At 38.0% G+C, this 144,179-nt stretch overlaps 3 protein-coding genes across 3 annotated transcripts; all 3 read right to left on the reverse strand.

Moving 5' to 3' along the window:
• Positions 1-6,113: 6,113 nt before the first annotated feature.
• On the reverse strand, positions 6,114-82,762 carry SCIN (scinderin). The gene is made up of 16 exons (XM_082692712.1): positions 82,434-82,762; positions 75,667-75,821; positions 70,250-70,411; positions 56,196-56,345; positions 37,723-37,815; positions 32,736-32,868; positions 32,228-32,316; positions 31,201-31,416; positions 29,005-29,126; positions 22,725-22,815; positions 20,285-20,455; positions 13,841-14,018; positions 13,441-13,562; positions 10,467-10,544; positions 8,233-8,293; positions 6,114-6,984 (listed from the first exon to the last, which is right to left on the reverse strand). The coding sequence occupies exons 1-16, from the start codon at positions 82,630-82,632 to the stop codon at positions 6,857-6,859; spliced, it is 2,148 nt and encodes a 715-aa protein (XP_082548838.1). The 5' UTR covers positions 82,633-82,762; the 3' UTR covers positions 6,114-6,856.
• Positions 82,763-120,430: 37,668 nt separating this feature from the next.
• LOC309844992 (uncharacterized protein C7orf78) lies at positions 120,431-125,932 on the reverse strand (the record flags this gene model as incomplete). Its single annotated transcript, XM_082692422.1, is given in 6 exon segments — positions 120,431-120,618; positions 120,941-121,020; positions 121,590-121,704; positions 123,542-123,626; positions 125,561-125,848; positions 125,852-125,932. Coding segments are annotated over 6 exon segments (771 nt in total). The 5' UTR covers positions 125,867-125,932.
• A 10,573-nt stretch (positions 125,933-136,505) lies between these two features.
• Positions 136,506-137,515, reverse strand: LOC309845415 (taste receptor type 2 member 2-like; the record flags this gene model as incomplete). The annotated part of the gene is made up of 1 exon (XM_082693321.1): positions 136,506-137,515. The coding sequence occupies exon 1, from the start codon at positions 137,418-137,420 to the stop codon at positions 136,506-136,508; it is 915 nt and encodes a 304-aa protein (XP_082549447.1). The 5' UTR covers positions 137,421-137,515.
• Between the last annotated feature and the right edge of the window lie 6,664 nt (positions 137,516-144,179).

Raw genomic sequence — 144,179 nt, forward strand, 5'->3', positions numbered from 1 at the left:
GAGCCACCCAGGCACCCCCCCCCCAGATCACTTTCACCAAGAATACTTCTTTTTCAATCGTTGAGCTTTTTAGGTCTTTCTCTTATTAGAGTGGTTCTCCTTGAAGAGGCCATTGTGCTTCTCTATCTCCCCAGGGACTCTGCAAATGTCAGGGGGCATTTTCAGTTGGTTCACTGTTGGTAGAGGAGGAGAGTGCTACTGGTATGGGGTAAGTAGGGGCCAGGGACTCTACAAATCAACCTGTAATGCTCAACCCCTCCCCCCAACACTTAAAACAAAGGATTACAAAATGTCAATAGTGCCAAGGTTCAGAAGCCCTGCCTTATTACACTACTTATAACCCCCAATAAAATTTGGAAAAGATTAGAACAAACAACCGTATTTTGCTCCAGATCTTACTGAGAAACCTTTGTTTTCCTCTCTCAAATAGGATGTACATTTTTTGCAGATCGAGAAACGCCCATTCTACTCCTACTTCGTTGAGAGCTTTTATTATGAATGGTCATTGGATTTTATTAAATGCTTCACTGCATCTATTCAGATGTTCATATGGTTTTTCCTTTTTAGTCTGTTAATATGGAGGATTCTTGACACAGTCTTAAGTGTTAAGGTGGGCTCCATGACAAGCTTCTTCAATTTTTACATATTGTTGGATCCAGTTTGATATATTTTAAAGGTTTTGGTATCTATGTTTTGAGAAATGCTGGTATGTAGTTTTTCTTTCTTATAATCTGCTTCTTTTGGGTATCAAGATAATATTGGCCTCATCAACGAATCAGGAAGTGCTTTCTCCTTTTTCTTTTTATCATCTTTTAGTGTGTATGTAGAATTGGTTTTTATTGCTTTCTTAAATGTTTGATAGAAGTCACCAGTGAAGCTAAATAAGGCAAACGGAGAAAGACAACTATCATATAATCTCCCTAATATGAGGAAGTGGAGATGTAACATTGGGGGCTTTGGAGGGTAGGAAAAGAATAAATGAAACAAGATGGGATTGGGAGGGAGACAAACCATAAGAGACTCTTAATCTCACAAAACAAACTGAGGGTTGCTGGGGGAAAAGGGGTCGGGAGATGGGGGTGGGGTTATGGACATTGGGGAAGGTATGTACTATGGTGAGTGCTGTGAAGTGTGTAAACCTAGAAATTCACAGACCTGTACCCCTGAGGCAAATAATACATTATATGTTTATTAAAAAATAAAAAAATTAAAAACAAATAAAAATATGCAAATCTGCAAAAAAAAAAAAAAAGAAGAAGAAGAAGAAGAAGAAGTCACCAGTGAAGTCCAATTAAGCCTAGGCTTTTTTCTGCTAGGAAATGTAACTATGAATTCAATTTCTTTAGCATGTGCACATTTTGCTACATAGGTGGCTGGAATACTTTGAGTTAACCTGACTAGTCTGTCTCCCAAGGAATTTGCCTGTTCATCAATGTCAAATTTATAAGCATGAAATTATGTCTCTTTTTTTTTTAGTGTCCATATGTTCTATGGGCTCTTTTTGTCTGATATTAGGAATTCATATTTCTTCCCTTTTTCTGGAAGAGTCCATATTAGTCATTCCCATCTCCCTGCTTTCTTTGGGTTTAATTTGCTCTTCTTTCAGTTTCTTAAGATGGAAGCTTACATCATTGACTTAAGGCTTTTCCATTTATGTTACATTAACATTTAATGTTATAAATTTCCTTTTAAATACTGAGTTAGCCAAGAATTTGATAGTCTGCATTCCAATTTTCACTGAAATACAAATAGTTTCTCATTTCCCTTGGGATTTCTCCTTTCATCCAAAGATTTGGAGATAAGCCAGATATCTCCCTGTCATTCACATCCTGTTTAATTCCACTATGGTTAGAGACCATCGTATGATTTTTTCAATTCCTTGTATTTGTGGAAATTTCTTTTATGGTTCAGCGTATTATTTTCTGTCTTGCTGAATATTTTAAATGTCCTTGCAAAGCAAATATGCATGCTGCTATTACTGGTCGCATGTTCAGTACGTATTAATCAGGTTAAGCTAGTTGAGAACGTTGTTTGAGAACTCCATGTTCTTACCGATTCTCCTCTCACTCTAGTAGCTGTTGAGAGATGATTTCCCTATTGAGATGTAATTCCATGTTTTCTTCTGGTTTTTTTTTTTTCATAGTTTCCTTTTCAGTTTAACTTTTTGAACCATATAGACTTTATCTAGGCACATATATGAAAATGTGGATCCAACTTTACTTTTTATTCTATCAGCATCAAAGTAGCTTATCATTAATATTTTAGGTAATATGGTAAGATGGTATTTGAGAGAAAATTATGCTAGATAATTTGCAAAATACATAGCATAGCTTAAAAATATCTAATGTAAGTCTTTAAAACTAAAAGGGAAGAAATCATAGTGGAGAATAAAGACAGCGAGAAAAGTTTCAATAATACATTTTGAACTACAACATATGCATCCTGTATATATAAAATGAATACTATTATTCTTTATTTTGACTAGAATTCCATCTCTCTGAATAATTTGTCCAATGTGGAGGTTATTTTGAAACCAATTTTCTAGTGGTCTTGCAAAATAAAACAAATGGTAAGATAAAATAGTAGCTCATTTTACATAGGTTCCTCATTTTCCAGCCTTTCGCTCAAAGTTAATGTCGCAGTCTGATTTCTTATTTGAAATTTCTGATATCGAGGTGCCTGGGTGGCTCAGTTGGTTAAGCATCTGTCTTCAGCTCAGATCATGATCCCAAGGTCCTGGGATGGAGCCCCATGTCGGGGGTGGGGGGGTCCCCTGCTCAGCAGGGCGTCTGTTTCTCCCTCTCCCTCTGCCCCTTACCCCCTTCTCAGGCTCTCTTGCTCTTTAGCTCTATCAAATAAATAAATAAAATCTTAAAAATCATTAAAATTCCCAAGATGTGCTACTTCTGACTAGAATATTATTTCTTTTTTTTTTTAAAGATTTTATTTATTTATTTGATAGACGGAGATCACAAGTAGGCAGAGAAGCAGGCAGAGGGGGGGGGAAGCAGGCTCCCCGCTGAGCAGAGATCCCTGGGATCATGACCTGAGCCGAAGGCAGAGGCTTTAACCCACTGAGCCACCCAGGCACCCCTTAGAATATTATTTCTGGTTAGCACATGGTTTTCCTGAATTCACTAAATTTTGTTTTCTAGTCACACATTTCATACAAAAAGGAGTGTGTTATATTATTTGAAGTAAGGAAAGGTCTGTAAAAGCACTAGTCACTGAGGACCAGCTATATTTTTTTGTTTTTTCATCCCAAAAATCTTTGAGGAAAATAAAAAAGAAGAAATCTAAAGTTCATTTTAAAAATTAATAAGCAATAACTCCATTCAAGAAAAATAGAAAGTTATGAAACTTCTCTATCTTAAGCTGTATAAAACTGCATTTTAAATCCAGAAGATGAATTTCTGTGAGGATTTACATAAAATCTGAGTTTTAAAATGATACAGTATCATGGAATAACCACCCTTCTATAATCCACCAATCGCCTTTTTAGAAGTAGATGGTTCCCCTCCCCTCATAATAATTTTACATGATTTGCAGGTGTTTCTTCAAGCCATAACAGCTTTAGGTATGAAACTCAAAACCAGCAACTGCCTAGCTCACCCTTTCTAGGTAATTTTTATAAATCATCTTATTCCCATCTCCCCACCGGCTGCCCACCACTTTCCTAAATGTCAGGTTTGTAAGTCTTCTTGACACAGAAGCCGTGGTTGCTGGTAATTTCTGCAGCCACCTCCAGTGTTGGAGCTGGGCACCAAGACATCCATCCTCCCCACAATGCTTGCTCTGACCACCTGGCTGGCTCCTTCGTGGTCACCATCTCTGCCTCTGAAGACTTGGGTTTGGGTTTAGGAAAGCAATCTCTTCATAGCTCAGGCTTAAAACAGCAGTTCTGCTTAAGATGAATTTGTTCTAGTTCAGTGGTGACAGGAAAGAACCCTAAGGGATCTCCCTGCTTCTTCAGAATTCAGGCGTGACAAAATGAAGCCATTCTATCAGACATGCTCCCAACGCCTGTGTTCTTGGGATTCCCTCAGACTGGCTGCGATCACAAGGTCCATTCCTTCCCTGTCGAGTCCAGGTTTTGTTATCATCTACCCCAAAAGACCTTCTATAACCACTCTATTAAAATTGTACTCTGCCCCACTCTTGCCTAATATTTCCTGTTCTCCCTCCCTACACATCTTTCCTCCATAGAAGTTACATTCTGATATATTTTACATTCTAGTCCCCGCTATCCACAGGGGATACATTCCAAGATCCCCAGCGGATGCCTGAAACTAAGGTTAGTACAGAGCCCTATACATGGTATTTTTTCCTATACGTGCATAGCTCTTGTTGAGGTTTAATTTATAAATTAGTACTTAGGAGCAATTAACAATAACAACAAAATAGAACGATTATAATATCCTGTAATAGAAGTTGTGTGAATGTGGGCTTTCTCTCTCTCACAAAGTCTTATTGCACAGTCTTATTCTTCCTGGGGTGAAATGCCTGTGGGACGCAACAATAAATGGATGAACCATTGTGTCATAGCGTTAGGTTACTATGGGCCTTCTGAGCTTACCTCAGGAGGATCATCTGCTTCCAGATCACAATGGACCGAGGTTAATGGAAACCAAGGAAAGCAAGACTGAGGGTAAGTGGGAACAACTGTATCTACTTATTGCCTTTGTTTTTGTTAGCTTCTTCCCTGGACTATAAACTCCATGACAGTTAGGATTTTGTCCTTTTTATTCATGTTGGATCCCAAGTGCTCAGAATAGTGAGTGCCCCACACCCAGTAGATGCCCAATAAAAAGATTTACTGACTGAACAGTCTTTAGAAGTGCAGCTTCTCGGGCGCCTGGGTGGCTCAGTGGGTTAAGCCGCTGCCTTCGGCTCAGGTCATGATCTCAGGGTCCTGGGATCGAGTCCCGCATCGGGCTCTCTGCTCAGCAGGGAGCCTGCTTCCTCCTCTCTCTCTCTGCTTGCCTCTCTGCCTACTTGTGATCTCTCTCTGTCAAATAAATAAATAAAATCTTTAAAAAAAAAAAAAAAAAAAGAAGTGCAGCTTCTCGCGGCTTCCTCACCACTCACACAAGCTGTGGGTCCCCGCATGACCGTTCGCTTTTCTGCCACAATGGTACGGGGCTCGATTCTGCTTGCCATGACCATGCTGGGACCCTGTGTGGAGCACAGCCATCCTTCATCCCCCAGAGACAGTGTGAGAATTCCTCAGATCGTTCCTTGGCTCTGAGTCCCCTTTCCATGGAAATGTGACTCCTGCTTCTCCACGAGTCACCTCCTAGCCTACTGCCAAAGTTCGTTTCTGCTTTACTAGTGCTCCTCCTTCTGGCCCAACTCCTATCTTCTGGGGTCTGTTAAATCATTTAAACAAGGAGGCCATTAGACTGAGTCGTGCCTCTAATGCTGCGGAGACCTATGTCGGCAAACCAAAATCTAACCCTACAGATGCCTCAAGGTTACAAAATCAAAACCTGAGGACAACCCTCGCAAACAGCCAACTGGGCGTTCAGCCTAGCCAATCAAGAATTTCCTTACTTTGGGACGCCTGGGTGGCTCAGTCAGTTAAGTGTCTGCCTTCGGCTCAGGTCATGATCCCAGGGTCATGGGACTGAGTCCTGCGTGCAGCTCTCTGTGCAGCAGAGAGCCTACTTCTCCCCTGCCTGCTGCTCCCCCTGCTTGAGTTTGCTTGCACTTTCTCGCTTTCTGACAAATAAATAAATAAAATCTTTAAAAAATAATTTCCTTACTTTGCTTTTTCTCTAGAAAATTCTTTCCCTGCACTCCTGCTGGTAGAAGGCTCCTAACTGCTTTTAGTTTGGCACTGCCCAATCCAAATTGATTTTTGTTCAGATAAACTCTTGAAATGTTTAATACACCTCAGTTCATCTTTAACAGGACCCAGATTTCATATGCACTGATATTTAAAATCTTTCATAATTATGTAACCTTGGAAAAGTTGTTTAATTTTGACTACTTAATGAGGATGAATTAAGAAATATTAAATTCGTATTTATTTATGCATAAAAGTATTTAACCTTAAAACTAATTGTGTCATTAACTCACATGTCATATTTAAATAAAATGTCACAACAGAAAACCTTTCCAAAAGAGATGCATTTTAATGATGAAAGACAGCATTAATGAATTTTTTCTTATGTAACCTTTGTGGTATTAAACGTGTACTGTCAAATACATATATCTAACCAGATGAGACTGTAATTATTTTGTCATGAAAAAGCTGTGATTTCAAAGGCTTTTAAAAAGGCAAAAATGGTAAAGTTACTCTTAGAAGATGATACTTAGGAGTGAATGGTATCAGAGTCACACTGGCAGAAGAAGGCAGATAACAAACATTTAAACCATCTTAACATAAACCTCATTGCAAATATACAATTCTTTTGAACACAGCACATGGGAAGGAGAAAAACCTTCAAGGCATTATGGCTTACATCTCTGGCATATAAAGAACTAGTTTGGTTAAAGTTTCCTGAATTATAAAATTCCCTGATAAACTCCCCTAGACTATGCATAGCTTTTCAAACCTTTAAAAGGTCATATAAAAAGATACAAATGAGTTTTCAGCAGAGCTAATATTGGTCTGTAACAAAAATTACTTTAGGTTATTTCAAAATACTGACATAAGAAAATTCTAGTTTAGAAAGAATTCCAAACCAATACAAGGCATTAAAAAATCGTCATAGGGCTGAGGTTAATTTTCTAAAGTCAAATAAACAAAAAACCTTTCTTCCCCTCAAAATAGCAATGGGACAGTGGCTCCAAAATATTTGTGGGTTTTTTTATTGTTTTTTTTTTTTTTTTTTTCCTATTAAAAACCCGTTTACCACCTTCTGGAATCCCAGCCCAGGAACCAGCCGGTAAATGTGGGTGGTTCATGGCCCTGTTTTACGATGACTATTGGTGTCCTCTTGTCTCTTCCAGAAGGGTCTGTCTCAAGATACATTTTGGCTATAAAGAATTGAAAGATAAACATATTCAGTTAGTTGTTTTTTTTTTTTTAATTATTTACATTCAGTTTAATTAACATATACTTTATTACTAGTTCCAGAGGTAGAATTGATCAATTGCATTTAAACACCCAGTACCATTACCTCAAATGCCCTCCCTGATGCCCATCAGCCAGTTACCCCACTCCCCACCTACCTCCCCTCCAGCAACCCTCTCTTTGTTCCTTATAGTTAAGGGTCTCTTATGGTTTGCTTCCCTCTCTGTTTTCCTCTTATTTTATTTTTCCTTCCTTTCCTCTGTGTTCATCTGTTTTTTTTTTTCTTAAATTCTACATATGACTTATCATATGGTATTTGTCTTTCTCTGACTTATTTCAGTCTTAAGTCTTCTGACCTAGAAGAATACACTCTAGCTCCCTTCATGTTGTTGCAAATGGTAAGATTTCATTTTTTGATGGTTGAGTAGTACTCCATTATATATATGCATATATATACATATATATGTCCCACATCTCCTTTATCCACTCATCTGTCTACGGACCTCCGAGCTCTTTGCACGGTTTGGCTATTGCGCACATTGTTGCTATAAACATTGAGGTGGTTATGCCCCTTCCAATCTCTATATATGTATCCTTTGGATAAATACCTAGTAGAGCAGTTGCTGGGTCATAGGGTCACTTAGTTTTGATTAAACTAAAGTAACTATGGAATGAAAAGTCTCTCAATAAAAATAATGAGTCAAATTTTCATTGCCCTGAAGAGCCAAATACTGTTCCATACGAACAATTCCTTATTGATTTCTCTCATCTGCCATGGATTGCACATAAAGTCTAATGATTGCCTAAAAAGATTTCAAACTTTATAGAATTATCCTTATGGCATAATTATTCTTGTACATTTTAAAAATAAAAAATTGTCCCAGAAAGAGCAGCATTACTCAAAAAGAATTTTTTTTAAAAAAATCTAGGTTATCATAGTTACAGAGGTTTTACTAGTTCTATAATAAAGTGTATTTGAAGTTTGTAGAATAAATTGATGTAATTATGTTCTAAATTAGGTAACACAACATTATTCTTATTCTGAAATTCTTCAGTTCAAAAAAATTCCATTACACTTCAGTTCAGAAAGCTTATTAGATTCTGCCTGGTTTTAATATGTGATTTTGAAGAATGTGGGGAAAAGAGCAGTCAGGAACTTCATAATAAGCACTCAGGGTAAATGCCATCATTGTCCGTGGGATCTCGCTTACCAGACTTCAGAGATTCTGTCCTCTCGACTTCATTGGCGTCTTTGCCGATCCAAATAAAAATCTGAAAAACGAAACAATAATACGTACTGTTTGGGGAGTGTTGGCTCGGTGCAAGCCCTATACCAAGAGCTTCTCCCACATGGCTCAATTCATCTTCCCAGCAAGCCCCCAAGTTAGGGACGTGGAGAAGGAGGTACAGGGAAGGTGGTCCATCACTTTCCCAATGTTTGCATTTACTGGGAGATACTCGAAACTGATATCCAGCCAGTTTGGCTCCAGAATTCACATCCTGATATTTCAGGTTTATATAGTATTTTCTAGTTCATACACTTGCTCAAAACAATACATTGGCTGTTTTCTGCAGCCGCCCCTTTAAGGTATGTATGTAAGGCAGTCGTTATCCCCATATTATTTTTCTCCTGCAGGGACCTCAGCCTCCCTTGCAAAGCCTCTGCCTTAAGCCTGTAATGTACACCTAAAACTGTATCTTCTAACACTTTGGTAAAAGTGCTACAATGTTTAGTATTTAAATATTGAGGTTTTTAAAATTTTTTGAGTTTTTTTTTAAAAAAAACTGATATAATTACGTATTCTGTATGTATCCTTCTTGTCAAATGCATAGGTTGTGAACTTCAATGCTGAAAATTCTTTTGAATTACCTTAATTTATTTTTAAACATTTTATTTATTTATTTGAGAGGTGGGGGAACTGGCACATGAGAGAGCAAGCATACCCAAGAGCTTGGGGAGGGCCAGAAGCAGGCTCCCTGCTGAGCAGAGATTCCTGATTTTGGGGCGGGTGGGGAGGTGCAGCTGCTCAATCCCAGGACCCTGGGATCATGACCTGAGCCAAAGGCAGACACTTAACCAACTAAGCCATCCATGTGCTCCTTATTTTATGATTCTTTTTAAAAAAGATTTATTATTATTACTTTTTTTAAAAGAAGATTTTATTTATTTATTTGTCAGAGAGAGAGAGAGAGCACGAGAGCGAGCACAGGTAGACAGAGAGGCAGGCAGAGGCAGAGGGAGAAGCAGGCTCCCCACTGAGCAGAGAGCCCGATGCGGGGCTCGATCCCAGGACCCTGGAATGATGACCTGAGCTGAAGGCAGAGGCTTTAACCCACTGAGCCACCCAAGTGCCCCTATTTTATAATTCTTTTTAAAAAAATTATATATATATATATATATATATTTTAAGATTTTATTTATTTATTTGACAGAGATCACAAGTAGGCAGAGAGGCAGGCAGAGAGAAAGGGAGAAGCAGGCTCCCCACTGAGCAGAGAGCCAGATCTGGGGCTCCATCCCAGAGCCCTGAGATCATGACCTGAGCCAAAGGCAGAGGCTTAACCCACTGAGCCCCTCAGGCGCCCCCTCTTATAATTCTTAACACACAAAGATGTTTTTATTGACATGATGTTTTAAATTTCATATCTACAACTATGTGATCCATTCACCTGGGGACAATCTGTGACTAGATTCCAAATTCTAACATGTTAATTCTAGACCAGGAAGATAAGGGATAATATAACCAAATGATGTTAGCAATTAAGAACAGACCTAGAAGTTTTTACTTACTGATGTTGACTCTAAGAGTAGGCCTAATTCAGATGCAGGTATCATAGTTGTTCCATACATTTTAGTCCCTAATATATCTATTTTTCCCTTCTATTATTATCAGTTTACACAAAGGCTAAACAACAACAAAACCCCAACTATCAGATACGGCATGCCAAATCCCCATTCATTTCCTCCCAAATAAAGCCACACATAACAGCAACATATTTTCTATATAGAGTCACGACTATTCTGTATCTGTTTCTTCCCCAGGGGAAAGGTCCCCTATGATGACTCCTTGTAGGATTTCAAGAAAAACTCTAAATCTTTGACTTTGCCGTGGTACTGTACCCCCAAGGCATTGTACCCACGAATACATTTGCTACTTAAATGAATGGATGAATGCATGAAGAAATTAGGAGTGAATGAATTTTACACATAAATGAAAAATAGAACTTTTATGCCTAAAACTACACAGCCCCAGACGGTAGCATGGAATTTTTTCCACATTTGGAAATCAATTTGCCACAGGTATCAGTTTTATTTTTTGCCAAACTGTGTTGAGTCTTTCTAAAATGTTGCCTAAACTCACAAGTCCATTTATTATTAGACTTGCCATTTTTCAAAGCCGGTTTTGCCAGCTCCCAAGTATAAACACACCAATTATGATTTTACCTGTTCCCAAGCATCTAGTAACATGACATCATCTTCTGCTAAATCGTCCTGGGTGAACTCTCCTGGAACCTCTTCAATCTGAAATGTTTGAAAAAGCCTTAGGATCAAACAGTAAAGCAATAATTTTTCTAATATATAGGGAACCAATGCATTATATTATTTTAAAACACCATAAAAATAAAGCTTGGTAGCCATGTTTTTGTTCTTTCTGGGTAATAAATATTTAGGTAATTATTTGTTTGTTTAATCGTCTCTCACAAGCTGACGGAATCTGATCTGGGAAGCACAGTGCTTATGACAAACGTGACACTGGAATGCCTCAGGGAGTCTATAGTCCGTTTGACCACAGTTCCACTGTCAGTCCCTTGTGACAAGCTGCTTCACAGATCTCCGTTGCCTTCCTAGTCCTTAAAGACATTTGAACTTATGGTCTAAGTATTCAGTTGCCTTTTATTTTGTAGGTCAAGATTATTTTAATAAAATCAATAGGTCTGGTCATTTTCAAAATCAACAGTTCTTTTTTTTTTTTTTTTTTAAGATTTTATTTATGTATTTGACAGAGAGAGAAAGAGAGCCCAAGTAGGGGGAATGCGTGGCAGAGAGAGAGGAAGAAGCAGGTTTCCTGCTGAGCAGAGAGCCTGATGTGGGGCTCCATCCCAGGCCTCCAAGACTATGACCTGAGCTGAAGACAGATGCCCAACCGACTGAGCCGTCCAGGCGCTGCCTAAATCAACAATTTTTGACACAATGATATTCCATATGCAAAGTTTTATTATTATTATTATTTTAAATGTGTTAAATCATGTTCTCTGTAGTTAATTTTAAAGTTTGCTAGGGAGGGTTAGTTTAATGCACACACTACCAGTGGGCAGGTATGAATCCAAAGTTCCAAATTTTTAAGGGATTCTGGATAACGAAGCCCCTGACCCTTAGGAAGGTATGGTAGACAGGGCTATAATTCATAACTCTTCACTTCTTCCCTCTGCTGTGTGACTCTGTAGTACAGTAGAGTAAGTGGAGATAGTCTTGGCCTTGGCCATGTCTTATCAGCAAATGTGACTCTTCAGGGACCCTCTTGTGCTCCTGGGCTCAGTCATGGGAAAAACAGGCACGGATCCAACCTGTAGTCCAAAGGAGAACCTTCCAGCTGGGCCAGGCCTAGATAAACTTGGTCCCAGGCAACCTGCAGCCTTCTGACCTTAATACATATTTATTGTAACCTGATGAAACTTTGAGACTGTTATATAAAATACAGACAAAAACTACTTACAGAAGGCAAAAACTTAGTTTATATTATCTTTTTTACAGAATATTTATCAATCACATAATGATTTAAAAAAATAAAACTTTAAATATCATACCATGTCAGGCACTGTTCTAACTCCTTTATATGAAAAATTAATTTAATATTCACACAACTCTCTGAAGTGGGTACTAGGATTATCCCCATTTTACAGGTGAGAATACCACAGCACAGAGAGGGTAAGTAACCAGACTAAGGTCACACAGGTAGTAAGTAATATCACCAAGATTGGTTCCAAAACCTATGCTTTTAACCCACAGGCTCTGCTATCTTATGTGAATCTATAGGTCTAAGGCCTGCTTTTTGATGATGATAACTAGATCAAATACTTCAAATCAAATCAGTCACATTTCTTTTCTTTAAATTGTGAAGGGAATAGTCGGAGTTCCAAATATCAAACAAGAAAATGAGTAGGTGTAAAGGAAAAGTATATTTCCCTTAAATATGTCCATGACAAAACCAAAGACTAACGGATTTTTTTAAACCTGATTGAAAACAAAGCCTAGGCATTATTTTTGTAAAATACATCTTCATTGGAGACAAGCTTGTTATTTATAACAATAATAACAAATAATACTAATAAGAAATTACAGAAATGTTAGTTGAAAAAAGTTGATTAGATGCCATATCAAATCAACAGTCAAAAGAGTAAAGTAACAGATTTTTTTTCTGGCAAGTTTCTAAAATACATGGATTTCCTAGAAAGTCAGTGAGCAACTGTGGTGCCCAACAACCAAATATTTATCACAATTTGAATCTTTAATTTGAACCTTCAAGTTTTAGGTCAAATCTCTTATAATCTTCAAGTTTGGTTTGAACATGAGCATTTTCTTCCTCAAAGCATTTTATTTCTAGCAAGCAATGTAGCTGGGGAATGATTTAGACAATTCATGGGTATGTGTTGAAAAATAAAGTTTGTATTCACCAGGACATGGTGACCAAATCTTTGTATCAAATTTTACATAAGAAAGAAGTCTGTTCTTTAAGCAAAATATTTGCTCAAAAGGCTAGCATGTCAAACAAAGAAAACAGAATTTTTACACTTCAACTGAGATGAGGGGATGCACCCCAGGATATTTTAGAGCCTGATATAAAATCAGTCTTGTACACCAGACACTTTGAAATGTCTGCAATTCAAAGCCTGTGAATGACTATAAAATAAAACCTTCTTGCTGATTTCACTCAATTTGCAGGTGCATATGTAGCTTTCTATGATTCTGCCCAATGATCATAATATTTTCATAATATTTCTAGTCAGTCAACATGGTGAAACTTTTTATTCCCTGGGAAACTGAAGTGTAAAACTGACACAGTTTGATCAGAAACCACCACAGTTTCCCACAGAAAGTGTCAAATTATTAAATTAGTAAATCCAACCATATGCATATTCATAGAGCTACAGCCTCATGCTGACACAGGTGCCAAGTAGTTGATATTTTTAAAAGCGGCTTGATTTATGTAGTACTTTACGGTGTTCCTATGCTTTCAAATCCATTATGTCATGGACTCTTAAAATGAACTTTTGTAGAGCTAAGATGATCACCTGTTTGCAGATAAGCAAGCTAAAACTGAGAATCAGAGCACTGACGTGGCTGAAAAGTGTGAGAGCCCCATGGGAATGCCTCTCCCAATGTTCTTCGGTTCTAACCCCGTGTTTTGCAAGACACTCACGATGAATCGTCCAGTTTTGTTAGAGCAGCCATAAAGCCGAGGTGGATGGTCTTCAGCCTGGGTTTCTAACAGTGGAGAAGTCTGGTAGTGTTTTCTCCCTCCAAGGGAATTCCAAAACTCCTCTGTGAAAAACACAATGAGTTAGCCAATGCACTTCCAGGAGCCCAGAGCCGGTGTTGTCTTTACATTAACAAATGATATTATTTCATCTTGACTTTAATGTTAAGAAGTTACTTAAATATAGCAGGTTCCATCACCCACTTTTACAACTAAGGGAAGGATCTGTAATGCCCTATAACTTTTACAAAAGCCCTGTTTATGAAAAAGTTTTAAAATTAAATGATTAGCAATTATACCAAATACAAGTCCTGGCTAGTGTCCTTGACCCCACAGTACACACCTGGTTCCTCGCCTTCCTGAATCTTTGTGGTTTTGCATTTGAGGACACTTGCCACATACTCTGCTCCTCTCTCCTCCTCTTGGCTGGCACCTTTTCCTATCCAGATGTAGCCATTGTTTTGTCGCAGTTTCAAGACAAAAACATCATTGGAATTCAAAGACTGTGCATCAACATCTACCTAGAGTATAAAGAAAAATAACAGAGGGATTCAGATTCACCACTACTCCCTCAATAAAGATGTCTGAGAAGCTGTGACAGAAACAAACCATCCGTTACCTTCTGTCCTGATTCCAGGGTGGCACTAGGACACCACTCTGGCATTAGTAACAGTAGTAGTACTTTGCTCTGTATCACTTTTATGTTCAACTGCCCACAGACAGCAGCAGAGGGCTCTATGAATAAAGTTGGCCAAACTTAAATGAGAAGGAACAAAGATAATATTTAAAGAAACCATAAGAATAGGCATTGACTGTAAGTGATGTTTGGAAAGTGGGTGTGATAGATACAAATGACACACATAAAGCAAAGATGTTCAGTTTTGGGGGCACGTGGGTGCCTCAGTGGGTTAAGCCTCTGCCTTCAGCATGGGTCATGATCTCAGGGTCCTGAGATTGAGCCCCACATCGGGCTCTCTGCCCAGCAGGGAGCCTGCTTTCCGCCCCCCTCTCTCCCTGCCTCTCTGCCTACTTGTGAGCTCTCTGTCAAACAAATAAAAATCTTAAAAAATAAAGATGTTCAGTTTTTCTCTCCCCTATTTACGAGGTTTTCCAAATAATCAAAGGGACACCGACCCAAAGCAATTTACAGATTTAATGCAATCCTTGTGAAAATACCAACAGTATTTTTCCACAGAGTTAGAACAAACAACCCTAAAATTTGTATAGAACCATGAAAGATGCTGAAGAGCCAAAGCAATCTTGAAAAAGAAAAACAAGACTAGAGGTATCACAATTCCAGACTTCCAAGATACATTACAAAGCTGTAGTGATCAAAACAGTATGGTACTGGCACAAAAAGACACATAGATCAGTGGAACAGAATAGAAAGCCCTGAAATACAGCCACGCTTATATGATCAATTAATCTTTGACCAAGAGGCAAGAATATGCAATGGGAAAAAAGACTATCTGTTCAACACATGGTGTGGGAAAACTGGACAGCTACATGCAAAAGAATGAAACTGGACCACTTCCGGGAGCCTGGGTGACTCAGTTGGTTATGTATCTGCCTTCAGCTCAGGGCATGATCCTGGGGTCCTGCGATCAAATTCTACATCAGGCTCCCTGCTCCATGGGGAGCCTGCTTGTCCCTTTCCCACTCTTTCTCTCTCTTTCTTTGTCTCTCATGAATAAATAAATAAAGTCTCTTTTAAAAAAAGATAAAAAAAAAAAAAAGAAATTGGATCACTTTCCTATACCATACACAAAAAGTAACTCTAGATAGATTAAGGCCCTAAATGTGAGAACTATAAAAATTTTAGAAGAGAGCAGAGGCATTGTTTCTCTGATGTTGGCCATAACAAAGTCTTTCTAGATATATCTCCTGAGGCAAGAGGAGCAAAAGCAAAAATAAACTATTGGCACTACATTAAAACACACACACACACACACACACAAAAACAAAAATCTTCTGCACAGCAAAGGAAACAACCAACAGAACTAAAAGATACCCTACTGAATGGGAGAAAACATCTGCAAGTGACATATCCAATAAAAGGTTAGTATCCAAAATATATAAAGAACTTAAGTAACTCAACACCAAAAGAACAAATAATCCAATCAAAAGCAGGCAGAAGACATGAATAGACATTTCTCCAAAGAAGACATTCGATGGCCAAAAGACACATGAAAAAGATGCTCAACAACGCTCCTCATCAGGGAAATGCAAATCAAAACCACAATGAGGTATCATCTTACACCAGTCAGAATGGCTAAAATCAGAAACACTAATGTTGGTGAGGATGTGGAGAAAAAGGAACCCTGATGCACTGTTGGTGGGAATGGAAACTGGTGCAGCCACTGTGGAAAACAGAATGGAGGTCCCTCAAAAAGTTAAAAATAGAACTATCCCATGATACAGTAATGGTGCTACTGGGTATTTACCAAAAGAATCTGAGAACACAAATTCGAAAGGACACGCACGCCTATGTTTATTGAGCTGTTATTTACAATAGCCAAATTATGGAAGCAGGCCAGGTGTCCACTGATACATGAGTGGATAAAGAAGAAGCAGGATATATAGATTATTCGGCCATAAAAAGCAATGAGATCTTGCCATTTGGAACAACACACGTGGATCTATGGAATATAAGGCTAAGGGAAACAAGCCAGGCAGAGAAAGAAATATAGCAGGTAATTTCACTCATATGTGGAATTTAAGAAAGAAAACAAACAAACAAAGGGAAAAAAGAGAAAGAAACTGAAAAACAGACCCTTAAATATAGAGAACAAACAGGGTTACCAGAGATGTGGTGGGTGGAGGGATGGGTGCACTGAGTAATATATGGAAGTGTTCAATCACTATATTGCACACCTGAAACTAATATAACACTGTACATTAACTATATTGAAATAAAACACACACACACACACACAAAAACCCCACAAAACATAAAAATCATAAAAAATCATAAAATCAAAAAAAAGAAAAAAAATTATAAAATCATAAAAAATCATTAAACAGGGACTGAAATCCAATGTTGGCAAAGAGATAACAATGCAAATTCACTAAAGGGTTCTCCAAGCTCAGATAAATTATAACTCAAATTGTAAAAGGCTATAGTAGATTAGTAACAGCACTGACATGACCTTTCCTTTCAAGCAAGAAGCTGTGGCCACTGTCTGGAATCGGGCCAGGAAAGCACAGCTGTGCTCCCTGTGGCCACAGGGGAATGAGGAGGACCCACATGGGCCCGGACTCTGACCTGAGGAGGAGGCAGAAGGCAGAACATCAGGGCAGGGCAAGCTGGTGCAGTCTCAGGCCTGGGAGTGAGCCCGAGGGCCCCACGATGGGCTTGTGCCTTCATGTCTACGGTCTTGGGATTCTGTGACTCTTGTCAGACTCTGTGAGAGCCTCTGACCACATGGCCATGTGACTATAACAGGATGTGTATGACTTTCGGCACCATCGTGGGACTCAAGGTGATGAAGAAGAACCAGTGAGCACGTCTGAGATGGAACAGCCACGAGAGAGGAAGGAAATACAAGTCTGGTGTTCTGAGAGTATTTCAAGAAGGTGTCAGATGATGGTGTTTGGCCAACTGGGTCGAGGTGCCATCAACTATGCGGACAGCTGAATTTCACCAGGCTCACCAGGACCCTGTTTCCAGAGAGAGCCTTAGAGGAGGAAGGAACAGTTGTTGAAACTTTTATTTTTTATTTATTTATTTTTTTATTAAAGTACAGTTGACACACAGTCTGTTAGAAATGTTAAGGATGTGTTGCAGGGGTTGCTAACATTCAGGGATGTGGGTATCATCCTTTTGAAGGAGGAACAAGGCCTCTTGGACCCATATTTAAAGGAATCTGCCAGATGGGATGACGGAGACTGATAGGAACCCGCACGGCCAGTTTCTCCTCCAAATGTCTCCTTACGGGCACAGAGGGAAGAGCTTGGAGGATAGACAGACAGAGGACAATGACCCACACACAGACTAGTGTGGCTTCGGGGAATTAGTTCCAAAATAGAATATCACAAAGCTTTAGCCTCCCAGGAGATGAAAACAGAAAGCCTTACAATGATTTTGATGAGCACACTTCAGAGAGGCTGGGAACGTGAAGGCCAGTTTGAGAGGTTACAAGCCAACAAAGGAACCAGGTCACAAGCAGCTCACATGCCTCTTAAAGACATGCCTGCGGGAAAGAGACTAGGAAGGCAAGGGTTCTAGACTCTTCCATCTGAAACCAGCTAAGAGTGCCTACAGAGGAAAGCTCAATGGTTACCTTGACAGATTAAAAAAAAAATTAGTCATAATAGAACATATGAGAATCCATGTACAGAATGTTCTAGATGAGGTCAATATACATGATGGCATTTAAATGATAAGACTGAATGAGATCGCCATGGCGAGGGCCAAGACTGAGCCCTAGGGGTTTTGGAGGACGGGCAGAGGAGAAGCAGAAACTGGACTGGTGCAAGAAACCTCTTCAGAAACTTGGAAGAAATACTGGTAAGTGTGGTTGCTTCAGAGGCTGAGTGAAAAAAAAAAATAGTGTTTCAAGAAGCTAGGGAAGGGTGACTGTGGCAAAGGCCAGTGGAAGGTTAAGGAAAGGGGTTAGAAAAGATAACTCCTGTCTCCGTGAAACGCAGGTACTAGGTAAATGCTACGCAGTACACAGTACTGGAAAATGCTAGGAGTGGCTGGAAGGACGCCCGAGGAGAGCGGCTTAACAAAGAGTCTTAACCATGTAAGGACGAGGGAGGGAATGACGCCAATGCTTTTGAGGATCCGTGCTCTCTTAAGGAGGGCAGAGAAAGGATATGGTAGCTGGGAGGGTCGGGGTTAAGAGAAGGGTTTTTAATGGAAAATGGGAGTGTTTTGAAGGCATGCTTGTTATCTGAAGGAAATGATCCAGAAGAGAAGAATACACTGATGACAGGGAAGAGAAAGGTTACTGTCTGCCCTCATGATGCACTGGAGGTGAGGTAAGAGCACGGGACAGAGGGGAACTCCGGGAAAGTCCGCAGGAAGTCAAGAGGACTGGGACAGAAGTTGGGGGTAGTGGTAGGGGTAGGAATTTGGTCTCAGGGCAGGAGTCACATTTTATTTATTTACATAATAAATATGTATTAATTTATTTACCGATATATTACTTTTTACAAACATTACTTTGTAATGCTAACTTATGGGTAAGAGTATATTGATATTAATTTATAAAATTATCATTATTTATATCTAAGGAACTATTATAAAATACTTACAAATTATTAAATATAAATAAATTACATTCACTTCATGAAACAGGCAGGAAGGAGAATATATGTGTACAGACAGGAGCACGCTGGTGACAATGGAGGGGAGTAGATGAGGTGACTCTTGTGTGATTACATTTATGTTCTCTGAGAACTCTGACTCCGTGCTCAGTGGACAGCAGGTGTGTTGGAGGTTTGGAGAGGGAAGACATGAAGGGTGTGTTGGATGGAGACGGTTCAGGGACTTAGGTTTGAGACTGGAAATTGCTAGAATGTGCATCCTAGAGTAAAGGGACCAAACGACAGGAGAGGGTTGTCGGAGATTAGATGTTCGAGGTGCTAAAGTTATAGCAAATTTCAGTACAGGACCACATGAGTGTGAGATAAAAGGGGTCAAGGACAAGTCTGTTTGATGAGAGAAGCCAGAGGGATGGAGTCAGTGAGACAATGGCTGAAGTCACCAAAGAATAAGAGGGGAAGGGCTGGCGGCTCCATGGACGACGGCACAGGATGTTGAGGGAGGGAAGTCTGATAAGAGGGACAAAAGTCAAGGAGGCAAGAGTGGGCCAGGAGGGTACCCTACTCGCCCCCATACCTGGTAAGAGGGCACTGAGGAAAAACAACTTGCCCTTGCGAGGGCTATATGGGAATCTGTGTCCTCAGAGGATGCCACAGAGCAAGAAGGTACAGGGGAGGCTGGTTCAGAGAAGAGATTGCAGGTGGAAGGTATGTCACGGCCCAGCTGGTTTCAAGAGCTCGGCGGAATGCCTTGTGCCAAGGGGAAGGGTTGGCAGGTAGGTCCAGGTGTGGGGATTACAGAATGTGGTGGGCAGTTTAGGGGTGACTGGGGAGATGTGGATTTCAACAGTGATGGAGGTGTCTGGATTATGTAATGTGATGGATGGTCCCAGAGGTCAAAACACTCAGCCATTAGACACCTGGGCCTGCTGGCTGGTCCATGCATGAGGTCTTCTTGTCTTCTGACCTGTGACATGGAGTTTGATTGTTTCCCCAGCTGCAGTCAGAGACAGCTTATTTGGCTGGTTGAGTTATGGCTGCAGACCAATACAGTGAAGCCTGCCTTCCACATTTGTTACACTAGGACAAACAAGGGTTTTCCCTTTTGAATTTCCCCTGTGACCACCCGACCATCACCTGCCATCCATCTTCCTCCAGGCCCTTCTAAAAGATAAAGCTTCAGGCCTTTGACCATTTGATTTGTTACATTCTTAAAATTTTATTTTATTTATTTATTGTTTTTAGTACAATGCAGTTGAAAAGTGTGAGAGGCCTGATATCCAGAGTTCACTTTTTACTTGGTTCTCCTGTTTTTGTTTTGTGGGTTTTGTGTGTGTGTGTGTGTGTGTGTGTGTGTGTGTGTGTTTGTTTTGTTTTGGTTTTGGTGAACAATGGATTAATTATTGAAGTAGAGGGAATCTACTTGCCAATTTTTTGAAGACTAATATTTGTTGATGGCTCAGGTCCACCGGGAAGTCCATAAATAGGGCACGTTTGATTGAAAGCATGGCATTACCTCCATGATTCTGGTGATGGATGCCAGGTTTCTCCGGACTTGAAAGAGGCGTGTAGGGGGAGCAGGTGCCTGACCTCCTTTCTTTGATGTTCCATTCTTGTAAATAATGAGCGGTTTGTCTTTGAACAAACTCAGCAGGTGAGCAGGCTCTTTGCCTTGGGAGACTCGGATCTGGGAGCAGAGAGGATAAAAGAAACCTAAGGAAGGATGCAACGAAGGAAGGTTGTATTTCCACACGTGTTATCTTCTCTTTTGAAAACAAAGCAAACAATAAAAAATAAATAGGAAATTGAGAGCAGGAGGCATGGTGATTAACAGAAAATATAGGTGAATGCTAATGAAGCACGGTTTTCTGGCTGAGTTAAGCGTCTTTGACTCCAGACACAGCACACTGAACTATTTCTTCCAGGGGGAGACAGCACCGTAGGGCACCATGTCCTGCTTCCAGAAAGTCCAAAGCTGTAAGTGTGTTCATGTACATCTCCAAAAGAGAAAAGACAGCAAAGTGCTGATGTACACCATTGTAAAAATTACTCTTTTTTCAAGAGCATCGACACTTGACAGTTGTGTAGTGACACACTTGTTTCAGAAATATTTTGGAACTTGTTCAGAAGGTAAGGAGATGTGCATTTAAATGCTTCCAAAAATAAGACGACACCAAAGCATACTCATTATTTCTACATCTCTGTAACCATGAGATGAAAAGATGATGACAATCTGGCTTCCAAACATCAAATTCTGGCAAAAATAAATAGAATTTGTTTTCTACTTTTTATTCATAAGGATGGTAATAGATTTGCTTGATATAAACACTCTAAAAATATGTAATATAAGGACTTTTCAGGACAAGGAAATTAAAGAAAGTAAATGGTAAATTATTTACTTTCACTTGAGTTTAACACCAAACATTGGATTAGAAATGAGTTTCTTATTTCTTACATAAATTGTTGATGTAATTTCTTACATAAAGAGTTCAACTTTTGTGTTAGCTCTCTATTTTTAAAATTATTTCAATTTTTCAATTATTTTTTAATTATTATTTTATTTAAAATTGAACTGTCTTATGCACCCTGGTGTGTCTTTTTCTAGAAGCCCAAATAAATGCATACACATAGCACTAAAAATAATTAACGTCACAGGCATCTTTCTTTTTCATTTCATTTAAAAAAATTTTTTTGAGTAATTTCTATGCCCAACGTGAAGCTTGAATTCACAACCTCAAGCTTAAGGGTCGCATGACTCATGACTGAGCCAACCAGGGGTCCCCCACAGGGATCTTCCAATTAGTAGGCATTCAAATAAGCAAGTAGCAACTCACAGAAATCTTTTTTAAATCACAGCCCCAAAGTTTAGGATGAGGTTAGCTAGGATTACTTAAAACTGTTGCTGCCTTGGCATTTCCCTTAACATTGAGAAAACCTCAATGTTATGTTTTTCTATGTTGCCAACATAGATAAAAAAGGGGGGGAAATAATTAAGATCCATTTTTCCATTGTTAAATTCAAATAAAAGAGATAAAAGTTAAGTTGAAAATGTTTCGCTATTGTTAACATACCCTACAAAGGAATTTAAAACAGAGGCATGGGGGACTGGAGTTGTTTAAACATTACTGTGAACTACTGCCATCTAGTGATAAAACTAAACATTACCATCTCATTGGGAATTTGGGATGCGACAGACTAACAATGGAAATTCATTCACTGGGTGTATCAAATATTTTATTACAAAATACAGAATTTATAAGTCACAATGTATGTCTTCAAAGTCTTTGAATAATTTGGTAAGGAATACTTTAAACGTTAATCAAATGATACTTATGTCAGTTCTTCACTAGAAATATTTCATTCAAAAGTGAATATAATTGTTCAGGGGAAAGTTCAGTGCATTTAAAGAATTCAGTCATCTTGCTAATTTGTAAAAATATTAAAATGTTAATATGAAACTTCAAATTTTAAGATCTAACTTGCTTTATATATCGACTGTCAAGTACCAAGACAGGAAAAAAACCAGCTAGAAGACCAAATTTGGCGTCCACATCTTAAATTTTATGTACTAAAATATCTGATTTACCTCAATGTTTAATTATTATCTTTTAAGAAGTAATTACACACTTACAAAGATCTGAAAACTGGAAAGTGATCAGCTGGGAGTAATAACTTGGGTAGAACAGTTTTATGTCAAATAACTGTCAATTCCTTTGGTTCCTTTGATCTGTTAACTAGTTTTTTGTTTTTGCTTTTGTTTTTCAATTTTGTTTGCTCCCTCTTTTCCAGAATCTGAGAGAAGTAGTATGGCATGAAAGCAGGAACATTTAAGTTGCAAAATGAAAAAATGTAATATTTAGGAAAGACCAAATTCCCATCCCAACTGGAGAGTTCTTTAAGTAGTCACTGGGCCAGCAAATAACGTGGGTGAGTTGTGGGAGAGAAACTACCCCAACCTGCACAGCCTGTCCTCTGAGGGATCTATCCAACTGAACGGTCAGGAATGCAGATGTTGTCAGCTCATCTCTTGTGGCATCTGCTCCTTGCCTGGAGGAACCAAAGTAAAGAAAATTAGCTTGTATTTAAGGTTTTTTTTTTTTTTAAGATTTTATTTATTTATTTGACAGAGAATGATCACAAGTAGGCAGAGAGGCAGGCAGAGAGAGAGAGAGAGAGAGGGAAGCAGGCTCCCTGCTGAGCAGAGAGCCCGATGCAGGACTTGATCCCAGGACCCTGAGATCATGACCTGAGCCGAAGGCAATGGCTTAACCCACTGAGCCACCCAGGCACCCAGCTTGTATTTAAGTTTTAAGACTTTCTAGTGTAGGCATTTCAGAGATTTAAGTCATTAGGAAAGATCAAGATGAAACCATTTTGACAAGATACAGCCAGAGAAGGTATCGTTTTTCTGAAAGTGCTAACCTTGACTCATGAATTGCCCTGCATATTACCTAGACCTCCACATGATAATTATATTTTTTATCCTCATATTATAGGAAAAGAAACTGAGGCTTATCTCCTTACATAACTTAGCTCAGTAATCAGGTCTGTCTCATTTCAAGTGGAGGCTGCCTATTTTGGGAAATTGTCTCCACAGTAAAAATAATCCATCTGAGTAGAATATGAGCCCCATCTATTAGGCTGGATATTAGAAGCATTCTATCTTTACATCAGCATTTGGTGACCATAGTAACAAATGTCTGGACCCAGAAAAATCAAGGAAAGAATCATCAGAAGTACGTGACGGAGTGGCCCCATTTTGTCATGCTAGCAATTCTTTAAAGGTTTTATGCACAAAACCATAAGAGTGGCTCAGTTACCAGAGACCCAGACAGGGGTCAATAAATCAGTTCGTCCAGTTCATTTGCAATTTCTCTTTCAAAGGTACCTTGTGGCTATAACTCCAACCACTAGCTTAACCTGTACAGCAAACTTTGGGAGATCGGCTTGTTTGATGAGTTTGGGGGGGGAAAGCCGAAGCACTGAGCATGGTTTGTTTCTAGCCAATTATCCCACCTCTGCCTGACTAGGGGTTAGCAGGAAAAATACTAATCCTGGAATCGAATTTCAGAAGCTAACCCTATTAGGGTGTCAGGTTGGCTCAGTCGGTTTTGTGTCCGACTCCTGATTTTGGCTCAAGTCATGATCTGGAAGTCATGAGATTGAACCCCGCATCGCATGGAGCCCTCTGCTCAGCAGGGAGTCTGCTGGAGTCTCTCTCTCTCCCTCTCTCCTGCTGCCCCTCCCCCCAACTCACACACACACACTTGTTCTCTTTTTCTAAAATAAACAAATAAATCTTTTTAAAAAAGGAGTCAACCATATCTTTTCTTCTGAAACCTTAAGAGTGATCTACTTGTCCAATACCCAGAATAGATTAGCACTAACTTTCCACACGTACACATGCCCCAAAACACTGAGTACAAGAAACAAGTTTTGTTGATTTCAGAATATTTCATTGTACCATAACAGAGTCAAATGCTAGAAAAAAGTTCTAAAAAGTTGGGGGGGGGGGGGAGACATGCTCATGTGAGGCACACATTCAAAAGAAAATAAAAAATGTTTTCCCTAATAAAGCTTACTCATAAAAATAGTCTTTTAATGCCAATAGCTTAAATTTAATGCCAATAGCTTAAATTTTTCAGGAGCTTATAATGTTAACAAACACTTCAGCAAGCCTCTGGAAGCACCGAGTAGGGAGTAACATAGCGGGGTCTGTTACCACCTGTCCTTTCTCTGTCACATCTGCAGTTCCCTGCCTAGTTCTCTATTTCCTTTTTTTAATCTGTAGAAAAACATTCAACTGACTATAGACATTATTACCAAACTTTTGTCTCAATTTCCATTTTTTTTTTCCTTGAAGCATTTCATCCAGCAAACCTAGAAACCCTCACCAAACTCCTGCCTTCTGATGCTCTTAATAAATTTTTCACTACTTACCCCCAGCTCCTCTTCCACTTCATGTCAAAGTGACGCTTGCTCCTCTCCACACAGATTCAGACTCATTTGCTTTATGGATCTGCGACCCAGGGGGTCAAACACTCCACCACAACTAAGACATAATAAAGTTGCTCCACTCCAGTTTTGAAAACCTACACTTAGGGGTAGTGGGGGTGAGAGCGGACAACTCTACTTTGACATGATTTTTCCTTTATAAATCTTTGGCACTTGTTACTCATTACAAATAAATGCTGCAGGAAAATAGAATTTACTGCTTTGAGAGATTCATCATTGCCATTGTTCAACGTCTGTTCAATTTCAACTACTTGACATTCCCGAGAAAAGATCACATTTTAGAATACAAGTGGTTTCAGAAATTTTTTAAAAAGCCACAACAATATGTGTATTCAGTAGTTGATTTAATTCTCGTCCTTCATCTTTTACTGTGCCTCAAACTTAACCATTTACATTCCTGCATCAAAATTATCATATAACCTGGGAAGCTGTTTAGTTTGGAAGCTTATATTCAAGAGATCTGCTTATTTTCTAAATGTCTCTACACTGCCTTTACCCAAGCTTTTGAAGTCCTGCAAACCACACAACATTAACAAACTGACATATTTAACATCCATGAAAATAAGACTCTCAAAAGGACCCTCAAATATCTAACGTATCTTCTTGATATCTCAAAAAATGATAAATTCTTATCCTAGGAACCTTGATCACATAAAATTGGAAAGAACAAATTAAATGACCCCTTCTTCCACCCTAGCCCCGTCCTAAAGAGAGTAATTATTAAGAATATGGCATATTCTCACTTTTTCCCCTCTGATTTTTTTATAGTAAGGGCCAAACCTGCCCTCCTCCTGAGTTTCTTATCTCAGTGAATGAAACACTACCCATGTGTGCACGGACCAGAAATCGGGGGCCACCTGTGATTTGGTCATCTTCCCTGTTTCTCATACCCAGTCTTTCTGATACCAATGCCTTAATACCACAAACTCATCTTATCCGCTCCCTCCCTGTTGCTCTAACACTGAGTTCTGGCCACATTATCCCTTGGCTGAATTACTGCAACACATTCCCAGTGGCTTCCCTGCCACCGGCCTTCTCCCATCAGCCCATTCTCAGAGATGTCAACCAAAAATAACTTCTGTAAGAGGAAAGCCAATCATATTGCTCCCTGAGCAAACTCTTTGACTGGTTCCCAATGCCCTGAAAATAAAGTTCATCCTCCCTAGGATGGTTCCAAGGCCATTCACAGGTTGGCTCCTTCTGATTTCTCTGATTTTATCTTTTGCTCCCTAACTTTGCTCCAGCCATAAGTCGTTACTAGTAAATTAGAGCACATGTCCCCTGCGTTGCTTAGTACAACTTCTCTATTTGCTTGCCTGCCTACCTGCTCCTCTGTTCCCAGTTAGATGTCACTTCCAGGAGGCCTACGGGTGGGCTTGGTATCTTGTCTAGAATTCCCCAAAGATTAAGCCTGGTTTTATCTTAAAATCCTTCATACTTCATTGAAATGCCTGTTAATCACCTGCTTCTTTTTAAAGTATCAAATCTTGGGGCTCCCGGGTGGCTGAGTGGGTTAAGCATCTGCCTTTGGCGTAGGTCACGATCTCAGGGTCCTGGGATCGAGCCCTACATTGGGCTCTCTGCTCATCAAGGAGCCTGCTTCCCTTCCTCTCTCTCTGCCTGCCTCTCTGACTACTAGTGATCTCTGACTGTCAAATAAGTAAAATCTTAAAAAAAATAAATAAAGTATCACATCTTGGGACACGAGTCATTTTTTTTTTCACCACAGTATCTTTAGTATCTATCTAGCACAGTGCTTGGCGCATAGAAAGTGCTCGGTGAATACTTTCAAATGAGTTGAGAAAAAGTAACTGCATTTAACATTTATCATCCAATTTAGTCTGTCTTCGTTACAGCCACATAGTTGTTTACGTAGATGGTGAATTATCAATTTTTCAAAATGTGCTCTTGAGCTGCTTGTTTCATCTCTCTTGTCTGAGCTAAGTGCCACAATCAATTAGATTTTTTATATGCAAAAGAGAGCAGAGAGAAAGACCAAGAAACAGAATGCAAAAGAAAAGCTGACTGAGAACAACCGATTTGTCCCTGTAAAGGCCATGCTTTCCAGAAACACTTTTCTGAGCTAATATTTTGGAAGAAAAAATTGCAAAAAAAGGACAGAGCTTACACCAGGGTATAGGGGCGCTCAACTTTAGACTTAAAAAGAGCTGTTTATCAAAGTGTGAAATGCTCCTTCACCAGGTACAACAGTTGGGAATTTGGGTTAAGTTACTTCATCTTAAGTCTCTCCCCTCCCTTTCTGTTTTTCAAAAATAACCTGGTTGTGAGGAAGAAACATAATAATGAAAACACCTAGCACTTTGCTGGCACAAACATGCTGCTCAAAAAAATGGTTGCTATGAAGATGACATCATAAACACAGAGTCAAGTAGCTAAATACATTAATGATTGACAGGATGTGATGGGAACCATTGCCTAAGGTGGTGCAGGGCCTGTTAATCAGGAGAGTGCATGTGGATCATCTGGGATCTTGTTCAATTGCATGTTGTGCTTTAGTGGGCCAAAGGTGGGTCCTGGAATTGTACATTTCTTTTTTTTTTTTTTCCTTAAAGATTTTATTTATTTATTTGACAGACATCACAAGTAGACAGAGAGGTGGACAGATAGAGAAGGAAGCAGGCTCCCCGCTGAGCAGAGAGCCTGATATAGGACTCAATCCCAGGACCCTGAGATCATGACCTGAGCCGAAGGCAGATGCTTAACCCACTGAGCCACCCAGGCAACCCAAATTGTACATTTTTAACCAGCTTCCAGGCAATGCTGATGTTTCTGGTTCCCAGACCATCCTTTGGACACCAAGAGCCTATAGGATAAAGATAATCATCCCATCTCCTGAACTTGGCTGACCTCAAGGCACCGGTCAGGGTAAGTGGTAAGTGGTTACACTGTCCAGATGGAGGTGACTCTCATCCGGCAGGACCCTCACCACAGAGAAACGTCTCCATATCAACAGAGACCCGTGTCCATGTACACTCAGTACGCCCACTGAATGTTGCCATCATCATGTAGGCAAAAGTAGGATCCTGCTTCCCCCCTGTACCTTCCACCCTGATTTCACTTAATAAAAAGTTGGAGAATCTGACACTATAGGATTTGTTGCAGAATCCCCATCCCTTTGGAACAGCCCAGCATGGTATGTATGCTTCACTTACCCGATTGGACATTTCCCACTGATCAGAGCCTTGGCACTAGACTCTAAGTAAACTTAACCTTCAATTAACTCAAATTATTATGGAAAACCACATTAAGAGGTGGGTGTGCTGGCAATTTTTTTTTCTCCTTTATTGCCACAAATTTCATGGGGACCAAGAGTAAAAATGCATCAATTTGAGGTCCCTGGGGTATGAAACAGAGCCATAAATGATATATATCCCCCAGAGGGTTTGCCTCACTGCCACTTTGCAGCTCCAATTACGAAGGACCTCAGTGAATTTTAATAATAAGAACGCATGGTGGTCAGTACTAGCTAGCTGGAGTTAGCTTACACAGAAGGCGAGATATTTAACCGCATATCTACTGAAAGAACACTACATTTGGATACCAAAATCTTGTTCCTACACTAGAAAGGATGATTTTAAAAGAATTTATTTACTTATCTGAGAGAAAGAGTGAAAGCATGCATGAGTGGGAGGAGGAGCAGAGGGAGAGGAAGAAAGAGAATCTCCAGCAGACTCCCTGCTGAGCTAGGAGCCCCACCTAGGGACTTGATCTCACAACCCTGAGATTGAGACTTGAGCTGAAATTAAGAGTCGGAGGCTTAACCAGCTGAGTCACCCAGGGGCCCCTAGAAAGGATGATTTTTTATCTAACCCTTCCTGCTTGTGGAGAAGAGCTACAAATCAGAGTCAAAAATCATATTGAAAGAAAATACCACATGCATGCTATACAAATTTCACTGGGATAACTATAGGATAATTCTACCCCTTGTCCCATGGAATTTTTTTTTTAAAGGTTATTTATTTATTTATTTGACAGACAGAGATCACAAGTAGGCAGAGAGGCAGGCAGAGAGAGGGAGGGGGAAGCAGGCTCCCCACTGAGCAGAGAACCTGGACCCTGGGATCATGACCTTAGCTGAAGGCAGATGCTTTAATCCACTGAGTCACCCAGGTGTCCCATCCTGTGGAATTTGATGAAATGTAAATGGAGTAAAATCTGTCCACCTTGAAACTCGAGATTTTAGGAAAGAGGAGAACTTACCAGGTGTAGATGATCTGTCCTCTGGGATAAGTATAGAGTATAATGTAGCAGTCACCACCATAGAATTCACCATAGGAGTTCTGGTCAATTTCAACCCTACCATTATTTTCTACACGCCATATCTGAAAGGAATGGAATGTCCATAGCAAAATTAAAATTTTCTTGATCTAATAGTACTTCTCAGGAGTTTTGTTTTGTTTTTTTTTTTAGATCTATTATTAAACAACTTTTAAATACTTTTCTAACTAGCTTACAAATTAAAAACAGGAAGAGATTTTTCAGTTTGACAATTGGTTCACTGATTTTTTAAGTGTTTATACATTTATTTTTTGCATCCTCCAGAGTACTTACATCAGTTCTGAGCCTATTAATACATACCTACTGTTCGATTGATTAGTGAAAATAACACAAGACTCTGGTGGAATAAGGAACTAAAATATTCGGCTCAGAAATATATCTTGTAACTTGCATAAAATATTTCATTCATTGGGAGACAACCTGTTTGTTTATTAAACTTTTTTTTCCCCAGCACAGTAAAGCATGAATATTTCCTCAGGCAAGAGCGGCAGACAGGGACCAAATAATCAAGATGCCAATTGCTTGACTATTTTCAAGAGGTGCCATTTAGGCATAAGACAGAAAAGATAAAAGTAGGCAGAAACTTTTTTTTTTTTTTCCTGGCTTCTCAACCTCATCACAGATTAAAGACACTCTGGGTTGAAGAGATGAGAGCTGTAGATGAACCAGGAAAGCAACATGAAAGCCTGCCAGGCAAAGTGCGCATGCGCACCCTCCGGGGGCCGGGGAGGATACACGCCTCCCCTTGAAATTTGGTGATGGAGGAGCGGCAGTGCTTTCAGAGAGAAGCATGACATCCTGGTGATCAGGGGAGAAACAACAGCACCCCAGGGCTAAACCTAAAAGCCTAGAGAAATCTCCCAGACTTCTGAAGTCCGGGGCTGACTCAGGAGGACATCTCAGAGGCAACATAAGAGACTGTCCCTGGGACGTGGTGCTGGAGAGCCAAATCTGCCACCAGACCCTCCTGCTGTGCTGAGCTGCAGAAAAGCGCTTGTGAGCAGGAGACAGACCCAGACAGCAAGCTGATACCCCTCGGACAATGGCCATGTGGGGCCTTTCTCCCTTTGCAGTTCTTGCAACCCCCGGATAGCTGAGATGCACACCTTCATGTCTTTGAAAAGAGGAAAAACTACTTCTTAAATTTCTTTCCCATATACTTCGCTCTAATCATTGTAGTAAGCCTTAGGAATACAAGGATAAACTATTCAATTCCAGCCCTCAAGGAACTAAGGAGAGGGCCAGGAAGAAAAATATACTGTTTTGCAGTCCTTAGATGATGGTTCTGTGAGAAATATCACTTATGGTTTGAGCACAAAGGCAGCTCCAGGACAGAGGGAAGGCTTCTAAAAGAGCTTCAGCTTGTGACTGAACTGAATTCCGCAGGAAAAGGAATGGAGACCTTAGCCAGAGGGAGAAGGGAAGAGCCCTCAGGCAGTGGTAGAGTGAGGCAGCCAGGAGATCAAGGATCAAATCCTGGAAGAGCCTGCAGGCCCAGCTGAAAATGGAAAGCCATTAAAATGTTTTATAATAAGACACAACATTACCCAGTACTCATTAAGTTAGGTGACTCAAGAGTAGAGGGTGAAGAGAATTGAATTAGGGATATTTATTAGGGGGTTATGGGCAATTTTTTTCAGAAAAAGAGAATAAACAACAAACAATTTGAATGCTCTATAAATATCTGTGAGTTTAGCATGTACCCAATTTGCTTTTGTGAGTGCCCATAGGTACAAGGAAAGGTTTAACTAATGGTCGCTGGTACATTCAGAGCCACTCGTCCTCACTGGCAATCCCAATTCCAGGAGTGGGAGCAATTCTGGACCAGGAAACAAGATGGCTGGTTTCCACAGCATGTCTAATAGTAATGAGGTGATCTTGCACAGATAGCCTAACTTCTTGGAATCTCAACACACACATTGTAACATAGGATTGAAGGTCAGAAACTGTCTCTTCCAACTTTAAATTCCCTGATTTAATATACAGTCCTGGGCCACCTTTATTAATAAGTAAAGTAAAATGACAAAGTTTGTAGTCTTCTGAAGTTACATTTCCAGGTATACTGGCATACATGGGCTTGAGAAAAACAAACAGACACAAACAAAAGCAGCCAATTACCTCCACTTTTCCGGAACCATCATCCACCATATTGTGCTGGGCAGCCATCTGGGGAGAAGTGTGTAGTTTTGAGGCATCAAATGGAATTTGTTTTATTCGAGCCACTTTCTCGGTGACATAGACTTTCCCGAAGCCATCACTCTGATCTTTCTCTCTCCAGTCCTTAAAGAACTGTTTGAAGATTGGTGTTTCCCCTCCTTCTGGAAGAACTTGAATCTAAAATTTAAAACAATGATAATTATTCTAAAAAGAAAATAGAGGAAAGACATTCATCTAGGAGTGCAGAAAAAAACTCAGGAAAAGACTGTCTTGGTTTCTGTGATGACAGATGTAAACCTAGAAGCTGGGATCTGTGACTGAGTGTGAAATGGAAGATTATCAGATATGAAGGTGAAACAATCCACCTCTGCTTTTTGTCACAACTAAAGTGATTGCCCCTGAATTTGGATGCTTGAAGTAAGAACAGAGCTCTGTCATGTTACCATTACAGTCAAATATGTGTGACTCTTATTCTGCATTAGGTTTATAAGAGATCTGTAACCTGGAAGAAATGATCTCATTGTGTTCCTTGTGTGAAGACATAAACTGAAGAGAAAGGATGAGACTGAAAGACTCAGAAAAGGAAGAGTAACTAATCAGGTGTCTAAGCGGATGTCAGTGAAGCCAAATATTATCTGGCTATTAGCCCAGGTCTGTACAACCTGCTCTAAGGACTAACTGAAAAGTGCTCTCAGTGCATCCAACTGTGGTTGATCATCTCGACTGAAAGGCCGTGGAGGAAGCAGATGGGGTCTTTCTTCATAATGCAGCCCATGGAAGATCTGATCTCCAGTTTCTGCAAAATTCCATCCTCCACAAAACTATGGTTCTAGGGACATGGGACACAGTGGCACACACACAAAGGAAGAATGACTTCCACGCATAGGGTATTTTGATCCAAATTCTCACACATGTTTTGTGAAGACAGGATGAGCTGCCACATTTTAATTTTTTTTTTTCTAGCCAGCTCATTTCCACACACACTTACTTGGGTATTGCTGGAATAATTCATTTGCTTTAGGAATTCTTCAGCTGTCTTCATTGCAGCTTTTCTCTCCTGGGGATTAGCGTCTTTACCTAAATGGAAGATAAATGAAAAGGACAGAATATCAGAGAGGGAAAACATTATATGATTATGAAACATTTGCACACCCCAAGCAATAAACATGATTATAATTTTAATTTAAATATGACACTGAGCATGGCAAAACTGTCCTGGTATGTTAAATATATTTTGTAGTATCCTAATGATTGCCATTATATATAAAAGATTCTTTTTATATTGTCCAGTGCTATCTTTAACCCGATCGTTCTTGGCAAATGATACTAGTAGGAAGAAAACACAGTTTTGATATCTGCATTTTATATGAGCTATTTACAGATCAAGTCTCAAAATGATAGGCTTTCTTTTTTAAATCAGAAAAGTTTTCTTTACCTTTTCAAAGAGATAGCCATTAAGTCTGCAGTGCAGCTACTATGTCAATGGCATTTCTTACCCTTCCATACGAAAATTTGTTTTGCAGAACCATGGTCCAAAATAAAGCATTCTTCGGAAAGCAGCATCGCCATGGAGAAAGGGTTCTCTTCTGCCACCACAGTCACTCTCATGGATCCACTGGCATCTGAAACCTAATATAAAAACCACGAACTTGTTTGCAGATAATCAAAATGTTCTAAAATTACATCATGGTGATGTTTGCACAACTCTGTAATTATAATAACAACCATTGAATTGCATACTTTTAATGGATATGGTATGTAAATTGTATCTCAACAAAGCTATTAAAACAACAACAACAACAAAAATCCATGAGCCAAATTATACCGTAAAAGGCTATTTTTTTTAAATTTTAAAAATTTTTAAAAAGATTTTATTTATTTCTTTGACAGAGAGAGTGAGAGGTCACGAGAGGGGACACAAGTAGGGAAGTGGGAGAGAAAGAAGCAGACTCCCCGCTGAGCAGGCAGCTTGATACGGGACTCAATTCCGGGACTCTGGGATCATGACCTGAGCTGAAGGTAGGCACTTAATGACTGTGCCACCCAGGCACCATACCTAAAAGACTTTTTATTTATTTAAAAAACTTTTAAAAAGATTTTATTTATTTGACCAACAGAGATCACAAGTAGACAGAGAGGCAGGCAGAGAGAGAGAGAGAGAGAAGCAGGTATCCCACTGAGCAGAGAGCCCGATGCGGGGCTTGATCCCAGGATCCTGAAGGCAGAGGCTTAAACCCACTGAGCCCCCCAGGTGCCTCCCTAAAAGGCTTCTTAAAGGTCCTTTGGACAATCAACAAAACTAAAAGACAATCCACAGAATGGGAGAAGATACTTTTGAATGACATATCTGACAAAGGGTTAGTATCCCAAATATATAGAGAAATTACATAACCCAGCACCAAAAAACTCCAACAGTCCAATTAAACATGGGTATAAGACATGAACAGACACTCTTCCAAAGAAGACATATAGATGGACAACAGACACATGAAAAGATGCTCATCAACATTTATCATCAGGGAATTAAAAATCAAAACCATAAGGGCGCCTGGGTGGCTCAGTATGTTAAAGCCTCTGCCTTTAGCTCAGGTCAAGGTCTCAGGTTCCTGGCTGGGATCAAGCCCCACATCGGGCTCTCTGCACAGCAGGGAGCCTGTTTCCCTCTCTCTCTCTGCCTGCCACTCTGCCTACTTGTGATTTCTGTCTGTCAAATAAATAAATAGAATCTTAAAAAAAAAATCAAAACCATAATGTGATATTACTTAAGCCTGTCAGATCAGCTACAATCAAGACCACAAGAAAAAACAAGTGTTGGCAAGAATGAGGAGAAAAAGAAACCCTGATGCACTGTTGGTGGGAATGCAAACTGGTACAGCTACAGCAGAAATAGTATGGAGGTTCTTCAAAAAATTAAAAATAGAACTACCATATGATCCAACAATTCCATTATTGGATATTTAACTCCAAAATGCAAAACACTAATTCAGAGGGACAGATGCATTTCTATGTTTACAGCAGCATCATCTACAATAGCCAAATGATGGAAACAGCCCAATTGTACATTGATTGATGAATGTATAAAGAATATATGGTGTGTCTATAAACAATGGAATATTACTCAGCCATAAAAAGGAATGATGTTTTGCCATTTGCAGCAACATGGATAGATCTAGAGAGTATACTGCTAAGTGAAATAAGTTGGAAAAAGACAAATACCATATGATTTCACTGATATGTGGAATTTAAGAAAACAAAACAGGGGCGCCTGGGTGGCTCAGTGGGTTAAGTCGCTGCCTTTGGCTCAGGTCATGATCTTGAGGTCCTGGGATCGAGTCCCGCATCAGGCTCTCTGCTCAGTGGGGAGCCTGCTTCCCTCTCTCTCTCTCTGCCTGCCTCTCTGTCTACTGTGATCTCTCTCTGTCCAATAAATAAATAAAATCTTTAAGACAAAAACAAAAACAAAACAAATGCACAAAGGAAGGAGAAAGAAACCAAGAAACAGACTCTTAACCATAGAGAACAAACTGATGGTTATCAGAGGGGAGGTGGGTGGGGCAATGGGTGGAATACATGAAGGGGTTTAAGAGGACATGTATCATGATGAGCACTGAGTGATGTATAGAATTGTTGAAACACTGTATTATACACCAGAAACCAAGAGAACACTATATCTTAACTATATAAGAATTAAAAAAATTCTTTTGGGGTAAAAAAACCATTAACAGAAAGTTAAGTTTCAACGCTGGAACTAAAGAACCAGAAAATAATAGTGGTAATAGTAATGGCTAAGGTTTGTTGAGATTTCCAAATAATAGGCACCAGGCGATGAACTTTACATGATTAGTTACTAATTTTTATAGCAATCTTTCCAACTAGGTAATAATCTAAGACTCACTGCACCCACATTAAGAAAAACAAAGTTTAAACCTTTATTCATTCAGCATTTATTGAGTGCCTACCATAGGCCAAGCGCTATGCTAAGAAGGCAGTGGCACATTACAGTCTATGCATAGAGACTATTCCCAGATTAGGTCCTGTAATTTAAGTATTCTTTTTGTAAATTGTCCAAGTAAATTTCTTCTGGCACAAATATTTATTTAGACTGTCAAAGTTTGGAAACAACCGCAGAACATTTCTTTTTTTAGTGGCTCAGTCAGTTACACAACTGCCTTCAGCTCAGGTCATGATCTTGGGGTCCTGAGATTGCTGATGGGGCTCCCCACCCAGCGGGGAGTCTGCTTCTCCTGCTCCCTCGTGTGCGTGCACACACACGCACACTCTCTCTGTATCAAATAAATAAAATCTAAAAATAAAAAAAAATTTTTAAACAACAATTTTTTAAAAGGTGGAGGTGGTATTGCAAAACTGAAAGTGATGTTAATGCTCACGTCAGAATTCCCTGTTTTTCAAAGGCCAGCTTGTAGGCTGCAAGGTAATCACCCGGGTACTTGATAAATATGTGGATTCTGGGGCCTTCCCTAAATCAGTGGTCAAGCTGTGCAGCATTATGCTGGGGCTTGAATTCTGTTTTTTTATAAGTTGTGTAGGTGACTGTTTCCCAGCTGTGTTCTGCAACTCCAATTAAATTTATTTACAGACCTGGTGTTTTACATATATGCAATACATTTTATATCCACTAGAGGGAGGAATGATTCAGGATTAACATCTTCCCATTTTAAAACATTTCTTCAGTTGCTAATGCTGTCCAAGTGGGAGAATGGTTTTATTTGATGATATGGCAGAAAAGATATTTGTTAAGCTTTAAATGAGTTTTAGAAGCAGTAGTGAAAAAAAAGGTGCCATGAAATCTTTATTTTTTAATTTTTATTTATTTATTTGAGAAAGAGAAGAAGAGAAAGCAAGAACACATGTGGGGGGAGGGGACGGAAGGAAATTGAAGACAGGATCCCAAGCAGACTCCGCACTGAGCTTACAGTCTGGTAGTCGTGCCCATCCCTTGACCCCGAGAGCATGACCTGAGCCAAAACCAAGAGTCCATGCTAAACTAACTGTGCTACCAAGACACCCCCTCAAAGTCTTTAGAATAACAATTTCTGTGTAGTTTCTATTAAAATCATCAGTACTTAGCAGAAGTCATGACCACATTTTTTCCCTTGCCATCTAAGAAGAAAATAATTCACTTACTCCTTACAAAACACAACTTATTAGACACAAGTTAACAACTTGGTTTTCACTCAAAATCAGTTTCTGAGCTCAAAGTTGTCTTAAAGCAGGAAATGTAACTCCTTCCTGTGGTGGCTCATGACTACTTAGTTCTTCAGTGAAGTTAATGGTCTGCTCCAAATCATGCACTTGGAAAGTTACAAGGGGACGGAACTCCCATTGACTATTCTCCTTAACTGGTGTATCTGTGGCTTCTGTTACCTCCACCAGCAATAAAATAATAAAATTCTGGAGTTCTAAGGAGCCTGAATAATCTTCTAAAGGAATCTGTCTCTCTTTTTTACAGATAAGAAAACCAAGACCCGGGGCGCCTGGGTGGCTCAGTGGTTAAGCTGCTGCCTTCGGCTCAGGTCATGATCTCAGGGTCCTGGGATTGAGTCCCGCATCGGGCTCTCTGCTCAGCAGGGAGCCTGCTTCCTCCTCTCTCTCTCTCTGCCTGCCTCTCTGCCTACTTGTGATTTCTCTCTGTCAAATAAATAAATAAAATCTTAAAAAAAAAAAAAAAAGAAAAAAAGAAAACCAAGACCCAGCATGGTCGTATCTTGCCCAAGGTCATCCAGTGGGCCATCGCCAGAGAGGTGACATGGAACTAAGTATCCAATGCCCAGGACAGGGTCGTTTTTACCCTGTTTCCTCCCAGCTGTTTGATTTGATAGCTTTGCCCTCCTGTAATAAAGAAAGCCTTCATTATGACTAAATAGGATATTTAAAATAACATGAAGATTTTATAGTTTATCAAAATTTTGGGGTGCCTGGGTGGCTCAGTTGTTAAGCGTCTGCCTTTGGCACAGGTCATGATCCCATGGTCCTGGGATCCAGCCCTGTATCAGGTTCTCAGCTCAGCAGAAAGTCTGCTTCTCCCTCTCCCACTGTTTATGCTTGTATTCCCTCTCTTGCTGCCTCTCTCTCTCTCTCTCTCTCTCTCTCTGTGTCAAATAAATAAAATCTTTAAAAAATTTTATAAGAAAAAGCTTACTGAGTATTTTTATTCCACGAAGGAAACATTTTAAGAACATCATATATCAAAATCTATCGTTGCAAACTAGCATGGCAACACTATATAATTTTATTTAAGTTGTAGCAATAATTTCACTGATTTGACATTTTTAATAAAAATAACTAAAAATAATAAAAAGAGGAATTTTAATAAACATAGTAGAGGAAAGAATGGATTCTACTGACACACTTCTCTTTGAGAGCAAGGAGGATGATCAGCGGTAGCAGAGTCCCATCCAGAACATGTCTCCCGGCTGCATCCTGTCTAGTGAAAACAATAGAACTCACTAACAGTGAACTCACCATGTAGAGTTTAGCCATTTTCCTGTTCGTTATGTCTGCTATGGTGTCATCGTCATCATTTCCATCCGGAAGCTCCGGCTTTGTCCCTAAAACCTGGAAAAAAGTGAACAGATAAAAGATAAAGACCTCTCATTAAAGGATGCAGAGTTTAAAAAAAAAAAAAGTAAACTATCTTATATTTCTAAAGACATAAATTATAACATATTTGCAGTTAAAATGACCAGACTCAAACATTTCTCACCAATCATACTGCATCGGCCTTTGTTCATGGACCAAATGAATGAATTGACTGAAGTAAACAAACGCTGAGTTTGCTTATGATGTGAACTTCCAAGAAAGTAAAATCCTACACCTGAAAGCAGAGGTGTTCGTATTACTGAAGACTAACGGGAATCAATTAAAATGTGAATTCTAAATTCACTTCTGTAAGAGATTTCTTCTTGTGACCTCTGCTTCTTAGGAGCAAATTGTAGGTTGAATTACAATAAATCTTGGATCAAATTACTACTTGAGGGGAGAGGACCATTATAATTAGATAAAGGGCAAATTCTGGAGTACATAATGCTACATTTCCTGCTGTATATTTGGCACTTAAAAGTGTCTGGAGCATGAGAGATGCTCATTAAGTAATTGTCAAATGAATAAATGAATGTATTTTTTGCATATATGATACAATGCAAAATTTAAGTATATAAAGCATTAATAAAAAGTACATTTGAACCTGCTTTGATTTTCTACACACTACAAGCACAAAAAAAATAGGTATACAAAGCAAATTTATTATTAAATTAATTGACACAAATATAGACTGTTAAGGACAGGAAAAAAATAAAAACTTACTCTAAACAGTGTGACTTTTATAACAACATAAGCATAAATTCAAGTTTAGAAATGCAAAGAAGGTATTCACTTAGACTCAATAAATATTTCATATATAATGAAATTCCTTACAGAATGTGTTTTATTGCTCTCTACAAGACATTGTATGAAAATACATTCTGCCAAATACCAGGCAATAATAAAAATGTATATAAATTCTAATCCTTGTTCAAATAGGGCACTGCCTGGAGTTTCGAAGCACATTAAGGAAGTTATTTTCTCTGGGAACTTGCTCATCTTTTTATTGACACAGTGATCGATAAAACATTTTGATCATTGTACATACTGAATGATTATAGTACAGTTTTTCTTTTTTGCTAAAAGTAGGATCAAGACACAAATTAAAACACTTGGAATCAAAGGTGCTTTTTAAGAACACCTTTACTTAAAAATCTTAAAAATAAATAAATAAATAAATAAAACAGCTTTACTGTGTTAGAAGTATGTGTATCTTCGAAGAGCAGGAAAAGCCTCCTTGTGTGCCCTTTTGTGATTCTTCTGTAACCAAGAGAGTAGTTTGGATCGACAATTTGGGTTGAGGACATATCTAGGACTTGGAAGTTTCCCAGGAGGCCAAGTGAGTCTGAGACTTGGAGCACACGCTAACTTTTAATTTTCAGACAATTCCCATATGAGCCAAGTTTCTTATTTAGCCTCTCAAAGGGTTGTAGCACAGTTGGGAATTGAACCCATGGTATTTACCAGAAACAGGCTTACCTGCAGGGATAGGGGGATGCTGTATATTGTTAGATATCCCCAAGAATCATTTTAGTTTATTTTTTTTTAATTTTTTTAAAAGATTTTATTTAGTTATTTGACAGAGAAAGATCACAAGTAGGCAGAGAGGCAGGCAGAGAGAGAGGAGGAAGCAGGCTCCTGCTGAGCAGAGAGCCGGATGTGGGGCTCGATCCCAGGACCCTGAGATCATGACCTGAGCCGAAGGCAGAGGCTTTATCCCACTCACCCACCCAGGCGCCCCCCAAGAATCATTTTAAAATTTAGTATAACAACTAAGCATTTACCAAAAACCTCACTGGGGTATACAAATGAATTTCTAACCATCTTCCCAAATATGAAGGACTTTACATCTTGTTTAGAAAGAGGAAGATAACTAAACATGTTCTCTTTATCATCTATGCCATATATTTTGACCTTTGAAATAAACTACAAATACAGCTGTTCTTTTTTCTTTTTCTTCTTTTTTACAAGTGGGATAATACCTAAATTTTAAACAGTCATTTTAGGTTTGTCAAGTGATTAGCATTTAACTCATGTAACACTTGGTGTGTGAAAAAACATATATTTTGACAAGTTAAAGAGGAAGGGAGTGGCGCCTGGATGGCTCAGTTGGTTAAGCCGCTGCCTTTGATCCCAGGGTCCTGGGATGGGGCTCCCTGCTTACCAGGGAGCCTACTTCTCCTTCTGCCTCTACCTCTGCTCCTCCCTTGACTTGTGCTGTCTTTCTCTAAAATAAAGAAAATCTTTTAAAAAAATTAAATAAACTTTGGGGCACCTGAGTGGCTGAGTGGGTTAAGCCTCTGCCTTGGGCTCAGGTCATGGTCTCAGGGTCCTGGGATCGAGCCTCGCATCGGCTCTCTGCTCAGCAGGGAACCTGCTTCCTCTCTCTCTGTCTGCCTGTCTGCCTACTTGTGATCTCTGTCTGCCAAATATAAACCAAAATCTTAAAAATAAATAAATAAATAAATAAACTTTAAAGAGGAAGGGAAACAGAGAAGCCTTATCTGAGGATGTTTCTTAAAAATTTCATCTATTGTTCTAGCCAAGACCTGTCACTCAAGCTTAGGAGTCTCCCCACCCCTCCCCTTCCTTCAATTATTTTCTGTAAATTTCCACTTAAAAGTATCATCATCCTTTAACATGCTCCAAACTGAGCTTAACTTTCCATAAAACCAACCATTCTCAATTCTCCATTTGTGTCAGTGAATCTCTGTTCTATTCACCTGGACTTAAAATCAGAAGGTCAGTTCTGAACACTGCCTGTCCTCCATATTGAATCTCCTACCCACTTGGTCATTAAATTCTACTTCTTTGTAATAATGTTTGGAGTCACCTTAACTCCCACCTTAGTGAAGTCCCTCATCACCTGAGCGATGGGTTCCACCTGTTCCTGTCGGTTCCCTCTGCCTTCAGGCTCACCTCATTTTTTCATCCAGAAAGTTATCCTATACACTGGCTGGAAAGCCCCTCATTTTACTTTACTCCCAAATTTCAAGAACATGACTCCAGGAAAAAAGTCTTACGTCCTTTATCTGCACCAGTGACTTAAAAAGCTCTGTGTGCTCAAGCAACATCTGGGTAACCTGATAAAATAAACAATCTCAACAGCCAGCTATTAAGTCATTAGTTTTGGGGTGAGGCCCAGGGAACTGCATTCCAGATGATGCTGAATTGGCTGCTTATCAACAGAGCCAAAACTTGTGTCTGGATTCCAAAGCCCCTTCAGAGCTCGATGCTACCGACACCTGCATTATTTCTCAGTATTCTCTACCATTCTCTTACCAAGCTGATGTTTTCAGTGTCCCTTGTGGGAGCCACACGCTTGCCTTCCCCAGGGCTCTCCCAAATGCTGTATGTAACTTCTACCTAGGTTGACTCTGTGTGGTAGAAGCAAAACTGAGCAATTATTCTTTGGTTGGCTCAGCTAATTATAATTAGCCCAGGAATAGTTACTGCTTATTGTGTGTCTGCTGTGAGTCACACACTGTGTCAGGAGCTTTGGGCATGTTTCATCTTAATAAGAGATCCCATGAGCTAGATACTGTTATCCTCATTTTACAGAAAAGCTCACTGATGCTCAAAGAGGAAAAGTGATTGTTCCACAAAACTGCTAAGTGTTGAGGCTTAAGTTATGTCACAGATCCCTTCAATGCCATAATTTCAATAAATTTTTTAAAATTTTTCTATTTTTAATTTTTATTTTTTAGAGAGAGAGAGAATGGGGTGGAGGAGAAGAGGTAGAGGCAGAAACAGAATCTTAAGCAGGCTCCATGCCCAGCATAGAACCTAACCCAGGTTTCAGTCTCATGACCTTGAGATCATGACCTGAGTTGAAATCAAGAGTTGGACACCTAACCAACTGAGCCACCCAGGCACTCCTCAGTCATTTTCAGAATAATTAGTTGCATACTTCCTTAAATCAAAGGAAACTAGGGAAGTTTTGGAAAGAGACAAAAGGATTCTTTCCAAGGATGGTGTCTAGGGGCTTCTTCTGGTGATCTGATACCATAAAGTTACTTTCTTTCCTTGTCTTTGTTTTCTAATTCAATAGAAGATTGATAGCAGCAAATGATTTTTGTCCACAGAGATGCACAGGAATTTTGTCTGGTGGAGATGAAACTGATTTCTGCCCTGTGGAAGAGGTCAGCTTTACATTCATCCACAAATTCATCTTAACACTGATCACCCATTCACTTGTCTGTTCTTTGGATTCTTCTTCAAACTAAGTACAATACCTTACTAGTTCTCTTATTTATTATTATTATTTTTTAAGATTTTACTTATTTGCAAGAAAGAGAGAGAGCACGAGCAGTGGAGATTGGCAGAAGCAGAGGGAGAAGCAGGCTCCCTCTGCAGGGAGCCTGATGTGGGTCTTGATCCCAGGACCCTGGGATCATGACCTGAGCCATCCAGGCTCCTCTTACTAGTTTTCTTATTAATGAATGACTTAAATAAAAATCTTTGATGTGGGTTATTTTATATTTGCATGAGACTCACGATTTTATTGGTTACTACCTTTTAACTAAAACTACCTTTTAACACCTAGTACCTGTCTTGTCTAAACCACATATATTGAAATTTGTTTACACATTTATGGTCTTTTTTATTGTATTACATACCTCCAGCTTACATTTCTCAAGTGCTACTATGTGCCATATTAGGGACTTCATAAATTTTGTTTAAAACATCCTTCCAGGGACACCTGGGTGGCTCAGTCAGTAAGTGTCTGATGCTTGCTTTCAGCTCAGGTCATCATCTCAGGGTCGTGAGATTGAGTGCCACATGGGGTTCTACCCTGAGAGTGGAACCTGCTTTGGGTTCTCTCTCTCCCTCTCCTTCTGCACTCCCCCCTTTGCATGAGCACGCTCTCTCTCAAAAAATTAAAATTAACAAAAACAAAAGATGCTTACATATCCCTGCTTACCAGACACCGGTCTAAGAACATTGGATTTATTAAGTCATTTCATCTTCACATCAGTGGGGCACTGTTATTATCCTATTTTATGCCTCAAGAAACAGACTAAGTAACTTGCCCTCTGTCGTGCAGCTTACAACAAATGACAAAGTCAGGATTTGAACTCTGGCTCCAGAGTGGGTGCCCTTATCTAGCCTGCTGTGCTGCTTCTGTGGGCACTTCAAAATGGTCTTCACAATTAATTGTTGAGGCCTGGTCTCTGGAGATAAAGCAGGAGGTGTTTTGCAACAACGATTGTAGAGGGATTCTTTTAGATCTACTTTTTTTTTCTTAAGATTTTATTTATTTATTTGAGTGAGAGAGAGAGAGTGAGAGAGAGAGAAAGCACGAGAGCGGAAGGATCAGAAAGAAGCAGGCTCCCCACTGAACAGCGAGCCCGATGTGGGATTCGATCCTCGGACTCCAGGATCATGACCTGAGTCAAAGGAAGACGTTCGGGACGCCTGGGTGGCTCAGTGGGTTAAGCCACTGCCTTCGGCTAGGCTAGGGTCATGATCCCGGTGTCCCGGGATCGAGTCCCGCATCGGGCTCCTTGCTCGGCGGAGAGACTGCCTCTCTCTCTGCCTCTGCCTGCCGCTCTGACTGCTTGTGTGCTTTCTCTCTCTTTCTGACAAATAAATAAATAAAGTCTTAAAAAAAAAAAAAAAAAAAAAAAGATGTTCAACTGACCAAGCCACCCAGGCATCCCCAGTTCTCTGTTTCTGGTGAGAGCAATACTAGCATGTCTATGTGCAGCACACATGCTGGTTGATATGGTGATGGCGTTCCTCCCTCCTCCCTCCACTGCTGTTCTCATCTCTCTCCAAATCCTCTCTCCACTCCCCATCCTAGCAGCTCTGCTCATGCTGTGGGCATCAAAGGCTGACAGAAGGAAGTTATTCCATCACATCAGGTGTTCTGTGAGCAAACAGCCCTTCAAACAAGATACGACAGTGTACAACCAACCTGAGAACGCGACGAAGGAATGTAAAATAAAGCAAAAAATAATTCTTTATCCATAAAATTGTTACAAGTTAGGAGACAACTGACAACATCCGATGCTGGGTAAGATTCTGTATTCTACTAAGAGCTCTCTGGTAAGAAGTAGGTAACAGAAATACAAGAAAGAGACCAATTATTAAACCCAGTAATTCCATTCCAGCGGTTTATTCCAAGGGAATAATTAAAATACATACAAAGAATCAACCTAATAAACACATCACAGCATTTTACAATCCTAAAAAACACAAACCACATAAATGCCCAACATGAAAGGGATTCATTCAATAAATTAGGCTGTATCAATAGAATGGAAAACTACACAGATATTAAAGTATTATAAAGATTATGTGATGGTCAGGAATTAAATGTTTATAATATCTTAAGTATAAATTTAGCTTGCAAAGCATTATCTACTGTAGGAACAACTTCTTGTGAAAGCACAGAGATACATACACAAAAACAAAGATTAGGAAGGATTTAGTTATTTTTTCCTCAAAGGTGGAAATGTTTTTTTTCTCTATTGTGACTATGTATATTTTGTAAAATTTCAATAATAACAAACAGGTAGTTGGGGTACCTGGGTGGCTCAATCATTAAGCATCTGCCTTGTTAAGCGTCTGTCTTCAGCTCAGGTCATGATCTTAGAGTCCTGGGATCGAGACCCTTGGAAAGCTCCCTGCTCAGGGTGTAGCCTGTTTCTCCCTCTGCCACTCCCCCTGCCATTCTCTCTCCTCTCTCTCTCTCTCTCTCTCTCTCTCTGTCAAATAAATAAATAAAATATTTAGGGAAAAAGAAAGGTATTTATCTTTAATAAATAAAATTGTAAACGTTTGTATTAAACAAAAACTACTATTTATTTTCTCTCCCCAGTGGAAGGAACAGTTGGCATTTCATTACTTCAAATGCAGAAATTATAACTCCTTTTTAACTTACAATCTACCTTAGGCTTCTTCCTCAGACTTCCTCATTCGGTTCATCAAAGCATAGTAACTATTCTTGATGGATTCCTAAATGCTCTAGGCATTTTGATCAGAGAAAATTTCCTTAATGTAAAGACCTAGAAATGGCCACCAGTGACAAAGGGACCTTATTTTTTTCAGCTGGAAATTGAGTGATTCCAAAGGTCAGAGGTGTTATTTTGTTACAGGTGTGAAATGAGTAGAAAAATGGGAGCATCTCTTTCTTCTCTGTTTGCCGGTAACGTAATGGAAATGTTTAACTACTGAAGACACTACTCTACATTAGAGAGGCTGGAAATTTGTGAAAGTATACTTTTGCTCTATGCCAAAGTAGACCTTCTGCTGTGCCGTTCACTCTTTGCCTTCAACAGTTCAATTCAAAATAATCCAGAAGATACTTATATTAAACCATTATAGCAATTATACCAACTTGCTTTAGATTCACAGTCCCCTAGCTTCAGATTTTCTTGAGTTCTCATGACATGGGTCAAGACCATCCTTAGTGTTCTGTATTTTTTCTCGATGACCCACTGTGACTTTTTCTTTTGAAACGTAAATGGGCCTATGTGTAAATTTGTTTTAGAAAGGCCTGGTAAGTTAAGAAAAAGTTGCTTTCTCTTCAAATCTTTACTTAACTTTCACATTTGCCCCTGCCCTGCCTTTATTTATTTATGTTGAAACTTTTAGCCAGCCCCACCTCTTTGGAAAATGGAATTCCAATATTTACTGTTTTGCTCCCTTTACACTGCTCTATTTTAACTTTCTATAGAAAAGTCAGGATGCTTGGACAATTTGCAGTAAGTATTCAGAGTGAATAGGAGGAAAAGAAAGGATAATACGTGTTCCGGAGGAAGGACAATATCCAACTCAAAACTCGAGATCACTGTGGATGAAAATGTTTCAAGTTAGTGACGAGTCCCCAGAGCATTTAATATAGTGGGTCTTAGGATGCCTGGGTGGCTCAGTGGGTTAAGCTTCTGCCTTCAGCTCAGGTCATGATCTCAGGGTCCTGGGATTAGCAGGGAGCCTGCTTCCCCCCCTCTCTCTGCCTACCTCTCTGCCTGCTTGTGATCTCTGTCTGTGAAATAAATAAAATCTTTTAAAAAAAATAGAGGGTCTTGTATGCTTCTCAACTGTGATTTCAGCTTGACAGATCAGGAAAATGAGAATGAGAGAAGTTAGGAGTTCTGCCTGGGGTCAAAGTTTCATAAAGAGTAAAGCAAGATAATCACATCAAATAATGGGCAGAAGACATGAACAGACACTTCTCCAAAGAAGACATACAAATGGTTAATAGACACATGAAAAAATGTTCATCATCATCAGCCATCAGGGAGATTAAAATCAAAACCACATTGAGATACCACCTTATACCAGTTAGAATGGCCAAAATTAACAAGACAGTAAACATGTGTTGGGGAGGATGTGGAGAAAGGGGAACCCTCTTACACTGTTGGTGGGAATGCAAGTTGGTGCAGCCTCTTTGGAAAACAGTGTGGAGATTCCTCAAAAAATTAAAAACAGAGCTACCCTGTGACCCTGCAATTGCACTACTGGGTATTTACCTCAAAGATACAGATGTAGTGAAAAAGAAGGGCCATCTGTACCCCAGTGTTCATAGCAGCAATGGCCACAGTCGCCAACTGTGGAAAGAGCCAAGATGCCCTTCAATGGACGAATGGATAAAGAAGATGTGGTCCATATATACAATGAAGTATTATGCTTCCATCAGAAAGGATGAATACCCAATCTTTGTATCAACATGGACAGGACTGGAAGAGATTATGCTGAGTGAAATAAGTCAAGCAGAGAGAGTCAAGTATCATGTGGTTTAGCTTACATGTGGAACATAAGGAATAACATGAAAGACATTGGGAGATGGAGAGGAGAAGGGAGTTGGGGGAAATCGGAGGGGGAGAAGAACCATGAAAGACTATGGACTCTGAGAAACAAACTGAGGGTTTTGGAGGGGAGAGGGTGGGGTGTTGGGTGAGCCCAGTGGTGGGTATTAAGGAGGGCACATATTGCATGGAGCACTGGGTGCATAAACAAGAATTCTGGAACACTGAAAATAAAATAAATGAAATGAAATAAAATAAAGTGGACAAAAAAAAAAAAAAAAAAAAAAAAAAGAGTAAAGCCAGGATGTAAACTCCAGGCCTCCCAACTCCTACTGAAGTGCTCCTCAAAGCAACGGAGTCACAGTCTTCTTAAGGTCATCACTCTAGTAGGCATGGCTGTTTCTGTTCTCACCAGAAACAAAGGAAGCTCTCAGGTCCTAAGAGTTAACATTTTAATTACCTAGACATTCTCCTGTCTTATTCCTTTCCCTAACTGGAAAAAAAAAAAAAAAAGCCCACACAGTTAATTGTTAACATATGGTGAATAGATACAAATTATAAAGGCAAAATATAGCCTTGTTATGATATATTTTCTTTCTTCCAGGAATTTTATGGTTTAGGTCAGACAAATATTTGATAACAGGAAAGACATACAGAGATATAAAATTACAAGCAATTCTGAGAAAAGCTGTGACCCCATTTGGCTCGCTCCACCTAATCTTCCAACATTTGCTCTCCGGATCCCAGTGTGTGCTTCCCTGAGTTTGAAATACTTCTATCCTGTTACTGATAAATCAAATAAAAAGGGTAATGTGATATATCAAATAGTGGGTAAAGTTATTTTAGACTGAGAGAAAGCATGGGAAGTACATGTTTGGATAAAAGGATAAAGTGAATGACGAGTCTGCAAGAGAGGTTTGGTTATTTAATAATCTGGACTGCCCAATAGAATCTTCTGTAACTGAAATATTCCTTATCCAATATGGTAGTTATTAGCTAACCTCCAACTACTGAGCACCTGAAATGTGGCTACTGTAACCAGGTAACTGGATTTTTATTTTACTTAATTTTAATTAATTTAAACAGCCATTTGTGTCTGACAATGCTGTGTTTGACAGTGTAGCTCTAACAGACTCAAGGAATGCTGTGACCTTGGAAAACTCACCATGGTGCAGGTCTGTTCCTCAGTGTGATAGTAACCTCACAATAGGAGAGATTAGATTTAGAGTGTACAACTCACGAAAGTCAACTCCTGTTATTACAACATGGAGAGCAAATTGACTAGTTACAGAGTATACAACTCACAAGAAAGCCAACTCCTAAGTTATTCTTAGGTGGAGAGCAAATTGACAAGTTACTATACAATGGAAAGTAAACTTACAAGATACTATAACATGGAAAAAGGTAACTCACAAATTATTAAAATACATAAGCCAGAATGCCAATTTATTAAATTAGAGTAGTTATCTTAAGTAGCTATGTATTAGAACCATCTGGGGAGTTACAATAACAACTACTAAAGTCTGAGCCCAACTACTAAAATCTGAGCCCAAAATTCCAACTGAAGCCCTGGCATGGTGTATTTTCAAAGCCCTCAGCTACACTGTCAAGTTTTTAGTGCATCAGCTTTGTTAATCTAATCTGTTTCATCTATCTCAACCATCAAGACAAGTCTGCCAAGCATTTCTGATGTTCAAATAGCTTTGCAGGGAAACCTTCCCTGGACAAATGGTCATGGTCTGGGAGTCAGGAGGCTGTCCCAGAGCAAATCTCAGGTAAAGATTTTAGCCCACCTGTTCTTTCTGGAAATCATTAATTTTTCTTTTCTTTTCCTTCTTTCTTTTTCTCTTTTTTTTCTTTTTCTTTCTTTCTTTTTTTTTTTTTTTTTTTTTTTTTTGGTAAGACCACAAACCCATTTCGACATTTCTATCTGATTAGTGCTTGAAGAGAGACTCCCATTGTTTGCCTCTGGAGTTTCTAATTAGTATGCTTCACAATAACCATCAATCACCCCTTTCTTTTTGACAATCCTCATTTGGTAGGAACTGGCACTTTGAGTTGGATGGACCCACTCCTGAGTGACTTTGTGACTTTGTTTCTACACTTAAAATGGTCTAATAATTAATGCCATTCACCCATCATGATGATTAAGTGAAATGATGTATATGAAGTGACTATCACCACACCAGACACGCCGTGAGAATGCCACAAAACTCAGGTCTACTCCTTTCTCCACCCATATATACATTGAATGAAACCTGCCTTTCTTAAAGGGTCGTTCTCTCTCCTTGGTGTGACCTTGCCAGTCACCCCTCTGATTCATTGCATGATGATTTTACCACTGAGCTTCCTGCCATACACCTCCCTGTGGGCTTATATTTACTTATTCACTTACTACATATTAAATAAGTTATGACTTATTTATGTCTTGATCTAATGATGTCATTAAGCAGTCTCTATGTCTTGACCATGTATCCTTGTCAAAGTCTTTTATTTTAGATTTAAAATTACACCTGGAAGACAGATCGAAATATCCCTTTTCAAGCGAAACCAGAAGAATAGTCTCCTGTGCCTCAGCAAGGGAATCATAATGTTGAGAAGGAAAACAAGACAGAGTAATCTCTTCTCTTCTTTGAAGTTTCTCCACAACTGAGGTATGTAGGATACCATTAGCCCTTGGTTATAAGGTGGAGTCTCTGGTCTTCCTATGTGTTTCAATTCTCTCCCCCCATTTAGTCCTGTACACATGACCTTATCTTGGGGAGTCAGCACACATTAGCTACAGTTTATTTATCAGTAAGTTTGATGTATGGAGTGTCTATGATATATCAGCACCATAAGAAAGAGTTGGGCTATAATGATGAATAAATTAGCTGTGGCCCCCTCTCAGTGAGCTAACTTTCAGGGCAGGGATGCTAAATAGGTTTGGCCTGTCCTTGCTAATTGCCAAAAGCTCCTGGAGCAGTCTACAGGGAAAGATTCTGAGGTGGCTTCCAAATTTGGTGAGTAAGTCTAACATGACCCACCAGCTATCACACTCATAGGCAAGTAGAAGTGGCAAGACACACTGCATTTGTTTTCAACCCTAAATACATGTAAATTGCCTGTAAGAATTCTCAAATTCAGAGATGTGTAGAAAGTGTATCTTGTCTGGGAAGGATCACCCTCTTCCTCTCAAGACTGGCTCTCTATCATAATGCCTCTGGGCTTCTCCCCTCTTCACTTATTGCTTATTTTCACCAACTTTGGTGATTACCAGAGGAAAAACTACTATTGGTTGGTTGAGGGGAGGAATGAAGAAGAAACTGCCTTTCTTCTCCAAATTCTTCTTTAGAGGCAACAAGAAGACAAACCTACACAGAGCATCCGTACTCTGAGAACATGAGCTAAACAAACTTCCGGGAGTATTTTCTCATTGTCCCTTATCACCACATACACATATGCACATATTTACCCATATTTATTCCATTTTATCTCCTCTATCCCTTTAGGGAGAGGTAAATAAACCTGATTTATATATTCTCTTTAATCAGATTAAGCCAAGTTTTATGGCAAGAGAGTTGTGAAAGCTTCCTCTCCATCTATATAGTTCAGAATATTTCCCAACACCAATATTTAACCAAAAAACTCCAAAAAGCTTTCATATACTCTGAGGTTCTTGAAAAATATTTCCATACTTTTATACAGACATTAAAAAATGTATTTTCCTGGGCGCCTGGGTGGCTCAGTGGGTTAAGCCGCTGCCTTCGGCTCAGGTCATGATCTTAGGGTCCTGGGATCGAGGCCCGCATCGGGCTCTCTGCTCAGCAGGGAGCCTGCTTCCCTCTCTCTCTCTGCCTGCCTCTCCATCTACTTGTGATTTCTCTCTGTCAAATAAATAAATAAAATCTTAAAAAAAAAATGTATTTTCCTTCCAAGAAAATGTCTTCCCAATTACCCTGTATTACCCTCCATAGTAAGGGTGAAAGGTTTCATGCTGACAGCAAGGGATGAAACAAAGGGACAAGTCAGGCTACTGAAGACAAACATTATGCCACTAAAGGTATTATGATAAGGAATACATAAAATAATATATAAAATACTACATAAAATACATAAAATAAAACATAAAATACTTTGTCAAAAGTATGTGGCATAATTTTGGTAGTTCTAAAATAACTTTGCAGTGGATGGAATTCCCATCTCTCTGTATATTTAAGATGGTTCCTCTGTAATGAAGACTGCCCTGTGAATCACCATTCTCCCATTCCCACTTTCCCTTGGGCAAGTTAGGCAGCCTCTCCATGACTTACTTCCTTCATCCATAAAGTAAGGATTTAGAGATCCCATTGGTGCTCCACCCATTCCAACTTGTTACCTCAGAGATCATCTGTAAGATAATTTCTTAAAGGTCAAAGACTTTTGCTCTCTGATGGTATTATCTGGCCACTGAGCTATACTGCATCCATACACAAGGAAGACTGGAATTCTGGGAAGTTAACCCCCAATGAGTGACCCTCAACCAATGAAAGATGGGAATTACTGGCTAAATTCTGCAGCAATGTCAAGTGCCTGTGGGCTGATTCTGAAGGGTGATTCATACAGTTTTCATAGGGTCCCTCTGGGACTAAGCCCCAGTGCCCCACAGCAGAAAATTACTTACCAACAATAAGCGTCACTTTACTCCTACTTGCTGCTTCCAGGATCATCTTCCAAAGAACCACCTGCCCCCAAGTCCTTGTATAGAGTTGGCTTTTGGAGGAACACAAACCAATACAAGGGATAACAGATGTATCCTCTTCCTGGGGCTGTGGTGAGAACTAAATGAGCTCATTTTTGTAAAGCCCACAAAAGAATGCCAGTCACATGGTAGGCCCTGGATGTTTGCCATGATGGTGGCAAAAAAAAAAGGTCTAGATGATGAAATTTGGGGGTTAATGACAAGAAGTACTTGTATGGGGGTGCCTGGGTGGCTCAGTGGGTTAAAGCCTCTGCCTTCGGCTCAGGTCATGATCCCAGGGTCCTGGGATCGAGCCCCACATCGGACTCTGCTCAGCAGGAAGCCTGCTTCCCTTCCTTTCTCTCTGCCTGCCTCTCTGCCTGCTTGTGATCTCTGTCAAATAAATAAATAAAATCTTTTAAAAAAAAAGTACTTGCATGATGTAAAGAAAGTGCAGCTAGAAAGATTAAGGAACACATAGAAAATTCAACCTGCCAGGGAGCCACTTGCCTTTAAACCCTGCAGAACAGCAAGATGAGAGAAATTAAGTCATCATGAAGCAACAGAGCTCCATGACAGCGAATATCACAGCAACTGGTATTTAATTGTAGTGCATATGCTCCTTGCTTTGAGGTGGTTTTTGATTAACCTGTTTGTCTTGTCCACATGCACTCTGTCAGTCTTCATTAAAATCTATATTCAGTTTGGTTTGTTTTTCAGTTGCCAGCATTCATTGATATTGAACACTGATAGTTAATTTCTCCACCATGCCTGGCACAGGACTTCATTTCCCTGTATATTTGCATGGCTCATTTGTTTGTATGCAGGTACTTAAATATTTTAATATTTTGTTAACAGTATGCTAGTACTTTTTTCCCTGATTACTAGAATGTTAACCCAGAGCTGAGGATTGCCTCTGGGTTTCCCCTGGAAATATATTATATTTACCTCAATGAGCCATGCTTTCCTGACAAAGTCACTTTAAAGTCCTTTTTACAGATAAATATGTATATGCATAGTTATACAGATTACATATGTAGTATACATATGTGTGCACATATATAGTGGGATAAGATGAAATTGTCCTAAAATAGCTGAAAGAAAATATACTCTTACTGTTAGTTTTTTATTGTATAGTATCACTAATATTATAAAAAGCATGAGGAATAATATAAAGAAAATGTAACCTGGCATTCTAGTTTTATATTTTTATTAGTTTATCAAATCCAGTATGGACTTTGTGGGGACAAAGATCTATCCTTCTATATAGTCCATCTGTCTTAGAACTGTACTATCTTATTTACAAGGCTTATCACACTATTCCCTCACTTCAGGCACAAATTAAAGGAAAAACTGCCTCATTCAGACACAACTGCCAAGTGATATTAATTTAGGCTCATTAAATAAAAGTGATACCTTGATCAATATGGTCGCAAGTCTTTGTGTTGAACTTTGGTATGACAAATTGGAATATTATTTGAAATATTATATTGCAGCATATGGTTAACTATACTGTTACTGTATTTCTTATCTTTGTTCGGAATATTTCAACTTCCTGGGGCTCCTGGGTGGCTCAGACAGTAGAGCATCCAATTACTGGTTTTGGCTCAGGTCATGATCTCAGGGTCCATATCAAGCCCCACATCAGGCTCCATGCTCAGCTGGGGTCACCTTGAGATTCTCTCTCTCCCTCTCCCCCTCCCCCCACTCATGCACGCATGTGTGCAGGCTCTCTCTCTCAAATAAATGAATCTTAAAAACAAGAATATTTCAGCTTCCCCCCACCGGATGAACTGGCAAGGAACAAAATGTATACCTGAATGAAATCATGTCCCTTATCTCTATCACTAATATTTTATTTTTTAAAAAGATTTTATTTATTTATTTATTTGACAGAAATCACAAGTAGGCAGAGAGGTAGGCAGAGAGGGAGAAGCAGGCTCCCTACTGAGCAGAGTCAGATGCGGGGCTCGATCCGAAGACCCTGAGATCATGACCTGAACCGAAGGCAGAGGCTTAACCCACTGAGCCACCCAGGTGCCCCTCTATCAATAATATTTTGAAACTGAAGTTATATTTTACAATTTTCTTCTTCATTTGCATTTTCTTTTTAACTTTAACAGTGTAATGTATTAATTAAAGTATTAATTTACTGCTTAATCTTTTTTTCTCTCAAAGCTCTAAATGAAATCCAATAAGCAAGCAAATGTATACACACACAGTTGGGGCCTTCAGGCTGTGCCTTCACTTCCTGGTACAGAATACAGACTCCCTGGCAATTAAACACGGAAACTGCCTAAGAGACAAGGTTGGATCACTGATTGCTGGAAACCAAAGGGACCACAGAAGCCACTCTGTCTAACCCTGCACTTTACAAATGAGGAACCAGAAACAACAGAGGTTAAGGGACTTCCTGAGGACCCAAGATGACAGAAGAGAAGCTAGTCTGATGCCTACCAGAGCACCCCCTTTACTACTGCACCAGAACGAATCTTGGTCCTGAGTCCACTCTTTGCAAAAGACTCATTATTAAAATGAGACATTATAATCAATTAGAAACACATCTTATTTATAGATTTTTGCTTCCAAATATGAGATCTGGAAGACTTAAATGGTAATTACATATCTAGAACAGAGGTCTTGAAAGAATATTAAAAGTTCAAGAAATTGTTTTGAATAGTTTTCAAAGTCTAACTTATTAGCAGTGTTATTACAACTATTGAAAACTCAGTTAATCCCTGATTTTACTTTGTTTTTCTTTTAGTTGGCCTTTTTTTCCTGATCACGAAAGGAAAACATGTGAAACAATAAAAAAATAATAAAAGGAATACACGTCTATTATAATACATTTTGAAAACGCAAGGACAAATAAAGAAAAAAAGAACAAGGAGCCATATCCCAAGAGTCGAAGACAATATTGGTAATATTGGCAATGTTTCAGCCTATCTTTCCCAGGTATATATGTATATACAAATATACAGCTATATACCTAAATATAAACATATATTAAGATATACAGTATAGGGGCGCCTGGGTGGCTCAGTGGGTTAAAGCCTCTGCCTTCGGCTCAGGTCATGGGATCAAGCCCCACATCGGGCTCTCTGCTCAGCAGGGAATCTGCTTCCCTTCCTCTCTCTCTGCCTGCCTCCCTGCCTACTTGTGATCTCTGTCTGTCAAATAAATAAGTAAAATTTTTAAAAATGAAAAAAAAAGATATTACAGTATATAAAATTTTATATCCTGCCTTTTCTCTTAGTATTTGACTATGAACATTTTCCCACTGAATAAAAGTCATTTCTAAAACATTACTAACATGAAAGTCTGTGTTTAGTAGTTATTAAAATAATAAAGTTTAAAGACATTATGACAATAAAATTATCCCATATAATTTTTGTTCACTGGACTATGTAGGCTATTACTACATTAAGTAACTCTAATGCATGGAAATTGCTCTAAATCAAAATTATTAAAAACATGTTTATAAGACAGTTGTTAGAAAAACTTGTGTGCAAGGATGCTTGGGTGGCTTGTTGGTCAAGCATCTGCTTTCAGCTCAGGTCACGATCTTAGGGGTTCCTTGCTCAGTGGGGAGTCTGTTTCTCCTTCTCCCTCTGCCTATACCCAACCTGCTTGTGCACTCTTTCTCTCTCTGTATCTCCAACACATAAATAAAATACTAAAAAAAAAAAAAAAAAAGAAAAGAAAAACTGGAGTGTAGATAGCTAAAGTCAAGGGGAAAATGTGTATTCTCCCAAGAAATGAAAACTCACAGAGATACCACCTGCTACTATTAAACACAGAAAGATTCAAAATGATATTATTATAACAGTAAATCTTCACAGGGTTCTGCAAAGTCATGAGAGAATAAACATTGGTACAGGGGTGCCTGGGTGGCTCAGTGGGTTAAGCCGCTGCCTTCGGCTCAGGTCATGATCCCAGGGTCCTGGGATCGAGCCCCGCATCGGGCTCTCTGCTCGGCAGGGAGCCTGCTTCCTTCTCTCTCTCTCTCTCTCTGCCTGCTTGTGATCTCTCTCTGTCAAATAAATAAATAAAATCTTAAAAAAAAAAAAAAACATTGGTACAAACATTTAGTGCCTGACATACCACCGTAGTTCAGTAAATACTGTGGAATGAACATATGGAAATCAATGTATCAACATGTCAAGACACCTGAATATGATTATGCCCTTAACTCATAATCTTTTTTTTTTCTTAACATAATCTTAAGGGAAAATATAAAATATACACACTGAGGCACTCGTTGCTGTTTTTTTTAAAGGGGAAAAACTGGTGGCAACTAAATGTCCAAGAGTGCTATAATTGTTAAGTAAATAACAAAGATATAAAGAGCTGTGAAGATAATTTTCAAATTAATTCAACAAGTATACTAAAATCACAGGGGTCTTGCTGAGAATTCTTAGTTTAAAATTGAAATATATAAAATATTGGTGTATTCATTCTCTTAAAATAAGATTTTATTTCATTCTTTTATTAGAGTAATGAATGCTAAAAATTGCATCACAGCATTATCACAGCATTAAGCAATATATATTCAGAATCCCACATGAATAAACTATTATTTTCCTTCCAAAATATATTATTATAGTCAAGGTCAAAGTGTTACCCATCTGACTGCCTACACCACAGAAGATGGAGTCAGAGCTTCCTCTGGTGGGCATACCAGTGATGAAAGAAAAGAGAACTGACTTTCTATTTTCTCTATATCATGACTTTGATAACCTTGATGTTACCCCTTACCTAATCTTAGCCTAGGCCCAGTATTAGGGAATTTGTTAAAAGTAACACACACAGACAGATAGACAGACAGACAGACACACACACACGCACACACACACCACTGACAGTGGTAAACCTTTAAAAAACAACTCAAGTCACAATACCTTTCTGAGCTCTGATGGCTCACTTCCTTCTTCCACCACAATCAGTTGAGATCTTCCTTTTCTCTCATTGTCCCGAATGCCAATGGCAACCTGGCTTGCCTTCAGACGCTCGTATTTGTTGCAGGAGGAACCACACCACTGGTAAATTTCCTAAAAGAAAGAGACAGATCTTTTGACCCAGAAACATGTGGAGGACAGTTAGTCCTGTTGTAATACTCACTGTTAGTATTAGGGAAAAAACAAAAAGATATAAAAAATAAAATGAAAGTTATCTATTGTTGCGGTACATATAATTTTACATGTGTACACCTCATTCTGTATCGGTTGCTTTCAGTTAGCATTATGAAGTAACCATTTTTTACAAATGGAAAATATAATTATATATCTCACCATTCTTTGTGTGTATCCATTAATTACAATTTATGAAAGTATACTTGTATGTTTTACCTAAGTTTAAAATAATAATTTGACCCTATTTCAGAAAGGTAGTAAAGAATCTGTCACAGTAATGTGCTCTTGATGATTATAAAAATTCATCTAATGCTTTTGGCAATTTAATGAATCTTATCAAAAGCCATAAAAAGAATTAAAACCTTTGACCCAGTGATATCACTATCTGGAATTCATTTTAATAAGTTATTCATAAAGATTAGGGAGAAACCACATATAAAAGGAGTTTTATTGCTATATAATTATACTAGTGAGACATTGGGAAGATATTAAATATTCTATAATAGGATAATAGTTATATGTATTTATGATACAGAAAAAAAACAGATAATATCAAAGTTATATTTTAACAGACATTTATGACAGTTCAATGTATTCTAAAATCAATAGATTATATTAGCTGTCATTTAGATTAAAATATTGTATATTTTAGACAATATCAGAAGATATAGATACAAATGTAAACTAATAATAAAATATCATTTTCTCCATTTAATGTGGTTTTAATGAAAGAAAGAAAAATGTAATGGCACCTATACTTGGCAGGGAAATAGGAATGAGTGTTGTAATTTTCTATTTGGGTTGCATAAACTGATACAGGCTTTCTGAGGGAAATTTGGTTTTGTATCAAAAAATTACATGTGCTTTTAGGATCAGGAAATTCAACTTCTGGGAATCTATCCTATGGAGGTATGCAAACATGGTTTATAAAAACAGAGAAAGAGAACAGAAACCCCATAAATGTCCATCAGTAGGGGGATGGCTATGTAAATGTTGTTATATGGAGATTTCAGACTGTTCTTTAATGCGTAAAAACTGAGAAAAGTGTTTAAAATACCAACACAGAAAATCATTCAAGGTATACCCTCAAAGATAAAATAAAGTCACAGGATAATACAGTTCCATTTAAGTGGGAGCAGGAACAAAATCTCCGTTTCTGTATTTGCGAAGAAAGAGTTTTAAAGATATACAGTTTCAACAGATGGAGAGAGGCATGTATACGCAGGAAGAAAACCTTCAATTTTTATCTAACTTAATATTTTTTTTCCTCTCTCTTTTTTTAATGTCACATGTATTAAGTGCCTGCGATGAGCTAGACGTTGGGAATAGACAGAGGAATAAGAGAAAGCTGGCAAGGACAGACGACGTGTAGACAACAAATGCTAATAATGTATTTGTACTACACTTGTTTTCAAAATGGTTCCACATGGAGTTTGTGCACAGTGCATTTTGGAGAGGTGATTAACGCATTGGCTAAGTGTGAAGGAAACAGACCCAGCTGTAACTTACCAGCTATACAACCTTGTGTTTGCAGTACTTAAAAGAGCATGTCATGTCTGTCAAATAAATAAATATATATATATATATTTTTAAAGGGGGCACCTAGGTGTCTCAGTAGGTTAAGTCTCTGCCTTCAGCTCAGGTCATGATCCCGGTGTCCTGGGATGGAGCCCCACAAGGGCGGGGGACTGGTCCCTGCTCAGCGGGGAGCCTGCTTCCTCCTCTCTCTCTCTCTCTCTCTCTGCCTGCCTCTCTGCCTACTTGTGATCTCTGTCAAATAAATAAATAAATAAATCCTTTAAAAAAACAAAATAAAATAAAAGAGCACATCAATTAGCAAGAGCAAGATAAAAGAGCACCCAGCATCCACAGAAGCCACAGAAAAGAAAATGGCTCTTTTCTCTGAAGCTAAAATATTTCCAGTCCAGAGTCATTACTTTATTCACGAATGTTTACTGATTGCCTAAAATGGGCTCTCTTCCCGGCCCTTGACACCCAGTTTTGAATTACACAGGCCTGGGGGAGACTCTCTGACCCCTCACCCCATCCCTAGGTTCCTGATGCAATTATTCCATATTCCTCTTCAAAAATAAAATATACGTTTTAGCAATTTGAGTCTTTATAAGAAAAATAAAAAAGACTACGCCTTGTAACTCCTTTCACTCTAGACTCTGAACCAGTCTATGCAGTGAAGGGGTAATATCTTTTCTGTTTTTAAAAGAATGGTGCACTGCTGTTGTTTCCTCTCTAATTTCTTTTTTTACATCTGGGCATCCGAAGAGGAGACTCACATTTGGAATCCATTTGAATACTATGCCCAGGTCAGCAATTCCAAAGAGTGAAAGCAAATGGTGCCCAACCATTCATCCATACCTATCACCGTGTATTAAAACCAGGTGGTGGTGTTGGGCGCCTGGGTGTCTCAGCTGGTTAAGCAACTGCCTTCGGCTCAGGTCATGATCCTGGAGTCTCAGGGTCATGCTCACCGGGAAGTCTGCTTCTCCCTCTGACCCTCACCCCCTCCACTCTCTCTCTCAAATAAAGAAATAGATAAATAAATAAAATCTTAAAAAAATAATGAAATCAGGTAGTGGCATTGAAAGGTGATTAAAAAAAAAAAAACAAAAACAAAAAACAGGAACCTGAGCACTTGCAAAGGATCTGCAACATCTAATGACCCAGTGCAGCCAAGTGTGCTTCTCTGCTCAGTACCCCTAGGCTCTTGGCTCAGGTTTCTTTCCCATCTTATCCCCATGAGATTTTGCCCATGATTCTTTTCTCAGTGGGTCTGAGAAAGCAAACTTCTAATATCTATGTTATAGTGAAATACAGGAACTGGATCAGAAGATTAGAGCTCTAGATTTCTCAGACTTACTTGTAACTTACACGACTGATTTGCTGTGCATTTATCTAATCGTCCAACAGATGTCTGTGTTCTCCCTAACCTAGTTGTGTAAGTGACTTCTCATCGACTTCAAAGAGATTATATAAAATCACACTTAAATTTTATTAGCTTCTGTTAAGCATTATGCTAGCTTGGTCAAATGCGTTTAGAAGAGAATTGCAAATAATAATTTGATGAACATAATTATCATTTAATGTAGAATTTTACAGTTGTCCATGGATCCCCAAATATTTTCTATGAAATGACCTTGGGTTAGGAGTTTTTATGTGCAGTATCAGTTCACAGATAAATTTAGTTATAGAAAATATTCCTTACCATTACAGATGGACCTCAGTTTCTACTTTAAAAATGGCAAAAAGAACAAAGCTGGAGATACCCCAATCCATGATTTCAAGATATACTACTAAGCTACAGCAATCAAAATGAAGGAGGTGCAGAAGTAGACACATAGAACAGAACAGAGAGCTCAGAAATAAACTCATGCTTATATAGTCAATTAGTCTATGACAAAAGGGGCAAGAATATGCACTGGGGAAAACATAGTCTCTTCAACGTGTTAGGAAAACTGGACCACTGCATGCAAAAGTGTAGAACTGGACAACTTTCTTACACCATACACAAAACTGAACTCAAAATAGATTAGAGACCTAAATGTAAGACCTGAAACCGTTATATTCCTACAGGAAATCACAGGGGGGATCCTCTTGGATATTAGCCTTAGCAATACTTTTCTTTTTTTTTTTTTAATTTTATTTATTTATTTGACAGAGAGAAATCACAAGTAGGCAGAGAGGCAGGCAGAGAGAGAGAGAGAGGAGGGAGCAGGCTCCCTGCTGAGCAGAGAGCCCGATGCAGGACTCGATCCCAGGACCCTGAGATCATGACCTGAGCCGAAGGCAGCGGCTTAACCACTGAGCCACCCAGGCGCCCCAGCAATACTTTTCTTAATATGTCTCTTCAGGCAATGGGGAGAAAAAGCAAAAATGAACAACTGGGACCACATCAGACTAAATAGCTTCTGCACAGTGAAGAAAACTAGCAACAAAATGAAAAGACAAATACATGATTTCACTTAAATTTATCTAAATCTTAAAAAAAAAGAAAGAAAGAAAAAAATCCAGAACTAAACAAATACCAGAACTACAATCAGAAATACAGAGAACAAATTAGTGGTTGTCAGAGGGGAGAGGCATGGATGAAATAGGTGAAGGAAATTAAGAGGTACAAACGTCCAGGTATAATGAAGTCACAGGAATGAAAAGTACAACATAGGGAATATACTCATTAACATTGTAATACATGTTGTATGGCGACAGAAGGTAACTATACCTATCGTGGTGAGCACTGTACAATGTACGGAGTCGTCAAATCACTATGCTGTACACCTGAAACGAATATAACATTGTATGTCAACTACACTTCAATAACAAAAATTTTTAAATAGCAAAAAACACATCTAGGAAATGCTCATAAAAATAATTAAACTGTTTGGAAGCAAAATTTTCCTTTTTAACTCAAAGATGACCCAGTCACTAAAAAAGGTATTAAAGAAAGTTTCTTATTGGGGGGTGACTGGGTGGCTCAGTGTGTTAAGCCTCTGCCTTCGGCTCAGGTCATGATCTCAGGGTCCTAGGATTGAGCCCCGCATCAGGCTCTCTGCTCAGCAGGGAGCCTGCTTCCTCCTCTCTCTCTGCCTGCCTCTCTGCTTACTTGTGATCTCTGTCTGTCAAATAAGAAAGTCTTAAAAAGAAAGTTTCTTATTGGGCATGAAAATGAATGCTTTGTGTTATGCTTACTCTTTTATTATTTTCAGTTAATTTTGTGTTATTCTTTCTATAAAACTGACATATTATCTTATTTCCTAGACTTAATTTTCAGTGGTGAATTCAGATAAGAAATACAATAAAAAATGGACTTTAATTATAAATTGCCCAAAGCCAGAATTGTTTAAAGAGTAATATTAATTTAAAAAACCCTCTTTTTTCAAGGCTACTTAAGTTTTTCTGCAAATATATTTCATTCAATCATGGCAGCAACACATTAAAGCGTGCTTTGGATTTTAAATAGAAAATCTGTTTAGATTTTAAACAGAATTTAAGCAATTCATTAAATTTGAGCAATTTAAATTCTCTCATGGATGTATGATGCAGTTAGGACATCTCATTTTAACAAAGCTCTACTGTGCTAAATAAATGTGTATAGTACTATTAATAAGCTGCACTACCAACACTTACTCTATTCAGAGGTAGCTGGGTAAGACCACTTCTTTGCTCTGTGCACAAGGAAACTCTGTGCTCCATTGGCCCTGTGCTTGAAAAACGCTCCCATAATTCAACTTACCCTGTTTTTTGGAGGGAGTGAGCTAAAAAAAAACCAAGAACACGACACAGAGCTAAAAAAAAAAATACCCGAATTGGTGTAACAGGTGATGCATACTATTACAACAACAAGAAAAAAAGTAAAATTTAAAATAGTAAAACACAAGTTGTTTTATTTATGATACTTTGATGGAATTTAGATAAAAATTCTTTGGTAAAGCTGATTTAAGGGGCGCCTGGGTAGCTCAGTGGGTTAAGTCGCTGCCTTCGGCTCAGGTCATGATCTCAGGGTCCTGGGATCGAGCCCCACATCAGGCTCTCTGCTCCGCAGGGAGCCTGCTTCCCTCTCTCTCTCTCTCTCTCTGCCTGCTTCTCTGCCTACTTGTGATCTCTGTCTTTCAAATAAATAAATAAAATCTTTAAAAAAAAAAAAAAAGCTGATTTAAGCAGTTGAGACCCTGAAAATGATAAAACAAACATGGTTTCAGAGGCAACTATTTACACTCTAAGATTCTAAAGAATTTAACAATTCAACACTAAATGTTATACTTCTTTGGGGGAAGGGACATAAAACCCCCTGTCAATATGGAAGGATCGATTCAATTCAGAATGAAATGCACTTAAATTTTGGCCAAAATTTGCTGATGTACAAATTGCCCATGAACAACCTGTAGTTGAAGTTTGTCCAATTATAATTAACTCTGAATACACAAACTAGGAAAGGAAAACAAAATTACTCTGGATAACTGGAAAAGTAAATGAGGGAGTAAAGACAACAGTTACGGGCAATCTGTTTGGACCACCAATAAGGGAGTGAGTGGTATTTATGGAAACAACCATACTGGGGACAGACTAGAGGTTTCTAAAATTTCCTTTAAACTACATGGTCAGAGTTAACAAGTAAAACATCAAAGTGCAGCCAAACCTCCTTTGGGGGCAGGAAATAAGAGGAGAAATAAAACAATGCTCAACGATGCCCTTGAAGGGAAGCAAGATTTCAGAAGCTGAGTTTAAAGGAACAGTCAGAACAGCCCATGTGATGTTGACTCATAACACGTGCAAAGAATTCAGCATAAACTTATTACTCTTTTGTCCTTTGCTCAGTTATTTACTCTAAATACATCTACAGTTTTATGAAAGGAGAAGAGAAGCCAGACCTCTTGCTCTCCCTTGCCTCTGCTGGCTTTATTTTTACCGTGCTTACTTTTCCCTTAGATCCAGTTAACAAAATATAAAAAAAAGCTTGTTCAGATATCCTCTTTGCCTGAGGCTCTCTAAGCATAACTTAAACACCATAAATGACTTGTGAGATACCTCTAGGAATCTACCTTTTCCTATTTATAAGCTTTAAACCATGACTTTTTTGGGGTGTTTTTAGATGAACAAGTGTTTATTTATATCCTATCTTATTGTTCAAAGCCAAGGCAACTCAACATCATTCCATGATGCATATATGTATTTTTAAAACACCTCTGACTGAAGAATGGGAGATGAATGGAGTGATTGTGCATGGCCACTAAGGGCTTGGTGAACGGAAAGGAAGAGATTGCCTGTGAACTAGGGCAGAGCAGTGGCTATGGAAAAAAGAAGAACCAAGGGATAGCTAGAAGGTTAAAGCCTACAGGATTGGTCAACAATGCCCTTTGAGTGTAAACTGGAGGACAAGGAGAGAGCGCCATGACTTGGACCCCTCTAGCTTGGCTGCTGATAGTGGTGTCACTTTCTGAGACCAGATGACAGCTTCTGGAGCATTGTTTTTGTAGTGATAAGGAGAGTTGGTGAAATTATGTTCTCCATACTCTTCCGAGTATTTGGTGAAACAAAGAAGTTTTACAGTCACACTTCATCAAAAATAACTTCTGGCAGCCACACAAATTGGTGACTTAACTATTTTTAACTGATCTGGTTTTTTCAGACACGTAATTAACCCTGAATTTTCCAGCACCTTTAGACTTTTCCCATATTGAAATGGTTCTCAATGTTAACTGAAAAAGGACTTACCCAAAGTCCCATCCCAAAACTTTAAAATCAGAATCTTTAGGGGTCATATTACACAGTATTTTAAAAACCTCTCCCTAAGGATTCTAATGTGAGCTTGTAAGAATGAAAACATAAATCCTAATACCTTGAGAGCAGTCTTTCCTAGTATCCTCATCCATTCTCTAATTGTAATGTGTGCGTCTCCGTTCCAGTCCTTCCTTCTACCTCATCATACTCCAAGCTGTGTATGTGTCTGTGCCTCTCACCATTTGACAGCACCTGCCAGTCAATGACTATCTGGTTTCCATCTTTATACTGTAGCATCCAGCACACACCAACTGCACAGTAAATACCATTCATCCCTACTTCTGTTGAAGGGTAAATTTTAGATATTTAACACTAGATTTATTTTTCCCATTATCTTTTCTTATTGCCTCAAGGCTTTCTCCTTATAAAACTAGTAAAATGGATTACTTTCAGATAATGACAAATTTACCCAGAACAAAGAAGACTTTGCTCATTTTGTTGTTGTTGTTGTTGTTGTTCTTAAATGAACATTTTTAAGTCTGTAAATTTTTAAGTCTGTACATTTTTAAGTTTGTAAACAATTTACAGAAAATTGGTTTTGCATATCAGGAACCAGAGTCTTGGCCTTAGGGGTTAACACCGTGAAATAGTATGAGACTGGTTGGTCAGGTCCAAGAAGAGAAGAGTATGGGGATTACAAGAGAACTAGGAAACTTGATCAGATGCAGTGAATCTCTGACAAGAGCTCAGTGCATTCCCCTCCAACCCATTTGTGAAATATTCATCCATGACCTTGAACATTAGAGTAGAAACAACTGCAGGCAGTGTCCACGCAGTCAGACCAATGAACACGGGTACAATGTGGGTACAGTATCCCCACAACAGCATGTGGTATGGGAAAAATAAGGCAGAATTCCAGAGGGGCTACTATAATGGCTGACGGAACCAGAAAGGGTAAGATAACAAAAGACCAAAGTAAGGCCATAGATATTTTCCAGGAACCATCTTGGGACAGAGGCCAAAGTTCAAAGCCCAGAGCTCAAGAACGAATGAAATGGCAAAGTCTCAATGAATGTTAGAGAGGAATGAGGGCTAAACACTGCAAACCAGACTCACTTCCAGTCTCAACCCAGTCCCCCATCCCCAGGCCATAATATCACACATAAACACCCTCTATACCTGGGGGATAGGAAAGAGGGTGGGTAGATAGGTCTGATTTGCTTTCATGAGAAACAAGGTTCACCTTATAGGACAAGACTATTTTATTTTTAATGCTTCTGTGGAAATAGAAGCTTGACACTGAAAAAATAAAATAAAATAAAAATAAAAAAGAAACAGAAGCTTAACTATGAACTCAGGTTGAGGTAAAGGTGAAAACAAAGAAAATTATATCTCTATCCACATGACTGCATGAGACTGTACATTTGTTGAGTGACTGTAAGTTCTGGGCTTTCTAATAAGGACAAAGTGAGTGAGTGAGGTTGATAAATGAAGGGACAGAAAATGTGGAAAATGGCAAGACAAGTCTGCAAGTTGATGAGAAATAGGAGATAAAGGCTTGTTTAATTTTCCAGGGGTGTGAGGTGGGACAGGGGAAAGAGGGAGGAAGAGGCCAAGAAATACATCATAAACGGAGCAATATCAGAGTTGAATATTTAAGGATGAGATGATATCAGACACTTACCAGAAAAGTGATGCAGAGCAAGAGTGGATCTTAGGCAAAGGAAACAATGTGTGCAAAGCAAAAGCATGGTGACTTGAGGGAAAGTGTCATGTGCAAGGACAATGAGATAGTATCACAGTGATAAAGAGTATGGGAAGGATTCAGGAGACACTCAAGAGGTAGAAGAGAGTAGGTCCAGTGAGCAACTGAATGTAAAGCCCCTGGGAGAAGTCATCTCAATGACTTTAAGATTTGAAGTTTGAGGTCTGAAAGATGGGTAGCTCCATTCAACAAGGTAAGAACAGTAATAGGAGAAACCATTTTGGAATGAGATGGTGAAGTTAATGAGTTCCATTTTTAGACTTGTTGAGTTTGAGGTTCTTGTGATACACACGAGAAATATCTGGGAGATAGTCTGAAATGCTGACATAGATCTCAGGTAAGAGTTCTGAGTGAGACTATAAAATTGAGATTTACCAGTGGATGAATAGTTGAAACTTTGGGTGAGGGCAAGTTTGCTCAGGAAGAATGTATAAAGAGACAATGATCAAAAGTGAAATCCTTAAAAACAAACAAACAAACAAACATGAGGGGGTGGGCAGACCCTGTGAAGAAGAATGAGAAAGAATGGCTTGAAAGGGAGGAAAAGCAGGAAGCCAGGGGTGGGAGGGAGTGAGGCTGAAATAAAAGGGAGTAATCAACAGTGTCAGTTGGAGTAGATAAGGAACAAAGTGTCCCCTGGATTTAGCAGAAGCCATTGCTCCAATAGGATGAACATTTCAAAGAAATGGTGGGAGTGAAAGTCAGAAAAAGAGGGCTGTGGACCAAACGGTAAATGCGGAAGTGCAGACTGCTGTTTCAGAGCAGCAGGAGGGAACAGTGAAAGAGGGGGCAATAGGTTATAAAGAGCAAGGCGAGTGGGGCAAGGCTGCATAACTGACCAAACAAGTTAACAAGGAAATGGAACATGCCCTGTAACAGCACAATTAGTAACTCAACCGCAGAAATTCCTCCTCCTGTGAAATCCAACTCTCCCCTAGTGGTTGGCTCTGACACATATTTCTAAAAGAGTTAGTTCCAGATCCCAACTTTGAAATTATGGATTCTTTCCATTATCATCCACATTCTGTAGTTACTGATGGTTTTGTTGTAATATATTTAGATATGATTGTGTTAGCCATTTCTACAACTACTTCAACCACCTCATAGCCTTAAAAATAGTGGGAAAATGATGATTGATAAATTCACCAACATTAAAATTCACAGTTCAAAGATTCAGTAAATTCCAAATTGCTAAGATCTAGCCATGTCCCATATTATTTTCTGTGAATATACTAAATATAAGATAGCTCATCCAAATCATCCTTTACAATGTTGATAATTTCTTAACATTCAAAGTGATTAAATAGGGAATTTTATAATCTTGTGCTTTTGATGGAGGTGGTTACATGGTCATATCAGGAAATACTTACAGTAGTCTCAAATCCTCTAATAGCATATGTTTCAAAGGTATATGGCATATCATATTAACAATAGTGATTGCTGATCAAAAAACTTGACTTCCTAAAATCAAATCAAAATATAGGATTTGGTTATGTCTATAACCTTAGTTTTGGCCAGCTGGCTCTAGATGGATGAGAACTTTAGAGGTCCAACCTACTTTTATCATACCTGGATAATGAAACAAACTTGAAGAAATTACACTGGCTTCTTTTTGTACTGTCTAATGAAGAAGGTAATTTTGAAATCATGAAACCATTAAGATTTTATTGGTAGAGAAAATTTTGGTCCCATGTCCTTCTTTGTTTACTGTGACATATCCCAAAAATACAGTCTCCAAGGTAATTGCAAGATCTTATCGCCATTCAGAAATCATTAACAACATACCAACTGGTTAAAGATTAGTAACATAAAAAGAGATCATGCAAATAAATGAGAGTATATGTAGTACTGCTTGATTCCTACCAGGGTATCTCTCTGGGGTATGGTGTACTTCTACAACATAAGAGACAATCAACTATCTCTGAAACAAAATCATTCAAAATGTCTCTAATCAGGCATGAGAGCAGGAGACAACCTGAAAGTCATTAAAGGTAATTAACTCTATAAAATAAAGATAATTTACTATTAAACAGATAATTTCCTTGAATCTCATAATAGAGGCTCTGTCCTCATAATAGAGGCTCTGTCTGAGCCTGTACTTATGGGCCATACTCCCATAGCAGACATTACCCATGGGAAGACAGAATATGTCACTGGAACTAACATTCGCCACAGCACCCAACTATCTAACCCATGTAGAAGCTCCATACTTGCTCAACAAAATAATAAATGATTTCATTAACAATACAACTTTGAGAAGATTCTAAACTAGATTAGACATAATTCTGAATTGAGCAGATTCGGAAACTGTTGCAAGATACTCTGCTGTAGAACCATACCATCGGATATCCCACCAAGTTAGCTTAGAGTAGTGAAAAGAATGTAAATTAAGAACAGAAAACCTGGGCACCTGGGTGGCTCAGTGGTTTAAAGCCTCTGCCTTTGGCTCAGGTCATGATCTCAGGGTCTTGGGATCGAGGCCTGCATCGGGCTCTCTGCTCAGTAGGGAGCCTGCTTCCCCCTCTCTCTCTATCTGTCTACTTGTGATTTCTGTCTGCCAAATGAATAAATAAAATCTTTAAAAAAAAAAAAAAAAAAGAACAGAAAACCCCAGGTTACCACTCAGCCTGCATTATTGTAAGTGACTTGCTCCCACCCTCTACGGCTTTTTGTCTCTTGTGGAAACCATGATGACAACTTTCATTTCCAGATGTGACTCTGTGTCAGGGGAGACTGAATCATAGTCAGCCAAGGTTAGAAGTACCATCAGAAATCAGAGTCAAGATGAAAACAATAAATGAGGAAGTTAAGGCTTCAGAGCAGTTAATGACTACTCAAGGTTAAAGATTAGATAGTTAGAAAGATGAACTGGAAGCTATTCGTGGTAATTAAAAAGATGATTGCATATGTGAAGCAATTACATTACACATGAAAGTTATTTTAAGAAAGAATTATGTTCACGTAACGGCAGTAGGGAATTACATGACCAATTAGAAGGGTCTCTTCTGTTTAGGGGCCCCAGAGATCATCTAATCAAATATCCAACTTTTATAGGTTGATTAAGCTCAGCTTGGATGAAAACTGAGGTCTCTTTTTAATATGAAAAAAGCTATCTTATATGTCAAAACACTTCCTTAATTATTAAGGGACAAAGAGCTATAAAAATGTTAGGAGAAGCCAGTTAGGAGAATGGATTACCAATTAAAGTTGAAAAGGGCTCTTCCAAGAAATTCACAGTGAGGTTCAGGGCAGTGGTACTGCCGTCTGGGGTGCAGATGTGTAAGTGTGACACTGAGAAATGTACTTTGGACGTTATTAATAGAATGATGGCGACTGTGCCCACAAGCTGGTGTGATCCAAGATAGTCAAATTATACACTAGCAGTAATAAAACTACAGGTATATCCTAACTGAGGGAAACCCATGAAGTTTCTAGCTTGGGTCCATTTTCCAAATGATTTATAACCTTGCACACTTAATCTCTGTGTTATCTCTAAGTTAATCTCTAAATTAATATTGCCTTTACAGAACCTTGACTGTGTGGCTTCATTTTCAAAATCCTTAGTGTCCCTTCTCCATGCAGGTGGTATAAACTCTTTTGGCTTCCCCCCAAATATTGTCCATGAAGAGGCAGTAAAATAAAATGCTCAGGTGGGAATCAGATATCCTCAGGGCTGAATCCTGGCTTCACCGTTCACTGGCTCTGCACTGGGAGGAAATTCCACAGACCGTGCAAGCCTCAGGCTAACTGAAGCAGCACAGGTCAGAGCAGGTCTCTGTACAATGCTGAGTGCAGAAAGGTTTGTGATGATGCGGAGGATGCTGATGTATATGGCTTAATAAGAAGGGGATCATAAATGCTCAGGGCTCTCCTGCCTTCTCTGCTTTGCCCATGGGTTTGCAATGGTAGAAAATGCCTTTTATTCTTTATACAAAGTTTAAAAGACCCAACTTAATCCCACCTTCTAAAGTCTAGCACAAGACCTTGCAATACTTCTTTTCAAGATAATAATGATTCGGGGTGCCTGGGTGGCTCAGTTGGTTAAGCGTCTGCCTTCAGCTCACATTATGATCTCAGGGTCCTGGGATGGAGCCCTGCATCCAGCTCCCTGCTCAGCAGGGGGTCTGCTTCTTTGTCTACCCCTCCCCCTTGTACTCTCTCCCTCTCTCTCTCAAAATAAATAAATAAAATCTTTAAAACATAATTATTAATAAGTATACCTGAACTTAGAGGGGCCTCTTATCCTGAAAAAATAAAAACCCAAGTCAGATAATGCCCATCCCTTTAAGATGATACTTGATATTCATACTTGTCTTTTAATATTCTAAAATAGTTAAAAACTATGAAATAGTATGGTGTAGTATATGTGTGATATGTGTCCCAAAATATCCCCTAAAATCTCCTCAGGGAGGCCGTTTAGACTCATCCTATCGCCATCTGAAGTCCTAGAAACTTTGCTTTCTGGGGGAATTAATTTGTCCCTGAAAAAATGTTTTCCCACACCCAATTAAGGACAAAAATAATTAGTGGAAGCTCTGTTCAGACAGAAGGGTAGATATATTAAAAATGATTCAATGTGTGTTCTATGGTAGGAAGAACTAAATCACTACTCCATTCTAAACCTATCAAAGAGAATAAAAACTTTGAAGTCTCACTTTGTATGATTTAAGTACTTACCAGTTCGTCATATGATATGATTGCCTCACACATAAACATGACCTCTTCCCCATGTGCAGAAAACGGGATTATCTTCCCCAGCACATACGTCTGATTTTATCTGAAGACAAGTCACTCTCCTTTAGACATCTGCCGTGTGTGTAACACTTACTGTGCCAAGGTCAATGATGAAGCAGTCGCCCTTGTTGAAACTGTCCCAACTAAGGGGAACTTCCGTAGCCCTGACCACTCTCCGACCCTTCACATGCAGGAGCCTCTTAGCGGTCAAGTCATTTGTGAGAACATGATTCAGTCCAGATGCCACGCCTCCAGCCTGGTCAGTGGGGGGGTTAGACAGAAAACAAAGCAAAAACAGATGAGGTTTCTAACGAGATACAAAAACATATAAAACCACAGGTGTACATGCCTACACTGCGTGTCCTGCCAAGACAAAATAGCCACCTAATGGCATGTGAAACATTAAGTATGCAGAAGAGAAGACCTTGGAAAATCAAGACTTTTTTTTTTCTTTTAAGGCCTTTTGCTCTTCCTGTTTTAGTCATTCAATTTAACATCGGAAGTATTTACTAAGAACCTTCAGTGGACAAAACCTGGGACATAACTGAAAAGAAGCAGTAGCTCGTGTTCTTGGGGAATGAATGATTCTAAAACCAGTTAAGTGAGAGGCGGACAAGATTTCTCGGAAGAAGAAGACAGGAGAGTAGAGGAGAGTCAGAGGTAACAAGAGCAAGTGAGGAGAGAACTAGCCACCCCCAAACCCCCATGGCCCACACAGGGTTAGGACACAGAAGTGGAGTTGAGTCCTGGCCAGGGATGGGTGGATCCCATTGATGATCTTTGTTTTAACATTATAAAAATTGTTTTTCCTTATTTCTGTCCCTTCTTTCTTTCTCTCCCTCTCTCTTTTTTCTTTCTATGCCAGGCCCGAGTATCTATACCCTAACTTTGGTTGCATATCCGAAAACAAAACAAAACAAAACAAAAACTATATGCAATTTAAAAATACTAAGGAAAATAATGAACCATATCAAGTACATCTTCCTGTCTTCTTTGAAACCAGCTTTTACCTTTTCACTTTTTCCTTTAATTAAATGCTAGAAATTATAAACTTTATTTATTTCCACAATTAATTATGAGGTAACGTGCCTAATAAAGATGCAGTGTTAGCAAATCACTTTTATTGCTCAAAGGCCTCCTATATTAATATGATAAGAAAATTAGCAGTATAAGAAACCTATAAAATGATTAAGCATATGACTCTTCCTTTGAGCCCAGGTCATGGTCTTAGGGTCATGAAGCTGAGCCCCCAATCGGGCTCCATGCTCAGCGTGGGGGTCTGCTTGTCCCTCTCCCTCTGCTCCTCTCCCTGTGCATGCTCTCTCTCTCAAACAAGTAAAATATTCTTAAAAAGTTTATTCATAAACGTACATAATAAATCCAAAGAAAGACATTCAGCTGCCTATGTAATCATTAGGACATGTTTGAAATTTCCACTGACTTTTTTTTTTTTTTTAAGTTATTTACTTATTTGTCAGAGAGAGCACACAAGCAATGGCAGGCAGAGGGAGAAGCTGGCTCCCCACTGAGCAAGAAGCCCAATGCAAAAATCGATCCCAGGACCCTGGCATCACCACCGGAGTTGAAGGCAGACACAACCAGCTCAGCCACTCAGATGTCCCGAAATTTCCACTGACTTTAAATTACCACCATTCTCCAGAAAAAGACCTTCATGAATAGAAAGGCTTTATTACTATAAGCTAAAAGCTGACTTCAGGACAATTGTAACCACAAATTTTATGTAATATATAATAATTTCTCAGTCCATAATTTTATCAAGGTTGCCATAAATAAACAAAATATTATACAATAAAAATAAACACAAGTTTTCATCCACATATTACTGTTTTCGGCCATTTCACTTTTTAAAAAAATAAGTACCTTGTGATCTGATAAACAGTGTAAGAACATTGTGATCTGAAAAATGTTACAAAATATAAAACAGACTGAGGATACTTATATAACATTTAAGCTACTGCCATATAGTGATATACATATCACAGAGTGATATATTTAACATTTAACACTATTTTTAAAAAATTTTATTTATTTGACAGACAGAGATCACAAGTAGGCAGAGAAGCAGGCAGAGAGAGAGGGGGACTGATCCCCACTGATTCCTACTGAGCAGAGAGCTCGATGCGGACTCGATCCCAGGACCCTGGGATCATGACCTGAGCCAAAGGCAGAGGCTTTAACCCACTGAGGCACCCAGGTGCCTCTTTAACAGTATTTTAAAAATTAATTTTGTCTTAATAAAATTTGATGTAAAAAGGCAAAAAGAAAAACTGTAAGCTTCATATATGTTGGTATTTCATAGTAAGTATTTCTGGAATAGTGTTTGAATTAAGCCTAGAAACTCCCAGTCTCTTTCTACCTTCGCACAGCAGAATGAAAGCAAAGTGGATAATCCTTTAAATCATTGACACTATTAACACAGTTTTGCTGGCTGATGGATGTTTGACAGTTGCTATTTACAATCATGGCTGAAAGCCAGGTCTTACTGAGCTTGGAAAAGAGATTTAATATAAGGAAGTAGTGGTAAGCGACACCTGGGTGGCTCAGTTGGTTAAGTGTCTGCCTTTGGCTCAGGTCATTACCTCAGGGTCCTGGAATAGAACCCCAAGTCGGACTCCCTGCTCAGTGGGAAGCCTGCTTCTTCCTCTCCCTCTGCCTGCCGCTCTCTCTCTCTCTCTCTGAGAAGCAAATAAATAAGATCTTTAAAAAGAAAAAGAAAAAAAAAAGGAAGTAGTGGTAAATATTACTCCTCAAGAACTCCCCCAGCCTAAAAAGCCTCATAAAAAGAAACCTCGGGGGCGCCTGGGTGGCTCAGTGGGTTAAGCCGCTGCCTTCGGCTCAGGATATGATCTCAGCGTCCTGGGATCGAGTCCCAAATCGGGCTCTCTGCTCGGCAGGGAGCCTGCTTCCTCCTCTCTCTTTCTGCCTGCCTCTCTGCCTACTTGTGATCTCTCTCTGTCAAGTAAATAAATAAAATCTTTTAAAAAAAAAGAAAAGAAAAGAAACCTCGGGTCAATTAAATGACATGAGAAGATGGTCTTAATGTTGCCTCGCTGAATCTTTACCTTAAACACAGCAACCTAATATGGCTGTTGCTGTCTTGGTAATGGTAGGCTTTGTCAAATTGTGTCCATCCCAAACAGACACGATACCCTGTTTCATAGAGTAATCTTAAATAAAACAATTCACCTTGATATTTGAGCCATTTATTTAGACTGAGAGCATCATAGTATAGTGATTACCAGTTTAGGCACTGAAGTTAGATGGTTATCCAGTCACATATCCACTATTAGACCTTGTTAAGTTACATAATTTCTCAAAGCTTTTGTTCACTTATCTTAATAGGGTGACAATGATAGAAACTGCACCACCAGTGTTATTTAGATGAAATGAGATAATATACATGAAGTGCTTAGCACATTCTTGTAAGTATGAAATTAAGTACAACATAATAGTCTTTGCCATTCTGGGGTACCTGGGTAGATAAGTAGGTTAAGCATGTGACTCTTGATTTCAGCTCAGGTCATGATCTCAGGGTCGTGAGATTGAGCCTGGTGTCAGACTCTGAGCTCAACATGGAGTTTGGTTGAGATTCTCTCTCTCCCTCTGTCTCTGCCCCTCCCCCCAGTTGTATTCTCTCTCTCTCTCTACTTCTCTCTCAAAATTAATAAATAATATCTTTAAATAAATAGTCTTTGCTATTCTGGGTGGAAAATTATCTTTGCTTCCACATTTCTTATCAAGTATTTTGCAACTGCACACATTGTCATCTGCTCAACGTCACTAATGATAAGACAGTGAGCAGATTTTTTTGCTGATAAATTTGAGCCATTTATTTGCACATATCCTCTTACCAAAAAATGGTGATTTTTAAATAATTTTGATCTTGATAATTAGAAGATACTTACTTTATAACTGTAAAATTTCTTGTTCATGTTCACTTTTAAATATATATCTGGAAGTTTGATTTCAGAGGTCCTGCTGATAGCCAGAAGGATTAATAATATCACAAGTTCCTACTGACTGTATATGCACTATATACGTATTTTATTATTTACTTTGATCCTAATCCTTATAAAACCTATATGAGGAAGCTGTTGTTATATCCATTATATACTTGAGGAAACTAAGCACAGAAAGCTTACATACTTGCCTGAGGTAAACAAGTCATATGGAACAGAAATGGGTTCATAACCGAGATGACGTCCTATTACATGCTTTCAGTAACTGTAAGACCCAGCTTATTCAAAATGTTGTTTCATTGGCATAAAGGAAGTTTGAGAATCATTTGACATAAACTGTAGGAACTCACATGCATTAAATAAAATGAGAAGTCACACATTATTTCCTATTTAGGGTTGTTTATAACCTAGAGTGAAAAAAATCACTTCAAGAGAGAAGGGGACTTATGAGTGTTTATCCTCATCTCAACAGACATCACAAAATATTCACTAAGGCTCTGATTAGGCAAAAGTATAAATAAACCCTACTATTGTAGTAGATAAATTTAATATATATTCAGAATTCTAGTTTAGCTCTGAGGTCTTAGGTCTTCAGTAAGCTAACAGGCTCAAAGGTTAAGGTGGTGGAGTCTGCAGAAGACCCACTGGAGTGTGTCTGGTTTTGAAAAGGATTGCTACCAAAAAGTTTGTCAAGGGAGGTATTTCTCACACGGTAAATGAACATTCTTGGAGGCAGGGGAGATCATGAAGGGTGGCCAGTTCCATAAAGGGTCTATTACCAGACCCATAAAGGGTCTATTACCATAGAAGGTAATATATTTCGTTGAAGGTTGCCTTAAAAGAAGGGAGCTACTTACCTTGTTTTCACTTCTTTTTCTCCCAGAAGGAAAGTCAGTTAATGATTAGTGTTTCAGGCCAAAACACATAAATTGTGTGCACGTGTGTATAGCAGTGTAGGTATACTTGACTTGGTGAGGCTGAACCACACATTTAACTCAATGGTTCGCTTCATTTGCATCATTTCCAAGACCAAACCACATGATTTGGAAGATGTGTATATAGTCTTTTCTAGTAACTGGAATTATAAATGTTACAAATATTGCATCACGATATTCTAGAACAATTGAGATTCCCAAGTCTTGGGTCAAATGCAGCAACTTCAGAGGTTCTCTAGAATGGCATTAACAAAAATTGCGAATTCCCAAGTTCCCAATATTTAATTATTGAAAGAATTCCACAAAATTTTAAAGGGCTTTCTTGTGACAACATTACTGAAAGTTCTTAACTTTATTAAAAATTAACATATTAAATGAAATCAACCCAGAACGTTTCACATATTACATCCATGTTCCATAAACACATATTGAGCACCTACTATGTATCCAGCAGGTTCTGAAATATATCATCAGTAAACAAAACAGATTGAAACAAAAATAAAACAAAACACCCTGTCCTTAATGAACTTTCCTTCTCTGAAGACATGGATAGGAAGAGAAAGGGCATCATAATGGAAATAGTTCAAATGTAATACCTTGTATTTCAGACCTCCTTTGAAATAGCCAACAAAGTCAGTAGATTCATAGCCTTGAAGTTCTCTACTCTGCACCGGCTTGCCACCCAAATAGTCATCCATCTGAACAGTAAAGATGGCAGCTGCTGTGCTTTCATCCTGAGTACACTCCTTTCCTGAAACAGCAAAAGACAGCAATTCATTATCAAGCAAGGAAAACGACTAAGACAGAATTTTTGATATGAAAAGCTCTGAAATTTTCCTTGAATTTCTTGAATTATATCTACATCAACACAATAAATCATTTTCAGCAGAACAATCTTTTGACAGAAATGTTGTAATATAAAATATTATTGTGTTAATAGCTACAAGAATTGCTTTGTTCTTATTTTTCAATTCTTTTTTTAAAGATTATTTACTTATTTATTTATTTGACAGACAGAGATCACAAGTAGGCAGAGAGGCAGGCAGAGAGAGAGAGAAGAGGAAGCAGACTCCCCGATAAGCAGAGAGCCTGATGTGGGGCTCGATCCCAGGACCCTGGGATCATGACCTGAGCCAAAGGCAGAGCCACCCAGGTGCCCCTTGCTTTTCAATTCTTTTAAAAAAACTGTTTAAAAGAAGCACCTCTGGGGGCGCCTGGGTAGGCAGTCGGTTAAGCGTATGACTTGGTTTCCTCTCAGGTCATGATTTCAGGGTCATGGGATGGAACCCCATGTTGGGCTCCATGTTCCATGCAGAGTCTGCTTGGGCCCATCTCTCTCCCTCCTTCTATCTCTCTCTAAAATAAATAAATAAATAAATCTTTAAAAAAAATCCACACACACACAACACTGATGTCTGTATATGTTCGAGAAGATATAGCACTATATTCTAGTAGGATGCAGATTCATTTGTTAATCAGAGCAGACTATGAGAATGTTTTCCAATTGTTTTAGCCTTTATTAGCATCAGTCTGCTAATATGTTAATATTTGTAAGGAATATGAACATCATAGGCCACAGATAAATAGCTTTAGAAAAGCAAGTGGTTTTTAGAATGGGAAAATGAACATCACTTGACCTTATCCCTATTTTTAAGTCTTAGTGCCCTCACTTCATTAGCTTATTGGTTGTAAGATTATATTCTCTAAGTGGAAAAAGCAGGGTAAGAGAAAGATCCTAACATCTGTTGAATGTGAATGTAGGTATTATTAACCCAAGAATTTAACACACAATACACATTTAATTTTCACAATTCTAGAATAAATCTCATTCGGGCAACCTCACTCAGGTAAAAAAAGCAATCCTCCAGAACTGGCATCTTCTGCATACACAGGGACCTGAGCCAGCCCTGACGAAACTCAAATTTTAGAAAGCACACTTCAAAACCCTTACTGCATCTGGGCTGTGTAAAAATCATAAATTATTCTAGAAATAATAACAGCCAACATTTATACATTTATAATATCCTTGATATGGGCCAGATACTGTGCTAGTGGTTTACATGGATGATCTCATTTAATCTTCGCAAACGCATGCAGCAAAAATATTTTCTACCATCTACAATAGAAGCAGTAAAGGCTTCGACAGGCCAAGTAACTTCATAAAGTTGACCTTTGGTAGAACATGACACAGAGGCAGGTTTCTGTGATTCTGGAGCATAGGTTCTTAGAAACTACAACACGAATCAATAGTTTTTTAATACTCAGACTCTAATCAGCAGTAACATGTTGTGGTGATTAGGTTATGCTATTTTCTTCCACGAGTAACTGATGTAGAAAATTTAGAAGTCGTAATAAAACTACAGTTCACAGGAAACTCCAACTGAGAGCACTAACCAAAGCTGAAGAAAGGGAAATAGCTATATTAATGAAAGAATTGGATTTCTTTACATTCCTCTCTTACTCTCAAAGAGAACCTGTGTAGCAATTTATTGTCTCAGCAAAAAAAAGTCCACTAGCTGTAGGAGTATTTGACATAGTATCAATTTTGCAAACTTGTTGTAGTCAAAGGAAAAAAAAACACAACACCTATACAACTTTGCAGTCGGAAAGAACACTCTGCCCACTTTCCCATCTATAAATGAAAATACAAATAAGGATACAGATGTAGATTTGCACAGAGATGTTTTAAGAGGGAACTTTAAATCAAGGTTAATATCAAAAGCATTAAGCATAATGTGTTTGACATAAACATTCTTACTTGAGCACAAGTTGAAACACAGATTTCTTTAGATGGATGTAAATGGACAGGCATGCAATTAATGAGCGAACTAGAATTAAGTTAATTAAATTATGCTATCATCTTTTGATGCTTGTGTACTGAGCTGGACTAAGGAATATCAGCTTGAATAAGCCAGAATCCTTGTTCTAAAGAAGTTGAAAAATCCTAAAGAAGTCAATACCAGCTTTTGAATGTGAAAACTAGAATGCAATTCAGTATCATGATGCAATTTAGCAATGTTCAGACTCATATGCACTTGCTCTATGAATTCTGCTTATGACTTCATTTATTTTCCCTTTTCTGATATCTTGTACTAATGTCTTTCAAGTTATGATATGTTCTTTTGTGTTATGTTATTTTATATTTTGTTGCTTTACATTTTATTTGTACATATGTGGAAAATCTTCCAAAGTTGTTTTACGGATGTGATGACAGGTACATGATCTACATGCTAAAAGTTATAGAATGTTAATTAAAAAAAAAAAGCAAAGACCTTAATAAATATAAAGACACAGTGTTCAAAAAAAATAAAAGGTATAATGTTCATGGACTGTAAGAAACAATATAATAAAGATGTCAATTTTCCCCGAGTTGATCCACAAGTTTAACACTATTCCTATAACAATCATAGGAAGGTTTATTATGGGTTATTTGTTTATTGTAAAATTTATATGAAAAGGCACAGTCCCCGAAAAAGTTAAAACATCTTGATAAAGAAAAATAAGATCACAGGAATAACTCTATATGATATTAAGGTTTACTATACAGGTATAGTAATTACCACAGAGTTGTATTGGTAGAAGGAGAGACATAGATCGATGAACCAAATTTCCTCCAATGATCACATTTTTCAAACTAGAGTATAGTCTGGTATATCACAATATACTAAAGCAGGAGCATGGATGCACAGTGCAGCACAGAATGCAAAAACCAGTATATTGACATTGACACAATCCACTTACATTTCTCATATTCCCCCAATTTTCCTTGTATTCATCAATGTGCAGTTAGTTCTCTAAATCACCTGTAAACTCACATATTCATTATCCCAGTCAAGATACTATATAGTTATATTATACTATATAGATATATTATGTTGCTTTTTTATAACTACCCCATCTCTCCCTCCCCACCCCATCCTTAACCTCTGATAACAAGTTTAAACTTGTTATTTCAAAAATGTTATATAAATGGGATCATACAGTATGAAACCTTTTGGCATTGGTCTTTTTCACTCAGAATAATTTACTGGGGATTCATCTGAGTTGTATGCATCAATAGTTTGTTCCTTTTTCTTGCTGAGTAATAGTCTCTGTTACAGATATGCCACAACTTGATTAATCAGTCACTTGTGGAAGAAAATCTGGACCAAATCAAGTTTTCACTTATTCAGATAAGGCTTCTATGGACATGTATAAGATTTTACATGAATATAAATTTTCATTTCTCTGGAATAATGCCCATGAATGCGATTGCTGGGTCATATGGTAGTCGCAAGTTTAGTTTTGTAAAAAAACTGTCAAACTCTTCTTCATAATGGTTGTACCACTTTATATTCTCCCCCAAGCAATGTATAAAAATCCAGTTTCTCAGCGTCCTCAGCAGCCCTATTTATATATTATAAGTTCTTTGAATTGTACACTGTATATCGTAACCCAATTCTTTGGATTCTCAGTGTCTTGCATAGAACCTAGCACAGACTAGATATACCACAAATGCTTACTGTTCTCAAATACATTTATGTAAAATTTAAAACTGGAAAAGAGAGATGAGGAGGGAGGGTGTTTGTAGCTTACGTCCAGGATGTGACTGAGTAGCTTTATCATCCATCTGTGCTCAGAGACAGGAGGCTCTAAGTAACGAGAAGCAGAAGTGGGTACATCTAAACTGCTCCGTACAGAACTGAAATGGCTTTTATGGAAGGGCCAGTGCAACACCTTTTAAGTTATATGCAACAAATTCTTACTTTGTAAAATAAATAAAGGAAAAAATAGTAAAAGGAAATAATCTGAGATATGCAAGGGTATCATAGAAAGCCTCTGAGAGAGAGGGCAGGAAAGATGACTCTTCCTCTCTTCTATTTTCTGTCCTGCTGCTTCTTGCTTCCCCTTTCCTCCTCTTACATGGCCTGCTTCTTGATTTTCATCCAGGTACTTCTCCAACCCAGTCTGAGTCTAACTTCATTCCCCTCCATCTTCCTTCCAACTGATTTCCTTTAGTTGACTTCCTTTCCCCCTGAACTTTCAGCTCTCCCTCTTGGAACTTTTCCTCAATCTGCCTCTCTGATTAATTCTCATGAACTCATCCAAATATAGGTCTTAGGGTAGAAGATTCTGGATGAAATCCAGCTTGCTTCAGGGAACTAAAGTAGGAAGAGCTGTCGAACAATTCCATCTAAAGGCCGAGTGGACCATTTTACTCTAAACGTTTCCATGCTCCCATGATTCTCTCTTGGACAAAATCCTTCCAATTACTATCATTTTCCTCTTTTCTGTCAAAGCTTCTCTCCTTCCCTGCTTCCCCATAAATACAGACACTGTGTCTTTCACAGCGTTTAGCTGTTCTAACTGTGTTATGTCGCTTGTCTTATCGTATCTTTGAGATTATAAACTTTCAGAGAAAGTCCATAAATTATTCACATGCAAAAATGTCTTATACAATGCTAGGCACATTGAATAACTACTGAATGAATTAACTTATTAATTAACACACTATTAAGTTCAGTTTTAGGAGACCTTTAAAAGCCTGAAGTGTTTCTGCCCAAAGCATTTCCTATTATAGTTTTCGAAACTGGTGAGCACTAAATGAATAATGGAGTTAATGTGCATCTGTAAACCATAAAAAAAAATTTAAAGAGTGAGTTTCTTTGAGTAAGAAAGAACCTACAGAATAACCACCCCCCAAAAATAAACAAACAAAACCCACAAACTGTGTCCAAAGCCTCTTGCAGTCCTCTGACAAACTTAACTGCTGTCTACAACAAGATACGCAGTGCCTCCGCTTCTTAATTCACCAAAATTACAAATGTGGCATTTGAGAGATACTTTTATTCATTCTAGATCCAAGTTCCAAATAGAGAGACCAAGATGAGGACACTACTATTCTATCTGGCATCATTCATTCATGAACATGGTTTTACATTAAGCTTTCAGTGATTTCTGGTATAAAATGTAAATAGATCACTATTTATCTTAAGAATAGTGACACTACACTGGGAAACCAAAATGTGTTTGGAACTCTGCTTGACTTTGGTCAAGCAAGCACAAAATTTTAACTTCAAATGCTATAATAAAAACAATCCATCTCCCTCTTTGTATTTCTCACTGGGAGTGTCTCTTTCAGGCATTCACCACCATTGAGAACAACCCTTCTTAATGGTTTCTGCCATTTCATTTCTTAAAATCTTCAAAAGTTAGAAATAAAAATGATGGCTTTTCAATGACTTCCAAATGCATATATATGTGTGTGGTTTTGTGTGGTCTCCCGGCAGGCTCAGGAATAAAGCTAAAAATAACAAACTCAAAGTCCAGGAGAGGCAAACAGTTTGAAAAGAAGGCCGTAGGTCTCGGATAATCGGTGTGTTGTTAGACCGGGTGTGCCCACTGGCACAGGATCTTACAGGGAGAGGCTGGCCATTCAGGATGTTGACGAGTAAAAGTAGAAGGTGGAAAAGTAGAACACACAAGGCCCAGTATTCTGACAACCTGGCACAAGTGCTGCCCAAAATAATTACTACTGCTGGAGAAGCTGTTTAGTTTTACACTGTGTCCTTGTTCAAATAGATAAGTAGTAATAATAAAAATAACTACTAGAATAAAGCAACTCATTTAACTAATACATAAACCATATAAAGCTATTTATTTATATTAACAAGATCTGTATTTTTTTTTCTCTTTTCTATCCAGGGTCGCCAACATCCTGACCAGCAGGAATTTCTTTTAGCCAGCTGTGTGAGCAGTGTGGAGCAAGTGGATTCTGATTCAAAGTCGCACAGAGCACTAACTGCCTCAATGTGGGGAGAAATATAAACTGGGGCCCAAGGGCAAAAAATAAAAACAAATTAACCAGAGAAAAGGGCGGCGGGGGTGTGTATGGGGTGGAGGAGTACTTCTCGCCAGCTGCGGAGGATGCCTACAAACTTGTTTGACTTCATCTCCTCCCTGACAGGGAGATCAGGACTGAACTTGTCGAAGGTGAGCGGGACTTGGCCAGAGCCAGGGTGCGCTAAGCAGCGGCCCTGGGCAGGAGCCGGGTTTCCAACTGGAAGGTGCAACGGACAGAAGCTGAAGAAACCAGCCTCCAAGGCCGTGAGACCGCCCTAACAGAGGTCTAAGCCCGTGGGGTAAGATTGCTCCCGACAGCTCTGCGCCCCGCGTTTGCAGCGGTGTTTGCAACAGTGGACTCTGGCGTGGGGAAAGTGGCCTTCCCAAAGACGGCCTCCCGGAGGGGACACGACAGACGCGACGGGTCCCCAGGCCCTTCCCGTTTGCGGTTCCCCTCTCCCCCGACCCCACCCGCCCTCCAGCCTGCCAGTCTCAGCCTCCTGCGGCCTCGCCCCTCCCCGCCCTGCCTGCGCTCCCTTACCCAGCCAGAAGTGCAGGCGATAGGTGAAGCCCTGGCCCGCCTTGACGGTGTGTAGCACCAGGTAGGCATCCCCGACGTAGAAGTCGCCGTAAGCGCTCTGGGGCACCGGCACGAGCTCGAGCTTCTCGACCCGCCAGACCTGCAGCCCCGCCTGCTTGCCAGCTCGGACGAACTCCTCGTGGTACAGCCCCTGGGACATGGCTCGGACAGGCTCTGCTCCGGCAAAGGGGCGTGCGATCCAGTCGATCTGGAAGTCGGACTAATCCGAGACCTGCAGTAGGGACCCTGTGGACCACGGTTTTATAGGATTCGCCCCGCGGGGAGGCGGGGCTCGGAAGAAGGAGGGGCTAAGTGCCGGAGCCCCAGTCACTCCGGGAGTTGGGGATCCCTTCCCATTTTCATTGCTGCGCAGGGTACCGAACTCCTGCGCCCCAATCCGAGTGAGCAGGAGAACCAGAATCTCAGAAATCCAGAGATGCGGAGGGAATTTAAAGAAATTCCTGAAAATGCCTACTGGTCTAAGGAAGGACATTTCTTTCTGGTAACACGTGGAGGAGATCAACAATTTAAATTCCAGTGGGCGCATACTTCTTTAAAAAAACAGAAAAATTAAAGAAAAAGTCTGTCCAGGCAACAGTCATCTTCATCACGAGCTCCTTCATTTCACTAGCCAGTCTCTCCATTCCTGATAGCCAAAATTTCTGTCTTGATCATTCTGATTTGAAAATGCTGTGAAAAGTAAAAATGTCAGCTTTCTTGGAAAGGATGAAGAGCTGGAAGGCTGATTGTCCTGTGCAGGGGACACAGCTCTTGTACATCCCCTGAGGTTCAGGAGCTGTGTTAAAGCTCTGCCACCTGCTACCTTTGGCTGTGCGGTATTATGTGCAGTTTACCTTGTGAGTTACCTGGTACCTGGCTTCAACGGGCCGATTTCTCATCATTTACCTTACAGTTTTTGCTTTTGCAGCACTGTATCATACATGTTGATGTTTACTCCTTATTTTGTATTCTTTTAACCACAGCTGGAGTGGCAAAGGATTTTGTTATTGAAAAAGCAAATCGCCCAGAATCTGAAGATTTAAGAAAACTGATTTTTTTAAAAGATTTTATTTATTTATTTGACAGACAGAGATCATAAGCAGGCAGAGAGGCAGGCAGAGAGAGAGGAGGAAGCAGGCTCCCTGCTGAGCAGAGAGCCCAATGCGGGGCTCGATCCCAGGACCCTGGGACCATGACCTGAGCGGAAGGCAGAGGCTTTAACCCACTGAGCCACCCAGGCGCCCGATGAAAACTGATTTTTATGCATTTTCATTTTCTTTCACTATTTTCCAAATTACAAAAGTCCCCAGAAGATCCCTAATCATGTACAATTCAATTTTTCCTTAATTAATTTATGTTTTTATGTAGGTATTACATGACTTCAGGAAAAAAATGTACAAAAGTACAAAGTTGTGAAATTAAAAAATTAACTTAATTTCACCTGCTACCCAATTGCTTTCCCCAGAGGCAGCTAAGTTACCAGTTTCTTATGTATTTTTCCAAAAATACTCTTTAGCTACAAGAATATAAGTAATATTTCTATTTTCTAATATAAATGGCATTATAACACTGTTCTTAAAGAATATATCAACACATATTATTACACAGTGCTCCTAGAGCTGCCTTTTTTGTACAGTGGTAAACAGAAATATCATCTTATAAATGTACTGTCCAAGTTCAGAGACATTTAAATTTTTTCTGTCTTTTGCTAATACAATGTTGTAAACAACATTTTTGAACATACTTTTTTATACACATCCATTATTATAACTGAGTTAAATTCTTAGAAATATAATTGCTGGAGGGGTTGGAATTAAATGGATGGTGATGATAATTATGAAACCAGTCACTACAATTTATTGTTCTGCAGTGATGGGCTTTGGCACATCAATTCCTGCCTCCATCTCTTGGTTCTGAGGCTTTTGGCAAGTTAGCAAAGCGTAGTAAGTCTCAGGCTCCTCATCTAAAAAATGGGAAAAGTAGTATTTACCATAAAGATTGTTATTTGGATGAAATGAGATGACACAGTAAAGCATGCGTCTGTTACATAGAAAATGCTCAGTCATCAAAAGCTATTATTTTTGTGGCAGTCAGCTTTCTGTTGCTCCTCTAGGTACCTTCACCATTCTGCAGCCTGCAGTCTTCCCTCAGGGCTGACTTGCATGGACCAAAGCAACTAGTCTTTGATAACCTCAAGCTTAGGGTTCGGTTGGAAATCAAAGGGAGAAAGAAGAGTGAGGTCAGAATATTTGACGTGGGGCGCCTGGGTGGCTCAGTGGATTAAGCCGCTGCCTTCGGCTCAGGTCATGATCTCAGGGTCCTGGGATTGGGTCCCGCATCGAGCTCTCTGCTCAGCAGGGAGCTTGCTTCTCTCTCTCTCTCTCTCTCTCTCTCTCTGGCTGCCTCTCTGTCTACTTGTGATTTAAAAAAAAAAAAAAAAAAAAAAAACTTGCTTTAAAAAGAATATTTGACGTGGTCCCTTCTACCAAATGTCACGGTAACTCTATGTTGCTTTTTCTCTCGTTTTAGTTTCCAGCAACCAGGTGCATTATCCTTCTTGGTTTTTCTGTCCCTCAACTTCTATGTATAGCCTACTAAAACAAAACAAAACCCCCCAAACTTCTGACATTTTCCTATTTTGTGAGTATCATATGCTTATAGGTTGAGATGCTGATTGATAAATATCATTAGCTATATTCTCTTTTTTCCCCCTCCTAACCAAAACAATAAAAGGTTGGTATAATGAGGCTCATTTTATAGATGAGAAAACTGAGTAAGGCTCTGGAACTTGTCAAAGTTCGCCCCACTGTAAATGGCTGAGGAAGAATTCACAAAGGCCACTATGTCTCATTCAGAAGCACATGCTGTTTACCAAAAGTCATTCTTTCAGTCAAATTATTTAGTTAAGATTTGCTCACATAAGTAGACTTCATATTTTTGTTTCTTCCAGTTTATCCCCAGAGAATCTTCTGATCTAGTATGCCTCATGTAGCACCAAGTTTACTTTTAACTTTGTCACTGAGTCATTATATGTCTTGGTTTCCTTATCTGTAAAGGAGAAATTGTTTGTTCTCTTCTTTCTTCTTGTGAAAAATTATGAGAACTGGTGGTCTGGACACAAGATAACTTAAGATCAGAGTATCACTTAAGTTCAGTTTCAGTTTTAGTAATAATTTCTTTCCTGCCAGTGAAGGAATTCCTTTTAATGAGGAATTTTTTTTTTTTAAAAAGGGAATAATTTATTTTTAGTAAAGAAATAAAAAAGAACTTTGGTACAGATAAGTGGAATTTCCTCTTTCTTAGGCCAAGACTAGGGTAAGACAAATGTAGCACCTGCCTGGGATGCAAAATTTAGGGTTGCAACAAAAAGGCTTGGGAATCAAGATCAAATTTCAGTCTCTCTCTCTCTCTCCCTCTCCTCCCCCTCTCTTCTCTTTTTTGAGAGGAGAGGGAGAGAGAGAATCTTAAGCAGACTCCATGCCCAGTGTGGAGCTCAGCACTGAGCTCAATATCACAACCCTGAGATCATGATCTGAGCTGTATTCAACAGTCGGACACTTAACTGACTGAGCCACGCAGGCACCCCAAGATCAATTCTCTTTTAAGACAGTATTTTAACAAATCAAAATTGATGCAAAAATCATGATAAAAAATAAAGATTTTCAAATAAAGGTAGAATTGTTCATAATGCTCTCTGGGGCCATATTGGAGACTAAGGGAAAGGAAAAATACTGATCTTTCCTTACTTAAAATTTCGATATTTGGGTTGTCATTTTTTTTTGCATTAATTTTGATATTTTTACAAGTATCACATTGAAATATTCTTGATCTTAATCACTTTTTTCCCACTCCCCTTCAATTTGTGCCTGAGGCAAGTAAATCACTTCTGTCACACCAGTTCTATCCTGGCTAAGCAGCCTCCAGACTTAAATCTGCAGCTTCCTGCTAGCAGACCTCCCTAAAATGATCCTGCCAATTTCAAGTTAGCATGTTCAAAACAATCTCATCATTCCCTCCAAACATGCTTCTCCTCCTCTCCCTAATTTCATTAACATGATGTAATTTTGACTCAGCATTCTGTCTCCACCTTTAATCAACTGGGGTATCCAAAATGTTTCTCAGTCTATCCCAGCTGCCCACATTCTTGCTCTAACTCTGAGTCCCATCTTCGGGAGAGGCCTGCCTCAAAGTGAGGGGCCTAGTGTATAGTAAGGCTTTGATGGGGGCCGAATAATGGCTCTTGGACTTTTCAACTGACTGAGCTTGGACAAGTTACCTAACGCTGCTGCGTCTCATTTTTCTCACCTGTGGAATGGGAATACCAATTAAGAAAATACCTCATAGGATTGTCGTGAATATTAAATGGATAAGTAGACACAAACCTAGAATAGGACCTGGCATATAAGAAGTGACAATAAATTCAAATGAAATTGATAGTGGCTAATCCATCTCTCCAAATCCACTCCTATCAGAATAATGTCTCAAAGTCTAATGAGATAAGGACTGGCCATTTTCCATACAAAAAAGTTTCCTAAAACCAGATAACAAATTCCTTCCCATGCCTGTATTTTCTCTCTTTCATATCCTAGGTCCTTAAAAGTGGATTCTTTTCTCCCCTTTGTGTTATAACCCCTCTTCTATATCTCTCTTAGCAATTCTTTAATATTTAATTAAAGATGCCCAGACTCAACAACATTGTTACCCTGGCTCCACTGAATTTCAGAATCCTGCATGCTCCCAGTGCTGTAGATACACAGTTACCACATGGGAAAGTATGTTTTTTCTCACAAGACTGTAGGCTCACTAAGTGACCTGTGTTTCATCATTTTCTTCTCTGGCCTTATGGTAATACACACTGAATCAGTGTGGTTGAATAGTTAATTTTGGATTAAATTACTTTTTATTTTTTCAATCAATTTCCAATACTCACTTAGTCCATGTCTAAACAGGCAAGATAATTAAGTCTTTCACCGAGAATTAGGAGGTTTGAGGTATGAGGACTGTGGTTAAATTCAAGACAGGTGTTCTTCTAGAAGGCTAGTACTCAAGGGGAAATGTGGCACAATTTAATTCTTGGAATAGGGGCGCCTGGGTGGCTCAGTGGGTTAAGCCGCTGCCTTTGGCTCAGGTCATGATCTCAGAGTCCTGGGATCGAGCTCCGCATCCGGCTCTCTGCTCAGCGGGGGGCCTGCTTCCTCCTCTCTCTCTGCCTGCCTCTCTGCCTGCCTCTCTGCCTGCCTCTCTGCCTGCTTGTGATCTCTGTCAAATAAATAAAATCTTAAAAAAAATTCTTGGAATAAATAACAATGGTAAAGAATATAATTGATTCATTGTGCAATTAACTGGAATCAGTTGATAAAAAATAAAGACATACAAACAACAAAAAATTGTTTCCAAGTGATCTTCATTCCTCAAGTTGCAGAACCTCAGAGCTCAGATGATCTTATTTTATTTCCATCACTGAATTGTGACCACAGAATTATTGAAATCAAATACATGCAGAAGACAGAAGTGTATAGTGTGTGTGTGTGTATAAATTTCTTTTTTCAAGAGAAGAAAAAGCTTCAAAATTGGCATTTATTTGCTTTCTTTTGTCTATCAGTAATGAAATAATGTAATTAAAAATACATTTGTTTTATTGGTAGTCCTGCTATAAAGCAATCACTTTTGTTTGATTTATCAAATGATTTGAGAGTTTAAGTATGAAAACTAGAGTCAGAAGTGTTGAGTGTTGTGAGGATTAAAAGTGATAATGTGCCACAACTGTGAGAACACAATCAATAAACACAGTTAATAATTAGCAAGGGCCCTTAGCCCTAGTACCTATCAAAGCTGTGTGATTAATAAAAGTGAAAATGCACTCTAGGGAAGTCATATTTAAATTTTTCATGACCGTACTAGACAAACTAGAACTTAGAACTTCAAAAAAAAAAAAAAAAGTTCACCTTTTTCTTTTAGCTTCGGTCAGAATCTACGATTTTCTCTTTCATTAATTAATTTATTCAAAATTACACATACACTATGAAAACATGGTCCCGGCTCAGTATTATGGTGATGGTTTTACTGGTCTTGAAAGTCTGCTGTTTTCATAAATAATTCGTTTCTTGTAAACCTACTTATTACAGCAGTTTGATTCAGTAATTTTCTTTTGACTATCTTCATTATATATATAAAAAAGTTTATTATTTTAATTATATAGGAAATAGCTAACTCCTGTAAGAGTACTGAGAGAAAACACCATTATTATTTTAGGGGTTCACATATTAGAGAATGCTTATGGCAAAAGGGAAGTTTGAGGATCCAAATTCCCATGGAGATTTATGATTTATGATCTTTTTGCTTTAAGTTTATGTTTATGCAGATAGAGATCTAAAGACAATTCTGCTTTTAAAATATAAAATTGAGGCTAAAGTGCTTGAGATAATAGCAGCTTTTTTTGCCTTATTTTTCTAAATGCATCTATTTTCTAATTATCACAATTAACATTTCATTCAGTTTTGTTTGTGTGTTGCCCTAACTTTACCAACCTCTGAGAAAAAACTTCAGATTTTCAACAACTATTTAAATATTTGAACGTCAGAACTCTAAGACCATAGAGAATGACGGAAGTCAAATAAAACCAGATCATCATTTTGTGTCAGGTACAAAATAAGGCTAATTAATTCACCTAAATCATTTTGTGTCAAGTACAAAATAAGGTTAATTAATTCACCTAAATCAAATGGCAGGTTGTTTAAAAAAGTCAAGACGTGCAGACCTGGGAGGGGAGGAGCAAGATGGCAGAGCAATCGGAGACCTGAATTTTGTTTGGTCCCAGAAACTCAGCTAGATAGTTACCAAACCATTCTTAACACCTACAGACTCAACAGGAGATCAAAGGAAAAAACAACAACAACAACAACATAGGAATTCTAGAAACAGAAATGCGACCAGTATCTGGAAGGTAGGACGTCCGGAGAAATGAATCTGAGACAACATAGGGGAAGATAGACTGTGGGGGAGGGGCTGGCTCCCCGCAAGCGGTGGAGCAGTGGAGCACAAAATTGGAAGTCGGCTCCACCGAGGGACATCACTCCAGAGGGTAAGCACGGGCTGGAGCCCTCATGGGGACAGCGTGGTCTCAGAACCCATGGGGACACAAAAAGACCAGGGGTGTCTGAGTGAGGCAGAGCTTCCAGATATCAGAGCGGGGAAGCCGGCTGCAGAGATGGAGCTGAGGAGTAGGGGCTCAGCTCGGGGTTGCCTTAAACCGTGATCCATAGAGCAGGGACCCAACAAGCAGCAGATCTGGGGAGACTCACCTTCTTCTCTGGGAGGAGTGGCAGGGAGTGTGGCAGGAATCAGCTGGGTTTGGAGACTCCAAAGGGGGCCATGCGTCAGAGACAGAAACACTCGGTCACAGGCCGGGTGAGCAGAGAGTGCCGGCGGAGACCAGGGACACAGGAGGGATTGACTACTTTTCTCTGAGGGCGCACTGAGGAGTGAGTACCCGAGCTCTCCGCTCCTCCAGGCCAGAGATTGGGAGGCCGCCATCTTCATTCTCCTCCTCCAAACCTGTACTGAAAGCATTCAGGGAACAAAAGCTCCTGAAAACAGGGGCTCCTGGGTGGCTCAGTGGGTTAAAGCCTCTGCCTTCGGCTCAGGTCATGATCCCAGGGTTCTGGGATCGAGCCCCGCATTGGGCTTTCTGCCCCTCAGGGAGCCTGTTTCCTCTTCTTTCTCTGCCTGCCTCTCTGTCTACTTGTGATCTCTGTCTGTCAAATAAATAAAATCTTAAAAAAAAAAAAAAAAAAAAAAGCTGCCAAAAAGCAAACCTGAGCAGATTGCTTACCCTGGCCCTTGGCAAGGGTGGTACAATTCTGCTTCGGGCAAAGACATTTGAGAATCCTGGCAACAGGCCTCTGTCCCATAAAATTCATGGCTTTTTTCCCATGATTCTTTAGTCTTTCAAAGTTAAATTTAAAATTTTTTTTTCTTATTCTATTTTTAAAATTTTTCCTCTTTCTTACTTCAACCTCTTTAAACTATTTTATGTTATCATACCTTTTTAAGTCTTTTTAAATTTTCATTGTTATAGCCATGTTCTATCCCTGCATTGTATTTAACCTATTTTTTATATACATATAAATTTTTCTTTCTTCAAAATTTTGGGATACAGTTTCTTCTAACAGATCAAAATATACATTAGATCTACCATATGACTTTTTTCTCATCTCCAGAATGACCGCATTCTCTCCTTTTTTTTCTTTCTTCTTTTTTCCAGCAACTTCTTATCAATTCCTTTTTTAGAATCTTTTAAAATTTTCATCTTTGTAGTCATATTCCATCCCCTTCATCTTCTTTACCCTTATTTTTGTATATATATAAGTTTTTCTTTCATTAAAATTTGAGGAATGTTGAGACAGTTTCTTCTAACAGACCAAAATACACTCAAAATCAAGTGTGTGGTTCTGTTCTAATCATGTGTTTTTTTTTTTTTTTTTTTCTCTTTTTTTCTTTCTCCTATCTTCTCCCCCTGGTTTTGGGTCTCTTCTAATTTGGTTAGTGTATATTTTTCTGGGGTCATTGCTACCCTTTTAGTACTTTGCTCTCTCACTCATCTATTCTTATCTGGATAAAATGACAAGGTGGAAAACCTCACCCCCCCCAAAAAAAGAACAAGAGGCAGTACCAAAGGCTAGGGACCTAATCAATACAGACATTAGTAAGATATCAGAACCAGAGTTCAGAATGATGATTATGAAGATGCTAACCAGGCTTGAAAAAAGCATGGAAGATACTAGAGAATCCCTTTCTGGAGAAATTAAACCCCTTTCTGGAGAAATAAAAGAACTAAAATCTAATCAAGTTGAAATTTAAAAAGCTATTAATGAGGTACAATAAAAAAAAATGGAGGGGCGCCTGGGTGGCTCAGTGGGTAAAAGCCTCTGCCTTCAGCTCAGGTCATGATCCCAGAGTACTGGGATCGAGCCCCACATTAGGCTCTCTGCTCAGCAGGGAGCCTGCTTCCTCCTCTCTCTCTGCGTGCCTCTCTGCCTGCTTGTCATCTCTGTCTGTTAAATAAATAAATGATTTTTTTTTAAAAAATGGAGGCTCTTACTGCTAGATTAAATGGGGCAGAAGAGAGAATTAGTGATATAGAAGACCAAATGACAGAGAATAAAGATGCTGAATAAAAGAGAGACAAAGAACTACTGGACCATGAGAGGAAAATTTGAGAGATAAGTGATACCATAAGTTGAAACAATATTAGAATCATTGGGATCCCAGAAGAAGAAGAAAGATAATGGGGGTTGGGAAGAAGATATATTGGAGCAAATTATAGCAGACAATTTTTCTAATTTGGGGAAGGGAACAAGCATCAAAATCCAGGAGGCACAGAGAACCTCCCTCAAAATCAATAAAAATATGTCGACACCCCATGATCTAATAGTGAAACATACAAGTCTCAGTGACAAGAGAAAATCCTGAAAGCAGCTTGGGACTAGAGATCTGTAACAAACAATGGTAGAAATATGAGATTGGCAGCAGACCTATACAGAGACCTGGCAGGCCAGAAAGGACTGGTATGATGTATTCAAAGCACTAAATGAGAAAAATATGCAGCCAAGAATACTGTATCCAGTGAGGCTATCAATGAAAATATAAGTAGAGATAAAAAGTTTCCAGGAAAATAAAAGCTAAAAGAATTTGCAAACACCAAGCCAGCCCTATAGGAAATATTGAAAGGGGTCCTCTAAGCAAAGAGAGAGCTTAAAACTAATAGACCAGAAGGAACAGAGACAATATACATAACAGTCACCTTACAGACCAAAAAATAGCACTAAGTTCACATCTTTCAATAGTTACCCTGAATGTAAATGGGCTTAAAGTCAAAAGACACAGGGTATCAGAATGGATTAAAAAAAAACCCAAAACCAAAAAAACAAGACCCATTAATATGCTGCCTGCAAGAAATTCATTTTAGACCCAAAGACACCTCCAGATTGTGAGAGGGTGGAAAACAATTTACCATGATAATGGACATCAAAAGAAAGCTGGAATGGCAATCTTTATATCAGATAAATTAGATTTTAAACCAAAAACTATAATAAGAGATGAGGCAGGACACTATATCACACTTAAAGGGTCTATCCAGCAACAAGAGCTAACAATTTTAAATATCTATGCCCCTAACATAGGAGGAGCCAATTATATCATCCAACTAATAACAAAATCAAAGAAATAGATTGACCATAATACAATAATAGTAGGGGACTTTAACACCCCCCCCCCCCCACTGAAATGGACAGATCATCTAGCTCATTTTCACACCAAAATGCTTTGAAACTAGAACTCAACCACAAGAGGAAAGTTGGAAAGAACTCAAATACATGAAGACTAAAGAACATCCTATTAAGGAATGAATGGGTTAACCAGGAAATTAAAGAAGAATTGAAAAGATTTATGGAAACAAATGAAATTAAAGCACAACTGTTCAAAATCTTTGGGATACAGCAAAGGTTGTCCTGTATATAGCAGTACTAGCCTTTCTCAAGAAACAAGAAAGGTCTCACAAAACCTTACGCTACACCTAAAAAAGCTGGAGGAAAAACAGCAAAAAAAGCCTAAACCCACCAGAAGAAGAGAAATTATAAAGATCAGAGCAGAAATCGATGAAATAGGAACCAAAAGAACAGTAGAACAGATCAATGAAACTAGGAGATGGTTCTTTGAAAGAATTAATAAGATTGATAAATCCTTGCCCAGACTTATCAAAAAGAAAAGAGAAAGGACCCAAATTAACAAAATCATGAATGAAAGAGGAGAGATCACAACCAACATGAAGGAAATACAATAATAAGAACATACTATGAGCAACTATACACCAGCAAATTTGACAGTCTGAAAGAAATGGATGCATTCCTAGAGACGTATAAACTACCAAAACTGAACCTGGAAGAAATATAAACCTGAACAAACCCATAACCAGTAAGGAGATTGAAGCAGTCATCAAAAATCTCCCAACTAACAAGAGCACAGGGCCAGACACCTTCCTAGGGGAATTCTACCAAACATTTAAAGAAGAATTAATGCTTATTCTCCTGAAACCATTCCAAAACATAGAAACGGAAGGAAAACTTCCAAACTCATTTTATGAGGCCAGTATTACCTTGATCCCAAAACCAGACAAAGACCCCATCAAAAAGGAGAATTATAGACCAATATTCTTCATGAACATGAACATGGATGCAAAAATTCTCACCAAAATGCTAGCCAATAGGATCCAACAGTACATTAACAGGTTTATTCACCATGACCAAGTGGGATTTATTCCTGGACTGCAACGTTCATTCAACATCTGCAAATCAATCAATGTGATACAATACATTAATAAAAGAAAGAACAAGAACCGTATGATACTCTCAATAGATGCTTAAAAAAAATTGACAAAGTACAGCATCCTTTCTTGATCAAAACTCTTCAGAGTGTAGGGATAGAGAGTACATACCTCAATATCATCAAAGCCATCTATGAAAACCCCACAGAAAATATCATTCTCAATGGGGAGAAACTGAGAGCTTTTCTCCTAAGGTCAGGAATATGGCAGGGATGTCCACTATCACCACTGCTATTCAACATAGTACTAGAAGTCCTAGCCTCAGCAATCAGACAACAAAGATAAAAGACATCCGAATTGGCAAAGAAGAAGTCAAACTGTCACTCTTTGCAGATGATATGATACTTTATGTGGAAAACCCAAAAGATTCCAATCCAAAACTGCTAGAACTCATATAGGAATTCAGTAAAGTGTCAGGATACAAAATCAAGGCACAGGAATCAGTTGCATTTCTATACACCAAAGCAAGAAAGAAGAAAGTGAAATTAATGAGTTGATCCCACTTACAATGGCACCTAAAACCATAAGATACCTAGGAATAAACCTAACCAAAGAGACAAAGAATCTTTATTCAGAAAACTATAAAGTACTCATAAGAGAAATTGAGGAAGACACAAAGAAATAGAAAAATGTTCCATGCTTATGGATTGGAAGAACAAATACTGTGAAAATCTCTATGCTACCTAGAGCAATCTACACATTTAAGGCAATACTTATCAAAATGCCATCAACTTTTTTTCAAAGATATGGAACTAATAATCCTAAAATTTCCATGGAACTAGAAATGACCCCAAATAGCCAGAGGGAAAAAAAGCCAAAGTTGGGGGTGGCACAATGCCAGACTTTAAGCTCTATTACAAAGCTGTCATCATCAAGACAGTATGGTACTAGCACAAAAACAAACACATAGATCAATGGAACAGAATAGAGAGCCCAGAAACAGACTCTCAAGCCTATGGTCAACTAATCTTTGACAAAGCAGGAAAGAAAGTCCAGAGTGAAAAAGACAGTCTCTTCAACAAATGGTGTTGGGAACATTGGACAGCCACATGCAGAAGAATGAAACTGGACCACTTCCTTACACCACACACAAAAATAGACTCAAAATGAATGAAAGACCTTATGTGAGACAGGAATCCACCAAAATCCTTGAGGAGAACACAGGCAACAACCTCTTAGACCTCAGCTGCAACAACTTCTTCCTAGAAACATCACCAAAGCTAAGGGAGGCAAGAGCAAAAATGAACAATTGGGACTTCATCAAGATAAAAGGTTTTTGCACAGCAAAGGAAAGTGTCAACAAAACCAAATGACGACTGACAGAATGGAAAAAGGTATTTGCAAATGACCTATCAGATAAAGAGCTAGTATCCAAAATCTATAAAGAACTTAGCAAACTCAACACCCAAAGAACAAATAATCCAATTGAGAAATGGGCAGAGGACATAAACAGACATTTCTGCAAAGACATCCAGATGGCCAACAGACACATGAAAAAGTGCTCCACATCTCTCGGCATTGGGGAAATACAAATCAACCACAGTGATATACCACCTCACACCAGTCAGAATGGCTTAAATTAACCAGTCAGGAAATGACAGGTGTTGACGTGGTTGCAGGGAAAGGAGAACTCTCCTACATACACTGTTGGTGGGAATGCAAGCTGGTGTAGCCACTTTGGAAAACAGTATGAAGGTTCCTCAAAAAGTTGAAAAATAGAGCTACCTTACGACCCAGCAATTGCACTACTGGGTATTTACCCTAAAGATACAAATGTAGTGATTTGAAGGGGCACATACACCTGAATGTTTATAGCAGCAAATGTCCACAATAGCCAAACTACAGAAAGAACCTAGATGTCCATCAACAGATGAATGGATAAAGAAGTACACAACAGAATACTATGCAGCCATCAAAAAACACAAAATCTTGCCATTTGCAATGATGTGGATGGAACTAGCGGGTATTACACTAAGCGAAATAAGTCATTCAGAGAAAGACAGCTATCGTGTGATCTCTCTGATATGAGGAATTTGAGCGGCAGGGTGAGGGTTCATGGTGGGAAGGGAGGGAAAAATGAAACAAAATGGGATGGGGGGAGGGAGACAAACCATAAGAGACTCTTAATCTCAGGAAACAAACTGCAGGCTGCTGAGCAGGGGGAGAGATAGGGTTGCTGGGTGATGGACTTTGGGGAGGGTATGTGCTATGCTGACTGCTATGAATTGTATAAGCCTGTTGATTCACAGACCTGAACCCCTGAAATAAATAATGCATTATATGTTAATTTTAAAAAGAAAGACATGCAGATCTGCTTCTCATTTACCAAGAATCACTTCCTTTAGCAAATTCTCTTCTTAACTCAGGATTCTTTATATGAGTTTAATGAAGCAATTGGGTATTCCTTTTACTCTTAGCTTCCTCTTACCTCAATATTTTGAGGTTTTCTTAAAATCATAGGCTTCTATGGACTATTCAAATTGACTGGAAGGATTTTTGAAGAGTTTTTATTTTGTTTTGTTCTTTATATATTTCAGAGAACACTGTTATGAACTTGGAAAAGGGAGCCTCATCACTTCCAGATCTACTCAGTCCCTCTCCTGAAGTGACAAAGATCAAAAGTAAGCCATTCAATACTTATCCCTTAGACAACTGGTGCTCATTTTTCCAACTGAGGTCCACTAAAGAGAAAATGGTAGGCAGTTTGTTTCATCAAAGAAATTGTGGGGCACTGAGATACTTGGGAGACGTTTGAAGGCAAAAATCTTTTTTTCATTTTTCCCACTATTTTTTTATTTTAATATTTATTGTGAATTTTTCTGCTAAAAATGGTTACATTTACTGAAGATGATTTTTAAAGTAACAACTATGGATAAGTTTCAAATTAGCTCTAATCACAGATATCTTTTGATTTCTAATTTGTTTTGTCACCTATAGTACACAGGTCTTTTCACTGGTTGGGAGTGCTGTACACAGTGTAGAATTTCCAAAATTCCCATCCTCTCCTCTGGGAAACCCTGACTTGTTAGGCATGAACAAATCACAAGTCATTTTAGAATTTTTAAAAGAATGTCATAATTTAAAATTTTATTTTTATTTGAAAAATTGTAATAGGATTATACTCTCACGTAACTGTATCTCTCTTGCTCCCCATTTTGACAAACATTTTATTAATTAAGTATTTAATGTCTATCTTTGGCCCATAAAGTCTACCTCTCAGAGCTTGCAACATTTAACAATTTGATTCATATCCTTTTTAAATGTTTGAGTAGGTACAGACATATTCATGCATTATCTTTCTGTCTTTCCATCTGTCTACCTCTGTTCATCTGTCCATCCAACTCTCTCTATGTTGGTGCTTAAGAGTGCAGGCTTTGGAGCCAACTGTCCTGGGTTCAGTTTCCTGCTCTGCCAGTTCTAGCTGGGTATCCTGTGGCAGGTCCCTGGGATGTTCAGTTTTCTTGTCTCTCAAGGGAGATGTTTGATTCAATAGAACTGTTGTGTTGCTTAAACAAGTTAATAAGATAAAGTGCTTGGAAGAATTCTTGCCAGAGAGTAAAATTGTCAGTAAATGCATATTAAAATTCACACACAAATACATACGTACATACTTACACACATTTCAAACTAAATGGAGAGCACATTCATATGCAGCTTGCTTTTATTTTTTTTAATGAAGATATTTATTTATTTAATTGAGAGAGAGCAAGAGAGAGAGTGCATGGGCTAGAGGGTGGTAGAGGGGGTGAGAGAGGGAGAGAATCTCAAGCACACCATGCCAGTCATGGAACCCATCCTGGGACTTGATCTCAGGACCCTGAGATCATGACCTGAGCCAAAACCAAGAGTCAGACACCTAACAGTCTAAGCCACCCAGGCACTCCTCATACATGTCTTGCTTTTCAAAAAAATTAGTAGATGATGAACAACTTTCAGGTAAGTATGCATAGATTTACCTCATTAAAAATAATACTAACCTCATTGTATTAATATACCATTTTTCTAATTAAATAATTTTAGTTCTTATAACAATAAAAATTTTTGATCATTTAAAATGTACAATGTCCCTGTTCTATAGATTTCTAAAAGTGGAAATTCTATGTCAAACGATTTCTATTATTTTAAAAAATGTTAAAATATTACAAATTACATTCTCTAAAACAGTATATAAGAATATCCCTTTCCCCAGTTGGCAAAACCAAAAGACAACCAAATGGGAGAATGGGAGAGGATATTTGCAAATGACATATCAGATAAATGGCTAGTATCCAAAATCTATAAAGAACTTATTAAACTCCACACCCAAAGAACAAATAATCCAGTCAAGAAATGGGCAGAAGACATGAACAGACATTTCTATAAAGAAGACATCCAGATGGCCAATAGACATGTGAGAAAATGCTCAACATCACTTGGTTTTGGGGAAATACAAATCAAAACCACAGAGAGATAGCACCTCACACCAGTCAGAATGGCTAAAATTAACAACACAGGAAATGACAGATGTTGGTGAGGATACAGAGAAAAGGGAACCCTCCTACATTGTTGGTGGGAATGCAAGCTTGTGCAGCCACTCTGGAAAACAGTATGGAGGTTCCTCAAAAAGTTCAAAATAAAGCTATCTTATGACCCAACAATTGGACTACTGGGTATTTACCCAAAGATACAAATGCAGTCATCCAAAAGGACACCTGCACCCCAATGTTTATAGCATCAATGTCCATAATAGCCACACTATGGAAAGAACCCAGGTGTCCTTCAACGAATGAATGGATAAAGATGTGGTATATACATATACAATGGAATACTATGCAGCCTTCAGAAAAATGAAGTCTTGCCATTTACAATGATGTGGCTAGAACTAGAGAGTATTATGCTAAGCAAAATAAGTCAATCAGAGTAAGACAATTATCATACGATATCACTGATTTGTGGAATTTAAGAAAAAAACAGAGGATCATAGGGGAAGAGAGGGAAAAATAAAACTAGATGAAAACAGAGAAGGAAACAAACCATAAGAAACTCTTAATCATAGGAAACAAACTGAAGGTTGCTGGAGGAGAGGGGGTGGAGGATGGGGTGGCTGGGTAATGGACATTAAGGAGGACATGTGATATAATGAGCACTGGGTATTCTGTAAGACTGATGAATCACAGGCTTGTACCTCTGAAACCAATAACACGTATTATGTTAATTAATTGGATTTAAATTTTAAAATGTTTAAAAAAATGACCACCATAAAAAAGAAAGAATATCTGTTTCCCATACCTTAGCATTAGATGTTAATCTTTCATTGAAAAACAAATTGTTTCCAATCTGTTGCATGAAAATCTCATCTAATTTTTTGAAAATTTGTATATTTGTGATTATTAGTGAGGTCATGCACTTTTCTATATATTTGTAACCTATTTATGTACCTTATAGGAATTTCATATTTATTTATTTTTTTTAAAAGATTATTTATTTATTTATTTATTTGACAGAGAGAGATCACAAGTAGGCAGAGAGGCAGGCAGAGAGAGAGAGAGAGAGAGAAGGATGCAGGCTCTCCACTAAGCAGAGAGCCCAATGCGGGGCTCGATCCCAAGACTCTGGGATCATGACCTGAGCCAAAAGCAGAGGCTTTAACCTACTGAGCCATCCAGGCACCCCAGAAATTTCATATTTTTACTATTTGTATATGTATCTGTTGAATTACACATTTTTAATAGTTTGTAAGTAAAGACTATTTTTCCTCTCACATAGTTTCAAATATCTCATTTATTTTCCTCCTTTATTTCCCCCCTAGGAAGTTCTTTCTAACTTGATTTTAAATATCATTCACATATAGTGTACTGTATGGTGGTTTTGTATTTTGTATTGTAATATGGCAATTTTGTATTTTCCCTTTAGATCTTGTTAATCCATTTGAAATATAATTAGTGTTACCATATGATGTAGAATACAAATTTTTTCTTCCAAAGTGATAACTACATTTCCTAATATGATTTGTTCTATAACCCATAAATAGGTATTGATTCAAAATATTGTATTTATCATACGTAAAATTCTTATTTCTTAGCTCTCTATTTAATCTATTTATTTATTCATTTATCTGTAGTATGCTTCTTTTATCACCATAATTATTTTTTCCCTTTAACTTCTGCTATGGCAGGTCTTCACTAAATATATTTTTTCAAAATTTTCACATCAATTCTTACATAATTTTCCATGTGAAATTAAAAATCAGTTGAACATTAAAGTTTAACGTAAGTTTAATTTACTGTTCTGGGAACATAATGTACTCTTGGCATTTAGTTATGTCTTGGTTTATGTAAGTCAATAATATTTCAGAATTTTAAAAAATTCTTATTCCTGGGGACTCCTGGGTGGCTCAGTGGGTTAAGCCTCTGCCTTCAGCTCAGGTTGTGATCTCAGGGTCCTGGTTTCGAGCCCTGCATCAGGCTCTCTGCTCAGCAGGGAGCCTCCTTCCCCCTCCCCCTCTGCCTGCCTCTCTGCCTACTTGTGATCTTTCTCTGTCAAGTAAATAAATAAAATATTTTAAAAATTCTTATTTTTGGACTTTTTATAATTGAATATATAATACATTTGTGTTTCCCTATGTGTGTTTGCATGTGTGTGCATATAACTACATATATAGCTTATATAGGTATATAACTATACATATAGTTTTATTTTCATATATTTCTATTCCAATGATAGGCTCATCTTCAAATTTAAAGGAGTGAAAACTACACAGTTACATCAATAGTTGGTAAAAAAATCTGATAATGGTTGGAAGTTACTAGAAGTTATATTTTAGAATAATATGAGTTACTGGAAAGTTTTTGTAACAACATTGAATGAAGGGAAAAATGCAAGATACAAAGTGATATATTCACATTTGGTTAAATTGTAAATAAACAGATTACTTTTGAATATTTTGTATGTGCCATATACTGTGTACGTGTTTTCATACATACTACCAGTACACAGCAATCATGTCAGGTGGACACAGCTATTATCATCTCCATTTTCAAGAAGGGAAAACTGAGGTAGAGAAGGGATAAGAAACTTGCACAAAGTTATGTGGGTACTCAGTGCTGAGCTGGTATCTGAACCCAGGCAATCTGAGTCATGAGCTCACCATCTGAACCATAGGGACCATCTGAACATCTCTAGACTTCAGGATTAACCTATTTAGGCCCCTACCAGGTGAGGTAGCCTAATGTATGAGGAACAGTAAATTGATTTTTTTTTTTTAAGATTTTATTTATTTATTTGACAGAGAGAGATCACAAGTAGGCAGAGAGGCAGGCAGAGAGAGAGAGGAGGAAGCAGGCTCCCTGCTGAGCAGAGAACCCGACGCGGGACTCGATCCCAGGACCCTGAGATCATGACCTGAGCCGAAGGCAGCGGCTTAACCCACTGAGCCACCCAGGCGCCCCAACAGTAAATTGATTTAACATGTATTTAGATTGATCTCAGCCAGACTGTTGTTCTTTAATCTGAGAAGCAAAGACAGAGACTGAGGGTTGATGGGACCCTAGGGATTTGATTCTAGCAATTACATAAATATTTTAAAAATCAAATAAAATATTCTAAATAAATAAATGCCAATAAATTTGAAATTCAAAGCAAACAGATATATTTCTAGAGAATGTCAAATGCCAAATTAACACAAGGAAAAATAGAAAATCTTAATTGACCAATATATTTTAAATAAACAACATTGCTTTAAAACACTTTCCTTCTAGAAGTTTTTGCACATGAGTTTTATCATGTATGTTTCTATTGTATACTAGTTTGTCTAGAAAACAGAAAAAAAAAGAACAGCTGCTAAAATTATTTTACTTAGGCTATTTTTAGCATAAAAATCCCAATAAAGATAGTTCAAGAAAATAAAATGATGGTTCCATTTCATTTATAAACATCAACATTAATATTATAAATAAAATTTTGTCCAACCAACTAAAAAAGTGTTTTGTTTAAAATAATAAAAAATAATAATAATTTCAATAGATTAAAAAGAGATTAAATCCCCACATGTTCAACATTCTTAAAAAATTAGGTAGAAAGGGAATTTTCTTACTCTAATGACAACATACTACAGTATAGCAATAACATATCAAATGAAAACATTTTAGAAGGATTTCATTTAAGGTTGGGAAAAAAAATAGAAAACCAAGTATTTCACTATACTTCAACAGGACACAGAAAGTCTTAGGTAATGGGAGAAGACAAAAAAATAAATAAATAAAAGGGATTAGGAATTGTTAGGAAGAATTAAAACTCATTACTTCCTGATGATAATCTGAGAATCAAAAGTCTAAAGAATCTGCTGACAAACCAATAGAACCAATAAGAGAATCCAAAGATTATCACATGATTAGAAGAATGTGATTGATATAAAATGAAATATAAATTCAAAAGAATTAAAATGATGTAATTATTATAAATAATTTTTATAAGTATTTTTATAAATTTATAATAATAAAATTTAATGTGTCTATGATTTCAGAATAGAGATTTTTTAAACACTATTAAAAAATAGCATGAAATATAAAGGAAAAAATTGATAACTTTACTACATTGAATTAAAGATGTGCTCTCAAAATCGGACTACAAATACAAAATCAAATCATCAACAGTAGACTCTGTGAAAATCTTTCAATTTCTATAAAAACCAAGAATGTTAAGAATGTATACAAAGGAAAAGGACTCAGCAAGAACAATGTCAAAGAGCCTTATAGAAAGGTAATTTAAAGCTGTGGAGTAATTTGAGTGGCCGCTAAATACATGCGGGGTGCTCACTGAATTGGGCCTTATGTTCACTGGAGGAACCATGTTAACAACCAATATTTGAGCACCTATGATATCCAGCCACTATTCTAAGTGCTCTTAAAATATAAGATTATTACAGCAACTCTATGAACTAGATATTATTATGATCTCATTTTACAGATTAGGAATCAGGAACAGAACATTACACAAGTTTTTCATGGTAAGAGCTAGAATCTGAATGCAACCAGGATGGCCTTGAGCCCACGCACCTAATCTCTATAATCACTGTGATTCTTGCTGGTGCTGTTACGTAATGCTGAAGCAATCAGCTCACTAAAAATTTGGGATATAACATTAGAGGCTGCTAAAGGTGTGGGGAAATGAAAAATATCATATAGTATTGAGAGGCACAGCTCTAAAACAATGTAGCCATTTAGAAAACAATCTGGCAATATTTAGTGAAAATTGTAGGCACATACTTTGTGCTCCAAACCTCTCACTTATGGGTCTACACTCTGGAGATGCTCTTCACAAATGCACCAGAAGACATGGACAGTGATGGCCTCCAAACCATTTTGTGGTAGACAGCAGTTGAAAGGCAACCCAGGAGTTCACAAATAGGCATCTGTTCACGTAAAATGTGGCATTTGGATATGCGTGAGAGGAATACTGTACAGTGTCAGAGCCAACAAGCAACATGGAAGAAATAGCTGTGTAACCCCACAGGAAAACTATACGATCAAAAAATAATAAGAAACAGGGGCACCTGGGTGGCTCAGTGGGTTAAGCCGCTGCCTTTGGCTCAGGTCATGATCCCACGGTCCTGGGATCGAGCCCCGCATCGGGCTCTGCTCAGCAGGGAGCCTGCTTCCTCCTCTCCCTCTTTGCCTGCCTCTCTGCCTGCTTGTCATCTCTCTCTGTCAAATAAATAAATAAATAATCTTTAAAAAAAATAATAAGAAGAAACAAAATGTGACACCATTTATGCCATCAAAAGCATACCTATATTAGAAATAAATTCCAGGGCCGCTGGGGTGGTGCATTCGATGAGTAGACTGACTCTTTTTTTCAGCTCAGGTCATGATCTCATAGTCGTGAGACTGTGCTCCTCGTGGGGCTCTGTACTCAGCGCAAAGTCGGCTTGAGATTCTCTCTCTCCCTTTGCCCCTCCAGTTTGTGTCCCACCCCCTGATTAAAGGAAAAAAAGGAAGGTAGGAAGGTAGGAAGGAAGGAAGGAAAGAAATTTCAAGGATGCACATATTTCCCAATTGCCACAAACTGTGTGGATTTTTGCTTGGAAAAGTACAAATTAACTGTCTGTAAGTTGTTGCCAGGTGAATGTGGGAAGGAGATTGATGATGGAGGAAAGGATGGGAACAATCATGAAATAAAATACTGATTGACAATAAAAATTTGCCATGACCCAAGGTGTTCAGTTCTGTGTACCTGAGATTCAAAATCCCAAGGCAAATAAAATAAATAAATAAATAGAAATAGCAACAAAAATTTCAGAATCTATCTTTCTGATATATATATGTTTAATAACATAAAAGTTATTTAGAACTTAGACTTATAATAAAAGTTATTTAGGGATTTAGAGTCCTATAGAATAGCACAGAGAGAATTATTGGAGATGAATATAGTGATTCTAATTCCTTTTATCTCTGCATACTCTTTTAGCTGTTTGATAAAAAGGAACACCTTTAATTCAGGAAGTGTTTCACATGAACTGTAAAACCTGGGTTACTAATTTACTATTTTATTACTACCTGGTTTAAGAACGCATAGAAAAATACCTGTTTTTGTGACCTGAAATCTTGCAGCTTTACAAACTATCATTACAAAAACATCCAGTGACTGTTAAGGAAAATATGCCTTATGTTGCCTTTCTTTTGGCCTAGATGCAAAACTTATAATGACCCCCAAATGTATTTACTTATTGAATCAAGGAAACAAGAAAGAGAAAGAAGCTTAGTACTTAAAGTAAGAAAAGGCACACACAGAAAAGGAAAATATTTCTTCTCTTTCAGCAATATTCTAATGGTCTTAATTACTATCCTCTTATATAAATGACCTAAAGGTGTGCCTGTAATATTTATTTAAACAATGGCAAAAATGCAATGTATATATTCCTTAAAGACAAAAGGTAAAAAGGGTAAAAACATCCCATTATAATTTGAAGATATAGTAAAATATTTATGACTAAAATGACACAATGTCACTTTAAAATCCTCCAGGAAAGAAGCTGGGGAAAGAGAGAGAAAAACGAAATTGGTAAAGTGATAATAGTTGTTGATATTGTGTGATGGGCATATAGGGGTCCCCTATTCTCTTAGGCCAACTTTGTGTCAGATTACAATTCTCCATTATAAACATTTTTCTTAAAAACATAATAAACTTGGGCTTTGTGGGGTTTTAAAAATGATTTTGCAATAAAGACCTGAAATATTTATGAGATGAATAAAGCTTCTAGAGCTGCAGGGCAGGATACATTTGGGAGAGTTTATGATGCCATCCAGGAGGCCAGCCACATTTAGGATGAGGTATGGCCTGACACATCCCTCATTATCAGAACAACTGGCAGGTGTGGGCTGCTTTTTCTTATGGGTGGTGATCACTGGTGAGTTTTCTTCCTCTCCAAATGAGTGGGGCTAATTCCTGTCCACAGACATTGCTTTCCCTCTCACCGAGCAATTTCCAAATTAAACCGGAGGTGATGAATATTTATTATAATCAAGTAACCTTGTAAAGGAAGAGAAAGGGTTTTGTTGTTGTTGTTTGGTTCGGTTTGGTTTGGGTTTGTTTGTTTGCAGTATCCCAAACACACTGCGGAGAACAGTTGCTCAAAAAAAAGATTGGTGAGGGAAATTGTTAAAGTTATTGACAAATTTAAACCCAGTCGTTTGTTTTAAGGAGGATTTTCTATATTAAAATACTAGTTGGAAATTAGTAACATGTAATTTTACGGTTTGTGACAATTAAAACATTTCAAGCTAGGAGAACTAAAAACAGGGAGGATGAGGAGGACCGCTCTGGAGGTCTGTGCCAAGCAGGCTTCCCAATAGAACGATGGAACCAGCTGGCCTCCTCCTCTTGTCATGTCAAGTAAACCAAACTCATTCTTTAGGGAAAAGTCACATCTTTCAAAAGGTCATCAAGAGGTTAACTTTCTTGTGTCATTTGGATGGCCAAGACAGGTTTTCCATTTTTACAGCTTTCAACTTTCCCTCTTGGGATTATGCAACCGTAAAAAATGAATCTTTTCTACAGAATGTGCGTGCTCAGCCCATCTGCTAAGAGAAGTTGAAGAGTTTTATGATGAAATTGGAATTCAAAAGTGTTAAGTTCTACTTCACTAGAAGGAAAATAATTTGACTTTTGAGTATTTTTACTTTGTATTTCAACCAAAGGAAAAAATGGGATGTTCCTCAACAGTTGTTAAAAAATATGGCAGTATCTTGGCTTGACCTTTTATCTCCCATCCTAGAAAATGTGGAAAAGATATTCTTCAAACTACAGAGAAAAATAAAAAGCCACCTTTTTTAAAGATTTTTTTAAAAATTTATTTATTTGACAGGCAGAGATCCCAAGTAGGCAGAGAGGCAGGTAGAGAGAGAGGGGGAAGCAGGCTCCCTGCCGAGCAGAGAGCCCGATGCGGGGCTCGATCCCAGGACCCTGGAATCATGACCTGAGCCGAAGGCAGAGGCTTTAACCCACTGAGCCACCCAGGGGCCCCTAAAAAGCCACTTTTGTGCCCGTGTCAATTTTATAGACAGACAAATATGTCCAATAGTTAGTAGATTAGGAGATACGGCTTAGCAAAGTGGGTTTTCCAGTGATAAAGTTAGAGATAAAAAGATACTTGAAGGCTGTTTCCTGCCTCCTGCATGGTTTTAACTCTTAGAGGCACTGAGTATAATAATTAAGAATCTGGACTTTGCATTACAAAAGAAACAAAGCTACTTATATTTTATTTCCAGATACTTCACTTACGAGCAATGTGGCCTTTGGCAGATTAGTAACCTCCTCAGCATCTCCATCTGTAAAATGGTGGTGATGAACGCACTGGGCACATACATATGAAAACCCATGCACACTGTTGTACAGGTAAAATCAGATCGCATATAAAAAAGTACGTAACAAGTAACTAGCACGTTTATAGAATGTGCCCTGTAAACATTCATTATTATTGGCTCTGGGCTAGCATTTACATTTACTGTAAAATACACAGCAATAGGTATGTATGACTGGCAAAAATAATTGCTTTGAAAAGAAGTTTAAAAAACACATTTGTGGTGTAGAATGAGGCAAAATGCAGCATGTATGGGCACAGTTGAATGATTCTGAATTGCCCTGAAATTCCCTGAAAGAGACTGTTTTCTTGCTGGAAAATACTTTGGGTTTCAAACTGCATCTGGTTTGAATTAGCTTTGGAAATCACTGCTCTTTTTTTCTAAGATAAGTGCTTGACAACTCCACATAATCCTGACAAAAATATCATTTAGGGTGGGTTCCTTTTCTTTTGGGATAGTCTCTTGATTGCTCAGAACTTTCACAAGCAGCTGGTTATGCACCTGGACCTTCATCGATTGTTAATGCAATTGTCTGACTGTAAGAATGTGAAAGGGCTCATCTCTGGCTGTACACTGTTGTACAACTGTACTCAATCTAGAACATGTCTCCTCATCGCTGGCAGTTCTTAATTATTAATATTCCCAAATCGATATTGTTGTAGCTCCAATAAAAAGCTTCTCACCCAATGGGTGCCAATATTTTCCCCCAAAACTATTCCTTATCTAATAGGACCTTAGTATATTACATTCATTAACCTTCCATTTTATTCCCTTGAGATAGTAATGGAGACATCAAAGATAGAATCCAGCTGCTTATTGTTGGAGATGAAAAGGAGCCCAGAAAATCTTATGATTTTCTTTTAAAAAAAAGAAATCATAAGAGCTTTCCAAATGTTCCTGCCTGGCTCAGCGGAGAATCTAACCTCCGTGAGACTCTGAGAGCTTGACCACACTAACCAGGCTTCCGCTATCCTGTTTCACGCGGGACCTGTTCAGAGCATTTCAATGAAAGGTTTAAGAGATCACACTTTCTGGAGACAAACTGTTGAAATCAGTTCCAGTTCTGTCACCTACTTTGTCTTAGGTAATTGTTTGTGGTCTTTGAAAAGGGAGAAAACGAATTCCTAGCTGGTGGGATAGTTTTGAGGATCAGTTGAGTCATTTCATGTAGAGTGCTTAGAATACGGCTTAGCACAAGGTGACGGCCAGTATATATTAGCTATATCATCGTCAATATCAACATAATCATCATCATTATCATAAGCCCCAGATAAATATACATATATACACATACATATAAACATGCATACATGAACCAAAATGGTATACCTTTCGGTTTTACTTTGCAATTTTTACTTACCATGCACTACTTTTTTCGGGAAGTACATAAAGATTTATCACACTTAAAAACTGCTGTCTTGGGGCACCTGGGTGGCTCAGTGGGTTAAGCCGCTGCCTTCGGCTCAGGTCGTGATCTCAGGGTCCTGGGATCGAGTCCCATGTCGGGCTCTCTGCTTAGGAGGGAGCCTGCTTCCCTCTCTCTCTCTCTCTCTGCCTGCCTCTCTGCCTACTTGTGATCTCTCTCTGGAAAATAAATAAATAAAATCTTTAAAAAAAAACAAAAAACAAAACAAAACAAAACAAAAAACTGCTGTCTTCTGGCACATTATTCTGATGCTCTAATCTTACATTGGTGTCCCTTTTGCTTTCTTTCTGGGTTTTTTGCTTTACATATAATACTTAAACCCACAGGATTTAAATGTAACTTTGCATGTGAATACCACTCTCTCTGAAGGATGGATTTGTAGACATGAAGCTAATGGATAAATTATATTTCTATTTTAAAAATTTGATAGATACTTCTATTCTCCAAGTATTCTAAAGTATTCTCCAACTATATCATGCCCATTTCATTCTTCTAAAAACCGTATAAGTTGGTTCATTTAAAATACTTCGGCAGGGACGCCTGGGTGGCTCAGTGGGTTAAGCGTGGGCCTTCGGCTCAGGTCATGAGCCCAGGTCCTGGGATGAGTCCTACATCGGGCTCTTTGCTCAGCGGGGCATCTGTTTCTTCTGCTTGCCGCTCCCGCTGCTTGTGTGTGCTCTCTCTCTCTCACACACAAATAAATAAAATCTTTTTAAAAAATGAAAAATAAAATACTTTGGCATAGGGTGGCTCATATGTGTGTGTGTGTGTGTGTGTATGCATATACGTGTACATATATACACACACACACATATATATGTATATATGTGTATACACACACACACACACACACACGCACATATAGTACTCACTTTCCTCAGAGTGAAATACATGTGAAGTCAGAGCTAGAAATTGAGAGTTGGATAAGACTTTAAATATTATTTGGTCCACAGTCCCATCTTGCTATTCAGATGACTAAGTCCCCCCCAAAAAAACCAAATTGCTTACCCCAGCCTAGGGGAATTTGATTTGAATGTTAAAGCCTGATGGTTGGTCTGAAATTGCATCAGCTGGCTAGACCATCTCTTTACATGACATTTCCTGCCACATGGGCCTGTATTAAGCAATTTGACTGGTACTGTTTTCATGTTAAACTTCCTCTTCTAGATATTTTTACCCTTCCCTGAAATCAGAGGTTTTACAGTATTGTTTCAGATAGATAGAAATTATTTTTGCACCTCTTATCTTTAAAAATATGTATTTTTTTTCAAAGCCCTGAAAGAGTTTCTTCAGCTTTTGGTCTGGCTCAACCCTTCTTCTGAAAAAAATAAAGTTTAATATTCCATCTATAAATGTCTACCAGACACAAAGAAAAACACACAATTTGATTCCTAAAATGTGTATATATATTCCTAAATGTATATATATATATGTACACACACACAAACATACACACACTTGACCATAATCTTCAAGAGATAATCTGTAGGGGTGCCTGGGTGGCTCAGTGGGTTAAAGCCTCTGCCTTCAGCTCAGGTCATGATCCCAGGGTCCTGGGATCGAGTCCTGTGTTGGGCTCTTTGCTCAGCAGGGAGCCTGCTTCTCCCTCTGCCTGCCTTTCCCCTTGCTTGTGCCTGTACTCTCCCCCCCACCCCGACAAATAAATAATTAAAATCTTTTAAAAATAGTTCTTAAAAACACTTTTAGTATACTAAATAAGGTAATACTGTACAAAAATTATATTTGATATCCCTTAATGTCCTAGGAGCCAAAGACTATAATTCCTAATTGGAAATGTTATATATAGTGACTCAAAACTCGGAAATAAGGTGAAAGAAGTACAGCACAACCTTTCAACATCATCTTGAGGCACTGTTTAACAAGTCCATCCAATGATTATTTAATCATCTCAAACTACACTAACATGGTTACCACCCACCCTTTGCAATCATTGATCACTTGCAATATGGCTAGTCAGCACCAAGATGTGCTAGAAGTATAAAATGGACACCAAATTTTGAAGACATAGTAAGAAAAAAGAATGTAAAATATCCTATTAATAATTTCTTATATTACGTGTTAAATTGATCATAGTTTTCATATAATAGTTTACATAAAGTTATTATTAAAAACATTTTTTACTTTTTCTTTTTATTCAATGTGCTTACTGGAAATTTTTTAATTACTTGTGTGGCTGGTTATTTTATTTCTGTTGGATGGTGCTGATCTAGAGAATATAATAGCCTTGTGTGATTCACTATTTACAATTAACTAAGTCCTGGACTCTGTAAAGGTACACAGGAACTGGTAGATTTAGTTGCAATAGGAGTGCAAATGATTTCTCTCTGGTAGAAAACATAACCCCACATGTTATGACTTTATTGCCCTGAAGGACAGCAAGCAGTTTTGTAAATAATCTGGGAATCTTATTATAACATTTTTAAAACATGTGTATAAGTACCCAGAATCTTAAAATGATCTTTTAGCCAACTTCATCATCTTCTTGACTCCTTTATTAATGAATTAGTAAACGTCTAATGATTTAATAGATATGGTTGAGAAGAGATCATTCCAATTAACAGTATATGTGAAAGAAAGTCTTTTTCAACTTTCCAAAAATGACACTTTGATAGGAAAAAAGTTCTTTTTATGCTTACAATCTTTGAATTAGTTTAGCTTTATAGGATATATCTTTACGATCTGTCTTTTGTAAATTAATTGCACTGTTTTTCTTAAAATTTGGCTATGACACAATTTAACATTGTTCTGGAAGTCACTTTCACAAATAACGTGCAAAGAGAAATATAACCAGGAGTTTATGGCGTGACCTTTATCCATTGTCTGCAAGGATGTGAACCCCCTATCATAGAGATTTATGTTAATTAGACCACTTCTCTCCTGCATCTTTGAGCAGTTAATCATTAACCTTCCCAGCAAGCCTTCATGCTTAGCCTGTGTTTGCCTGGCAATGATGAAAAGACTTAGCAATCATTGAAGTGCACGCATTTTCCCTAAAAGCTTCCTTTCTTACCTCAAGGGATAGTATTTCCATTTCAAATACAATGAATAAGAATCTTAAAATTTCAACATTCCTGACAGATGCAAAGCAATGTAAGTGCATACTGCTCTGCAAAGATATTAATTTAGAAATTGGTTCATTTCCACCTATTGTAACCTAGAAAAGAAAGGTACATGGAATATATACATACTCCAGTTCTCTACAACTGCTGGTGGATAACTTCAGCTTCATTGGCTCCTTAATCAACAACTAGGTCATCTATGTCTTATGCAGCTCTCAGATTATTCCAGTAAAGCTAGTCATTCAACAAAGCTTTCATGGGCACTTACTATACATCAGGTACTGTACTTGGCACTGGGGCACAGCAGTGAACACTGACAAAATCCTGGCCTTTCCTATTAGTACAGGGACCCTAATGGCTGAAGAAGAGGAAACGAAGGCAGAAGTGGATGATTTCAGTCAAGTAACCAGGACAAAATAGCAAAAGACCATGTAGGATATTGAAAGAACTTTGGCTTAAGATGTGAAAGATACTGGAAAGTTTTAAGCAGAAAAATGACATGTTAGGGATTGCATTTTACAAGAGTCAAACAACTCCAATGCTCTGTTGAGAATAGATTAAGGTAAGGGTGAGCCTCTGGGAGGCCCCCAGACAGGCTATGGCGATAATTCAGGCAAGGGATAATGGGGGATTTTGCCGTGTATTTACTTGAGATGGTGCAGTATAACTGAGGTATAGTATAATGTGAAGTAGAAAGGACAGGATTTGCTGATATGTGGTGTGAAATAAAGAATAGAGACAGAGTGACTCCATTTTATTTCTTGCCCGAGCAAGTGGGAGAATGGAGTTGCTCTTTAATGACATAGACAAGACAATGAGAGAATCAGTAAAGAATATCAGGGCTCAGTTTTGAGCATGGTAAGTTTGGGAGGACTATTAGACATAGTGAGGAAAACTCCAGTTGTCTGGAGTTGAGCAGAAATGACAGGCTAGAGATATACAGTAGGAAGTCTTAGGCATGTAGATGGCATTTACTTTATTTTTTAGATTTTCTTGAAATAAATTTATTTAAATTTGTTTGAATTCTAGTTAGCATATAGTGTACTATTAGTTTGAGGGGTAGAATTTAATGATTCATCAGATGTATATAATATCCAGTTGCTCATTACATCAAGTGCCCTCCTTAATGTCCATCAACTGGTTACCCCTCCTTCCACCGACAAGGCAAGTGGATGGATCACAAAGTGTGCATAAAGCTAAGAAAGAGATTGGGGCCAAGCGATGAGCCCTTTCAACTCACAAGTTTTGAGTAAATTCACCAGTCTGATGTATTTAAGATTTTACTTATTTATTTGACAGAGAGAGATCACAAGTAGGCAGAGAGGCAGGCAGAGAGAGAGGAGGAAGCAGGCTCCCCACTGAGCAGAGAGCCCGATGCGGGGTTCGATCCCAGGACCCTGAGATCATGACCTGAGTCGAAGGCAGAAGCTTAACCCACTGAACCACCTAGGAGCCCCAGTCTGATATATTTAATCAGTATCTGCCACATCTATTTTTCTAAAGAATACATTTTCTTTTCATGGATTATCTATTACAGTTCCTGGGAACTTGTATTATGCAGAACATCCTTGGGGAAATGATGTAACTTATTGCCTCATCTTTCCACTTAATGCTGCTTATGTAAACAGAGCTATTAAATCATTATTTAACTTTATTATAATCAGTTTCCAAAGTGAAATTGGAAAGGAGATAAGATAATTCATTTGATAAAAATGTGAGTGGCATGAGGTTGTACACTTTTCATTTTTTATTTAAAATGAAAATGATCAAATCTTGGTCAGAAACAAAGACATTTCTGGTTCTTTTTTTTTTTTTTTTTTTACTTTCCTACAACATTTTTAAACAAAATTTTAGAAAATGATTTTAATATGTTAAAAGAAAGACTCCCCCCTCAGAACTCTAAATCCTCCAAGCCTGATGATCCTCACGTAAGACATGTTTTATCTTTTATCTCAGTTGGAGATTTTCTCTTTTTTAAATATGTTTGAGTATGTCAAATAAACTTCAAAAGTATATTGGAAAAAAACTGAAAAATGAAGATTCAGATTTTGATTCATATGCCATAAATATGCAAAATAAATTTGTATTGTTTCAACCCATGCCACTTTGTAAGTATGAACACAAAGTTTATACATATAACTCTTGAGATTTTGTGGTTTTCTTCCTTAAGAAATAATACTGTTTATTTATTTTTTTAAAGATTTTATTTATTTGACACAGAGAGAGAGATCACAAGTAGGCAGAGAGGCAGGCAGGGGCGGGGGAAGCAGGCTCCCTGCCGAGCAGAGAGCCCAATGTGGGCCTCGATCCCAGGACCCTGAGATCATGACCTGAGCCTAAGACAGACGCTTAACCCACTGAGCTACCTAGGCACCCAGAAATAATGCTTTTTACAGCCCATTTGGCATCCCAAGATTTCTGAAATAAAATCTACTTCTGGGAACAATTTAACTTTAGAAAAACATTACTGTGCTCAAATTAATCTCCATTTTTTTTCCTTTGGATAACATCCCACTAGAAAAGTGCCCAATTTATGTGAACTACTTCGTCTCTGATTGCTACATTGTTCTCTATTTTTTCAGGTCAAAAGTTTTTATCTTTAACCAACTATAAGTCTCCCCAAAATATAATATTCATCCTTTAAGAGAATATATGCTATTTATAAGAAATTGTTGCTAATATGAAGGATGGTAACAAAATCCACAATACCTGGTTAGAGAAGCTTGGTGGTCAAATTTAGTAAGCATTATTCTAATTTCCCTGCCTCTTCTTAGCCTAACCTGAGACTAGAGCATTTCTTTACTTTTGGGCGTTAATGAAAGTACACATTTTATCAGCTTTACACTCAAAGATGCAAGATCTAACTGTCACAAATCACAAGTCTGATAACGGTATTCTCATCTATGTTGCAACAAAGCAATTTCAAGTCAGGCAACTTTGGTTTGAAAAACCTATAGTTTTAGAACTTTCTTATGACTTTGGGAGTGTGCTTGTTTCTGTAGAATCCAGGATGATACCAAAACCCATAGATGCTCTCATAAGGAAATGCACAGAAGATGAAACTCTTTCATTCAGGAGAGATTTCAGGAAGCCCCATGTTGTTTCGGTCCATCAGCTATCTAAATGATCAAAAGAGAAATATAAGACCAGAATTTCCTGAATCAGCTTCCATAAATGGATGAACTTTACCTGGTACATTACTCCCAGGACCAGAAACTTGACTGCAAATGCTAGACCTCATCTGTTCTGTCCTTGTTTCTTATTCTAGTGCTATTCATGTAAAACCAAGCTTATTAACAGCATGTTGACAAGAAGGATAGTTTAGCATGACTACAACTATGATCGGCAATGAGAACTATACTGTGTTGGCTGTATACATTTATTTTGGGTTATTTATCAGAGAGTACGCATTTGTTACTGCGATCTGGAGCTCTTTGCATGTTGGAGCACCATAGTAAGTGCTATGAACAGTAAGTTTCTAATGAGGACTTGAGTTTCCTAGTTCATAAAATTAGAACCATGATGACAAGGATGATGGTGATGATACCGAAGTAAAGACTGTGAACTCAAGAGGGAACTGAGGGAAGCTATGCCTATGAAAGTGATTGCACATTGCTAAGTTCGAATTGTAAAAGATGACTAAGCAATGCCAAAGTCAAAGATTCCTAAAAGCATCATGTTCTCACTCTGTTAAACATCTCCCTTCCACCAGCAGCAGTAAGGTGGAAGGTCCAGAGGAGTGTTATCATGGACCATTTTTTTTTTTTAAGATTTTATTTATTTATTTGACAGACAGAGATCACAAGTAGGTAGAGAAGAGGCAGGCAGAGAGAGAGGAGGAAGCAGGCTCCCGTTGAGCAGAGAGCCCGATGTGGGGCTCGATCCCAGGACTCTGGGATCATGACCCGAGCCGAAGGCAGAGGCTTTAACCCACTGAGCCACCCAGGCACCCCCATAATGGACCATTTTATATCTAGTTTCCAGTAATCTGTATCAATGCTTCACAATGAACCTCAACCACTTTCTTCTGTTTACTCATTAAGCGAAGTTTTTTAAATACCACATTCCAGGTGCTCACCATAAAATGAAATCAAGCCTGGCTCTGAAGTTTTTTTATTACCTAGTTGGAGAAAAGGGCGGTATGTCACCTTCAAGCGTGTAATAAAAGCTATGCTAGAGGTATGCTGTGGGTGGTGCTAGCCCCTGGGTGAAAGAGGGGTTTTCAAATAAAATAGATGGATGGAAAATGCCTAGAAGAGATATTGGCAGGAAGACTCCCAGGAAATGGCCAAAGGCATGTGAGCTGTTTGCAGTAGTACGCCCAGGCTTCTCTCTTAAGTGAGAAAGTAGGGGCTCAGTGAGGCAAGGAATACAAGTGTTAACAGCAAGGAGAAGTGGGATCTTTCCTGTTGTCTTGAAGTGAAGCAAAACCCCAAAGCCGAAAACATAAGGAGAGACGCTGTTAGAAGACACATTCCCAGAGGGCTTTCTAAAATGTGGGTGGGCATCGGGCTTTCTGCTCGGCAGGGAGCCTGCTTCCTTCTCTCTCTCTCTCTGCCTGCCTCTCTGCCTGCTTGTGATCTCTCTCTGTCAAATAAATAAATAAAATAAAATCTTAAAAAAAAAAAAAAATAAAATAAAATGTGGGTGGGCCAGATGTGCTACTCTTTTCCCTATCCCATCCAAATTAAGTAAGTAAATGATGAAAACTGAAGGCTTGGGGTGCCTGGGTGGCTCAGTGGGTTAGGCCGCTGCCTTCAGCTCAAGTCATGATCTCGGGGTCTTGGGGTCGAGTCCCGCATCGGGCTCTCTGCTCAGCAGGGAGCCTGCTTTTCTCTCTCTCTCTCTCTCTCTCTCTCTCTGCCTGCCTCTCTGTCTACTTGTGATCTCTCTCTGTCAAATAAATAAATAAATTTTTAAAAAAAAAAACCAAAAACCTGAAGGCTTTTTTTTTTTCTTTTTTTGCATTAAATAAGCATCATTATCCTTGAGGGGAAGCATTGCAGAATAACCATTCAGGTTCCTGTGAGAAAACAAAGGTGGTGATCCCCACAAAGCCAATTCAGAAATTCTCAGAATTATCATTTATAGAGAATAGAGATGGTGGTTGCCTACAGGAGGAGGAAATGGGTGGGTGTGGATGGCTTCTTGCTGAGCTGCAGAAAATGCAGAGACCATAGTGGTACCTCTCAGCACAAGGTAGTATGGCAGTTCCTAGTGGAGGTGTGGTTTCATCTATATCCCCGACTGTTTCAGAGGGTGTGCTTTTGATCACAGAGAAGGGTCTAGAGATTCAAAGATGGGTGGCTCACAGTGTCAGGAAAAGGAGAAAGGAAAATATGGGACCATCCAAATGCTCACCATTTGGTGGGCTATATGGAGTGTTCCATGAACACAGTAGACTCATAACAAAGCTAGGCTCCAACCATCTTGTGGGTGGTCCTACCAAGATGGTTGCCTGCACGGGACTTAGGTCCTCCTGTGAGAGGCAGCGGATAGACTGCTGAAAGCGGGAGACTGGAGGGTTAGTCCTCATCAAATGACCATGCAAAATGAGATCCCTGTAGAGCACAAAGAAGAATGTACAAAATAGACTCCACAATCAAGTCACTGTTTGGACATCTGCCGCACAGGCAATGTCAATGTCTGATTACAGCAAATCTCTTCTACCTAAGTTTTTGTCTCTATTCTTCCCTTTTACCCTGACCATTTCTCCTTTGGGCACCAAAACCTTGGAGATAAAAAGCAGACCAAGAAGCAATGGAGTGTGATGGGGAGAAGATGTAGAAAGAGAAAAAAGGAGATGATGTTCCTTTCTTCACTGTAAACCCCTGATCCACAGGGCAGTCTTTTGTTAAAGAGAGCAAAGAAGTTTTGAAATTAAAACTTTAATTTAGAACAGATGAGGTCTTATATTTATTTGTGAAAGTTAAGGTGATTACAAGAAAACTTCCAGTTAATTTTTTATAAAAGTTTTACATATATACAGCATAGTGTATATATATTAAATATATATTTCTATGAAATATCACAAAGGGAATGCATCTACCTTACTACCATCTGGGTCAAGAATTATTGCATTTCCAGGACCCAGAAACTCCTCATTGTACTCCTTCCCTTCAAACCAAAGGAAACCACCTTTTTTATTTCTTACACAGAGACAAGTGTCTTTTTCCCTATAAAATGGAATAACTATACATATGTGTGTGTGTATATATATATATATATATAGTATAGTATATATACGCCATATATACTATATAACTATAATATATATTATATATACACTATTAATATACTATATAACATATAGAATATATAAAATATCTGTACTCTTTTTTTTACTCATTGGTATGTTTGTGAAACTCATCCATGTAGTTACAAATAACAACACTTTATTCATTTTCTCTGCTGTATGGTAATCCACTGTGTAAATATACCACACTTTATCCATTTTACTATTTATTAGCATTAAACTTGTTTCTAGTTTGAGGATTATAACAAAGAATTTTGCTATAATATTCCTATACATATAAAATATATTGTGCATATATATATACTATGTATATGTGTTAGATAAATATACTAGGAATGAAATGTTGTGTCCTATGTTATATATACACATTCAACTTTAGAATATATTGCCAAGTAGCTTTCCAAGGTACTTGTCCCAATGCACACTCCCTCAAGAAGTATAGAGGAGTCTAGTTGCTTCATGCCTTTACCAAAGCTTCATCTTTTCTGTCTTTTCCATGTTAGCTATTCTGGTAGGTGTACGATGGTATTCCATTGTGTTTCTGACTGCACTTCTCTGATGACTCATGAAGATGAGTACATTTTCTGAAGTTTGGTCATTTGGATATACTCTTCTATGAAACCCCATTATTTTTTCTTGAGTGGCTTGTCTATTTCATATTTGTTGCATGAGTTTTGTGGCTGCCTTTCCACTCCGGAATTGTTTCTTTTGATGGTTGGAAATTTGGAGGGTTTTTTGTTTTTTAAAAGATTTTATTTATTTATTTGACAGAGAGATCACAAGTAGGCAGAGAGACAGGCAGAGAGAGAGGGGGAAGCAGGCTCCCCACTGAGCAGAGAGCCTGAGGCAGGGCTTGATCCCAGGACCTGGAGATCATGACGTGAGCTGATGGCAGAGGCTTAACCCACTGAGCCACCCAGGTGCCCCTGGAGTTTTAATGCTTAAGTAGAGAGAGCATTTTTATAATTTTTTTCTATGTGGATACTCCCTTTCCTATGGTCCTGTTTAAGATTTCATTTATTTTCCTTAAATTTATTTTAGAAGCATTATTTTTTTCCTTTCACTTTGGAATCTATAATCCACATGAATTGATTTCTTCATGGAGGGTATGAGGTAGCAAAAAAAAAAAAAATCAACAACAACAAAAATGTTTTTATTCTAGGCTGCAATTTTTCATGGCTGAATGTGAGTTGAACTTACAGAAATGACATTGCTGGTACAAATGAAGTGATTGAAAAGCTATGGGATCTGCCAAAGATGTTCTCAAGCTTAGGAAAGAAAGATCCAATAGAGCACATTTGAAAGTCATGTTGGAGAAAAATAAACCCATTTTGCTTGAACTACCACAGGGTTCAATTTGCTAAGTATGAGATATTTTTTAAAGGAAAAAAAAAGAGGAAACTCTGACTTCAGTTTAAAATATTTCTATTTGGAGAAGCCCGTGGGGTACTGAGATAGAACTGTTCTCGAAATCAAGCAAACATGCTTCCCACTGGAAACAGCTAGGAAGGGCGAGGTTCTAGTGGAAACTGGAGGCCCTTACTTCTTAATGCTGCAGCCAGCAGGAGTCTATGATTTTCTGCAACTGATTTAAGGAACTTGGTGATGGAGTGCCCTGTCATTTTCTTTGTGGTTGGAGCCTGTATTTGGCTATAAGATAACGTTGAGCATGGAGCCCCTAATAACTAAGCTCAAGTACAAAATCATCTATAGGAGAAGCCTCAGCCATCGCTATGGTGATCTACACATCAATGAACAGCAGGATCTTTGCAATTTGAAAGAACCATTTTGTAAACTTTGTAAGAATAAGTCTACTACCTATGTCATTGGTGGGGTGACTTCATACTTACCATGTCCAGTTGAACACAATTTTCTGGACACTGATCTCCTCTTTATATATTTGTCTGCAATCTGTTGCTCTTACAGATAGCTGTCTGCTAATGTTCAGTCTCTGGGTTCCCTTCATTTACATAAGGCCATACATTTATCTTACTAATAAGAGTCTCTCTCTCTTCCCTTCCCAACCCCAACCCTCTTTTCCTCTCTTCAATTTTAGTCAACTCTTGACTTGACTAATCTCTAGACACTTGTTTTGTACATGCAAGATGTATAGTTTTTAATTTTTTATTCACGAAATACTTGTATAGTTATCAGTGTCACTGCTATGATCCATGTGTTTTATAAAGTTTTAGCTTTTCACAACAACTCTATGAAATGGGTGCTATTATTATTATTATCACTTTACAGGTGAGAAAACTGAGCCATAGACAATTAAGTAACTTTTCTATGGTTATGCAAAGCCCTATCAATAATAAGTTAATCCAGAAGATATGAGGGATTTTACCAGCAATTTACATATACCATTTTACTTAGCTCTCCTAAAACCCAAGAAAGATTGATTCAGAAAATGTTAGGAAATCATCCAAAATTACATTTATAGATTTGTTTAGGATTTGAATCCATTTTGAGCAAATCCAAAACTCAAACCATTCACCATGTTCACCTGCCTCCCACCCCTTTCTTACAGACGACATTGGCAAGTGCGTAAAGAGAGCTAAGAGAAGTTATAAATGGACTCAGACACCCCCTCCTTGTCTGTATCCCAGGACAGTGCATATTATTCCCATTCTACAGGTGAGGAACTGAGGGAGAATGGTTGAATAATCTGCCCAAGATCATGTGGCCAGCCTGGGATTCCAAGCCAGGCTTTCTGCCTTCTAAGATCATTATACTACTGCCTTCTGGTGTCATGATTTAGGTTTCCCCAGAAGCAGGCGCTTAGCAAGCATTCTGGTGAAACCATAGGTGGTCAAATGAAAGTAAAATGGTGACAAGGTAAGCATGTAAGCAAGTGAGACAGGAAGGAACAACAAAGTGCATGAGGCTCCTGGATGGCTGGAGTTTAGCCCCCGGGGCAACGCTGGGGAGCAGTGTAGACCAATCACCTCCATTATTACTTGCAGGCTGCTGCTGGGAGCTGTTAACCCTCAGTACTTCCGACTTGCTGTGGGCAGCTTCGGCAGCCACAGACGACTTTGGGCAAGGCAACGTTGATGTTGACTTTTTGCAGTTGGCAGAAATGCTCTAGAATGATCAAGTCTGAGTGCATATGGGTGAAACCTGGAACTGTGACATAGTCACTGGTACTTTTCCAGATTTCCATTAAACCTAGGAGAAATAATTTATCTGATCAAGGGACTGGATAATTTATAAATTTATAATTTATTATAAGTATAAATTATAAATTTATATATTTATTATAAATTTATAATAATTTATAAATTATTATAAAATAATTTCTAAGATCAAGGGACTGGATTCTCTTTGACTCCACTTAAAATGACTTGAGCATCATGTAAATACTTCATTCACCGTTCTTAGGATAGAGCTTCTATAGGATAAAGTATATATTATTGAAAAAATCATTTGAAAAGCCACTCTAAGAAGTTAATATAAGTGTTCAACCACAATTCTCGAAATGTTTACCCACCTGTTCTTGCGTGTTTGGGTAAGCTTGTCTTCCGCACGATCCATAAATGCACTGTACACATCTTGCCGCCTTCTGTGTCTCTTAGGGGAGATAGCACAAAGGAAGTCAGCAAAAGCAAACATGTACTGACTTTAATTGTGGTTTATCTTTTCTAAATTGCTATTTTATAATCTTTGCTTTAAAAACTTGCTCCATATGCCAAAGGCACATCTCGCTGTTTGGGGACCTACAGGGATACAAAACAGCCTTTCTTGTCCAGGGTAGAATACGAACCATGGTAAAAGTGTGTTTTCTCAACATATTTTTATGAGTGGATGACAAAGCCTCCTTGTTAGGTCTTCTTACTGAGCGCAGTTCACTCAATGGGCTGCTCCAAATGGGGTGGGACTACCTTTGGGGAAAATTCCTTACGGTATTCAGGCCTCAGTCCACCAGACCAACCATCTTTGTAATACGAAAATAAAATCCAAAATTCTGGATAATCCACTGTTCATATTTTAAGAAAAAACAGAGATCTTTCTGATTTATTTTTAAAGCTAGTATCTTTCACCATATATGCTAACAACAAATGAAAAAATCCTGCATTAAAGTAATCAATAATAGTTTTGGAGACCTCTCCGAACAGCTGTAGAGGAAGAGTCAAGCTCACCGTGAATGAAGCAGATTTAATGGGCCAGGGAGCTTGCATTCATGAGGCTTGTAGGTGATAAATCTTTCTGAACTGTTCTTCTGTTTATCATCTTTCAGTGAGCGGCACCCATGTACTACAGATACGGAGACAAATGAGAAACTTAGTAATTACGCAGGTCTTTGTTCAAGTCTCTCAGAATTTAGCTGGAGATCAGGGCCCAGGAAAGATGAATTGACAGCCAATTTATAACACAAATCCAAATAAAATTTTGCTTATCCTGTCCACCAATTCTACTGCAGTTAATGTTGTCCTTCAAACTGTTCACATCCCACTTTTTATTTCCCCGGAAATCTCTTTTTAAACTTCTCAGTAGCGCATTGTGATTTGCGTTCTACTTAAATTTTACTTAGACATTTCTTGAGATCAGAGTCTGGGTCTTATAAAGTATCTCTAGCTTTTTTTTCCAGAGTGATTTACACGTAGTTCACGTAAGAAACGTTGACATGTCCCATTTTAATTGCACACATAGAAAAGACTTTTGTCAATATAATCCATGCTAAAATGTATATGGTATTTATGAATAAATTATCTCCATTTCATAATTATAAAACTACTTGACACTCATTTTTAAAAGAAGAAAATAAGACTCAAACTTTGTCTTCCTACTCAGGGACAACCACCATTAACATCTTATTGTTTTGTCTATAATTGATATGTAATTATAACATATAAATATAGAATGTATATATTATCACCCTTGTCCAAATAAGGAATGCTGGGTAATACAAAGTTAACTGTGAACAAGCACTATTCAAATGGCACCACAATAATAACTATTGTCAGGGGTGAGGGGTGCCTTGGTGGCTCAGTCCTTAAGCATCTGCCCTCCACAGCAGTCATGATCCCAGGGTCCTGGGGTCAAGCCCCCGTCAGTCTCTTCACTCGGCAGGAAGGCTGCTTCTCCCTCTCCTACTCCCTCAGCTTGTGTTCCCCCTCTGTCTCTCTCTCTTTCACTGTCAAATGAATGAATAAAATCTTTTTAAAAATAATAATAATAATAATAATAATTGTGTGTATATGACCATGTACGAGATAACTGTGCTATATACATATTATTAACTAAGTGACTATGTATGTGTAACAGATTTAATGCTCACAATATCTCTATCTATGATATAGATCCAATTATTATCATTCCCATTTATAGATAGGTAGACCAATAGACAGTTTAAGTAACTTGGGGCAGCTTACTTCCTGGTTTATACTCTTAACCACTTACTCTATCGTTTTCTATACAGAACACTTTGAGTTAAAAGCTCAACCCTTCAATAGTATATTAAAAGGTGTAGATGATGAAGAAAGTGGATTGCTTCCATTAATTAAGTGGGCATTTAAAAAATTTACCATATTACTAAATGTGATAAGTTTAAAAAAATCATTTGGACTATATGTTTTTACAAGTATTACTATTTTTTATTTTTTTTTATTTATTTTTTTTAAAGATTTATTTATTTATTTTATTTGACAGAGAGATCACAAGTAGGCAGAGAGGCAGGCAGAGAGAGAGAGGAGGAAGCAGGCTCCCTGCTGAGCAGAGAGCCCGATGCGGGGCTCGATCCCAGGACACTGGAATCATGACCTGAGCCGAAGGCAGCGGCTTAATCCACTGAGCCACCCAGGCGCCCCAAGTATTACTATTTTTTAAAAGAATTTATTTATTTATTTATGTAGTGCATAGGGGGAGGGGCAAAGGGAAGGGGAGCAAGAGAGGGAATCTCAAGCAGACTCTGTGTTGAATGGGGAGCCCAATGAAGGGCTCGATCCCACGACCCAGAGATCATAACCTGAGCTGAAATCAAGGGTCCGAGGCCCAATTGAATGAGCCACCCTGGTGCTTCCAAGTATTACTATTAAGATAATGCAAAAAGTTTATTTTTTGCTATATTCATAAGTTTATGATAATGACTTACCTGTACTTAAGTGTCTGGACTTAAATTTTAATCCAAAAGGGTCCCTTTCATAAGTTGTCACAAAGTTTGGTAAATTGGGTTGGTACTAGATATGTAAAGAGAAGACTGTACTATTACTAGTAAATATTGTTTATTACTAACATCATATTTGCCATGTGATTTTTACAAATATTAATATTTTACTGGCAAAATGTAATTTTGATGATTTTATTATAATGTTTAAAACTTGTATATGAAATTTGAAAGAATAATCTAATTCAAGATACTATACTGTATAGCCAATTCATTTTATAGTGGAACAGAGTACTTCCAAATCCTAGGGGGGAAAAATAAAAAATAATATTTTTAACACCATGAAATTAAAGGAATCCATTCAAAAGTTGCATTTATTTTCAAATGCAAATAGGGTTGCATGTTATATTTCTGGAGCTGGGCTTATTTCAGGGACATAAAAATATATAACAAAGCTAAAATAATTTACTGAGACTGGCATAGAGTAATTATTGACTTTTCAGTAAACTATACCACAAAATAGGTTTTTTTTAAGATGGTTTAAATGAACTAATTAATATAAACTAAAATAGAATTTGTACACTTTCAGAAACTAATTTAAAAAACATCACATATGTCTCTGCTTGAAAGCTTAGTTAATGGGGCACAAAAGGGTGAACTCGGGCAGAAGACAGACAGGATTCTCTTCTTTGTGAGTGATTCTACAACCTGCTAAAGCAAATAGGAAAATATTAAAAGTCCCAAACGAAACTCTAGTACAAGATTTTTCACTCTTTAATAAAATGAAATGGGAATCCTTAGTTTAAGAAAATTATACTGACATCTGGTGGTTGCACAATTCATAGTACACAGTCTTCAACTCACTTTTTCATAAATGTAAATTAATTCAGTTACAGTTAAAATGTCCCCATTCCTTGAACTCTTCTTACTCAAGTCTTATAATTGTAACCATAACTAGTGAAATAGTTGAATGAACTAATGACATTTGCTGTTTAACTGTCTTTCCCTCAACTCCAAAAGTTAATATAGTTCCTTTACTGTAAATAGAAGGGTTTAGATGCCGTAAATGAGTAAAGAAGTTTATGGATCAAGGCTTCTGAATTTTCCAGCTTTTATCCTAAGACCTCCTAAGAATTAACATTCATTCATAAATATTTTGCATATCATTATTTCTTTCATTACTTAAAAGAATAATGACAAGTGTGAAGGAGGGTTATTCCATGTTATAAATAAGAAAGAGGCTTAATAACTTTTCCAAAATTAGTAGCAATAAGAGGGCAAAGATGCCTAATCCAACCCCAAAGACCACATTCCTAACTGCTTTCTTATATTTTCCGAGAACAAACTTATTCTTTTTTATAGCTATTTTTTTATATTGCCAGCCCTATTGCTTCTCTTGTTACTGAGCAAGAGTCATACTTATGTGTAAAATTATAGACATAAGTAGAGAATATATTCATTTTCTAGAGGAATTATATTTTGACCTCATTTGTATTTCCTTAAATATATGTGTATTCCCCACCACCATTTCAAATTATAAATCTGATTCTTGCTCACATTTTATTTAAATTATTAATCATTAAAAAAAAACTCATTAAAGTAACATAATGCCCCCTTTGTCAATTTTTATTTATTCATCCATTCATTCCATGAATTGATTTTATTACTTTCTAGATTGAAACTGGCAATTGAGGTCTGTTACCCAATCACATCTAAGTCCCAACCATTCTAAAAACTAGGAAAGTCCATCCCAGAGTTAGTTTTTCCACCTGGCTGATAAAACCATATCAAAAACATTAACCAAGGTCTTACCTCTCTTCTCTGTCATTTAGTGCTGAATCTGACTTGTATTTTTCTATGGGAAATAAAGATGCATATTTGTACATATTATATGCACATACCTTTTTTGCTCATGTAATAGTAGTCATAGCTAAGAAATGAATAAAAAATAATACATATTTCCCCTTATCTGTTTTAAGTTATTTTGAATCAAACACTCTTTTGTACCTGTCGAAAGTCATGTGGTTTGGGATTGAGGTATACACCATTTGGATATTTTCCACTCTTCACGAACATTAACTTCGCTTTATATGAATCCAGATGTGGGAATGTTGTTATAAACTCAGGGGATTTGGCCTTCTTGGGATGACTCCTTATGCTGGGCATGTGAAGCCTTGTTTCCTGAAAATTACCTCTTTTCCCCCTTCCTTGTTCTTCCTTAATATTCCTTGATGGTTTTTCTGGAAATCCCAAAGATGTATACAGTTTATAACTGAAATCGGGAGGCTTCATTTCCTATATGTTGACTTCCATTTCAGATCGTGGTGGTCCCAGGACTTCTTTTTTCCATTTGGAGTTGAGATCTTCTGTGGGATACTGCAACCTTCTTGTGACACCTCTGCTTCTGTTGCCATTCTGAGAGTCAAGGTACGTTGGGTGGAGAGTGTTTTTCACCTGTAGCAACCTGCAACAGACATGTTGGTGAGGTCTGCCACTATAGCAACAGTATATTGAATATTTTTCCTCCAGGCCAATGTAATTTCTGAAAGATTTATGAAACATGAAAGAAAGGCTGAGAAATGATGGGAGCATGTATGTGGAGGGGGGGGGGGAATCATCATGGCTGCTGCAAACATCTATTCAGCACCCTTGTCCTAGCAGTCAGTCCCAGCTAGGAAGTCAAAGATAATTGACTTGAAATCAATGTTCTTAAGTCATGATGGGCTTCTTGGGAGAAAGACATGAAAATAAAAAATAAAACACATAATGTGATAGATATTACAATAATGCTATGAGAAACAGAAAGAGTGATGGCCTATGTCTGAGGAAAATAGAAGTGACATCACTAGAAAAGTCATTTGGACCAATCTTGAAGGATAAGTAAAAGAATATTCCAGGTTGTAAAGGAAGCAAACAACATTTCACTAAGGCACAGAAGGTATGTAGAATTTGTTATAAGCTATTTCTAGGATACCTATGGCCACCTAAACCACCACAAGTACATTGTAGCTATTGTCGTTGGAACCTGTGGATAAGAATCATGGATTAGCTTTTCACTGACCAGTGGCAAGGAAAGGAAACTGTTGGCACATTTCTAGAATTTAATATGTTTGTCAAGATGTTATTGGAAAATGATAATCAGTTTGACATCCTCTTGGAAAGAGGGATGATTACCAATTAAACTATGTTTGGCTAAGTGGAAATAATATAGCAAAGCTCGTTCTTAGGAATAAGGAAATGAGGTGGTATGAATTTCCTTGTCTTGTGCTAGAACTTAGTGTTGTTTAATAATATTAAATTGATGCCAGGAGGGTCATAAACTGGAAGAATAAAAATAGGTCAAGACCTTGGAAATTTAATTGACATAAAAAACAAATATCATGGCATTGAGAGAGCCAGAGAGCCATCAAACTAAGAGGTTGTGGTTAGAAAATGTGGCATTGGTCTAGATCTCCATTTGGCTAGGCCGCTGGGAGTAGACATATTCCTCAATCCCCCTGTTGACGCTGAGACCTGCCTCTGTCTCTATTTATAGTCTTGGGGCTTCCTGACTAACAAAAATTGAAACATTTTATTTATTTTTAAAATTTTTTTTTTACTAAGTCATATTTTAAATGATAATAAATTCTCTCCAATTTTTATGATACTTTATTTTGTCTTATATTATGAATTTAATATCATATGCTATTCATTTGAATAATATGTTTGTAACATTAGGCTTTGATAGTATCTGAATCATGTATTGGGATGTATCATTGTAGTCCATAGACACCTCAGGAGAAAGAAATCCCCTGGAGATCTAGTTGAATGATTGAAGCCTGTGATGGTGATATCACATCATATTTATTTTAAATGGAAAGAAAAACTACAGCATAGAGAAATACAAAGTAACAAGATGTGTGGCTGAGGAATTAAGAAAAATAAGCCAGCAACATTCTCATTCAGTCAAAGGTTTAGCAGTCAATGTTGATATTACAGAAGTTATATTTTGGCCTAGACGTCTTCACAGACCTGTACCCCTGGGGATAAAAATATATGTTTATAAAAAATAAAAAATATTAAAAAAAAAGAATACGTTATTTTTCATTCAATAAACACAGTTACTTTCCACCTACGAAATTATTCTTATCTCTGAAGGACCAGTTTAAATGCCATCTCCAGCACAGTGTTTCCAGATGCCCCTGCAGGATTCATTCTTTCTTCTAAATAGAGCAATGGAGCTTAACGCTACATTTTGCCTCGCATCTTGTATTAAAGCAAATTATTTCAAAATCTGCCTCCAAATTAGATTATAAAATTGATGAGACAAGAATTTCTAGCTTTACAAATCCTCTGTAGGGTTCAGCATATTTTAAGTTGAGTCATGTGAAATTCTGTTTTTCAAAAATTTTTCAGTCTTACAAAGATGCAAATTTTATGTGGTTCAGTAAGAGGAATAATAGGAGTTCTGTGCTTCCCAAAATCTGAAAATTACAGATTCTGTTTTTGAAAACTCTATCTAAAAATCCCAAATATCTGATCATATTTTTTTTCTATACGATGGGAAGCTCTTTATATGAGTGGCAATACAAGAAATAAAATTTGATTTAAATTTGTTCCTCAAATATTTTTAACTGGAGAGTCACAAAATTTTTTATCTATTTTTAAAGATCTACTAGTTAAAAGAAATAAATTTCTTTTGTTAGCAAATGTACGCAAATTTAAGCTTCTTTTGCTTACATATCTGAGTTTAATTTTGTAATATTAGTATTTGAGGTAGTAGATATTTAAATAGTTTGATATAAATATATAATGGATACCTACATGCTGTCAACATAAGAAAAAGCAGTGTAGTGTGCTGTTGTAGTGTGCTATTAAGAGCACAGTGAACCACAAATTTGTGCATATTTGTAAGTTGATAAGGAAATTCAGTATGTTCTTCTAGCTTGGCTTTCTCCTTCCGAATACATTTTTTCATAATTTCCCTTTTGCAGTATTACATATAAAGAGATGGTTTTTCATAAATAAATCAATCTACTCATATCAAAATACACAGATTCTAAAAGCTAGTCAAATTGACAAACTGGAATGATTCAAAATAAGAACAAAAGCAGAAGCATTCACTAGAAAATCAGTAACTTCACTCACCATTTGAAACTGAGAGCTTTTTGTAAAATTTTCTAGGGCTTTGTACCTCAACAATTCTTTTGTTCAAAGCCAAGAAACACTAAACAAACAGTTTATAAGGGAAATATTTAGCCTTTGCTTTACAAAAGAACCCTACCTATATTTAAGTTTTACCCATTTGGGTTGCTAAGAAACTAATTTAATTTTCTAAAGGACTCAAATCAGAGTAGAAAAAAAAATGAAAGCACCTCTAATTGCTGAGTGCAAGGACCTCTAATTGTTGCCTAACACCTAGCAACAAGGCAGTAACTTCTTTTCTCTTTTTTGTAAGGTTGAAAAATCAACATACGTGGAAGCTCAATACTTAGTAAATACTGAGAAACAAGGGAAAAATTAATTGCGCTCCAATGCAGTTTACTAAATAGTAAGTCTTGACAATTCACTTTTTGTTATTTGTTTAGTGATCTGTTTTATAAGACAACACAAGCCTGACACTTGATACAAACATGATTTGAGAAGCTGTTTCCACTCTCTTATTACCTTGGGCTTAAGAAGGTTTGCGTTCAGTTCCTCAATGTTCATTTATAAGGCAAACAAAGATTTTAAGTTCTTCTGTCTCACTCATGATTTAACCTACTGATTTCTGCGAAACAGTTTATGGAGAAAACTCTCTGTTTTTACTAATCAAATCCTATACTCAATGATAATCTATGTCCTGGTGAAATTTGAAAGAAGATTTTGTTATAGAAAATTTCAAATAGGGGCGCCTGAGTGGCTCAGTTGGTTAAGCGACTGCCTTCGGCTTAGGTCGTGATCCCAGGGTCCTGGGATTGAGCCCCACATTGGAAAGCAGGAGCCTGCTTCTTCTCTCCTGCTCCCCCTGCTTGTGCTCTCTCTCTCTCTGTCAAATAAATAAATAAAATCTTAAAAAAAAAAAAGAAAAATAAAATTTCAGATATGTACAGAAGTAGACAGAATTGTGTAATGAAGCCCCATGTAACCATCAAACACCTTTAAAAAGTTTGAATTAATAACTCAAAATGTTTGAAATATAGCTCCAATTTCTCTCCCTCCATTCTGCATCACATCATTTTATCAGTGATTGTCTTGGAATGTTTACTCTGAAAGACAAAAATGATTGTATTTTAAAGTATAAGCCCAAAACCACTATGATATCAAAAAATATCAAACACAATTCATTGATATTGAGAATCCAGGCCAAAATCCACATTTCCAATTATCTTATAAATAACTTTGTTTTTACTGTTTTTTGTTTTTGTTTTTGTTTTAATTTGCCTGTCTTATTTGGGCTAGTTATATATACTCTCAGTTGGTTCAAAATTTCCTATGACCTTAGTGTTAACTTCTTTTTCCCTTATATTTTTCTAGTGGAGTATAACATTTCCTGACCAAAGACCCCTAGTAGCTAGAGTCTTTCGACTACATAAACCATTATTTCAAATAAAGTGAAAGTTTGCCACTGGGTGGCAGTGCATTACTTATAATCTTATCCCAGTTCATAACCGGAGCCTCAAAGATAAATTTGCCTGTATTGTTTCCCCCAATGTTCAATTTTATTGTTTTTTGTTTTGTTCTGTTTTTACTTGGGAAAATGACAGCATTGAGCGTACTCAATTTTCTACAATTTTGGAAATAAAACCAACCTATCTTTATGCTTTATTTTCTTTCTTTCTCTGTCTTGCATAGAGATGCATGATTCTTTCTCAAAAGCCTATGTTCAGGTGTCTTTTTATGTTTAGTTTACTAGTATTGGTTGTTTGGGATGCCCAAATTCCTATAATGTGGCCCTAGATTTCAAGAAATAATAACTGGCTAGAAAAGGTACAACCTGTAAGAACACATCACTAAATGCCAGGTGATCAGTCCTCACAGTCACTCTCATGAAAAACTAATGAGGGTAGATCTTTGAAGTTTGAGGACATCTTTGAAGATTTCTTATCAATTCTAATCCTTGATGATGATAGGATTCATAACAAAAAACAAAGAAAAGGGGGCAGGGAGATTGCCTGGGTGGCTCAGTCAGTTGAGCATTTGACTCTTGTTTTAGCTCAGGTCACAGTCTCGCGGTCATGAGATTGAGCCCCGTGATGGGCAATGCACTGAGCGTGGAGCCTGCTTCGGATACTCTCTGTCCCTCTTCTGTTGTCCCCTCCCCTATTCCCCCAAAGGAAAAAAGAAAGAAAAAGGGGATAAAAGAGAGAAAGGGAAGATGTTTTGGATGGGCAAACTGCATAAAAACTACTGAAGTTACATTTAATGCTTTCATGAGTGCCTTTCCAGAATATTCTGATAAGGATATATTATCTCATAGTTTATGTATTTATGTATTTATTTATTTGAGAGAGAGTGCACATGTGTGCCTGTGCAAGAGTCGTGAAGGGAGGGCAGAGGGAGAAGATTCACTCCCCACTGAACAGGGAGCCCGAGGCGGGTCTCCATCCCAGGACCCTGAGATCATGACCTCAGTCAAAGGCAGACACATAACTGACTGAGCCACCCAGGCACCCCAATATTATCACATAGTTAAGTGATTCGAGCCGTATGTAGGGCCATCCAAAAATTTACTATTTGGTAGATAATTTTGAGTTTATAATAAAATGTTTCTGCATATGAGTTATGTGTGGGCTATACAAGAATCTGTTGACCAGCTTCCACATATTTAAGAAGGTAACGAGTTATGGCAAAGGAAAACATCAACACTCTCACTTTCATGTTTCCAGGTACTAAGGAATATGAAGTTTTGAAGAAGTTACTTGGTTAACAATATGTTTATACAAATGAATTAACTTAAAATTCACTGCAGGAAAAATCTTGTCATATGACTAGTAATTGCAGTTTGAAATGTACCATAAATTAATATGGGAATGAAAGAAGTGTTAAATTATGCTCAACATAAGAAAATAAGAATAAGGGAATTTCCTTGGGCAGGAAAAAAATAATAATGTTAACTGATGCCCTCGTGCAGTGGAGCAGTTTCGCTTTTATTTCATCTCCCTTTTTATCAATGAAACAATTTCCACACTGAAAATAACAAACATGAATAAAAAGGCAATTGTAGCTTGAGAGCGATGAGAATATAATAAAATGACATAATCACATGGATTCAGGGCTCTAAGGCCCTCTTCATTTAAGAACAATGGGAGAACTGGCCATAGGAAGTGAGGTGGGATCTTCTGCAAGCTTGAGAGGGCAAGGTTGTGTAGCAGTGGATATCAGAGATTAGACAAGCCTGAGTTTACCCTTGACTCAGTTGCGCCAGGCAAGCCTCTTTGCACTCACCCGCTGACATGTCACACGGTATGGCTTAGAGAATGAATTTTATTAGGGTAATCAATGTACAAGCAAAGACCAGGAGAAAAAGAGGACTTGAGTTTTCTGATCCCCCTAATATCCTCTAGATAGATGATGGGGCAGGGCCTGCTGGACACACGGTGAGTGAACATTCTGGGCAATAGGAATTCCTCCTCCTGCCGCTCTTCTGTTTTACAAAGCATATCTGGCCCCAGGGAGGGTCGGGCCAGAGCAAACTGAAGAACAAATTATCTGGGCACCCCCTTCCCGAAGCTGGATGCCAACCATTCATAGATCTGTCTGGGAGAGCCAGCTGCTCAGAATCTGCTGGCTTTGCAGGCCTGTGCAGAGTTGCATTCCTCTCTTTCAGAGGAAAATGCTAAGAATCTAGTGGGAAACAAAGATTGAAAACAAGCCCCCCTTGGTAGTGGGAGGGAGGCCCCAGTACTAATTGTCTCCATGTCCCAGCAGATCACGGTGAATTCTCAGGAACATTCTCAGGGCCATTAAGACAGACATGCTTGATATACCACATAGCCTCAATACATTTTTTTTTTTAAGATTTTATTTATTTGAGAGAGAGAATGAGAGAGAGAGAGAGCGCATGAGAAGGGGGAGGGTCCGGGGGAGAAGCAGACTCCTGCTGACCAGGGAGCCTGATGCGGGACTCCATCCTTGGACTCTAGGATCATGACCTGAGCTGAAGGCAGTCATTTAACCAACTGAGTCACCCAGGCGCCCCGTCAATACATTTTAGAATAGGTTTTCTAATAGATGATTAGTGATCGCTATTGGGGAAGTGGTGGTTTCTGAGACCACGAATGGAGATACATTCCTGGTAAGTTTATCTACAAATCAGGGCCATATGTGAGTTAAGTATCTCTAGTTATATGTGAAGCTTTCACACTGTGCCTGCGTGGACTGCTCTGCCCTAAGCCTAAGAATGCCTGGTTTGGAGTTACTGATGTTCAAAGCTTGTCTGTTGGTTTGTGTTTCAGTTTGTTTGTTTTCCCTCTTCTCCAAAGGACCTCTCAAATTTACTATGGTTAGAGACTTTCTCCTTCAGCCATCTATGTTGAATTCACACCCATAAAAACATGCTCCCTTGATGGAGTGGGAGTGATGTTTTAAAGAAGGGTGTGTTCCACATTCATTCACCAAGCCAGGCATCTACAATGCACAACAGTGTCTCACAGCTGAAACGAGGACCTAGGCAAGCTGGTGAACCTTGCCTGTTTGTCTGTCCTTCTGTCTTAGCCGTAAGCCTCCCGATGCTTTCCTTCACTACCGTCCTCAGGTGCTCTTGTCCTTTTCCAGTTCCTCCTTCTCACAGTTACTAATTTTTGTTCTACCGCCTGGGTCAGTCTGCTTTTTTAGACATCAAAATTACTTGCCTACTTTTATGCCAAATCAAAATACTAGCCTTTATTTGTCATTCTAAGCTAAAGCATACTTTACCTCTTTCCTCGAACTACCAATATAGAATTTTAGTTCTATTTGTTCAACTTCAAAAGAAAGGAAAAATTTATTTGAGATATAATCTGCCCACCTTCCACAGAGTGGCAATTAAAATATTTCCTGACTTATTAAATATTTGGACCAAGTCTTTGCTGTGTGCTAGACACTGTCCTAGGTATTTCACACCCGTTAATAGACTTAATCTCACAGCAACCTTTGGGAACCAGGACTTCTATTATTTCATTTGACAGATGAGGATGCTCAAAGAATGGGACTTGCTCAAGATTATACAGCTAATAAGCAGCTAGTCCAGGAAGAAAACCCATCTAGTTTGGCCTCAGAGACCAGTTTCTCAGCCTTTACAATACACTGACTCTCAATCAGTGGTTCTGAAAATGTGGTTTCTGACCACCAGCATGATACCTTTAGAAATGCTCGTTCTCAGGCCCTACCCGAGTCAAGCTCTGCAGATGGGGTGCAGCAATCTGTTTTAATGGGCCTTTTGGCGGTTCTGATGTCCATTTAAATTTGAGAACCTCTGCTTCAGTGAGGGGAATAGTAAATGAATTACTAATATAGATTCTAAAATTTCTTTCATGTAGTAGCAAACCCTTGCTTTTTTTTTTTTTTTTTAATTTTATTTATTTGTGAGAGAGACAGAGAATGGGGGATGGGGGAGGGAGAGAGGGAGAAGCAGACTCCCCGCTGTGCAGGAAACCCCATGCAGGTCTCAATCCCAGGACCCCAGGATCATGACCTGAGCTGAAGACAGATGCTTAACCAACTGAACCACCCAGGCGCCCAAAGGAATGCCTTACTTTTTTTAAAGTGTGATTTTATGACTAAAATTATTATAGAAGCTTTAACACATTACAGTACATATGGTAAAATACTTGAGAAAACTGGTAGAGCTGCCTAAATTTCTTAGAAAATTTAGTATATATTTGAAAAGCAAAAAAGTTTTGTTTAAGAATTTAAAGATGGTTTAAAGAAAAAAAAAATGCCATCTGATTTTTATTCCTTGAAACTAGGTATTGGAAATATCATAGTAAACCACAATGGGGAAGTGCAGGCTTTTTTGCTTTGTGTTTTTTATTTTATTTAAATAAAATAAAATAAAAATATTTTTAAAAATTTTTTTTCATTTTTCATTTCATCTTATTTTATTATTTTACTTTATTTTTATTTTATTTATTTATTTGACAGAGAGAGAGCATGAGAGAGAGAAGAGCGAGTGGCAGTGGGAGACAGGGAAGGAAGAGGGATAGAAAGAAACAGGCTCCCCACTGAGCAGGGAGCCTGATGCAAGGCTCTATCCAAGGACCCTGGATCATGATGTGAGCCCGAGGCAGACGCTTAACCTACTGAGCCACCCAGGTGCCCCAAGAAGTACAATTTTTAAAAAGGGCCTTAAGCACAGACTTAACAACTTTTTAAATTAGTTAGTAAAACCTATCGCAAAAACTAAGGGTCTCTGAAAATGCAAACACATTTGAAAGTTCAGAATCATTACATAGAAAACTGGATCAATAAACTTCTATCCTTTCTAATTCCCATCAACTCCATGGAGTAGCATTTCCTTTGTCCTATCACCTCTATAAAACCATACACCCCCACAGAAATTAGAGACCAATATTTGGCATACGCTGAAACAGCATTTATTGATGTAACTTATGTACTTTGAGCATAAATGCTTTGTGCTCAGTGATACTGTAAAGCAACTGTTGTTATACTTTCCGGTTAGGAAATTAAAATATTTTCTTACATTCATCTCTGGCATAGAGCATGGCCTTATAGCACAGTGTTATAAGAAGAATTCCATTATATGTTGAGTTCTAATTACACCAATGAGTGTAGCTGATGGACTTTAAGAATGTTTAATGACCTCTCCCAACCTTACTTTTGCAAGTGAAAATTGAGATAATGCCACTTCTACTTTACAAAGTGCTCTGAGGATGAAGCAAAAAATTGCATATAAAAATATTATGTAAAGTAAAAAAAAAAAAAAAATCACACATAGGCACACACAACACACACCTAGGTTTGTTTGGTTTTTTTTCATCCTTGCAACTTCCATTTCGCCTAATGACAATTTATTTACAATTACAGTAACTGCACATCTGTGTGTTTAGGAGCCAATGAGGGTTTCCAACAGATATCCTGAGGTGTAACATATTACAAAAATTATTTTTCTTTCCTAAAGCAAGACTTTAAAATCCTTAGAAAGAGCAGAATTCACTTAAATCTATCCACATACTCAAAACTTACACCTTAGATCTTCAAGTCATTTGCTGCTGTCATACCCCAGACAACATTTCCAGTCAGAAAGAATCAACACACCAGTTAGGGGGTAAAGACACCAGCTGAACATTTTCCTGCTGGGACTTCATTGTCAATGACCTCACTCATATTCTCGCTGGGTGTGAGCTTAACACTTCAGGGAGTTGAAAAAAATTTATTCATCTTGTTAAAAATGGAGACCCTGGATTTTGTGTGTATATGCACATGCGTACTAGCTCTATTTGCATCTTATCATTTATGAACCTGAACTAGTAACTGACATCAAAAGCAAATTGAAACTTCAATCTGTATATCTGAATACAATTGCCTTAACATATATACACTTTCAACATATAGTTTGCATTCTAATAATTATTACACTAATGATGCTCTTTGAGAAATAGTTAGGTTTACTCAAATAGTCAAATTTATTATATTGTTCCAACTCCTAGCCTAAACCAGTCTGATCTTGCTCATCAAAACCAGAAGATTCTCAATGACCTGAGAAGACAGATAACAGATCATTTTTTTCTGGTTTATAACACAATTAGCACTCTACTGCAAGCACTAATTATTTAAATGTGTCACTGTCATATTTTTAAATATAGAATCCCTGGAAAAATAAATATCCTAACCATCCTGTATCAGAATTCGTGCTTCCCATGTCCTGGGTATAGGAGATGAGAAGGAAATTGCCAGAAATTGCACACAAAATACATGAGTAACCAGAGACAAAACAGAAGTCCGCTGAATCCATGTCAAAGAAATACACAATATTTTACATTGCTTCTCCTCTTCATTGATTCTTTTTGAAGCAGAGAAGTCTCCTGAAAGGTTGTTGAAATTTTGAATTACTCAAGATGATTATAATTGAATGGCCGGAGGGAAATGCTGCCATTATATCCTTTAGTACAAAGAAGCAATGACTTCCATAAGGCATACTGAATGTCATATTTGCCATGAAAGCAGCAAAATAAGAAATAAAGAAGCAAAAGAACGTCATCACTGTTTTTAATGCATTTATATGGGCTTCTGTGCTGGCATTTCTAACACCATGAGATCCATTTTGCATCCGATGAGTGTGCTTGTAGAGAGAAATGAGTAACATAAAAGTGCACATCACAAATAGGGCTAGAGGAAATAGTAATGCCAAGTTGACAAGAAGTACTTCGTTAATTTGCCTTATCTTGGGTTCAGTCCTCTTCAGCGTGGCATTCTTGAGGACATCATCATCGTTTGCTTCTTTAGGGTAATCAGCCTCAATACACAGAGCTGCTGTGCTCATGGAGGCCAGAAAGCTTCCCAAAAGCAGCCAGCTCATTAACTTTGAGATCCTGAATTTCAGCCAAAGAAAATAGGACTGAGTGAAGCCTGATATCTTGAGACAGTAAAATACAGAAAGGCAGGTGGCAAACCAGAGACTGACAGAACTGAAAAACATCCAGAAGAACAACATGGCTGCACCATAAACTTTTACCCTATAAAAGAGTGGAAAGAACACAGAGAAAAAACTTTGCACCATTAACACTATCAGCAGACCAAATCTTGACATCCCTATACATAGGAAAAGGAGTTGCATTGGTGTTAGCTTTCTGCTTTTGATCAGTTCTTTACAGTTGATGAGGATAAGAAATGCATTTACTGTAATCCCTGTGATAAATTCTGCTGACATAACAATAAGATGAGGAATTGCTGACAAGGAGGAGGCCATGTTTCCTACCAGGAGTCCCAGCTTTTTCTTGTGGATGGAGATTAAATACCTCCTCCGGATGACCTTGCAGATAGGAGTGTAGAGCCCTGAGAAGTCTGGATCTTCTTCCAACTCCTGGATCGTAAGTAGAACCTTGCAGCCGACTTATACGCTAAGGAAGAAAATCAGAGGGACTACATTTTGAATCTGGTGCCTTTGAAAGAAACTGTGGGGATGCAAATCCAAAGATTTGAATGATGATGAGGTCTTCCGAGTACATCCTAGGGAAAATTGCCAAATTGGCATTAATCAGTTATCACTCTTACTCAACTTTGCTAAAAAAAATGATTATAAATATGTTTTATTTAGATTTCTACTATTTCCTTTTTATCTTTCGGGGTTTGTTTTTGTTTTTTTTTTTCCCAATGACAAATGATACCTCCTCAGAACAGACAACTATTTTTTTATTATTACCACAAGTATCCAACCTCAGATGTGACTCTTTCCTCATAATAATTTTCTTTTCCTAATTATAATTCCAAAACATTTTAAGAAATTTCCTCCTCCCCACTCCCTACTCCCCCCACCCAACAAAGGTCATTTCTTCTCCAGACTTGCAAATATTTTCCTGGGAAGAAGAATCCTTCATTCCTTTGAATGATCGCTCATATTTTTAAGTTTTCTTTGTAGAATTCTGACCTGGGTTTTAGCAAACTACAGTGATAGAAGTAGGGCTTAACTAGTACAACTAATTCTCATGTTGCCATCATCCAGTGCTCATACTGAACAGCATAATTTCAAAAGGTCGTTGTATCTCTTGTTACAGAGAGATGTTCACATAACCTTACTGAACTTTAGGTACATCACATATCAAATGTAAATAAATCATTATTACATCATAAATAAAATATGGTACTCAAGCCGCTTAGCTCAGTGCCAAGGTCATACTAAACACTCAACAAATATTACCTACTAGTAATGCTGTTAAATGTCTGTCTTCATACTGTATTTACCCCAGCAAGAAAATAATGATTCTATTAAGAAATATTTTCAATAAGACAGTTGAAATAGTTTTGATAAAAAATAAGACTTATCTATATGCTACCTATAAGAGACACACCTTAGGTGGAAGGACATACTCAAACTGAAAGGAAAGGGATGGAAAAAGACATTTTATGCAAATGGAGCCAAAACAAAGCTGGACTGGCTGTACTGTTAGACAACATAGACTTAAAGACAAAGACTGCAATAAGAGATAAAGAAGGGCTTTACATAATGGGTAAAGAGTGAATCCAACAATAGGATATAACATTTGTAAATATTTATGCACCCAACATAAAGGCACTTACTATATAGGGCAAATGTTAGCAAACATAAAGGGAGAAATAGAAATACATTAATAGTAGGGGACTTTAATACCCCATTTATATCAATTGGATAGATCATCCAGACAAAAAATCAATAAGAAAACATTGGTCTTAAGTGACATGTTAGGCCAGATGGACTTAATACAGAACACTCCATCCCAACCAACAGAATATAGATTTTTCTTAGTGCACATGGAATATTTTCCAAGATAGACCATATGTTAAGTGACAAAACATTTAATAAATTTAAGAGGACTGAAATCATATCAACATTTTTTCCAACAAGGGTATAAAACTAGAAATTAATTACATGAAGCACATAAAAAATTCCAAATATGTGGAGTTTAAACAACATGCTATCAAACAATCACTGGGTGTAAGATGAAATCAATGGAGAAATAAAAAATACCTTGAAACAAACATAATGGAAAAGTATCATACTAAAACTTTTGGGATGGGATGCCTGGGTGGCTCAGTTGGTTAAGCAGCTGCCTTCGGCTCAGGTCATGATCCCAGCGTCCTGGGATCGAGTCCTACGTCAGGCTCCTTGCTCGGCAGTGAGCCTGCTTCTCCCTCTGCCTCTGCCTGCTATTCTGTCTGCCTGTGCTCTCTCTCTGCCCCCCCCCCCCGATAAATAAATAAAATCTTTAAAAAAAAAAAAAAAAGCTCTTGGGATGCAGCAAAAGCAGTTCTAAGGGAATTCATAGTGATACATATCTATTTTAAGAAACAAGAAAATTCTCAAATAAACAATCTAACTTTACATCTTAAGATGCCATTGAAGAATAAATAAAGCCTAAATCTAGCAGAAAGAAGGAAATAAAAAGATTAGAGAAGAAATCAATAAAATAGAAAATAGAAAGATAATAGAACTAATAGTTCTTTGAAAAGATAAGCAAAATTAACAAAATTTATCTAGGCTGACTCAAATAAATAAAATCAGAAATGAAAGACATGTTACATTAATATGACATAAATGCTAAAGGTCACTAGAGACTACTATGAACAATTATATGCCAACAAATTAGACAACCTAAAGGAAATGAATAAATTCCTAAAACATACGTCCTACCAACAATGAATCATGATGAAATAGAAAGTTGAAACAGACTGATTACTAGCAAGGAAATTGGATAGTAATCAAAAGCTTCCCAATAGAAAAAAGTCCAGTGTGAGATGGCTTCATCAATGAATTCCACCAAACATTCAAACAATAATTAATACCAATCTTTCTCAAACTCTTTCAAAAAATAAAAGATAGGGAATTCTTCCAAACTCATTTTACGAGTCTAGGCTGACACCAAAACCAGACAAAGACACCACAAAAAAAGAAAATTACAGGCCAAAATCTCTGTATGTAATTTGAAATCAGAGTTGGTTAATTTGAAATCAGAGTTGGTTAAGTGTCTGACTCCTGATTTCAGCTCAGGTCTTGATCTCAGTTCAAGCCCCAATTAAAAAAAAAAAAAAAAAGTGGACAGAAGATCTGGAGAGACACTTTTCTAAAGAATACATGTAGATGGGCAACAGGTACATGAAAAGATGTTCAACATCATTAATTATCAGGGAAATGCAAATGAAAGCCACAGTGAGATATGTCATCTGTTAGGGTAGCTATTATCTAAATGAAAAGAAATAACAAGTGCTGGCAAAGATATGAAGCAAAGGGAATATTTGCATGCTACTGATAGAAATGTAAATTGGTTCAACCACTATGGGAGACCATATGGCAGTTCCTCAAAAAATTAACAATAGAGCCACCATATAATTCAACAGATTCTCTTCTGGCTATTTATCTGAAAAAAACAAAAACACTAACTCAAAGAGATATATGCACTCCCATACTCATTGAACCCTTATTATTATTATAAAAGCCAAGATATGGAAACAACCTAAGTGTCCATCAGTGAATGAATGGATAAAGAAATTGTGATACACACACACAGAGAGAGAGAGAGAGAGAGAGAGAGAGAGAGAGAGAGGAATATTATAAAGCAATAAAAAAGAATGAAAGAATGAAATCTTACCATTTGCAACTACATGAATGGACCTTGAGGGCATTAAGTTAAGTGAAATATGCCAGACAGGAAAAGACAAATACTGTGATCTCTCTCATATATAGAATCTAAAAATACAAACAAAAAAAAAACAAAAACAAAAACCCTAAAGCAAAACAAGCCAAGCTAATAGATACAAAAAACAGACTGATAGTTGAAAGAGACAAAAGGTAGTAAGTGGGAGAAATGGGTGAAAAAAATTTTTTTTTTGGTTTAAATAAGTTGAATAATTTTTTTTAAAAGATAGAGTATTGAAAATCAAAAAAGAAAAAAGCAAAGAACTGGATTTGCCACCCGTTGTCCACACACTCTGATATTTTTTAAAGCCTCCCAGGGTCACTAGTACAACATACATCCACTAGCCGAGGAAGGTAAATGTTGCTGCTACCTCTGGAGCATTCCCCCAGGGCTTCCTCACCATTTCCACCCATTCCTACACTTCACAGCTATTCAAAATGCAGCAAGATTTGCCCCATCTCTCTCTTTCTTCTAAAATGCTGGTTTTGTGACCTGTACATAAATTTTGTCTTTGATTTCTGGACTCACCGTTGCCCTTGCCTATAAACCTTGATTTTGCCCCGGGGAATGTTACTCCTTGCCCCCAGGCCCTCTAGGAGTCTAGTCCCAATTCTAGATATAAGTGAAGAAGCTTCATCTCAATTCTAAACTCTAGACTAGTGTCATCATTAGGATAAGAGAAACAAAATGGGATTTGTGCAGTTTACAGCTTTGTGTCCTAAATTATCTGAGACTGGATCATATGTATTGAATGATTACTTTTAAAAGGATCCAATAACTGGGACGCCTGGGTGGCTCAGTTGGTTAAGCTGCTGCCTTCTGCTCAGGTCATGATCTCAGGGTGCTGGGATCGAGTCCCACATCGGGCTCCTTGCTCAGCGTGAGCCAGCTTCTCTCTTTGCCTCTGCCTGCCGCTCTGCCTGCTTGTGGTCTCCCTCTCTCTCTCTGACAAATAAATAAATAAAGTCTTAAAAAAAAAAAAAGTATCCGATAACTGAGTTTTCAAATACTATAGACTTCTATAGAATCTGATTCTTAAACTACAAATTAAATTAATTTTACTCTTCTATTTTGTACAATTTGCGTTTTAATTAATATTTTTATAATTGTGTTTCACTGATTGAGGTTGTTGAATTAAGATGCCTGAGAAAATGATGTACAGTTTAACATATACATAATCAGCCAATTTACATTTGCACGACAAACTATTGATTGTGTAATGTTAGGCTAAAAATCTTAAATGTATACTGTCTATTGGGGAAATTTTTAAAAAAGATTTTATTTATTTATTTGAGCTAGAGAGAGAGAGCAGAGTGAGAGAGAGAAAGAGAGCATGAGCAGGGGGGAGGGGTATAGGGAGAGGGAGAAGCAGACTTCCTGCTGAGCAGGGATCCTGACTTAGGACTTGATCCTAGGAGCTTGAGATCATGACCTGAGCCAAAGGCAGGTGCTTAACCAATGAGCCACCCAAGTGCCCTGGGAAATTTTTTTTTACTATGATAAATGTTCATTGCTTTTTACCCATACTATTTCAAGGCATTATGAAAAAGATATACGCATATACCTGAAATATATCCTATTCTAATGCAGGAATTGGAATCTTTTTTGTATTTCAAGTGTCTTTATCATGGTAATCAACATCCAGGGAGATAGCAATCACATTATTTTCTTCATTTTCCATTATTTCTTTTCTATGGTCCTTTCAGTTTTTTGTGGTAAACTAGAGTAATAAAATATGGAGCAATATAAGGAAAATCTTGTTAGCCCAAAAAATTAACAAATTGATTATAATCAAGATTAATTTCTCATAAAAAAGATTCATTATAATGGTAACTATATTTTATAAAAAGTACTTCATGATTAAAACTGCATATTTATAACAGCAACTTCAGAATGCATAAATGCTATGGATACATAAAAATTTAAGAAAATGCGATATCACACAAAACATTTTATAAACAGTTATTTTGAATCTCATTTCTTAGACAAATACATAATTTATAAGCTGGGTTCTATTCCTGCTGAGTGTCCAAGTGCTTTCACATTTTTTGCTGAGTTAGTTTCAAACAACCTTGCATATGTCATATTCATACAGGTGCAGCTGGTGGCATAGTGTTTGGGTTATATGATTCTGCTATGAGATTTGAATTTCCCCAGCACTTATTCCATTCTGAAATCCTGGAATCTAGCTCTCATTTGCTTCTCTAAATATATCACTTAATTGAAGAGAAAGCTTGAATTTTCCAAGAACTAGTCTAAAGGCATAATTGACATTCAGCTACAATTTACCTGGTTAGTATTTGCATTTGTGATTTTCCTGTAATATGTGGACTGTTTTGCATTTGCTTTTGTTGAATCCATTTTGCAAGAAAGTTTTAGTGAAGAGCTCTTTCTCAGATCTTGGGGAAGTTAATGGTGAGTGAGAAGGTCTTGAAGTAAATAACTCATAGGGTTGTTTAGAGGTCTGGGGAAAGCAGTGGCCAAATGAAGAGAGATGATTTTCTAATTCAATATTTGAAAGTTTTCCTTAAAAATAAATTTGTTGTTGGGACACCTGGGTGGCTCAGTTGGTTAGGCAGCTGCCTTCGGCTTAGGTCATGATCCCAGCATCCTGGGATCGAGTCCCGCATCGGGCTCCTTGCTCAGCAGGGAGCCTGCTTCTCCTTCTGACTCTGCCTGCCACTCTGTCTGCCTGTGTTTGCTCTCACTCTCTCTCTCTCTCACAAATAAATAAATAAAATCTTTAAAAATAATTTTCATTAAAGAGGAATAACAGTATCTATAATTTACTAAACTGTATTAACAATATTTATAATTTATTAAAAATTTCAGTTTGCTGATCTTCCAGTTGGCACATATTCTAAAGGCTTACATGAATCTTGGGAACTGGTACACCACCCATGGAGTTTTTTGTTTGTCTGTTTGCTTTGCTCTACTTTGAACAATGTGTTAACGGTTGCCTGATTCTAAGAAGATATTCATAAATGGCTTGGTAAATTAGAATGAACTTTAAATATTGACCCTATGACCAGTTATTTCTCATAAACAGATATTGGCTTATTTGGTTTTTGTTGATTATAACTGTATAAATGTCTGGTCTTTTATTTCTAGTACTTTGTAGTACATAGAGTAGGTGCCTTATAGATCACTAAGAAGATTGGAATTGTTTTCATTCTTTTAGTCGAAAATATTTTTGTTTACAATTTTTCCATTATCCTTACTTTGTTATTTTGAAATGTTGCAGAGAATTGGCTCTAAAAACGGAATCCTTTTTGGTCCAAATTAATGCATTAAATTGGCTTACTTCTGTAAAACAACAACAACAATACTTACAATTT

This window comes from Mustela nivalis (assembly GCF_964662115.1).
Source record: "Mustela nivalis genome assembly, chromosome: 12".
Lineage (NCBI taxonomy): Eukaryota > Metazoa > Chordata > Mammalia > Carnivora > Mustelidae > Mustela > Mustela nivalis.

Coding starts and splice junctions, on each gene's coding strand:
- SCIN (XM_082692712.1), bottom strand. CDS start 82,632: ATGTCCCAGGGGCTGTACCACGAGGAGTTCGTCCGAGCTGGCAAGCAG. Junction 75,822..82,433: donor TCGCCTGCACTTCTGGCTGG/GTAAGGGAGCGC, acceptor TTGCTGTTTCAG/GAAAGGAGTGTACTCAGGAT. Junction 32,869..37,722: donor AAATGGCTAAACTCTACATG/GTGAGTTCACTG, acceptor TTTTTATATTAG/GTTTCAGATGCCAGTGGATC.